At 53.3% G+C, this 141,554-nt stretch overlaps 2 protein-coding genes across 2 annotated transcripts; both read left to right on the forward strand.

Annotated features, from left to right (window-relative positions):
• Positions 1-12,976: 12,976 nt before the first annotated feature.
• On the forward strand, positions 12,977-70,412 carry LOC309585654 (olfactory receptor 14J1-like; the record flags this gene model as incomplete). The annotated part of the gene is made up of 2 exons (XM_082303574.1): positions 12,977-13,879; positions 70,266-70,412. The coding sequence occupies 2 exons, from the start codon at positions 12,977-12,979 to the stop codon at positions 70,410-70,412; spliced, it is 1,050 nt and encodes a 349-aa protein (XP_082159700.1).
• Positions 70,413-74,269: 3,857 nt separating this feature from the next.
• Positions 74,270-78,930, forward strand: LOC309585655 (maestro heat-like repeat-containing protein family member 7; the record flags this gene model as incomplete). The annotated part of the gene is made up of 14 exons (XM_082303575.1): positions 74,270-74,381; positions 74,630-74,694; positions 74,802-75,167; positions 75,351-75,499; positions 75,756-75,903; positions 76,135-76,322; positions 76,405-76,542; positions 76,805-76,919; positions 77,092-77,229; positions 77,470-77,646; positions 77,773-77,928; positions 78,087-78,188; positions 78,568-78,670; positions 78,812-78,930. 14 exons carry the CDS (start codon positions 74,270-74,272, stop codon positions 78,928-78,930), a joined length of 2,076 nt encoding a protein of 691 aa, XP_082159701.1.
• Between the last annotated feature and the right edge of the window lie 62,624 nt (positions 78,931-141,554).

Consider the following 141,554-nt stretch of genomic DNA (forward strand, 5'->3'; position numbering starts at 1 on the left):
TCTCCAGTCCCTGGCTGGGACAGCTTCCCCCAGCTGATGGGTGGCTCTGGGTGATGGTAAAGTCTGAGGGGAACTGGGGCTGGATCTTGGTTAATCACTGCAGGCAATCTTTGGCACTGATGATTGGGGGCATTGCTGAGCTGCTCCTGCTGTGATTCTTTGCTGCTTTGAGCTGTAGCAAATGACACAGTTCCTTCAGTTGGTGTCTGTGTCTTTGGTGCTGGCCCTGCCCACCAGCAAAACAGGGCCCCGTCCTGCCTGAGTGTTACCTGGGAAGACAAAAACCCTCACTCGGAATGTCCCCCCTTCCTCCTTGTTCCCCCCACTTTATACCCTGGCCATGATGTCCTGTGGTCTGGGATATGCCTGGGGTCAGTTGGGGTCACCTGTCCTGGCTGTGACCCCTGCCAAGCTCCCCCGCACCCCCAGCCCCTCGCCAGCGTGGCCGGACGAGGGGCAGGAAAGGCCTTGGCTCTGTGCAAGCTCAGCAAGAAAAAAACCATCTCAGTGTGAGCAACGCTGTGCTCAGCACAGAGCCAAACACAGCCCCAGAGAAAGGCCTGGCAAGGAAATTCCCTCTGCCCCAGCCCACAGCAGCACCCCGTGGCCACCCACCATCACCACGGCTCCACAGGTTCCTTTCCATGCCCCAGCCCTGGCTACAGGACCTTGGGCTGGTGGCCACAGCAGCCGACTGTGGCCCAGGGCTCTGTGCCCGTGTCCATGGCAGCAGTGCCCGGCCACGGGCCCTGAGTGCAGGTGACCGTGCCAATGCCCATGGCAGCGGGGCCAAGTGTTGGTGTCCGTGGCACCAAAGTGAGGAACGGGTCCCTGTGGCCGCTGCTGTGGCACCTGAGGGCATCAGCGAGTGTCACTGCAATTGTAGCTGGCACCAGCCCGGCACCGCTCTGTCCTGAGGGCTGCCATGGCAGCCGAGGGCAGCCACAGCTCTGCGGGCAAGTGGCCACGGAGCCTGACTGCAGCAATGGGGCCTGGGGGGGTTTCCAAGGGAACTGGAACTGCTGAGGGTTGCCATGGCATCCAACCCCCAGGCATGTCACACAGCCACCCTGGGATGTCACACAGCCATGCTGTGATGTCACAACCACTCAGTGATGTCATAGTCTGCTCTATGATGTCAGACCTCTGCCCTGTGATATCACAGCCTTATCTGCAATGTCACAGCTCACTCTGTGATGTCATAGCCACTCTGTGATGTCACACAGCCCCTTTCTGACATCACAGCTGCTCTGTGGGTCTGTGACACAGGCACAGAGGTGTTACCAAAACTTCAGTGAAACAAAACCTCAGCACCAGCGCAGCAACGAAGCAGCAGCATTCTTTATTGGGCTGGATGCACGAGGGGAGAGCCCCTCCCAAAGTCGTGTGTGCCGAGTTCAGGAATGTTCCTGTTTGCAGACTGTGTTTCACAGACACATTCCCAGATTGTCCCACAAGAAACACACACACACGATCATCATTGCCCCAAAATCATTGCAGATTTCCCCCACCCCTTTGCACATCCGTTCTTCTGCCCTGGGGGTCTCTTTGGGGGTCGCTGACCCCAAAGCCAGCCCTGACTGCCCGGTGAACTGGTGAAAGTTGGCACACCTGGGCTGGTTGCTGCCTACAGAATCAGCCCTGTGCGGTTCCATGGCCAGTGGCTTTTGGAGAAGAAGCATTGCATGAACCCAGCAGGTGCAAACGGTTTTTCATCTGGCAAATCTCCCCCCCTTGGAGGGCTGTGAAGCTTCTCTTCCCTTCAAGCCTTCGTAAGCCTCACTCTGCTCCTTTACTCACATCCCACGAGTTCCTCAGCTGCTTTCACAACCATGTTCTTTACACAGCTCAAAGCAAGTGTCATAAGCACAAGTATTGCTCTGATCCCAGTTAGACTTTGCAAAAGTGAGGCCAACCATCAGTCAGGGAAAATCCAAGTCCTCTAAATATTTTATCCAACCAGTTACTGTCTAACCCTCCCCTTAATTCCCTGCTGGATGCAGCAACCGATTTTATCCTCTCTCCCTGATCATCCAATCCAGCATCCCATTTGAAATGTGCACACAACAAGTGTTGCTGTTTCAGTTCAAGAATCCACATACTCCCTGTCCATGTAGCAGCAATAGGGCTAAAGCTTTAATCAGTCCCTTGAGAGCCTTGGTCATTAACGACAGTTCATTAATGCTTCAAGGTACTTCTGTTTTTTCTAAGGTACTTTCCTTTTTCCACACTTGAGTCTCTGAGAGGTTTGTGCAGTCATGGTCTCCAATCCTCTGCTTTAATCAGTCCCTTGAGAGCTTTGTACTGACACATATGTATTGGCAGCCACTGCAGAATTCCCTGCAGCCGCCCCAGCAAAGGGGGAACCTTTGGTGCCCAGCCAGGCCGTGCCATGCCCAGCTCTGGCAGCATCCCCCTGGCTCTGGACTCACCTGCACACTGGCCGTGCAGCGTGTCTTTGGAGAAGGTGCCACAATCAAAGTCCATCATCTTCAGCTGCCGCTGGCCAGCTCCAGGAAGAGATTGTGGTCCTTGAGCTCGTCCTTGGTGGCTCCAGCAGCAGCAGCCCCACCTGGTACAGCTTCTCCAGGGGCTCCTTCTCCTTCCCTGGGGCCACACCAGGCTCTCAGGGTTCTGCCCAGGGCCCCAGCCATCAGTGAACCAGACAAGCAAAACCTGGGGGGATGGTGGCCACCAGTGCTTGCCAGAGCAGGCCTCCAGCTCAGCTGCAGCCCAAGAGCTGCGTGTTCCCTTCTGATGCTCCCTGCTCACAGCTACAGGCAGGACAAAATAGTCTGCTTTGCTTTGCCACTGATTGCCAAGAGATGGGTGGGGCTGTTACCTGCCAGGCCCCTGGATCACACTGTGCCCGTGGGGCTCTGCCATCCTCTAGGGCACATGAACACCCTGCAGCCAAGGCTCACTGAAGAGCTCTTCCAAGGACGGCCTGGCCAAGGGCTGCATGGACAAGCACCTCTGAAGAACATCCTGGCACTCTGGGCACAGAAAGCAGAAACCACCAGGCAGCTGCAGAAGGATCCCGCCCGCTTTGCCCCCCATTCCCGTGCCCAGGCCATGCTGGCTGTGCCCAGAGCTGTGCCTAAACTTGCCCATGGATTCTGTGCTTTGGAGGGCAGCAGGAGAGCAGGACATGTGCCACCTGCTCAGAGCTGCCAGAGCGGGATGCTCCTGAGCCCGCTGCTGCCTCCCAGCACTGCTATTCCCCCCGTGCCGCAGAGATGAGGGATCCACACAAAAGGAACCAGACCAGGAGTCGACACTTTCATTGCCTGCCAGAAATGGGTCTCATTTTGCTCTGCATTCCTTTCCTAGCAGGGGTTATCTATTAAAAACAAGAGAGAAAAGGAAAGAACCAGAAGAAGCATGAGAAAGAAAAACAAAACCCAAATGTGGAGTGAAAAGTCTTCTGCAACTTTGGATTCAGAGGGAATTGATATTTTTTAAAAGAGAACTCAGTTATTTACCTTTGGTTTTGTTTCATTCAGTACTTACATTGTTTTCACTCCTTCCTTCCTTCCTTCCGAATTCCTTCCTTCCTTCCTTCCTTCCTTCCTTCCTTCCTTCCTTCCTTCCTTCCTTCCTTCCTTCCTTCCTTCCGAATTCCTTCCGAATTCCTTCCGCATTCCTTCCTTCCTTCCGAATTCCTTCCGAATTCCTTCCTTCCTTCCGAATTCCTTCCTTCCTTCCGAATTCCTTCCGAATTCCTTCCTTCCTCCCTCCCTCCCAAGCTGCTTCTCACCCCATTGAAGTGGTGCAAAGCAGCAGGATCCCCTCCCAGCTGCGGTCCTCTCACCCTCTCAAAAATATGGGGGACTTCACCACAGCCCCCCAACTTGCAGGGAGTTTATGGCACCTTCCCCAAATTCACTGCAACCTCCCAGAAGCCCCCTAGAGACCCCTAAATTGTCAAAAAGCAGCAGGAGCCTCCCCAAACGCAGCTCCTGCTTTCCCTCCCTGGAGTGCGCCACTCCAAGTGCCCAAACCACCCCATCAATCCCAAACTTCATCCCACCCCAACAATGCCACCCCCATGCCATGCCATGCCATGCCATGCCATGCCATGCCATGCCATGCCACCCCTCCTGGACACCAATTCCCCTTCTGTGGTTCCTGACTCCCCACAGCCGGGCCTTGAGGCTGACAGATCGAGCCATTTGGGGCTGCCATCGACACATTGGGGCTGGCATTGAGTTGATTGGAGGCACCCGCTCAATCCCTCCATCCCAAATGGGAGCTTGGAACCTCTCCTCAGGCCTTGCTGTGCCCATGGGCTCACCTCAAGTCCCAAAATGAGAGCCAGGGCCCCACAGGCCATTCAGAACCTCTCAACATTGCCAGAAACAGCAGCATCCTTCCCAAAATGGGCTCCCCGGCTCCCTGACAATAGGTCCCCCTTCCAAGTACCAGAGGCCTCCTCTCATAAATCCTCCCTAAGCATTGGGGGGACCCCAAAACTGCCTCAGGAACAGGACATACCCTGAAATCCCTTCAGGAATGGGGGATACCCCAGAACCCACTGAGGAACGGGGTCCCCCCGGCCTCATCATGCGCAGCCTTCAGCTGTCTCAGGCAGAGCCCATCCCGCCCTCAGCAGCCCCAGCCCAGCCCAGCCCTCCTGGGCAGGAAGCCCCAATGGCCGAGCCAGCCTGGGACACTTGCAGGGATGCGGGGGCAGCCGCAGCTTCTGGGGCCAGCCTGTGCCAGGCCCTGAGCGCCCTGCCAGGGAACCATTGCTGCCCCACATCCCATCTCAGCCTGCCCTCGGGCAGCGGGAAGCCGTTCCCTGGGGCCCGGCCCCGCAGGCCCTTGGCAAGAGTCTCTCTCAGCCAGCAATTGCTGCTCCTCCCTGCTGCGGGGCCCAAGCTGCAAGTTGATTTTCTGCCGCTGGCCCCGGCCCAGCCCCGAGCCAGGGCCAGGACCTTGCCCTGGAGCTCTGCGGGCGCTGCCTTTGTGCGGCCGCAGCGCAGCGGCCGCAGCTCGGAGCTGCCCTTTGTGTCCCCGCCGGCAGCTGCCAGAGCTGGCGGGGCCGGGCCAGGGCCGGGCCAGCCCCGGCCTTCCCGGCTCTGGGACACAGCGGCGGCAGCCCCAGCCTTCCAGCCCTGCACACGCTCCCACACAAGCCTCCAGAGCCGCGGCCACGCAACGCAACTGACCGGCCGCTGACCCCCCAGCCTGGCCTGATGGCCATTCCTCTGCCCACACCTCGGCCAAGCTCCCCTTGGCCACCTCCTGAGCCACAGTGCCACAGACAAGTGGCACATACAGCTACAGAGCTCTGCCCAGAGCTGGCAGGGAACGTTCATTCAACAGAAAAACCACCAAGAAAAAGAGAACTGCCCCCAGCAGAGCTGTTCCCTCCTGCAGTACTTACACCTGCACACCCACAGCCCCTGAGACTGCAAGCAATGAGCATTCCCTGGGCACATGTGCAGCCCAAGCAGCTCGAGGACAGCCTTGCAGCAGGACTGCTCTCAGCTGAGCCAAAAAGGCCCCTCTGGCAGCTCTATGATTCGCCCCACACCGGGCCAAGAGACACTTCCCAGACAAAGCCCAAGAAGCGGGTGTTTGCTTTATTCAGCACGCTGGCTGTGCGGGCATCGCTCCTCCTAACACCCACCCCAGGCACACGGCAGATTACAAGATGTGGTTCCATTTCAGGCATGTTCATTGTTTTCCCTAGAAAAGGTGTGGTTGTGCAAACCATTTCTCAGCACTCGTTATTATCAGGAGCACACGCGGAGCGCAGGCCCAGGGCTCCCTGGTGGTCGCGCTCAGGAAGCCTCGGTGGGCATTTGATGAAGGCTGAACGTCTTCCTCGCTCTGCACTCTTCACCTTTCTCCTCTCGGCATGCGCAGTCTCTTGGCAGCTGTTTCAGCACTTTCTTCCCTGCTTTCGGCAGCTTTGTTCCTCATTCCTGCCAGCTTTGTTCCCTATCTCTTGCCAAGGTGTTCAGCTGGCTTCTACATTGGTTACTGTGCATTTTATTCTTGCCCAAGGACGCCCAAGTACAATGATTTTCACCCTTTCACTGGGGCTTGGCACACACTGGAGGAGGGTGTCTGTTTTCAGTGAGGAAACTCAGGAGTTTCAGATTGCTTCAAAAAAACCCCAACAACCTCCCCCTTTGGCTGAGTGCAGCCAGTTCTCTGAGCAAAGCAGGTCCCAGGTGAGTGAGGAGAGACAGGATGGGGCTTGGGAATGTGGAGCAGGGTTCTCCATGCTGGGTCAGACCTCAAGGCACAGCTTCTGTGACCAGGCCACACCTCCTTAGGAGAGACCCTCCATCAGTGTCAGTCACAGAATGCTGCAATCACCTCTTCTCTAAAGAGAACAGCAATAAAATACACCCCTTAAAATAGGAATGCATATTTCTTAGAAGCTCTTTGAAATATTTCTCCATAACTGGAGAAGGAAACCTTCCTAATGAACTGCACCAGGCCAGAGGGAAATCAAGGCAGAGCCAGGGTTTGTCAGCACTTGCTTGATCCTAATGAGCCCCGTGGTGCATTTGGGGCTGAGCCCTTGAAGCTCAGGGCCTGAGAGGAGATTGCACAAACCTTTCCAGGAGTCAAAGGCAGAGGAAACACCCAAAGTGTCTCGAGGCATTCATGGGTCCCACTGAGGTCCATCCCCAACACAGGCTCCTCATGGACTCCTTGGAAGAGAGACTTGGAAGCCAGGATTGCCCAGAAACCTCTCAGAGCCTCAGTGTGGGAAGGAAAATCCCAAGTACCTTAAAACCCTTGAGTATCTCAGAGCATTAATGAGCCCCACTGAGTGTCACTGCAAAGCTCTCAAGGGACTCGTTAAAGTAATTGGAGATAATTGGAGGCCATGACTGCACAAACCTCTCAGAGAGTCAGTGTCAAAAAGAAGTACTTAAATTACCCCTGAGTACCCTGAAGCATTAATGAGCCCCACTGAGTGTTGTTACTGACAAAGAATCTCCAGGGGCTCATTAGAGCAGATAATTGGGGGCCAGGATTGCACAAAGCTCTCAGAGGCTCCCAGGCAAAAGCCAAAGCCAAAGTCCTTTGAAAACCCTGCAGTCCCTGGGAGCATTCAGGAGCCCCCAGGGCCATTCCTGACCAAGGCTCCCCAGGGACTCCTTCCAGCAGATCCCTGAGGCCACTGGGATGTGGGGGGATGCTGAGGGCAGGACAAGGGGCTGACAGTGCCCAGCCTTGCTGGGGCTGTGCCCAGGAGGCCCCAGGGCCTCAGGACAAGGTGTCTCCTCCCAGCCCTTGGTGGCACAGACGCTGCTGTGCCCCAGGGCACCAAGGCTTGGCTTCTCTTTGTCCCCCCCTGTCATCCCTGCCTCCAGTTCTCTGCTCTGACCGGAGCCTGGGGACACTTTCTCAGTCGTGTCCCTCACTGGGACCCATGAAAACTTCCAGAAACTTTGTAGTTCAGTTCTGACTTGACTCCTTGAGAGGTTTCTGCCAGTCCCTGTCAGGGACTGATGTTCAGGGCCTCAGCACCAAGCCCCAAGAGGGTCATTCCAGTCCTTGTGCTGTGTCTGTGCTGCTGAGCTGGGCCGGGCTCCTGGCACAGAGGCAGCTCCTGGCAAGCGGCAGCGCTGCAGAGAGACAGCTCTGGCCAGGAGCAGCTCCTGGGCACAGCCCAGCAGGGCTGGGGCACTGCCTGCAGCCAGCCTGGGCACAGCACAGAGGCACACAGGGCTTAAACTCAGCCGGGGCTGGGAAGGGGCTGAGAAGTGACTGGGGGGGCTCCAAACGCAGCCCAGGGTGCTCTGAGGAGGAAAGACCCACCCTGTGCTGGGAAGGCAGCTGCAGATCCAGCCAGGGCTCAGAGCTGGGGCTTCCTGAGCAGCTTCATGGCACAGAGAAGCCCAACAAGTGCTTGGAATGTGAGAAGAGCTTCAGCTGGAGCTCCAGCCTGCTCTGCCACAAGAGGATCCACACTGGGGAGAGGCCCTGCGAGTGTCCTGAGGGTGGGAAGAGCTCCAGTCTCCTCGGGCACCAGCGCAAGCACACAGAGGAGTGCTCCTTCTGCTGCCCTGACTACACAAAAGGCTTCAAGTACAACTCCACCCTCGTCACCCACCGGCGCATCCACACCGGGGAGAGGCCCTGCAAGTGTCCCCAGTGTGGATAGAGCTTCTCCAGGAGCTCACAGTTGGCCCCACACCAACAGAGCCACCAGTAAGGGAAGCCCTGCGAGTGCCCTGACTGTGGCAAGAGCTTTGAACTCTGCTCCAACTCCATCCCCCAGAAGAGCCCTGGTGACCCACATTCCCTGTGATCCACGTTGGGAAGACACCTGGCTGATGGTCCTTTTGTTTTGGCCCTAATTTTCTTTTGATCCATCTTTGTCCCTTAAAAACACCCCAAACTGGGGTAAAAATAAAGAAATTGATCGGAGACATCTAAAATCTCACTATTTTACTGGTATGTGGGGGGAAATTTGGGTTCAGGGTGATATTTGGCAGAGGAGGATGGAGACTGTCTCTGTCCCTCTCACCCCACTTGGTGCCCAGTGAGGGTCTCTGTCCTTCTCCCCTTGGGATTCTTGGGAGATGCTTGTGGGGGTTTGGGGGTGTCTCTGTCCCTCTCACCCCGGTGATGCTTGGGCGGGGTCACACTAGGGGTGAGAGGGACAGAGACCCCCCCGGCCTCCCCAGGTGTGAGAAGGTCGGAGAGCCCCCCACCCCCTGAGCACACTCAGCGGTGAGAGGGACACAGAGCCCCTGGTCCCCCACCCTGCACAAGCATTCCCTGGGGTGAGAGGGATGGAGACCCCTGAGCATTCCCTGGGCTGAGAGGGACAGGGACATCCCCTGAGCATCCCCTGGGTTGAGAGGGACAGGGACACCCCCTCAGGAATGCCCTGGGCTGAGAGGGACAGGGACAACCCCACCAAGCCCTTCCCCAGCACCCCCTGGGCACCAGACCAAATAAACTTGGCAGAAATCAAACTTAACTCTACATAAAATGCTTTGAGCAATGTTTGCTCTTCCCACAGGTCACTTGTGGTGAAAACACAAACAAACCCCAACCATGAGTGAACTGACAGCACAAGCAGTTATGGTGGCAATTCAAAGTTCCAGCGGTTCCCGCACAGCTCCAGCTAAGCTGCTGCAGGTTCCTGTAAAAGAAAAGTGACAATTCGGCCCAATACAGATGATTGAAAGGAAGGAAAACTCTGTGTAGCTGTCACAAAGGTGGCACGGAGAAAGAGAAAAATGATTCTCCCATTTGGCAAAGCCCCCCAGCCTGTGAGAGAGAAAAGGGGGAGAGCAAGGGAGTGACAGGGACAGAGACCTCCCCTGGGGAGGGGCGAGTGTGACTCTGTCCCCTGTGTGTGTGGCCTTCCCGGGGTGGGGGTTTCACACCTGAGCCAGTCAGGGTAAGGGGGGTGGTGTTCACTCCCCCTGAGCAGGGGTTACCCCACACCCCCAAAACTCCTCCTGCCCCCTTGGGTGGGGGGTGGGGGTGCAAACCTGGCCTCAGCAAATGGGTCTGGGGGCTGGGGCCTCCCCCAGCCCGACCCCAGCCAGGGCTGATTTTCAGGACAGCTCTGGGCTTGGCTTTCTGGTGGATTCATTCTCCTCCCTCAGCCTTGTTTACTTCTTAGAGTAAAGAACTGTTACTCCCTTTCCTGCATTTTTGCTTGGCAGCCCTGTAATTGTGGGATTGGATCCGAGGGCATCATCGGGGCACTGCTGGGCCCCCTGGACCAAGGGGCCGGTGTGATTCTGAGGGGCCCCGTGGATCCAAGGAGACCATGGTGCTCCTGCAGGTCCTCATGGAATCACGGAGTCCATTGGGACACTGCTGGGCCCACGGAACCAAGGGAACATGGAACAGCTCTGGCTGCCTTGGGCTCCTGGGGCCGCCTGGCAGCTCCGGCTGACCTTGGCATGGCCAGAGCTGCTTCTCACCTGCCCTGGAGCGCTGGGGCTCCGTGCTTTCCTTCCTGTGGAACAGAACTGTCCTTCTCCTCCAGGGGCCCATGGCCAAAACTGGGATTCTACATCCAAATTTGATTATGTAAGGATTGTTCCCATATGAAACTTGCCAGGACAGACAGCTCTGGCTGGCCTTGGCCTTTTGGGGGCCACCTCTCATCTGCCTTTGAAACACTGCAGGGCTGTGCTGTTCTTCCCATGGAATAAAACATCTTTCAAATCCAGGTGTCCATGGCCAAAATTGGGAATCCTGCTCCAAAATTCCATATATCCAAGTACAGCTCCCAGGCAAAATCTGCCAGGACTGACAAGTCCAGCTTCCCTTGGCTTCCTGAGGGCCAGCTCTCAGCTGCCTTTGAAATGCTGGGGCTGTGCTTCTCTTCCTGTGGAACAGAACCATCCTTCTCCCCCAGCTGCCCATGGCCAAAATGGCAATTTGGCCTCCAAAATTCCATCTATCCCAGGATTGCTGCCAGACAAAAGCTGCCAAGGCCAACAGGTCTGGCTGGCCTTGGCCTCTGGTGGCCGCCTTTCATCTTTCAATACTGGGCTTCTGTGGTTTCCTTCCTGGGGAAAAGAACCGTCCCTCTTGTCCGGGCGCTCTTGGCCTCAAGCACCTGACCACTGTATAGGGACAAAGGAGCTCTGTGCTCCGTGGAGTGGAGACTGAGGAGAGCAGAGGAGAGCCCTGGGAGGGACTGAAGGGAGGTTTCAGAGATGGTAGATCCTTCTGGCACTGTAGAGAACAGGCAGAGAAAGAGAAAATGAATGCGAAGGGCAGCTGGGGAGGCCCAGAGTGGACACCAGGAGAAAGGAATTTCCCTCCCAGGCAGGGCTGGGGTGCAACACGTCCCCCAGAAGGAGTCTGGAGCAGCCCAAGGCTTTGTGTGCCCAGGCAGAGGCAGGCAGGACACAGAGCTGCCAGCAAAGGAAGGGGCCAGCCAGGTGGGGCAGCCGGGGGGATGAGGACAGCCTGCAGGGACAGAGGCGCAGGGCAGGGACACCGTGGGACAGCCTGGGCTGCAGAGGGCAGAGGGATGGGCAGCAGCTGCAAGGCCCTGACAGAGCCAACTTGTGCAGCCCTTTGGCCATGGCTGCTGGCCCTGGCCCTGAGGCCAGGAGGGGACAAGTGACCCCTGCAGCCCTGGGGCCTCAGTGCCTCCTTGTCCCTGCCCAGCAGCCTGGCAGGGGCCACCCCATGGTGCTGCCCTGGGCACTGCCCATCCCCACATCCCAGTGCCCCGGCAAGAGCCCTGAGCACTGAGGGAGGGACAGGATCTGCCTTGCGAGGGGCTGGGGCTCAGGCCTTGGCCCTTTGCACTCATGGAACACAGCCAGGTTCGCTTGGCACCAGAGACACCTTTCCCTTGCTTGTCCCCACCTGCCATCGCTGCCTTCAGAGTTCTGCTCTGACTGGAACCTGGGGACACTTTCACGTGAGCCGTGTCCCTCACTGGGACCCATTAAAAGTTAAAGAAACTTTGGACTTTGAATCTTTGAGTTCTTGAGAAGTTTTTTGAAGATGCTCTGAGGGACTGAGTCTGATGTGAACAACACCAAAGCCCCGAGAGGGTCATTAAAGTCCTTGTGCTGCTGCTGTGCTGCTGAGCTGGGCCGGGCTCCTGGCACAGAGGGAACTCTCAAGCTTCTGGCAACCAAGGAGAGCTTCAAAGAGGCAGCTCTGCTGAGGAGCAGCTCCTCTGCCAGCCCAGCAGGGCTGAGGGCACTGCCTGCAGGTACCTGGGAGGAGTGAGCAGAGAGCTGGCTAAAGCAGCTGGAAGGACAGCTCTGAACTCATTCCTGGAGAAACCTTCCCAGCGTGGGACACAGTGAGTCTCTGGCTGCAGGGATCCTCTAGAGCTGGCCCATGGCACGGCTGCCATGGCTGTGAGGATGGCTCTGCTGCCGTTCCTGCCTTGGGGGAGGATGTGCTGCAGAGCGGGGCTGCCCTGGGCACCGTCAGAGGGACAGGGCAGGACGGCTCCTGCTGCCAGGGCCGGCTGCAGGCTGTGAAGGTGGGCAGCAGCCAGGGGTGCCCAGGGCTGTCCTGCAGAGCAGCTCCTGCAGCCCTGAGGGCTCTTTGCCAGGCCAGGGCATCTGCCACCTGCCAGGGGTAGCTCTCAGCCTGCCTGGCAGCTCCCCATGGGCTCTGGGGAGGAGTTGGAGGTGGAAGGAGCGACCCCCCTCAGGGCAGACTCCTCCTGCTGGGGAGGTGGTGCTGCATGGCCAGGGCTGCTCTCAGCTTTCTCTTCAAGGGAAGGGAAAGGGGCTCTCAGGTTTGTCTGTGTCACTGAGACTCCTGCACTGCCACCCTGGGCATCAGCAGCTCTGCCTCAGATCTCCCTCAGGAAATGCCTCCTCACACTCCTCTGCCTGCAGACAGCACCAGCAGCACCTTGGCTTGCAGCATCTCCCTTTGTCTGAGCTGCCCTTCAGGCCCTGCTGCCAGGGAGATGCCCCTGGGCAGTGCCCTGTGCTGGGAGGGCTCTGCAGGGCAGGGCTGAGCCCCCAGGGCTGGGCTGGGCTCTGGCAGCACTGGCAGGGACAAGCCTTGGACTCAGAGAAACAGCTGCCAGGAGGCACAACTCCAGGCAGCAGAGAGCCAGAGCAACCACAGCTGCTCAGGGAAAGGGAGAAGGGTTTAGAGAAATGGTTTTGAAATTGGAGCCTTCAAAAAGTCACTTTATTTTTCAAGCCCATTTTAAGTACAATCACCCTGAAATAGAGGGAGGTGCAATGAGCAAAGGGCACCTGTGTGGGGACCAGCAGGTCTGACTGCACTGGGGCACAGGGAGCCCTGTTTTCCCTCTGGGCCCCCAGTGTTCAGGCTGAGAGCAATGCTGAGGATGAGGCAGCAGCACAAACCTCAGCTCAGAAATCAAAAAGCTTAGCCAAGTTGTGACACAGGAGGAGAAGTGGTTTTGCGGGAATTCCTAAGAAAATAGCATAGGATTGACTCAGGGGAATCTGTCCCAGCTTGTCAATGCCTTATTTCAACAGTCCACAATGCCCAGAGTGAAGGAATGTCCAACAGCAGCCCCATCAGCCCCTTCCTCTTGCTGCCATTGGCAGACACGCGGCAGCTGCAGCTCCTGCACTTCTGCCTCTTCCTGGGCATCTCCCTGGCTGCCCTCCTGGGCAGCGGCCTCATCATCAGCGCCGGAGCCTGCGGCCAGCACCTGCACAGCCCCATGTTCTTCTTCCTGCTCAGCCTGGCCCTCACTGACCTGGGCTCCATCTGCACCACTGTCCCCAAAGCCATGCACAATTCTCTCTGGGGCACCAGGCACATCTCCTACACAGCATGTGCTGCTCAGGTGTTTCTGATTGTCTTCTTTATGGGAGTAGAGGTTTCCCTCCTCACAATCATGTGCTACGAGCGCTACGTGTCCATCTGCAAAGCCCTGCACTACGGGACCCTCCTGGGCAGCAGAGCTTGTGCCCACATGGCAGCAGCTGCCTGGGCCAGTGCCTTTCTCACTGCTCTGCTGCACACGGCCAATACATTTTCCCTGCCCCTGTGCCAGGGCAATGCCCTGGGCCAGTTCTTCTGTGAAATCCCACACATCCTCAAGCTCTCCTGCTCCAAATCCTACCTCAGGGAACTTGGGCTCATCGCTGTCAGTGTCTGTTTGGTGTTTGGCTGTTTTGTGTTCATGCTTTTCTCCTATGTGCAGATCTTCAGGGCCGTGCTGAGGATCCCCTCTGAGCAGGGCCGGCACAAAGCCTTTTCCACGTGCCTCCCTCACCTGGCCGTGCTCTCTCTGTTTATCAGCACTGCCATGTTTGCCCACCTGAAGCCCCCCTCCACCTCGTCCCCATCCCTGGATGTGGCAGTGTCAGTTCTGTTCTTGGTGGTGCCTCCAGCCCTGAACCTCCTCATCTGCAGCCTGAGGAACCAGGAGCTCCGGGATGCCCTGAGGAAAGTGATGACTAGGATGCTTCTCAGAAGCAATAAACTCTCTCTTTTCTGCTCCAGAACCTTCAGAATGTAACACCTTAAAATCTCGGCCTTTTTTTCCCTCTTTGTCCATATTTCCACTGGTGCTTTTTCTTACTCTTTTTCTGGTGTTATTCTGCTTTTTATAAAGTACTGTAGTACTACTCCTAGCATTTCTACATGAACATCTACCTTTCTTTTGAAACACAAAGACTTTCAGGAGGCTTCTTCCCTGTGCATTTGAATAAAAACAAGGGGCTGCCCTGACCTTTGTGTGCAAGGTTTGTTCCTCAGCCCTTCTCTGGCTCTGCAGGGGCAGTGCCTGTGGGCAGAGCTGGAGGGAAGAGACTCCCAGCACAGCAGCACGGCCAGGGACAATGGCCCAGCCTCTTCCCACCTCTGCTCTTCCCAGCTCCACACTCCTTTCCCAGCCTTTCTGAGGGTGCAAGGCCGGAGTGCTCGGGCAGCTCGGTCACTGTCCTGCTGCGTGTCCGTGCTGTGACCACAGGCAGGGACAGGCCACGGGCACTGCTGGGACACAGCCGGGCTCCAGCACAGCAGCTCCATCAGCAAAGGGCATCTCCTGGGGGCAGGGCAGGAAGGCTTCACTCTCCTCCAGAGCTGCTGTCAGGAATGTGCCCCAGGAATGCCCTGGCAAAGCAAACCCCAGTGCCCAGGGGCAGGGGGGAGTGTGCAGGGGGGGCACGCAGCAGTGTCCTGGCACTGCCAGAGCTCCTGGGATGGACCTGAGGGAGCAGCAGAGCAGGGCCTGGGCTGTGCCTTTGTTCCGGGCACAGCCTGGGAAGGTGCCCAGGGCAAGTGTCCCACACCAGCCCCTGCCACCAGCAATCCCAGCACTGGCCTCTGCCCTCCCCTGCAGGAGGTTGTTTGTCCCTGCACGGAGGGACACCAAGTGACCAGGCCAGCAGTCCGTGTTTGCTGTGTCCTGAGGAGCCTTCAGCAGTGCATCGAGTGGGTGTGGGGAGATGAACCCGAGTGAGCACAAACACCATCAGCAGCACTCGGGGCTGGCACAATTCCAGGGGCACAAACAGTGCCCTGAGGCCACTTCACTCCCAGAGTAATGTCCTCTGGGAAAGCACCTGAATTCTTTGCTGGGCTGTGCTGAGAACTGCATGGAGACAAACGTCCAGGGCAGGGAGGCTCCAGGGAAAGTGCTCAGGACAGCCAAGGGCTGCACAGAGAGACACTGGAGTGGTGGGTCTGTGGGGAGAAATCACAGCTGCCTCCCTTGGGAATTGCCCCAGGACCTGGACAGGCCTGTGCTGTGTTCTGGGCACTGACCTGGAACTGAGGGATGTGGAAAAGGCCTCTGGTGTCAGGGATGTTGGGAAGGCTGGGCAGGCACTGGCATTTGTCCCTCAGGGATTCCATGAGGGTCCTGCCAAGATGAGCTCTGCTCCTCCTTGGAGCCCTTCATGGGCACAGAGGGCTGAGAGACCTTTCCAGGACAGGCTCAGGCCAAGGAGCCCTTGAGTCTCTCAGCCCCCCGTCGGTGCCTGCTGGAATTCAATCCCCCTCCCCATCCCGCAGCAGCCCCGCATTTCCCTCCTCCAGCCTTGCTCTCCAGCACAGCCACGGGGGCTCTTCGGGCTCTCGGCTTTTCCTGCAGCCACCGAGGCCAGCTGAGCTCTGCCTTCCCCACACTCAGCCCTGCCCAGCGCAGGCAATGCCCAGAAATTCCCTGTGTGTCCCTGGCCTTGCTGTCAGCCCCGGCAGCGGCTCCGTGGCCCCTCTGTGCCCCGCTGCCCCAGCCATGGTGCCCCAGCCCCTGTGCAGGCCCAGCCCAGGACAGGAGCGCTGCGGGTGGGAACGGCCCCTGGGCCCTGCTGCCCACAGCAGCCTTGGGGCTCTGCGCTGTTGAGCTTTTGATGGGGTACCCTTCCTTCCCGGACCAGGGTGAGAGAGCAGAGGAGGCTGCTGTTCTGCTGAGTTCTTTATTTCATAGTCTCACAGCTTTCTTGAAGGCAGAGTTCGAAGGGGGTTACATGATAAAGGCAAGCAGCAACAGCAAACAGCAGGCAAAACCAGCTTCTTCTTCTTCTATATGCTCTATATGCTCTATATATTCTGTATGCTCTATACTCTTTATGCTCTAGACTCTAGACTCTATATTTTTTCTTGCAGAAGTGTGGATTGTATTTGTTAATTGACCAATAAGATTAACACACGATTTTAGTTTTCCTTTTCTTAACCTATCCTGGTCTAATTCTAACAGTTGTAAGCCTTACACCAGTGTTAGACAGGTATTACACAGATTTGCATGTACAGTTTCTATCAGTTCTTATTGTTTATGTGAACACTCTATCTAAAAAAACTGAACAGTACAGTTCTATCTAGATTTTGTCTAAAGTAAAGAATTCTGTGAAAAGGTAACACTGCTGCAGCAAGAACTGTGTTTAAGGTCTCTGCTGCAGCTTTTCAATGTTTAAGGCACTTAGCATATATTTCTACTAAAAGTTAAAAATCTATATTTCTATTTCACTTTGGTGTGACTTCATGTATCTCAGCTTGTCCAAAGGTTTTAATTCAACCCCTGTGCTTTGGCTTCCCTCTGGGCCTGAGTCCAGAGGAGCTTTCACTCCAACAAAACAGAACACTACAAGAAACGTAAATGGTGCGGGAACTCATGAGAGATTGAATTTTCCCTGATTCAACTCAAGGATTAATGCCATAGACTTCTGAGTGGAAGAATAATTGATTCATTCTCCTTAAGACAATAAATCAAGAGAATAAATTAGACTTTTGTATCAGGTCTGAGTGAATAGATTGCATCGAACACAAGTTTTTCCTGTAGGATTTTTATTTTACTTTGTATTTTCTCAGGAGGTTGTATCAAGGCAGAAGAATTAAATTCAAGATATTTGTAGCAAAGAGATCTCTGCTGAACTGATTTTTCCAAATAAACATATCCCTTACCCCATATTTCCATGACTGTAAGTTTTTTAATTTTGGACTCTAGTATATTGTACTGTATGTGTATTCAGAATACTTTGCAACAGTTAAATTTGCTTAAATTTCATTTCAGACATTTACTTAATTTTAAGAATTCACCTAATTTCAGCCATCTTTTAAAAAGTATTTTCACACTTTTATTTTTTTTTGTCTGTTACCTTTTCTGTGAGGAGGATCATCATTTGGGTTTTCTCTTGGTACCTCACTAATGCACTCTGAGAGCCATGTTCTGTGTGATTAATGTAGTAGTGATCTGGGGTTCATGGATGGCTACTGCAGTAAACTTGATGGCCAGTAGTGAAAACAGCAAAAATAATGATGAGAGGAGCCACAGACGTTCTGCTGTCTGAGAACTGTGAACTGCCAAAATCAAAAGGTCAGTGTTCTTCTGGTTCAGAATGCCCTTCAGTTGGAGCTGGAACATACTTTGGGCTAAGAGCCTGAGCACAAGAGGCTGTAGCACCTATTTTGTTGAGCAGTTCCCTATTTCCCTACTCCATACTCCACTGCATTCCAGCATGTGATTTGCTGAGCTGTAGAATGTCCCTGAGTGGTGTGATTGCCTGGAATGCTTGAAAATTTGGCTTCACATTCCTCAGTTTCTTTTCAGCATTTTCTCTGTTCCCCTTGTTGCCTCACACCAGCCCCTGTTTTACTTCTAGATGGAGAACAAGGTTACAAAATGCAACTTCTCTTCCTGTGTACTTAGAGGGGTTCTCACCTGTAATAATAAATGAAATAGGTTTCATTCCTTTTGATTCCTCCTGGTATGATGCAAAGAGAGGAAAGGTAGCTGGAACTATGGCTTTTTGGGGTGGCTGTTATACCAGAGCCCTGGATCTGTATTAGGGATATTCGTGTTGGCCAGACTGTCTCAGCAGAAAGAGGGAGGAGTGGAATATTAATGTCAGGAGCTCATCCCTGTCCGTGATTTATTAAAAGAAGCCTAGCTTCATGTCTCAGGCCCTGAATTAAATACCTGCAGTTTGGCTGCATGAGTTTGTATCAATGGATCCCACTTCTGTCCAAGGTCTGAAGGCCAGGGAACTGCCTTTGTCACCTCTCCTACTGGCACTGCTACAGGAGAAGGAAAGAAATCCAACTAATTTTTAATCATCTAATGTGTCCCTTTTGGATACAGAATTCACTGAGAGCCATAAATACAGTGCATGGCTTTAATAAAGCACAAACGTGAATTTTAAACCACACCTGGAGTTGATGTTGCTTGGACTGAATGTGTGCACAGCCCAATGTTCCTCCTCATCGTCCCTATTATGAATTTCTGCCATTTTTCCTCTTCATTCCTGTCTGAACAAAAGCAGACTTTGTGTCACTGAGTTGAGAACATCCTTCTCAGGCATCAGGAAACTGCCCCATCTCTTTGTTCACCATCTCGAGTGCTTTTCTCACTCAGAGAGGATGGTAACACCACAGGGATTCCTGTACTGACTGTGAGCAGCAAGCTTTGGCCCTAGTGAAGCTGAAGGACCATAAGGCAAGGCAGGAATTTGTTAAGAAGTTCTCACTAATCCCTGGATTTGAAGGAATGATGGAATAAACTGCAAACCTTTTGCTTCAGGCACTGGAGCAGATGATTTTTCTAACAAATAATATTGTTTTGAGTGTTACCGAGCTCATTCATGTTGTGAGGGATTTTTTCTTTAGAAAAACATTGATTTCTTTGTACCTTAATAGCACAGCTTTTGAACAGCTGGGTGCTTTTGTGTTCCTTCTCCCGTTTATGATGTCAGTGTGCCTTTTACTGCATATCCAAGGACAGCTTTTAATTTTTCTCATTTTTAGCTTCACTTCCTAGTTTTTACAGTTAAGTGCATTTTTTTATGTTGTAGGTCACCTGTCACATTTCCCTCAGGCAGTATCTGTACACTGCAAGTAATTCAGCCTCTCTCTTTCTGTTTCATCTCATGCTAATGGCTGGGAGATGTTATCTGGGTTAGCCAGGCTAAGGAACATCCTGTTCTTGCCTGATTTTCTTTAGCTGAGAATCCTCTGGCTATCTCACTGCTCCTTGGAGTATTATGTTGCTCTGGGTTCTGCAGATAGTTATCTGAGGTGTGAACTGGCCAGATGAATTGCTGCCCTTTGTAAATGGCTCTGTTTAAATTTCTGTGCTATCTTGGACACCGCTTAAGGTGTTGGGTCCTCCTAGCTTCAGGTGCTGTAAATGGGAAGATGAGAAATTCCTTCCCATCACTGATGAAAGTCCTGGCCAACCTCAGTATCAGGGGAGATCTGTAATGTGATGAATTTCCTTTGCTGCAGCATCTGTGCCACGATTTTCTCCCTTGTGTTTGATCCTTTATAACATACACAGCTACATGTTTTACTTATGGAAAATTTGGGAGCATGGTGTGTTCAGTAACATATTTTCAGTATATATAACACGTGAATGGAAAAAGGGAAATGCAGCACAATGAATGTGTTTTGGGTATCTCCTGTGATGCCTTTTCCTGGTCTTAAAATCAAGAGGCATACACGGTTAGAAGGGGAAAAGGGATTTTACCTTGGTATTTATTTTTAAGGATCCTTAGGTGTACACGTCCAGGTCATGTGCATTGAGATGCACCCTGCCGAGTCTGTCTCTGTCTCTGTGTCTCCGTGTCTCCCCCCAACATTGGGTATAACATTATAGGTTTTACTAATTAGCATATCTATTAAAGATTCCCCAATGAGAGGCTCAAGTGAGCCCCCCTCCCCAAGGAACCTTCCCTTGGATGGTTCTATCTTGGTTTACAGAATGTGTTCTGGAGAGGACCTTGGGGTCTGGGGCACACTGATCCCTAACTACGAAGCTTCTAAAATGTTTAGTCTCTTAGCTTAACAAACAAGTCTAAGAATGTAGGCAAAAAGCACTAGGAATACAGAAGTTGTAAAAGGTAAAACAGGGGTATAAAAGAAAAGGTAAAAATCTTCATGGCATCACCTGCAGATGTTGAATCTGTCCACAAGAAGAGATTTCTAAGAAAGTTTTATTAATGAACATTGCATCATTGCTTTTTTTATGCTTGCAGCTGCTCAGAGGGAAGGAAAGCCCCACGTCTCTCTTACACTTGTTGAAACACAGCATGATTTGTTGCTGTATATAAATTTAAGCTAGCTATTTCTCATTTGACTTCATTTTGCTTTGTGCCAAGGTCCTCTGGAGTAACTGAAACAAAAGTAAAATGCCTGTTCTGATGTAATGACTGAATAAAATGTAAAAGGATAGCAACAGTCAAATTAGATCCCCTTGCTGCTCATTGCCAGGAAGAGCTGGTTCATTAAACCAAAGCAGGATGGAAGTGATGAGCAATGTGCTTGCTTAAAGGATTCCTCTCTTGAGAGGGTGATGGTGTCACCTGGATCCTTGAGATCATCATCTGCTGCTTGCTGACTGCCACTGAGGAACAAGCCTCAATGTCACCTTACCTGTCTGTGACCCATCGGCCTCGGGAAACAGCTGCTTTCTCTCATGCTGCACTGGTTTGGAAAGGAAGGAAGAGGCAGGAAAATTGTGACTTTCACCTGTGTGAGTGCTTTGGTGGCAACAAGATTGTGTCTTTTTAAGTGAGAAAGCGTGTCTCCCTCTTAAAAAGCCTGGTGCTTGTTATCTTTGCTAAGCAATTGCAAAGAACCAATGAAATAGAGAGACAGTGTTGTGGTGGATATTAACTTTTAATGAGCTTACAGAATAGAGCCTCTCATAATTGGAATTCCTTAGCTCTACATAGATATTGAAAATAAGAATGTAGTGAAGTTGCTATATCTGCTAGCAGATGATTTCCAAACACTTAAACCCAAAGGATTTAAGATTTATTCTGCTAAGAAATTGCTTGGGACATACAACTCTTGGACAGTAACTCCATTTCATGCTAAGTAGACATCATCTGGTTATGTTGAAATGTAAAGACTCAACTGGGGTCTTGCTGAAAGCAGTGGTAGAAGTACTGTTGGCTTTGCTAAACGCAGACCTGGGGCAGTGGGAACTATCCTGGTGCTGGGAGACAACAAGGTCTACACGGAGGCGGGGGTGGGGGAAATCACGGTCAGGGGTTGGCCACAGTATTTTAAGAACTATAAAGGACTTGGAATGGCCTGGGAAATTCTGTTCTGGGTAGAGATGATGATAGGATGGGTCAGCATTTAGGAAATGCTTATTAAATGAAGGGCACGCAGGGAGGTGAAGACATTGAGTTAAGGTGAGGAACAAGACCGGGGCACCGCGCTGGGGCCCCACGCACTTTTCCAGCCCGGCCGCCCCCACGGGCCGGGCCCCGCGGCTCCCGCTGCCGCCCCCCAGCACGGGGCTGTGTCCCAGACCCCACGGTCCAGCCCGAGGGTTGGGGGCGGCAGCGGAGCTGCTGGACGGAGCTTCCAGCCCCGCCAGCCGCAGCTCCGATCCCTTGGGCCGTGACGCCGGGGACGGGTGTCCGTCGGCGCTCGGGGTCTGTCAGCTTTTGCAATGCAGAGGGAGAAACTGAGTCCCAAGGGGTGTCGGTTTCCATCAATCGCTATTTCTCCTCTCTTTTCCATGACGGATTTCACAGCGCTTCCTTTCACCCCAGAGATTTGGAAAACAAAGTTCCCGGCTGCCCCGGCATCCCTGCAGCTCTCCACAGCTCCAGCCTCGTCCCTCCTCTCCGTTTCCTTCTCTCCAGTCTCTCCCGCCTGGCCCTGCCGGCTCGGAGGAAGGAGATTCCCCCGGCACCCCCTGCCTCCTCCTCCTGTCCCGTGGGGCGCAGTTGGTGCTTCTGGAGCCGCCTGCCCGCGCAGCCGGACCCGCCCTGCGGCCGCTCAGCGCTGCAGCCGAGGGAATGAATTGCAGGCACCGCTGCGCTGGGCTGGCCCTGGCCGGGTGCCCGGGGCCACCAAAGCCGCTCTGGCACTCTGCTCACAGCTGCAGCACACAGAACACAGAAGGAAAGGCTCGAGGGCTGGGATCGGGGCAGGGAGAGCTCACTCACTGCTCACTGTCAGGGCCACAACAGACCCAAGCTGAGGAAATTAATGGAATTTATTTCCAAACCAATCACACCAGGACAAGGAGAACCAAAACAAACCCTAAAAAACACCTTCCCCACCCCTCCCTCCTTCCCGGGCTCCCAGTCTCCGCTCGCGGTCCCTCCTCTGCCCTCCCTGCACGGCAATCTTGTCCCCAGCCGTGACCTTGGCTTTTGCCTCATCCCGGGATCTCTTCCCGGACAGGAAGAACTTTCCCCAGCACAGATTCAGGCCGTGGCGGCCTTTGAGGCTCAGGGTGTTTCTCCTGCAGCTCCTTGCAGGTCTCCTCTCCCCGTGCCGGCTCTCCTGCGCCACAGAACTCTGCCGGCTGCAGCTTTGCAAACGTCAGGTCCAGGTCTGGATGTTCCTGCACGATTTGCTCGAGGTCCTTGGGGGCTGCAGCCGATCCATTGTTGTTGTGTTCCCCCTCGGCACGGAGCCCATGGATCTGATGGCCCCTGGCCAGGGCCCGGCACAGGAGGTGGAACCTGGGTGCTGCTGCAGCGGCGCCGGGGGAGCCCCAGGACTCGCTGTGGCCGCTGTGGCAGCCGCAGCACAGCCCGTTCCCAGCGAGGAGCCCAGGGCTCCGTGGGGCTCTGCAGGACCCCGGCCCTGGGGCTCGTCTGCATCAGCCCGGGCAGCTGGGCTGGACTTGGCTTCGTTTGTGTCTCTGGCTGCCCTGGCACAGCAGCTGCCCAGCGCCCAGGGGACAGCAATGGGAGCGGGGCAGGTCGGGGTGAGCTTCAGTGTCTGTGCCCGGCAGAAATGCCAAAGCCTTCCCTAAGGAGCAGCGAGTGCTGCCAGAGCACAGGATGCTGCTGCTGCTGCTGCTGCTGCTGCTGCTGCTGCTGCTGCTGCTGCTGCTGCTGCTGCTGAGCACGGGACGGCCCCAGGGCTGATGTCAGACAAAGCCGAGATGGGAGCCACAAACAACGGGAGGAGGAGGAGGAGCGAGGGGGGAGGACGGCTGGAGGAGCAGGAGCAGGAGGAAGAGGCGGGATAAAGGGGGAGGAGCGGGAGGAAGAGGCGGGACAGAGGAGGCAGGAAGAGGAGCCTCCGTGTGCATCCATCGCTCTCTGTGTCCGCAGCTCTCGGCTCTGGGAGCATCTCTCCCCCCATCCCGCAGGTGACCGGGGAGGGGCAGCTCGCCCCAAATATCTTGGGCGGTGCCTGGGGTTGTTTCGGGAGAGGGGATTTTTGGAGCTTGGAGGACTCCAGCACCGAGCCCCAAATATCTTTGTTGGTTCCTGGGGGAAGGGGGGTTTGGTGGGGCGGGGGTGGAGGGGCGGATGTTTGGATCTCGCAGGGCTCCAAATGTGAGGCACAAATGCCCCTTGGGGGATATTGGGGAGCCCCCGGCACGCGGGGTTTTGGGGGTCCCGGTGGCGGCTGCCGGGAGAAATGGGATGGGGCGGGATGGGGCCCAGGAAGGGTGGGATGTGGATTGGGGTGTGGGATGAAGTGTGGCGGAGGGGGATGGGCGGGATGGGGCCTGGGATGAGGCAGCCGCAGGTTGGGGATGACGAGGCCGGGGGGACGCCACTACTCAGGGGCCTGCGGGGTATCCGGCAGCTCGGAGGGAGTTTTGGGGCACCCCTAATCCTGAGGGGGTGGTGCTGGCAGCGGGGGACACGTGGCTCCGGCAGCTCTGGCCCCAGCTGAGCCCCCCCCGCCGCCAGCGCCCCCCGGAGCGGAATTTGGGGAGGGGGAGGTGGGGGCGGCCAGGCCGGGCCCCCCCGCGCTGTCCCGGCGGGGGCCGAGTGCGGGCGGGAGCCCCGCGGGGCCCGGCCCTGCCCGGGCACGGCTGATGCCGCCCGCCCGCGCTCCGCACTGGTCCGGACTGGTGCTCCCAGTGCCGTGCGGGGCGGGGCCGCTCTGGGGACCCCCCAGGGCACAGCGCGGCTGCTTTGGGGCTGTGGGCAGCGCCCGGCGCTGGGCATGGGGCGTGTGGGGGCAGCTGGGGCCGCACTGGTGGCACTGGTGGTGCTGGGAGCCCCCCCGGCCGCGGGGTGAGCGGTGAGAAGGGGGGCGGGTCTGGGACCCCAAATTGAGCGAAATGGGGAATGGAACCCCCAAAGGGAGCAGGAGGGGCCTGGAACCCCCAAAAGCAAGGCCGGGGGAGGGGAGGTGGGGACTGGGGATGGGGAAGGTTCAGAAGGGGGGGGGAAGAGGGGGCTGGGACCCCCAAACAAAGCGGGATGGGGATGGGACACCCAAATTGAGCTGGAATGGGGCTGTGGATTGGGGGAACGCTGAGAAAGAGGAGGAGACAGGAGGGAAAGGTGGGATTGGGACAGCAGAAGAGCGGTTCCATGGGGGTCCAGCCCTGTCCCCCAGCACCTGAGCCCTGGAGCAATTCCCTGGGGCTCTGGGGAAGGGAGGGATCTGCACTCGGGGGGTCCCCAGCCCCCCTGTCCATCCCTGGGGCTGATCGGGGCTCCCCCCACACAGCAGCCGGTGCTGCGGCAGCCGTGGGGCAGAGGGGGTGGGAAAGGGGGGGCAGGGTGGGAGTGGAGGAGGAGCCGGGAGGAAGAGGAGGGAGAGTGGAGGAGGAGGAGCTGGAGAACCACGAGGTTCCACCGCCCGCCCACTGTGTCCGCAGCTCCCCCAGCCCCGGTAGCATCTTCCCCCCCATCCTGCAGGTGAGCGAGGAGGGGGAGATCACCCCAAATCTATCGGGGGGTCAGCAGGAGGGGTTTTTTTGGAGGGGTGTTTGGAGCTTGCAGATTCTGGAATTGAGCCCCAGATGTCCTTGCATGTCCCTGGGAGGGATTTTTTGGGCCAGAGGGGATATGTGAATCTTGCAGGACTCCAAAGCTGAGCCATAATTGCCCCTTGGGGGTCTTGGGGGGTCCATGTGAGGATTGCCCGGTACTTGCAGGGTGGGACATTGGCTTTGGGGATCCCCAGGAGAGCTGGGGGCTGGAACACGGGACCCCTGGAGTGGGGAGAGCAGAGAGGGACGATACCAGAGCTGGGGGACCCCCAAGAGCCTGGAGGGGTGGGGGGCCTGGAGAAGAGGTGGGGCTGAGACCTCTCGGCCCTAAAAGGGGCGATGAGGAGAGAGGGGAGCCCCAAGTGCCTGGAGTGGACGGAGGCTGAAGAGGGGACCCTGGGACCTCTGGGAGCCGAAGCAGAATCAGGAAAAAAGGGGCCTGTGGGACCCCCAAAACCCCTCAGCATCCCTAAGCAGGACCCCAGAGAGGGGGATCCCCAGGACCCACTGGACCCCCAGAACTCAAAGTGAGGAAACAGGAAAGGGGGAACTCCTGGAGGCTTTTTTTGGACTCACTGTCAATATTTTGTTAGTTTCTATGGACACCGTTGACTTCTAGAGATGGACTTGGGCAGGAGGAAGCCCCAACCCAAACCACTCATCCCTTGTTTCTCCCCAAACCAGGATTTCCCATTCCCAACCCTTGGCCAGATGGAGGAGGAGGCTGTGAGGAAGAGGAAGATGCCCCAGGACACCCAGGCAGGTGAGGAGGAAGTCCCTGCCCCTTTCCCCTCTCTCCTGCTCCATCTCCCAGCCCAGCATCGCCCCCGGCTGCAGGACAACCCCGCTGCCGACGCCGTCCTGCCGGGGACGGACTGGGGGGATCTCCTTCCCCTTCCCTGTGGCACACAGGCAAATCCCATCCTCTCCTTGCCCTTCCTCCCCCAGACAAGGAGCTGAGGACAGAGCCCAGGGAGGACAAATCCCCACGGCAGAACCTGGTGGAAGAGGCCATTTTGAGCGGCTCCACAGCGCAGGAATCCAACAGGGAGGAAAAGCCCCGGAGATCCCGCAGGAGGAGGGGCTGCAAACGCAGCCCAGGGAGCTGTGAGGAGGAAAGACCCACCCTGTGCAGGGAAGGCATCCGGAGATCCAGCCAGAGGTCAGAGCTGGTGGTTCATGAGCAGCTTCACAATGGGGAGAAGCCCCACAAGTGTGGGGAATGTGGGAAGAGCTTCAGGTACAGCTCTGAAGTGATCCGCCACCAGATGATCCACACAGGAGAGAGGCCCTACGAGTGTCCTGAGTGTGGGAAGAGGTTTCAGACCAGCTCCAATCTCCTCCGGCACCAGCGGATTCACACGGATGAGAGGCCCTTCCACTGCCCCAACTGCAGGAAGAGCTTCAACCAAAACTCCACTCTCGTCAGGCACCGGCGCATCCACACCGGGGAGAGGCCCTACGAGTGTCCCGAGTGTGGGAAGAGGTTTCAGACCAGCTCCAATCTCCTCCTGCACGAGCGGATTCACACGGAGGAGAGGCCCTTCCGCTGCCCCGACTGCAAGAAGGGCTTCAAGCAAAATGCCCACCTCGTCACCCACCGGCGCATCCACACGAGGGAGAGGCCCTATGAGTGTCCTGAGTGTGGGAAGAGCTTCTCAGAGAGTTCCTCCTTGATCAACCACCAGCGCATCCACACTGGGGAGAGGCCCTACGAGTGTTCCAAGTGTGGGAAGAGGTTTCACACCAGCTCCAGTCTCCTCCTGCACCAGCGGATTCACACGAAGGGAAGGCCCTTCTGCTGCCCCGACTGCAGGAAGGGATTCAAGCAAAACTCCCACCTCGTCAGCCACCGGCGCATCCACACCGGGGAGAGGCCCTACGAGTGTCCCCAGTGTGGGAAGGGTTTCTCCACGAGCTCTCACTTGACCAAACACCAACGGAGGCACCGCTAAGGGAAGCCCTGCAAGTGCCCCGACTGTGGCAAGAGCTTTGTCCTCTGCTCCAACTCCATCTCCCGTCAGAGGACCCACATTGGGAAGAGCCCTGGTGACTCACATTCCCTGTGATCCGTGTTGGGAAGACCCCTGGCTGGTGCTCTCCATGTTCTCCTGGATCCCTGGAGGCACCTGGGTGAACGCAGGGGCAGGAACATCCATCGGGACTCAGATCAACATTGGAAATTCATTGGCAAGAGCTGATTTTTTACCTTTACACCCTAAAATTTTCATCTGCTCTGTCCAATTGTTTTCTCTGGTGGTATCAAGCAACCCTGGATGATCTTGGAGATCTTCTGCAGCCTAAGTAACTTCTGTGTTAATCCTACTGAAACAACCAAAATTGGAGTAAAAATAAAGAAATTAAGCAAAGAGATCTAAAGCGGCACCATTTTACCGGAAGTTGGGGGTGAATTTGGGGTTCAGGGGAATATTTGGGAGGATCTGAGTGTTGTGGAGCCATGAAGCCAGGCAGATTGGGGCCACAATCTCATAGTTGTGCTGGCAGAACGTGTCCACCTGAGCCCGTCCGTTCTCCAGGAATTCTGGTTGTCTGTCCCAGTCGCTGGCCTGGGTCTCGCCCTTTGGGGTGTGACCTCCAAAGTGCCCAAATCGCTGCTGAAGTGCCTGAGCTGCTCCTGGCTGTGGATGTTCCTGTCCCCGAGCCTGTCCTGGGGGCGTGGAGAGGGTCTGGGGGCTCCTTGGGGGACTGGGACGGGCTTTTGTGGCTCTTGAGGGCATTTGTGGTGCTTGGAGGGGCCTTTTGGGGTGGTCTCTGAGAGAGTTTTGGTGATCTTGGCTGGGTTGTGTGGCTCGGAGAGAATTTTGTGGTTCTTGGGGTCATTTATGATGCAGAGAGTGGTTGGGGGGGTTGCTAGCCAGGAGCTGTGGGGTGGTTTGAGGGGTCTGGGAGTGACTGTGGGCATGGGAGGCGGTTTTAGGGCCTCTCCCCCAGACCCCAAAGCAGCCAATAGACCCCACCCCCCAAGATGCTGCTGTGGGTCAGGGGCTCTGTGTTGGGGTTCATCCCCCTGGCGCTGCGGGAGAAGGTGAGGGGGGGTCCCCAGAGGCTGTGCATGTCCTCCCAGAGCGTGTGTGCCCCCCCCCCCCATCCCGGTGTCACCCCTTTTCCCTGCCCACAGGGCTCCTGAGCCAGCCCCTGCTGCCCCGGGAGGGAATTTGGGGAGGGGGCAGAGGGGGTGCGCAGCCCCCACCGGGGGATGACCCCGGCCCAGCGCCCTTCGGTCAGCACCGAGCTGGGCTTGGGGCCGCAGGAGGAAGAAGCCGATGGGAAGCAGATCCTGCAGGGGGGACAGGGCTTGGGCTCAGGGCAAGGTCCTGCCCTGCACACCTGGCTCAGGTGTGAGCCTGCCCCGGGAAGGGAGCGGGACATTGCCATCCCCATGGATCAGAGCTGGGAGCAGCGCTGGGACCATGGACATGGGAATACTGGGAGTGACTGGGAGCGCACTGGGGGGTGAATTATCCCCCCCAGCACCTTTCCATGCTCGCTGGGCCTCGGCCTTGGCCAAGAGCCCCCGGGCTCAGCTGCTCTGAGCTCAGGCGCTGCCGGCTCCCGCAGCCCGCCCAGGGCCGCCCTGCCCATGCCAGGGCTGTGCTGGAATTCTCTGCTGCTGCTGGGCCACTCAGGGGGTCTGGCCGAGCAGGAAAGGTGACCCTGAGCCAGGAGCTTTCCTTGGCCGCAGCAAAGCCTCGGCACGGAAAGACCTTCCCAGCGCTGTGCCCTGGGCCGGGAGGGATTGTGCCACCAGAGCTGTCCCTCCATTTCTTCTGCCAGGCAGCTTTAGCACATGAAAAGTGGAGAAGCCAGAGCTGCCTCTCAGCTTTCCGCAGTCCTGCAGAGGAATCCTGTGTGGGAAGCACCCTGGGAACAGGGTTGAGGTGCCAGGGCAGGGGAATTCAGAGCCCTTTCCTCCACCGTGGGCCCAGGCTCTGGCCCTTGCCCTTTGCAATGGCCCTGCAGCTGCCAGAGGGGCCTTTTTGGCTCAGCTGAGAGCAGTCCTGCTGCAAGGCTGTCCTCGAGCTGCTTGGGCTGCACATGTGCCCAGGGAATGCTCATTGCTTGCAGTCTCAGGGGCTGTGGGTGTGCAGGTGTAAGTACTGCAGGAGGGAACAGCTCTGCTGGGGGCAGTTCTCTTTTTCTTGGTGGTTTTTCTGTTGAATGAACGTTCCCTGCCAGCTCTGGGCAGAGCTCTGTAGCTGTATGTGCCACTTGTCTGTGGCACTGTGGCTCAGGAGGTGGCCAAGGGGAGCTTGGCCAAGGTGTGGGCAGAGGAATGGCCATCAGGCCAGGCTGGGGGGTCAGCGGCCGGTCAGTTGCGTTGCGTGGCCGCGGCTCTGGAGGCTTGTGTGGGAGCGTGTGCAGGGCTGGAAGGCTGGGGCTGCCGCCGCTGTGTCCCAGAGCCGGGAAGGCCGGGGCTGGCCCGGCCCTGGCCCGGCCCCGCCAGCTCTGGCAGCTGCCGGCGGGGACACAAAGGGCAGCTCCGAGCTGCGGCCGCTGCGCTGCGGCCGCACAAAGGCAGCGCCCGCAGAGCTCCAGGGCAAGGTCCTGGCCCTGGCTCGGGGCTGGGCCGGGGCCAGCGGCAGAAAATCAACTTGCAGCTTGGGCCCCGCAGCAGGGAGGAGCAGCAATTGCTGGCTGAGAGAGACTCTTGCCAAGGGCCTGCGGGGCCGGGCCCTAGGGAACGGCTTCCCGCTGCCCGAGGGCAGGCTGAGATGGGATGTGGGGCAGCAATGGTTCCCTGGCAGGGCGCTCAGGGCCTGGCACAGGCTGGCCCCAGAAGCTGCGGCTGCCCCCGCATCCCTGCAAGTGTCCCAGGCCGGCTCGGCCATTGGGGCTTCCTGCCCAGGAGGGCTGGGCTGGGCTGGGCTGGGGCTGCTGAGGGCGGGATGGGCTCTGCCTGAGACAGCTGAAGGCTGCGCATGATGAGGCCGGGGGGACCCCGTTCCTCAGTGGGTTCTGGGGTATCCCCCATTCCTGAAGGGATGTCAGGGTATGTCCTGTTCCTGAGGCAGTTTTGGGGTCCCCCCAATGCTTAGGGAGGAGTTCTGAGAGGGGGCCTCTGGTACTTGGAAGGGGGACCTATTGTCAGGGAGCTGGGGAGCCCATTTTGGGAAGGATGCTGCTGTTTCTGGCAATGTTGAGAGGTTCTGAATGGCCTGTGGGGCCCTGGCTCTCATTTTGGGACTTGAGGTGAGCCCATGGGCACAGCAAGGCCTGAGGAGAGGTTCCAAGCTCCCATTTGGGAAGGAGGGATTGAGCGGGTGCCTCCAATCAACTCAATGCCAGCCCCAATGTGTCGATGGCAGCCCCAAATGGCTCGATCCGTCAGCCCCAAGGCCCGGCTGTGGGGAGTCAGGAACCACAGAAGGGGAATTGGTGTCCAGGAGGGGTGGCATGGCATGGCATGGCATGGCATGGCATGGGGGTGGCATTGTTGGGGTGGGATGAAGTTTGGGATTGATGGGGTGGTTTGGGCACTTGGAGTGGGGCACTCCAGGGAGGGAAAGCAGGAGCTGCGTTTGGGGAGGCTCCTGCTGCTTTTGGACAATTTAGGGGCCTCTAGGGGGCTTCTGGGAGGTTGCAGTGAATTTGGGGAAGGTGCCATCAACTCCCCGCAAGGTGGGGGGCTGTGGTGAAGTCCCCCATATTTTTGGGAGGGTGAGAGAACCGCAACTGGGAGGGGATCCTGCCGCTTTGCACCACTTCAATGGGGTGAGAAGCAGCTTGTGAGGGAGGGAGGGAGGGAGGGAAGGAAGGAAGGAATTCGGAAGGAAGGAAGGAAGGAATTCGGAAGGAAGGAAGGAAGGAAGGAATTCGGAAGGAAGGAAGGAATTCGGAAGGAATTCGGAAGCAAGGAATTCGGAAGCAAGGAATTCGGAAGGAAGGAAGGAAAAAGGAAGGAAGGAAGGAAGGAAGGAAGGAAGGAAGGAAGGAAGGAAGGAAGGAAGGAAGGAAGGAAGGAATTCGGAAGGAAGGAATTCGGAAGGAAGGAAGGAAGGAAGGAAGGAAGGAAGGAAGGAAGGAAGGAAGGAAGGAAGGAAGGAAGGAAGGAAGGAAGGAAGGAAGGAAGGAAGGAAGGAAGGAAGGAAGGAAGGAAGGAAGGAAGGAAGGAAGGAAGGAAGGAAGGAGTGAAAACAATGTAAGTACTGAATGAAACAAAAACAAAGGTAAATAACTGAGTTCTCTTTTGAAAAATATCAATTCCCTCTGAATCCAAAGCTGCAGAAGACTTTTCACTCCACATTTGGGTTTTGTTTTTCTCTCTCATGCTTCTTCTGGTTCTTTCCTTTTCTCTCTTGTTTTTAATAGATAACACCTGCTAGGAAAGGAATGCAGAGCAAAATGAGACCCATTTCTGGCAGGCAATGAAAGTGTGGGCTCCTGGTCTGGTTCCTTTTGTGTGGATCCCTCATCTCTGCGGCACGGGGGGAATAGCAGTGCTGGGAGGCAGCAGCGGGCTCAGGAGCATCCCGCTCTGGCAGCTCTGAGCAGGTGGCACATGTCCTGCTCTCCTGCTGCCCTCCAAAGCACAGAATCCATGGGCAAGTTTAGGCACAGCTCTGGGCACAGCCAGCATGGCCTGGGCACGGGAACGGGGGGCAAAGCGGGCGGGATCCTTCTGCAGCTGCCTGGTGGTTTCTGCTTTCTGTGCCCAGAGTGCCAGGATGTTCTTCAGAGGTGCTTGTCCATGCAGCCCTTGGCCAGGCCGTCCTTGGAAGAGCTCTTCAGTGAGCCTTGGCTGCAGGGTGTTCATGTGCCCTAGAGGATGGCAGAGCCCCACGGGCACAGTGTGATCCAGGGGCCTGGCAGGTAACAGCCCCACCCATCTCTTGGCAATCAGTGGCAAAGCAAAGCAGACTATTTTGTCCTGCCTGTAGCTGTGAGCAGGGAGCCTCAGAAGGGAACACGCAGCTCTTGGGCTGCAGCTGAGCTGGAGGCCTGCTCTGGCAAGCACTGGTGGCCACCATCCCCCCTGGTTTTGCTTGTCTGCTTCATTGATGGCTGGGGCCCTGGGCAGAACCCTGAGAGCCTGGTGTGGCCCCCAGGGAAGGAGAAGGAGCCCCTGGAGAAGCTGTAGCAGGTGGGGCTGCTGCTGCTGGAGCCACCAAGGCCGAGCTCAAGGACAACAACCCCTTCCTGGAGCTGGCCAGCGGCAGCTGAAGATGATGGACTTTGATTCTGGCACCTTCTCCAAAGACACGCTGCACGGCCAGTGTGCAGGTGAGTCCAGAGCCAGGGGGATGCTGCCAGACCTGGGCATGGCACGGCCTGGCTGGGCACCAAATGTTCCCCCTTTGCTGGGGCGGCTGCAGGGAATTCTGCAGTGGCTGCCAATACATATGTGTCAGTACAAAGCTCTCAAGGGACTGATTAAAGCAGAGGATTGGAGACCATGACTGCACAAACCTCTCAGAGACTCAAGTGTGGAAAAAGGAAAGTACCTTAGAAAAAACAGAAGTACCTTGAAGCATTAATGAACTGTCATTAATGACCAAGGCTCTCAAGGGACTGATTAAAGCTTTAGCCCTATTGCTGCTACATGGACAGGGAGTATGTGGATTCTTGAACTGAAACAGCAACACTTGTTGTGTGCACATTTCAAATGGGATGCTGGATTGGATGATCAGGGAGAGAGGATAAAATCGGTTGCTGCATCCAGCAGGGAATTAAGGGGAGGGTTAGACAGTAACTGGTTGGATAAAATATTTAGAGGACTTGGATTTTCCCTGACTGATGGTTGGCCTCACTTTTGCAAAGTCTGACTGGGATCACAGCAATACTTGTGCTTATGACACTTGCTTTGAGCTGTGTAAAGAACATGGTTGTGAAAGCAGCTGAGGAACTCGTGGGATGTGAGTAAAGGAGCAGAGTGAGGCTTACGAAGGCTTGAAGGGAAGAGAAGCTTCACAACCCTCCAAGGGGGGGAGATTTGCCAGATGAAAAACCGTTTGCACCTGCTGGGTTCATGCAATGCTTCTTCTCCAAAAGCCACTGGCCATGGAACCGCACAGGGCTGATTCTGTAGGCAGCAACCAGCCCAGGTGTGCCAACTTTCACCAGTTCACCGGGCAGTCAGGGCTGGCTTTGGGGTTAGCGACCCCCAGGGACCCCCAAAGAGACCCCCAGGGCAGAAGAACGGATGTGCAGAGGGGTGGGGGAAATCTGCAATGATTTTGGGGCAATGATGATCGTGTGTGTGTTTCTTGTTGGACAATCTGGGAATGTGTCTGTGAAACACAGTCTGCAAACAGGAACATTCCTGAACTCGGCACACACGACTTTGGGAGGGGCTCTCCCCTCGTGCATCCGGCCCAATAAAGAATGCTGCTGCTTCGTGCTGCGCTGGTGCTGAGGAGGTTTTGTTTCACTGAAGTTTTGGTAACACCTCTGTGCCTGTGTCACAGACCCACAGAGCAGCTGTGATGTCAGAAAGGGGCTGTGTGACATCACAGAGTGGCTATGACATCACAGAGTGAGCTGTGACATTGCAGATAAGGCTGTGATATCACAGGGCAGAGGTCTGACATCATAGAGTGGATTATGACATCACTGAGTGGTTGTGACATCACAGCATGGCTGTGTGACATCCCAGGGTGGCTGTGTGACATCCCTGGGGGTTGGATGCCATGGCAACCCTCAGCAGTTCCAGTTCCCTTGGAAACCCCCCCAGGCCCCATTGCTGCAGTCAGGCTCCGTGGCCACTTGCCCGCAGAGCTGTGGCTGCCCTCGGCTGCCATGGCAGCCCTCAGGACAGAGCGGTGCCGGGGCTGGTGCCAGCTACAATTGCAGTGACACTCGCTGATGCCCTCAGGTGCCACGGCAGCGGCCACAGGGACCCGTTCCTCACTTTGGTGCCACGGACACCAACGCTTGGCCCCGCTGCCATGGGCATTGGCACGGTCACCTGCACTCAGGGCCCGTGGCCGGGCACTGCTGCCATGGACACGGGCACGGACCCCTGGGCCACAGTCGGCTGCTGTGGCCACCAGCCCAAGGTCCCGTGGCCAGGGCAGGGGGCATGGAAAGGAGCCCATGGAGCCGTGGTGATGGTGGGTGGCCATGGGGTGCTGCTGTGGGCTGGGCCAGAGGGAATTTCCTTGCCAGGCCTTTCTCTGGGGCTGTGTTTGGCTCTGTGCTGAGCACAGCGTTGCTCACACTGAGATGGTTTTGTTCTTGCTGAGCTTGCACAGAGCCAAGGCCTTTCCTGCCCCTCGTCCGGCCTCGCTGGCGAGGGGCTGGGGGTGCGGGGGAGCTTGGCAGGGGTCACAGCCAGGACAGGTGACCCCAACTGACCCCAGGCATATCCCAGACCACAGGACATCATGGCCAGGGTATAAAGTGGGGGGAACAAGGAGGAAGGGGGGACATTCCGAGTGAGGGTTTTTGTCTTCCCAGGTAACAGGCAGGCAGGACGGGGCCCTGTTTTGCTGGTGGGCAGGGTCAGCACCAAAGACACAGACACCAACTGAAGGAATTGTGCAATTTATAGAATGCAAATCTGCAAAAAGTCACAAAAGCATAAGCTCAGCAAAGCACATCATCATTAGCAAAGAATCACAGCAGGAGCAGCTCAGCAATGCCCCCAATCATCAGTGCCAAAGATTGCCTGCAGTGATTAACCAAGATCCAGCCCCAGTTCCCCTCAGACTTTACCATCACCCAGAGCCACCCATCAGCTGGGGGCAGCTGTCCCAGCCAGGGACTGGAGAGCCACTCCCGGACACTGGGAATTCCTGCAGCTGCCTCCAGCCACAGCTGAGGCTCCAACCCCGCTGGGAGAGGGCCCAGCTTTGACAGTGCTGGAGAAACAAACTGACAGCACTTCCAGTGCGGGAACATCTGCTTTCATCCTCTTGGCTTCCTCCTAAGCCTGGCCAGGGCTCAAGGAGAAGCCAAGGGAGCTGATTTTGACCATACAGCCCCAAACAAGGCCAGATGTCGGATTTCATGGCCTTGTCCGGCTTCTAAACACAGAAAGGTCAATACATGTTTCACTAATGAGTGGATACATCTATCACAGTGCTAATGATCATGCAAATTTCGGTAATGAGCAGATACAAAGATAACCTTTGGTTGGAAGGTTCATCCAGAGGTCACCTTTGGCTCAGGGCCTGTTGTTCAGGCCTCAGTCAGGCCTCTTGTCCAGGCCTTGGCACTTCAGGGATGTGGTTTAGTGCTGGGCTTGACAGTGATGGGTTAATGGTTGGACTCGATGAGCTCCGAAGTCTTTTCCAACAGGAAGGATTCTGTAATTCCAGGATTCAGCCAGGTCCATGGCACCAGCATGACTTTGCCCCAAAGTCTCCTCTTGCTCAGCTCTTGTGGCCCAAGGCTTCAGCTCCTTCAGCTCCTGGTGCTGAGCTGCTCATGCTGAACGAGATGACTCAGAGAGAAGAATACAGCTCATCCAATTCCTTCTGGCACACGGAGAGGGGAGGCTGTGAAAAGAGGAGCATTGTTTGCTGTGGCCTCCTCTGTGCCCTTCACGCCTTTCAGCGCTTTGAAACAGCCAAGAGCTTTCTCCAAGAGTGCAATGAAGCAGCTGTTCCTGCTCCCAGTCTGTGCCCTTGACTGCTTTTGTCCCTCTTGCTGTGCCCTCTGTGCCCCCGGGGCTCAGTGGCTGCTGCCCAGGGCTGTGGCACTGGCACAGCTCCAGTGCTCGAGACCCTCCTTTCTCTGCCCTTGGAGCTGCCTGCTCACAGCAGCCTTTTCCATCTGCAAGCTCCACATGGACAGGGAGTGCCCACCTCTGCTCCTTGCACACCCTCCAGGAGCCCAGGGCTGCCATCTGCAGTCCCTGCTGGCACTGAGGGCTCCCAGGTGCCCCAGGCTGCTGTGACACCGCTGCCAACGGGAGGGAACAGCGGCAGGGGCTGTGCTGAAAGTCAGCTCCATTTGCTGCTGCTGCTGCTGCTGCTGCTGCTGCTGCTGTGGGGGTCATTTGTCCAGCCCTGCCCCAGAGTCAGGGATCAGATCCAGGCCCTGCTGCTGCTCCCTCGGGATCAGCCACAGTTTGGGTGTTGCTGTCAGTGCCAGCAGGAGCGGGCGCTGGAGCAGCGGGTGCTGACAGTGCCCCAAGCCCCGGGGCCCGAGGGGTGCCTGGGCTGCGGGGCTGGCAGGGAGCTGCCCCTTGTTCTCCCTGTGCCTCACGCAGAGCTGGGCCGCTCACAAGTGGGGCAGCACAGCAAACAGGGAGCCTGCGAGTCTCTGCCAGCCCTGTCTGCTCAGAGATTGGGCCTTGGAGCTGCAGGGGGACAAAGGCAGCTGCTTCTGCTCCCTCTGCGTGGCCCCGTATTCAGCAGTGCTGCTCCATCATTTAGGATGTGTTTTCTGTTTAAATTAATAGAAAAACAAAAAAGAAAAAACCCAGAAGATATTATGAAATATAAAACCAAAACCCAAATGTGGAGTGAAAAATCTTTTGTAAGTCTGGATTAAGAGGTAACTGATCTTTTCAAAAAGACAACTCAGGTATTTGTAAATATGCTGATGGCATTGATCCATCTTACTGACCTTAGCAGTCCTTTTTTAAAGATTCTGGGCTTTCTTTCCAACATTGTTATTTTAAACTGTGGTTGAAACAATAGGAAATTGATTGTGCCCTGCCAGCTCCGAGCAGGACTGGCAATCTAAACTCTGTCCCACCCCAACTCATGGAGAAGATGCCCTTCCTTCTCACCCTGTGAGTGAGCTGAAAATTCCCTCTGAAATTGTCAGGGGGTTCTTAAAGACGCAAAGTCCCACTCAGGGCTTTTTGCTCTGGTTTGGCACTGGAGAAGGACAATTCTTCATCCATCAGCTCCAGACTGCACTGCCTCAGGAACACGGCCCACTCGCCAGGTTGGGCCCACTCATGGCACTTCCAGAGGAGGAAAAAAGTGCAATGGCACAATTCCAGCCCAAACGGAAGGAAGAGTGGGACAGACAGAACACCCTGTGCAGATCCAGGCGTTCAGCTGGGACTGTGCAGAGTTTGGCTTCTTGCCAGTGGGATGTGTGTCCCTGCCTGCAATCTCCTGGCCTGCACGAGAGTCTCACTCACCTGCAAAAGCAGAAAGCTCCGTCGCTGTGCTCGCAAGGGGCTCGTCTGATCCAAAGCTGTCAGAGCCCTGTGAGGGGAGAGCGGGCCCAGCCGTGCCCGGGGCTGAGCCCCAGCACAGCCCTGGCAGAGCCTGGAGCAGCCTCAGCATCCGCAGAGCCCGGCTGCAAGGAGAGAAAGCAGAACCCGCCCGTCAGCTGAAGCCTCCTGTCCCCTTGTCCCAGGCGCCAGCGGTGCTCAGGCCATGCTGGCCGTGCTCAGAGCTGGGCCCAAAGCTGCCCAGCATTGCTGCCTTTGGGAGCAGAGCAGGAGGGCAGGACACGTGCCCAGCCTGCAGCCAGCCATGGCACATCCACCTCCTCAGCAGCTGCCCAGAGCCCAAAAGCAGCTTGGCAGCCACTGAAGAATTGGCTGCAGCCGCCCCAGCAAAGGGGGAACCTTTGGTGCCCAGCCAGGCCGTGCCATGCCCAGGTCTGGCAGCATCCCCCTGGCTCTGGACTCACCTGCACACTGGCCGTGCAGCGTGTCTTTGGAGAAGGTGCCACAATGAAAGTCCATCATCTTCAGCTGCCACTGGCCAGCTCCAGGAAGAGGATGTGGTCCTTGAGCTCGTCCTTGGTGGCTCCAGCAGCAGCAGCCCCACCTGCTACAGCTTCTCCAGGGGCTCCTTCTCCTTCCCTGGGGCCACACCAGGCTCTCAGGGTTCTGCCCAGGGCCCCAGCCATCAATGAAGCAGACAAGCAAAACCTGGGGGGATGGTGGCCACCAGTGCTTGCCAGAGCAGGCCTCCAGCTCAGCTGCAGCCCAAGAGCTGCGTGTTCCCTTCTGAGGCTCCCTGCTCACAGCTACAGGCAGGACAAAAGAGTCTGCTTTGCTTTGCCACTGATTGCCAAGAGATGGGTGGGGCTGTCACTTGCCAGGCCCCTGGATCACACTGTGCCCGTGGGGCTCTGCCATCCTCTAGGGCACATGAACACCCTGCAGCCAAGGCTCACTGAAGAGCTCTTCCAAGGACGGCCTGGCCAAGGGCTGCATGGACATGCACCTCTTAAGAACATCCTGGCACTCTGGGCAGAGAAAGCAGAAACCACCAGGCAGCTGCAGAAGGATCCCGCTTGCTTTGCCCCCCGTTCCCGTGCCCAGGCCATGCTGGCTGTGCCCAGAGCTGTGCCTAAACTTGCCCATGGATTCTGTGCTTTGGAGGGCAGCAGGAGAGCAGGACATGTGCCACCTGCTCAGAGCTGCCAGAGCGGGATGCTCCTGAGCCCGCTGCTGCCTCCCAGCACTGCTATTCCCCCCGTGCCACAGAGATGAGGATCCACCTGGAGACAGCCGTCCTGGGAACAGGATCCGCCCCCAGATGATCTCCTGGCCCCTCCTGAACGGGTGCTTCCCCACCACCAGGTGGTACAGCAGGAGGCCCAGGGACCAGATCGTCGCTGCTTCGCCGTGGTAGCGTTGCTGGTGGATCCACTCGGGTGGGCTGTACAACAGGGTTCCTGTGGAACACAGACTGAGTCCATCAGGGGATGCTGCTGCTCCCAGAGCCTCGCCCCAGCATCCCTGGGCACGCAGGGGCTGCACCAGTGGCACACGGGGTGACCCGCTGCCCTCTTGCCTGCACCTGTGACTTGTGTACAAACTGGTGTTGGAAAAGAGGCCACTGGTGTTGGAAAAGGGCAGCAGAAGGCCTGGGGAGGCCCAACCATGACATGCAAATGAAAAACCCACCCAGTGGTGGGGAAAACCCACTCTCCTCCCTGCCTGCAGTGCCCCAAAAAACATCAATAAGCCAAGGCAAACAAGGGCAGCGGAGCAGTCCAGGCCCTTCCTCGCCTGCACACCAAACCGGCCGGTGCACGGGGTCTGAGCCCCCTCTCTGCTACCCCCATGGGGGATTTTGTTGGGCTGGCTGCCCCCGCTCCAGCCCCAGCCCCAGCCCAGGGCAGAGTGGGTGCTGAAGGCTGACGGCAGGGTTGGGAACTGGCCCCCTCCCAGCCCCGCCCAAAAGCAACTTGGCTCAAGAATTAATCCCATTCTGGGAACAATGAGGGGAAGCCCCGGTGCCACACCCAGGCTGGGCCATGAGATGCCCAGGAGCATCCCCTGGGAGGGCTCACCTGCAAATTGGGTGTAGGCTGTGTCCTGGAGGAAGGTGCCGCAGCCAAAGTCGATCAGTTTCAGCTGCCCGGTGGCCAGGTCGAGCAGGATGTTCTCGGGCTTGATGTCCCGGTGCAGGACCCCGCAGCTGGTGCAGTGCCGCACGGCCTCCAGCACCTGGCCGAACAGCCCCCGCGCCTCCTCCTCGGGCAGGAACCTCCGCTGCGCCAGCAAACCCGACAGGTCCTGACACCGCTCCGGACGCTCCAGCACCAGCAAGAAGCTGCTGGGCAGCTCAACCCACTCCAGGAGCCGGATGACACCACGGAACCCAGTGGACACCTTGTCCAGCAGCACGATCTCCAGGGGCGCACGGGCGCCGTCGCGCTGCGGGAGGAGCACGGTGCCGTCAGCGGGGCTGAGGCCGTGCCAGGGCTCTGGGACCCCTCACCCAGCCCGGGACGCTCTGCGCCCCCCGCTCAGCCCCCGCCCGCTCTCCCTCCGGGGCTCCCGGCGGCTCCCAACCCGCCGGGCCCCGGCTCCTCGCCGCCCGGCACGCCCCGGCTCTGCCGCTGGCCCCGCTCACTCACCAGCTCGCCCCAGTGCCGGACGCATTTGATGGCCACCTGCGAGCAAGGGGCAGCAGCGGGCTGAGCTCACCGCCCGCCCCGCTGCGCCCCGGCCTTCTCCTCCTCCATCCTCCTCCTCCTCCTGCACCCTCCTGTTCCTCCTCCTCCGCCGGCCCAGCCACTCACCGGGGCGCCGTCCGCGAGCCGCGTGCCCGAGAAGACGCTGCCGAAGCCGCCGCTGCCCAGCAGCGAACCCAGCCGGTACCGCTCCTGCAGGGCCTCCTGCGCCTTCCCTGCGGGCGACACGCGGCCGTCAGCGCTCGGCCCGGGGCCAGACACGGCCCCCGACCGCCCCCCGACCGCCCCGGCCCGGGCATCCCCATCCGAACGGGACACCGGCGGCTCGGGGCCGGCAGCCGCGCTCAAGAGCGGCGGAGCTCGGGCCGGGGAAGCCGCAGCGGAGGCGGCGGGAGCGGCCGCGCCCCGTGTGTCCTCCGCGGGCCCCGGGAGGAGCCGAGGCCGGAGCCGAGGCCGGAGCCGGGGCCGGAGCCGGGGCCGGAGCCGGATCCCGCGTCGGGGCCGGGGCCGGGCTCGGGACAGGCGGAGCCAAAGGGTGGAGATGCCGCCCCAGCCCCGGGCACTGATGCCCGCCCGGCAGCGCCACAGCCAGGACGGCGAGAGCCGGGCGGAGGCGAGACCGCGGCGGGACGCCCGGGGCCGGGGGCGGGCCTGGGGCATGGCCCGGCCCGGCAGGGGGAGGGGGAGAGACCGGGAGAGGACGGGGACACCGGGAAAGGAGGGAGACACCGGGAAAGGGACACCGAGAGAGGAGGGGGACACCGGGAAGGGGAGGCGGGGAGAAGGTGCGGAACAGAGGGAGAGGAGGAGCAAGAGCAAGAAACGGAGAGTGTAGAGTCGCTTGCGATTTCGCTGCTGCCGCTGCTGCCGCTGCAACTGAAGCGGCGGGGCCGTTTGTCCGCGTGTCCGCGTGTCCGCGTGTCCGAGTGTCCGAGTGTCCGTTCCCCGCTCGCCCCGGGGGCAGCCCCTGAGTCTGTGCTAACACGGGAACTTTGCCGTGTCCAGCCCGGATCCAGAGTCCTGGCTCCTGCACGGTGGCAGAGGAATCCCCTCGGCTGCTGCTGTGCCTTGTCCCTGCTGAGGGTCAGACACTGCCGGGCCACATTCCCTGCCTGTAGAATTCGTGCCCGACCCAAGCTCTGCACTTTTGTCTCCAGCACTGCTTTCCAATAAAAACAGGGGAAGGCAAACTGTGTGCAGCTCATGGTATTTCAGGGTGTCTAAAACTCGCTAAGGCACAGATCTTAGAGGTGAGATCCATTTGGAATTCATGGGACGGAGAAGCAGTGCAACATGAAAAAGGGGAGCACAGAAACAGAGAGAAAAACACCTCGGATTGTTTCTTTCCATTTTCATTTCACTTCTGGAAAGCTGTTTCAGTTTTCTGGGAATCTTCTCCACAGTCCTGTCTGCTCTTTTCAAGAACCTCTCCTGGGGAACAAGGTGCAGCTCCTGTCACAAGATGTGCCACCAACTGCAGCTTCTCTTGGCTTCCCACACTGTGAGTGCAGCACGACTGCTGCAGCAAAGCAGGACAAACGTGTGGAGACCTTTACAAGTTGTCCTTTCTTTTCCTTGTGGGCTGGGCAGTTGTGCCACCGGTGAGGTTTTCATTGTGGCTGTTCTAACCTAAGAAACCAGGAGGTGGAACCAGGAATTGTTAGGGACTGCAACCCTGGCTGAACTCAAAGAAAGAATCCCCAGAGCCTGCAGCCAGAAATGGAGAGGTGTGTGATAATCATTCCCACATCTCCATGGGCATCTGGAAAGTGATCTAGAACATGAAAATGGGCTGACAGAGGTACTTTGTTTCTGTGTTCAGTTTAGATCAGTCTACCTCCCTTGCACTGGTATAAATCAAGAGCACAATCCGTTCATGCCAGCTGGACCTCTCAGACACGGAAATAATCTGAAAAGGAGAAATGCAGGGAATGATTTGGTGAGCTTTGTCTGGAAGAAGGGTGATTTTTTTCTAATAATTTCTAATCCATTTCCTCTGCTTTTATCCTTCCTAACAAGGCCATTTGCATCCCAGATTCCTCATCAAATGAGAACCCTGAGCTTGTGGAACTGCCTGAAAGATGCCCTGTTCTTCTGCAGGGACACTCAGGCTGAAACAGGAGCTGGAGCCCTCTCTTGGGAAGCCTCCTCCCAGCTGGAATTTGTGCCGTGCTGGGAGAGCAGGAGGGGGAGAGCGATGGGCGCTGTGTGGGAGGAGCAGGAGGTTTGGGCCGCAGGACGTTCCCTCTGCGCCGCTGCCCCGCAATCGGCGGCCGTGCCCAGGGCTCCGGGCTTCTGAGCATTGCAGTCTCTGCTAATCGTGATGCCTGTGACAAAAATACTGTTCACTGTCATGAAAGCACTGTGAGTAGCGCGGATCAAGAGAGGCAATTGCAGTTTTCCTGATAAAATTCAGGTGTGTTATAAACATATATTATAGTATTGGCTTCTCGCAAAGTATTAAAGTAGATAATGTTAGAAATGCTTTTTGCTGTGTGGATGTAGTTTTCTCTCGTTTTAGCAAGAATGTTAGCAAGTGTGAGCAAGTAAGAGAACCTCCAAGGGAGCAGAGGATGAGGCCCAAGGAGCTGCTAATCAACACTTTGTCCAGAAAACAAAAAGGCCCAAAGGCTACTCCACCCGGAGAACGGGCAGCCCGGAGGGTCCGAGAGCCACTATCACCGCTCTGCCCGGGGGGCAAAGAGGCCCAAAGCTGCAATCAGCCCTGACTGTCTGGAGAATTAAGAGATCCACCCTACCATCGACTCTTACCTAGCGGGCCCAGCCCCAAGAATCAAAAGAAATAAAACCACAAGGCAGAAGACTACGCATGCTCTAAAAAGGCAGACCCAAGGAGTGGCCATGCAGATCAATTCCTGGAAAAGTTTTAATATGAATAGAGAACAGACAGTAAAAATGGTATAAAAAGGACTCACCTCGGGCATCAGGGGTGCTCTTGGCAGAGCGCCAAGGCACCCGGCCGTTATCCCTTTGCTTTATTTTATGTGTCTCTTATTTTCTTTATATTAAACTCTTTAAATTCTAACAGGAGAGTGAACCTCGTTTTTCACAATTGGGGCCTCGCCCGGGATCTACACCTCGCCTCTGAAAAGCGTGGGAGGATTTAAGAAGTGAGGGTAAGGCGCCCCCTGCCCAAATTGGCAGGACCCTTGCTTGGCATCCTCTGGCGCGGTTTGGTGGCAGCAGGGCAACACCCGGAGGACAAGAAAGACACAAAAATAAAGCAAATGAAAGAGAGCGCTCTCGACAAACATCCCACAGACACTGGAAAAGCAACAGGACTGGTAAGTATTGTCCAAACAAAAAGGGGGTGGTTACGGGAGAGGAGTGTGTGTGAATGAGACGCGGACTGGTTGCCCCAGATCTGCGAAGCGAGTGTGGCAGTCTCTGAGTGCTGCGGTTCCGTCTTGTTCGCGAGAACAGCGGCCAGCAAGGAGACGAAGCGAGAGATAAGAGGAGTGAAAGAATCTCCCGGGGTGACTGGGACGGGGTCCCAGGGAAGGGGTTGCAAAGTGGGAGCTACACCCCCCCATATGCTGGGTTGAGGAAAACTCCAAGAGCACCCAGGGTCTAAAAGTACCCCAAGAGGAGTTGGGGTTGGATGCTAGCAGTGCTGGGTTGAGGGAAATCCAAGAGCACCCAGAATCCTAAGGATTATTTCATACCCATGGGTGGATACTAAACAAGTGACTTGAAAGAGGTACCTTATTATTCTGTTGTGAGTAAGAATGAGTGAGTGAATAAATATTAAAAAGGAGTGAATGTGTGAATGAAAGACTGTGTAATTAGAAGTTAACTTTGTTTTTGGGGAGGTGGGCTGTAATAAATTTTTTTTTGTTTTTTTGTACTGTGAAAAGGTGGGTAGTACTTTACAGCAGTGAAGATTGGTGTTTTAAAGGAATGAATTAGTATTTCAAAGGGGGGGGATAAATTGGTATTTTGAGTAAGTTGGAATAGAGAATTCCTGGAAAAATGGGACAGCTACCTAGTAAAATAAGTTCAAGGGTGCCAGAGGAGATACCCCAAGACAGTCCCCTTGTAATGAATTCGAGACTCAATGTGCTAATTACAATTTTATTTATTAACAGCAAGCAGGCAAGGCAAAAGCAAATACAGCGCTGGGCGGCAGGGGAGTCTCCGCTCCACCAACTGCCGCGCTTTTCGCCAGTTCCAGTTCCTTCTTATACAGTCTCTTTTCCTGTTAACGTGTCTTTTTCATGGTATTCTGCGCATGTGTGACTTGTTGCTAGGGGGTCTTTTTTTCCTCCTGGTGGTCGCAGAATGAAGGTTAGTAGTCATCCTCCGGTGTCTTTTGGTTGCCCCTTCCTTGTATGGTCATTATGCTCAAGGTCCTGGAACTAAAAGCTGATTAAGCAAGTACAGATAGGGATTAGGCAAGCACATATTTGTCTCTGACTCTTATCTGGGTATAGGCAGCTGGTTTCCTGCTACTTGATATTTAGTGGACAAAACATCCTGCATCCTTCACAATCCCCCATTTCTCTTCTTTATTCATTTTTGTTCACTAAATCTTTGTAATTCTTGTTTAGCCAGTTCTAATGTTTCTAAGTTTTCTTCTTCAAGTATTCGTTTATACTTAGCTCTAACAAGCATAATGTGTGCCGCTTCTAAGCGGCTTCTTATTATAGAAATTAGTTTATTAAATATACATGGTCCAAAGGTGAGTCCAAGCACTAACAAAATTAATGGTCCTGCAATGGTTGAAAGCAATGTCGTCAGCCAGGGGGAATGATTAAACCAGTTTTCATACCAGCTTTGGTGTGTTTCCCTGTCTCGTTTCCTTTGTTCTAGCTGTTTTCTTAATTCGTTCATGGTGTTTATTACCACCCCGGTGTGATCGGCATAGGAGCAGCACTCTTCTTTGAGTGCTACACAAAGACCCCCTTGTTGTAGGAACAGTAAGTCTAGTCCCCTGCGATTCTGTAGGACCACTTCTGACAGTGACCTGACTGACTTGACTAATCCGTCAATTGCTTGCTCTATTTTACTTAAATCTTCATCTACAGAGATCCTTAGTGCTTTAAACTCTTTTTGCTGGTTAATTAGTGAGGTTATTCCTGTTCCAGCTCCCACTCCTCCTACTGTTAAGAGGGTTGCTATGGTTAGGGCAGTGAAAGGTTCTCTCTTCATCAAGTGGTGTTCAGGGGTGATATGTTGCTTGAAAACATAGTCTTTAGGGTGGTAAGTGATTCTAGGTATGATGGTTACCTGAATACAATAGTCATGAGTATGATTAAAAACTTCAAGGGACAAACAAGGAGTTATTCCTATGCTTTGGCAGACCCATCTGGTATTGGCGGCTGGGATTAACCATGCTGCTGGCTGTCTCTGCTTTGGATTTTTCACTGTGATGTTGCATAAATGTTTTTTCTTTTCGGGAACAGTACCTACACATCGTCCTTGTCCTGATACCTGGGAGAGTGTTATCCCCTGCTCACTCACTTTGTTCTTTTTCCAAGAGCACTGTTTTGGGTTGCTCTCGTTGAGTCTTTGTGGTTTACCCATTATTCCGACAGCCTCATAAAAGGGAGGCCTGATATTATAGCATAACCAACATCCTTCTGTCAGTTCAGGGCTGGTCTTATTTAAAATGCCAAAGCTGGCTTGCATTACTTTCCATAAAGTGCTGTATTCCCTCAATTCTTTTTGGTCTGATTCAGTTTGATTATAAATAGTCGGTGTTTGAGCAGTGTGGTCTTCCTCTGCCGCTTGATTACCCTGGGACTGAATTTTTATAGGGGGGTTAATAACTACGTTGGGGCCTATGGCTTCAGCACTCGGTGGTATCTCTTCCCTTTTTATTAGAAAGTGCCCACCTCGATCTGTACCGGATTCCCATAATCTGGCTCCCCAGGTTTTTCCTATTGCCCATCCGGAATCCATTTTATTAGTCACATTTATCTGAATTCCGTGACAATTTCCACCCTGCTTTATTCCTGTGTCTGGCCCTACCTCTGGGGGCTGACACCCGCTGGGCCTCCACCCGACCTTGATATATTTGTCTTGTCCTCCTCCAGGGGAAAACCCAAAGGCAACTGTTTCACAGCCCCAGTATGCACAGTAGTAGTGTCCAGGCCAGTTACAATAGGTTTTCCCTGGGTTAGATGCTGGGCAGAAATAAAATCCTTTTTTGTTCAGGCATGGTTTTACTTGTATAATATCACAGAGTTGACAACTAAAGCTTGGGTTACTTGGCGTAGTTACTGTTTGTATAACCTTCTGATCTTCCCACCGTATTAATGACCATTTAAATGGTTGGTGTGATAGGGATTCTGTTGCGCTAGCTTCATTTAAATACAATGTAAGCACAAGAAGGGTAATATGCCGGGTCAAGCAACGAGCATCACTAAAGGCGTGGGGAGTACAAAAGTATGTTTGAGGATTCCTCCAATTTACACACTGCGACCTGCCCTCCCTCCAGGGATCCTTGTTCTTAATCTTACTTTTGAGGCATTTCCATGAGCGTAGTTTTATTATTCCATTCTGGGGGTTCTTTCCTCCACAGCCTTCTACTCTTCTGCCTCGCTCGTCGACTCAGTTGCTTCGAGCCACGAGGGGTACCATCTTCTCGGCAGCAAGAGTATTCTTCAGGAGACCCCTGGGGGCAGCTCTGTCGCTCTTGTTGCCTCTTAACATAGGAGTCCCAGTTACAGTTCTTAACCTGAGGTGTATCACACCGGATTCCCTTCAGGTGGGTACGACAGGTGCAATGAATAATTTCAACTATAAAGGGGATTGGCTCATTAGGATGATAGCAATAATATTTTGGCTCAATCCCGTATGCAAGGATCTTCCACTATTTTTCAGATTCCTTTTTTATTAATCCTTCATGCATCACTTTATACTTTAGGATCTAATCAATTAAGTCCCGCTGGAGCATTCAGCAAGGAATACAAACCCCTCTAGGGGGAACCTTTCGCCTACAGTGACTCCACTACTTGTCCCCGCATACTTTACAGATGCAGCATACAAACGGATAATAGTGACACTTGGGGTTCCCACACCTTATTTTAATATCCGCGCTAGAATCAGTCCTTCCTCAATATAATATGGTTCTGGTGCATATTCTACCCGATGTTTGCTCATGAATGATTTTTCTTCTGAATCTTTAATGTCAGGTCTCCGGGGCGGCTGGTCACCTGCCACTCGGGGGTTGGCCCCGTCACTGGTCCTTTGATTCTGCTAGCATGCGTCCATCCTTTTTCTGCTGTTCTAACTGCAGTCTCTGTGGTAAGTAGTACAAGATAAGGACCTTCCCACAGTGGGAGTAGGGTTGCTTCCTTCCAGGATTTTATCATCACCCAATCTCCTGGTTGTACCCGGTGTAGTTTAAGGTCTAATGGGGGTCTCTGGGCTAGCATTCCCTTTTTCCACAGATTCTCTCTATACTTCATTAAACTTGTGATATACATATTTATATTCTGATCTCTTAGTCTTGGGTGGTCTTGAGGCTCTTCCATATTATAGGGCATTCCGTACAACATTTCAAAAGGAGATATTCCCATGTCTGACCTAGGTTGGGTTCGAATGTTCAATAATGCTAGAGGTAGACACTTTACCCATGACAATTTGGTTTCCATCATAAGTTTTGTCAGTTGCTTCTTGATTTCCCCATTCATTCTTTCCACTCTCCCCGAGCTTTGGGGGTGCCAGGGAGTGTGGTAGTCCCATTTTATCCCCATTACTGTCATGATTTCTTTGATCACTCTTGACACAAAATGTGGTCCTCTGTCTGAATCAATGGTTTCTATTATCCCGTATCTTGGGATAATATGTTCTAACAAGGTTTTAATTACAACTTGCGCCGTTGCTCTTGCAGTCGGGAATGCCTCTACATAATGGGTTAAATGGTCCACTATTACCAGTAGGTACTTATATCTTCCGGTTTTTGGCAACTCAGTGAAGTCTAACTGAATGTTGGCGAATGGCCTATATGCTGTAGGCCGTCCCCCCATTAGGGATTTCCTTAGGTTCGTCTTATTTACCTTTAGGCAAATAACACATCCCCTCACTATTTGTTTTGCTAGGTCATTTGCCCCGATACACATATACTTAATGGCAAACTGGTCTACCAATGCCTGTGCTCCCCAATGTGTTTTGCTATGCATTCTCTTCATAATTTCCATGGCTAATGATTTTGGTAGCACGATCCTGTCATCTTCTGGGAGTCTCCATTCCCCTTTCGAATTTTCCCTCAATCCCATTTTCTGCATCTTTTCTTTCTCTTGGGCTGTAAAACTATAAATCTGCCAAATTTTACCATGGAAAAGACAATGCTTAGCCCCTGGTGTCTCACAGGCGCATTCTATAGCATCCATACCCCAATTGTCCCAACAAGCATAGCAAGGAGGGTCCTGTAGATTTCCCCCACAAGTATGGCACTTCCTTCTCTCAGCTGCTGGATCCTCTTTGGGAGTAGGTCGTAATGCTAATAGTGCGGCCCTTTTTGCTTCCTGATCTGCTGCATTATTTCCCCTGCTTCTGAAGTCCAGCCCTCTCTGGTGTCCTTTTAGATGTACAACAGCGATTCTTCTTGGCCCCCTCAAAGCCTGTAACACTTGTTTTATTAGATCTTGATGGACTAAGTCCTTTCCTTGGGAATTTATTAGTCCCCGTTCTTCCCATATTTTCCCAAAAGTGTGCACAACCCCATAGGCATACTTAGAATCAGTGTATATTGTTCCTAACTTATTTTTTAATAATTGCAGTGCTCGTAACACGGCATAAAGCTCACAGGCTTGTGCGGACCAGGATCTATTCAATGGTCCTGATTCTATCACCTTAAACTCTTCCCCTCCTATTATTGCATAACCGGATACTCTTTTTCCATTAATTACTCGAGATGATCCATCTACAAACAATCTATCCCCTTCTTCTAATTCTTCCTCTTCAAGATCTGGTCTTATTTTAGTTTGCTCTTCTATGGTTAACAGGCAATCGTGGGCCAATTTAGCTTCATCGGGCTCTCCATACAAAAACTGAGCAGGATTTTGTAGCGTTGTTACCTCCAGGGTTAATTTCGGGGAGTCTAATAGGATCCCTTCATACTTTAAGAGTCTGGCATCGGTTATCCATTTGTCTGCTTTTTGTTGTAGAATTCCCCTAATATTATGAGGGGATAATACCCTTAGTTCTCCATTGAGGGTAATCTTGTTAGCCTCTTCTACCAGGAGAGCACAAGCTACTATTGCCTGCAGGCATGTGGGCCATCCTTTACTGACAGGATCTAACAATTTTGATAAGTACCCCACAGGTTTCTTTTTTCCAGCCCATTCTTGGGTTAGTACTCCATGGGCCGTTCCATTGTCAGCATTTATAAATAGATAGAAAGGTCTTTTTAAATCTGGTAGGCTCAGGACAGGGGCATTGACTAGATCATGCTGCAGTACTCTTAGATGTTGGTCATCCTCCTCGCTCCACTTTATTAAACCCTCTTGGCTTAACTTATCATATAAGAACTTAACCTTGTTACTATAGTTCTCAATCCACTGTCTACAATACCCCACTAGACCCAGTAACTGCCTCACTTGTCTTTTGTTCTTAGGGGATGGTATGGACAGGATTCCTTTTACTCTCTCAGGGTCTATTTTCTTCTCTCCTTTACTCAGATAATGGCCTAAATATCTCACTTCCTCTTCCACAAATTGTAATTTTGCCTTAGATACTTTTAGTCCTTTAACACTGAGAAAATTCAATAGTCTGATGCTTTCTGCTCGTACTTTGTCCTCTGCTCCTCCTGCAATTAAAAGGTCATCTACATACTGAATGAGGACCACTCCTTCTCTAGTCTGATATTCTTGCAGGATTTGCTCTAAGGCTTGTCCAAATAAGTTCGGAGACTCTGTAAATCCCTGGGGGAGCACTGTCCATCTTAATTGCTGTCTTCTATGTGTTACTGGGTCTTCCCACTCAAAGGCAAAATAGTCCCTACTTTTCTCGTCTAGGGGGCATGCCCAAAATGCATCTTTAAGATCAATTACACTATAATACTGATTTTCGGGACCTAATCTGCTCAATAAGGTATAAGGGTTGGCCACTACTGGGAAGCGTGCTACTGTTCTTTTATTTATTTCCCTTAGATCGTGAACTAGTCTGTATGACCCATCTGCCTTTCTTACTGGCAAGATAGGGGTGTTAAAAGGGGACATACAAGGTTCTAAAAGACCTTTACTCAGTAGCCTGTCAACTTCAGGTTTTAATCCCCTTTTTCCCTCTGGAGAAATGGGGTATTGTTTGACCCTTATCGGCACCTCAGGATCTTTAATGGTTACCGAGAAGGGAGGTATTTCGAGTCTTCCCACACTCTCTGGGGTGTACCATACTTCTGGATTAATCTTCTCTTCATCCTCCACTCTCAAGGGACAAAGTCTAACTTTTAATTCTTTATTCACTACTTCTACATTAATGCCTATCTCTATAATTAAGTCCCTTCCTAACAAATTATAATCAGCTTCTGGAACTAATAAGAGGCTCCCTATTCCCATTTTAGACCCTGTTTCTACTAATACATTCTTTATAATGGGGACCTCAAAGGGTTCCCCTTTTGCCCCAACCACTTGGGCAGTATCCCGAGAAATTTTGCACCCGGCGGGCAATACTTGTATTGTGGACCGTTCCGCTCCAGTGTCCACCAAAAACTCAAATTCCTGCTGCTGAGGACCTATCTTAATTTTTATCAAGGGCTCCTGATGTTTCCGTGCCCCCAGCAAATAGAGCCCCTGACCCCTCTAATCTTCTTTAAACATCCTCTCGTCCTTCAGCCTTTTTCTGCAGTTTTTCTTAAAGTGCCCTCTATTTCCACAATAAAAACACACATTTACATCCCTTTTCTCTACTCGTGTGTCCCCTCCCCCATTTCTCTGGGGCATTTGACGGGGTCTGCGAGGAGGGGGAGGATCGTTTCCTCTTGTCTCCCTAACTGCCGCCACCATCATTTTTATTTGCTTCCTGTGATTCTCTTCATCCCTTCTAACATACACTTTTTGTGCTTCTCTCAACAATTCATCTAAACCTCTATCTTGCCAATTTTCTAGCTTTTCCAGCTTTTTCCTAATGTCTTCCCATGATTTAGCCACAAACTGTGTCTTTAACAATGCCTGTCCTAGTTGTGTTTCGGGGTCTAAACCTGAGTACATCTGCAGATTTTTTCTCAGGCGCTCTAACCACTCTGTGGGTGTCTCTTCCTTTTTTTGTCTTTCATTGAATGCTTTGTTAATATTCTGCCCCCTAGGCACTGCTTCTCTAATTCCTTGTATTATGATTATTCTCAGATCCTGCATGTGACTTCGGTCTGCCTGCTGCTGGTGATTCCAATTGGGATCCTGCAGAGGCCACTTAGTATCTGCTAATGGTCCTTGCGCATGTTGTGCGTCCCATATTCGCATTCCTGCCCTCCTAATCATATTCTTTTCTTCAGCCGTAAAAAGAATATTTAATATGGCCTGTAATTCACCCCAAGTGTATATACTGGGCCCCAAAAACTGGTCTAACCTTTCTGCCACCCCCAGTGGATCTTCCAGGAGGTTCCCCATCTCCTTCTTGAATTCCCGTACATCACTAGAACTAAGGGGTACTGAGATGAATCCTATTGCGGGTTGAGGACCTGGGCCTCCCATGGGCATTTCCCTTAATGGGTATAAGTTATGTTGTCTGGCCCGGCCCCTAGTCATAGGTCCCTGTTCTTCCTCTGGGGGCTCGGGGTTATCTCCCACCCCCTGGGGCTCCCTTAGAGGTGCATTTGGGGGTTGGGGATCCTGAGGGAGTACATAGGGGGGAGGGATCAAAGGGATGTATTCTTCCTTACTCTTATCTTTCTTTCGCTTTCCTTCCCTAAGAGGGAACAGGAGCACTTCATCTTCAGGTGTTGCTGCCCAAATGCCAGCATAATCACTCTCTTCCTGACTAAAAGGAGTTTTTGTATTCACCCAGGTGTTAAGTTTCTGTTTTACCCATCCTTCAGATGATCCAAATATAGGCCAGAAAACACCCTGGGAAATTTCCTTCCCGCCCCATATTTCTATACAATAATGAATCATTTTAGCTTTATCCTTACCCCCTGTGCTAGGGTAATGTCTCCAATTATCTAACATAAACCCCAGTGGACTATCTCTAGGCACCGGGGGAAGTTTTATGGGTACGGAGGGCTTGCTTTTCCCCTGTCCCATCTTCTGGAGTGCCCTCAAGCGCGTCTGTGATGCAGATTCACTCGCTTCCCCGGTTCGTGGCTCACGCCCTCGCGGGCAATGAGAACCGCACTACTGAGGGTCCACACTCGCTTGGAGAATCCGAGCTGCCGGTTCCCCTCTCATGCACACACTCGCAGCACTCCAGGATACCCGACCCAGACCGAACGGATCCTTCCGCACAGATACTCACGCGTCTTGCGTCTTCGTCCGGACCTTTGTGCACAAAATTTACAGGGTCTGCCGGCTTCCTTTGCCTAATGCCTTGAATTTAGGTTCGTCGGTGCAACCGAGGTAGGGATCGGGACCACCAGGGCCGCCGACAGATGGGCGGGGCGCCTCCCCGGTAGAGCCGTTACCCCGCCGTACAGGTTGCATCCGAGTCACGGCACCAATTTGTAATGAATTCGAGACTCAATGTGCTAATTACAATTTTATTTATTAACAGCAAGCAGGCAAGGCAAAAGCAAATACAGCGCTGGGCGGCAGGGGAGTCTCCGCTCCACCAACTGCCGCGCTTTTCGCCAGTTCCAGTTCCTTCTTATACAGTCTCTTTTCCTGTTAACGTGTCTTTTTCATGGTATTCTGCGCATGTGTGACTTGTTGCTAGGGGGTCTTTTTTTCCTCCTGGTGGTCGCAGAATGAAGGTTAGTAGTCATCCTCCGGTGTCTTTTGGTTGCCCCTTCCTTGTATGGTCATTATGCTCAAGGTCCTGGAACTAAAAGCTGATTAAGCAAGTACAGATAGGGATTAGGCAAGCACATATTTGTCTCTGACTCTTATCTGGGTATAGGCAGCTGGTTTCCTGCTACTTGATATTTAGTGGACAAAACATCCTGCATCCTTCACACCCTTGGGGTCAAACTCGTGAACTGGGAAACTGATCCTTCCACAAAAGGAAAAGATAAAGTAAAAAAGATTCAATTCTGCATGAAAGAGTGGGTAAAAAAGGAAATCAGATCTGATCATGTGTACTGGCCAAATATGGGTCTGATGAGGCATGGATTTGCCAGGCTCTAAATGTATTTGTAAATTCAAAAGAGCCATCTCACCCTGAGGAGGGAGAATATGCTTCTTGCTGGACAGGAATTACAAAACCTCTGGGAACCAAAGTCTTTAAAATATCAGAAACCCCAGAGGAAAAGCAAACAGGAGAGAAAAAAGGGTGGGACCCTTTAGAAGTATTGCCCCCGCCGCCAGCACCAGAAGCTGCACCCCCCCTCCCAGCTCCGGGGCTTCCCCCGCTGCCAGGATCAGGAGCTGCCCTCCTCCCCCCGGCTCCGGGGGCCTCTCCCCCGGTAGCCCCCCCCCTCCACCGGATCCGGGGGCCTCTCCCCTGGCAGCTCCCCCTCCGCCGGCTCCAGGGGCCTCTCCCCCGGCAGCTCTCCCGCCCCAATGGAGCGGGGGGGGGGAGCCCTGCCCCCACCCATGCCGGGGATCCCACCCTTCCCGGGAATCTCGGGAATCCCAGCAGCCTCAATTGAATCAAGAGGAACGTCACACGTCCCGGCCTCAGCCCCCACCTCTCCTGCCTTGAGAAACCCGGCTTTAGTGCCGGTCCCCGCCTCCTGTGCTCCGGAGTATTTGGCTTCACTGCCACACCCCACCCCCACTCTCTGCACCGCAGAATTTTCGGCTTCAGCGCCGGACTCTGAATCTGCTCCTCTTCCCCAGGGGAGTTTGGTGCTTTCTTCCCAAATAAACCCTCTTCTTAACGAAGGAGCACCATACCAGAATACAAGAGGTGCCATTAAGGCTCAGAGGCAGCCCAACAATCCCTCCATTGCTAAACAAACAGAGGGAAGCCGAGAAATTCATTTATTTCCATTAAGAGAAGTACCTATGGGAGGAGGGGGAACCAGCTTTGTGAATGCTCCTCTAACCTCTACAGAGGTTAGGATTTCAAAAAGGAAATTAAAGGATTATTAGAAGACCCCATAGGTACAGCTGAACAGTTGGACCAGTTCCTAGGTCCCAACATTTTCACTTGGGAAGAAATGCAATCAATAATGAAAATAATATTCTCCCAAGAAGAAAGAGAAATGATTAGAATTGCTGGCATAAAAATTTGGGAAAGATAAAACCAACAAGGTCCACCCGGGGATCAGAAAATGCCCATTACACCTCCTAACTGGAACCAAAATGAGGAAGCTGGGAGGGGACATATGAATGATTATCGTAACTTGATAATCAAGGGGATAAAAGAAGGGGCACCTCGAGGACAAAATGTCAGAAAGGCCTTTGAGGGGCAGCAAGGGAAGGAAGAAACCCCGACTGAGTGGCTGGAGAGGCTCCGCAAGAATATGAAACAATACTCTGGGATAGACCCAGAGTCCCTAGCAGGGCAAGCCCTGCTAAGAGTTAACTTTGTCACACATGCCTGGCCAGATATTAGGAAAAAATTGGAAAAATAGAAGACTGGTATGAGAAGCCATTACAAGATCTAGTAAGGGAAGCTCAAAAAATATATGTCCGGAGGGATGAAGAAAAAGCCAAAGTGGAAGCAAAGATCATGATAGCCACTGTGCGAGAGAGTACCTTCCAAAAAAACCTAAATCAAAAGCCCTCAGGTAACACTCCTAAACGTTCAAGATTCAGAAATGGTGGAAGGGAGAAAAATAAAACCTCAGCACAATCAAGTTTCCAAGAACAACCCAGGGATGCCTGTTTTTATTGCAAGGAAGAAGGGCATTATAAAAGGGAATGCCCCCACCTGAGGAGGGATCTGAAAATATTTCAAGAGACACACACAGAAGAGAAATAGGGAAGTCATGGGCTCTATTTTTGGGGGGATAAATACCATCTGGAGCCTGTGATAACTTTAAAAGTAGGCCCCCAAGAGGAAGTATTAGAATTTATAGTTGACACTGGGGCAGAAAGGACTTGTGTGATGAATATTCCAAAAGGGTGTGATGTAAGTAGTGATATGGTAAAAGTAACGGGAGCAAAGGGGGAAGGATTTAAGGTCCCTGTCATTAAAGATGTGGTTATTGAAGGGGAAACAAAAATAGGGATAGGGGATGTTTTGTTAGTTCCTGGGGCTGGCAGCAATTTATTAGGAAGGGATTTACAAATCCAGCTGGGGATTGGGGTCATACCAGAAGAAGGGAGAATGACGGCCAAAGTGTTAAAACTTAGCTAAGAAGATGAAAGAAAAATTAACAGAGAAGTTTGGGCTGGGGAAGGGAATAGGGGTGGACTAGATATTGACCCCATAAGGGTCACAATTGACAAAGAAGAATGTCCCATTCGTGTACGTCAGTACCCTGTATCTTTAGAAGGGAGAAAAGGCTTAAAACCAGTAATAGAAGAATTAATAAAGGATGGGACACTAGAACCTTGTAAATCCCCTCATAATACCCCTATTCTCCCAGTGAAGAAATCTGATGGAAATTATAGATTAGTGCAAGATTTGAGAGAAGTAAACAAAAGAACACGGGCCTGCTACCCTATGGTTCCTAATCCCTACACTCTTTTAAGTAAAATTCCACCTCAACATCAGTGGTTTAGTGTGGTGGATCTTAAAGATGCCTTTTGGGCCTGCCCACCGGCAGAGGAAAGCCGAAATATTTTTGCCTTTGAATGGGAAGATCCAAACACAGGGAAAAAGAACCAATTGAGGTGGACTAAACTGCCACAGGGGTATTGTGAGGCCCCAAATTTATTTGGGCAAGCCTTGGGAGAAATATTACAAACCTTCCCCACTCCCCCAGGAATACAAATTATCCAATATGTAGATGATCTTCTGATATCAGGGGAAGATGAAATTAAAGTTAAAGAAGCTACTATAAAGCTTCTAAATTTTCTTGGGGAAAAGGGACTAAGGGCATCAAAAAGGAAATTACCGTTTGTGGAATCAGAAGTAAAATATCTTGGCCACCTGATAAGCAAAGGTAGCCGAAAACTAAGCCCTGAAAGAATTACAGGGATTTTATCCCTCCCTCCTCCCTCTTCAAAAAAGGAGGTTAGGAGACTGCTGGGGCTACTGGGATATTGCAGACTATGGATTGAGGGATATACACAAGCAGTAAAATTTTTATATGAAAAATTAACAGGGGGAGACAATATACAATGGACCAAAGATGATGATAATAAATTAGAAAAATTGAAGTTGAAACTAGCCTCGGTACCAGCCCTAAGCTTACCCTCACTAGAAAAACCCTTTCATTTATATGTGAATGCAGAAAATGGAGTAGCTCATGGTGTATTAGTCCAGGAATGGGGAGGGGTGAGAAGATAGCTTATTTATCTAAACTATTATTTATCTAAATAATAGCTTATTTATCTAAACTATTGGACCCAGTAAGCTGTGGCTGGCCAGTATGCATTCAAGCCATAGCAGCTACTGCTGTTTTGGTGGAGGAGAGCCGTAAGCTCACCTTTGGAAGTAAACTGATTGTATCCACACCCCATGCGGTACGAAATGTGCTAAATCAAAAAGCTGAAAAATGGTTAACAGACTCCAGGATACTAAAATATGAAGCAATTCTGATTGACAGTAATGATCTAACTATAGAAACAAGCAAAAGCCTCAATCCGGCCCAATTCCTCTATGGAGAACCAAAAGATGACCTGGCACATGATTGCTTGGAAATTATTCAATACCAAACAAAAGTTCGGGAAAATCTAGAAGAACAAGCCCTCTTAGAAGGGGAAAGAATATATGTGGATGGTTCATCCAGATGCTTGCAAGGAAAAAGAATGTCAGGATATGCCTTAGTCGATGGGATAAATATGCAGACCATCGAAAAAGGAAAACTACCTTCAAATTGGTCAGCGCAATCTTGTGAATTATACGCTCTAAAAAGAGCACTGGAGCATTTAGCACACAAAAAGGGGACCATCTATACTGATTCAAAGTATGCCTTTGGGGTAATACATACCTTTGGAAAAATCTGGGAAGAAAGGGGTTTACTAAATTCAAAGGGGAAGGAACTGATACATGAAGGCCTGATTTCAGAAGTGTTGGAGGCATTAAAATTGCCTGAAGAAATAGCTGTAGTGCATATCAAAGGACACCAAAAAGGGATGACCCCAGAAATAAGAGGGAATAATCTAGCAGACCAAGAAGCCAAAGATGCAGCAGAAAATGAGACTAAACGAACTATGTTAATCCTGACCCCAGAAAGGGGAGAATTAGAATTCCCCAAATTTAGTAAAGAAGAAGAAAAAGAATTATTTAAGTGTCTCGGTTTGAAAGACAGGTGTCTGCTAAGGAAGGCAGAAGCCCCCCCTTGAAGTGGCAGATATAACCCTTTTTCCCTCCAAGTTATTATATTTTGAAATCAAGGGCCTTTAGGCAAAGATGTGGGAAATAGGAATAACAGTTCTTTACTATATATATATATATATATATATATATATATGTATATGTATATAACCAGTCAAACAAAACAACAACAACTATGGCAGTAACAGCACACACAAACCCAGTCCCAGCCTTCTCGGCTGTCAGGCCCTTTCCCCTCGGGTGCAGTTCCGCTCGCAGCCGGCAGGGGCGCTGGCGGCTCCCGGTGAGCAGGGCAGGTGCGATGGTTCCCCCGCGGCTGCAGGGGGCGCTCCGGAGCGAGCTCAGGAAACACGCGGCACCCGTGCCCTGGAATCCCGGGAAGGGAAGGAACAAAGGCTTCACAAACCCCTGGGCAGCCGATCCCGGACTCTCGGGAACGGCAGGCTGGAAACGGCAGGCGGGAGCAGCAGGCTAAAGCGGCAGGCTAGAGCGGCAGGGACGAACGCAAATCCCGGGTGGCAGGCGAGATGTATCCAGATGGGAGAACCCCACGGATGCCCAGGCAGGCAGGGCGAGCAGGGCTACAGCGTAGCGAAAACTCGAAGCAGCAGCAGTGGGGCAGGGCAGCCACAGCTCGGCCTCCAGCAGGGCAAGAAAAGCGGCTTTTGGGGTCCCGGCGTTGTTTCCAGCAGGAAGAGAAGAACGGCCAAAAAGAAAGAAGCAGCAGCTCCTTTCTCTGCAGCTTCTCTCTCCGGACGCTCAGAGCGAACTGACCCCACACCCAGGTGTAGACAAAAAAGTAGCCAGGCCCGCCCCACTCCCTTTTTTGTCTTTCTTAAGTACAGCTATTTGTCCCCTAGCAACATGCATATGGGAGAAAATTCCTTTAACAGAAAAAAAACCTAAGACTAAACTAAAACCCCAACATTAAGATAGGGGGAAAACAGGATCAATCTGGAAAATGGAAACTCCCTGATGGGAGACAGTTACTTAATAAGCCACTCACTAAGAGAATATTAGAAGATATGCATCAAAAAACTCATTGGGGCACTCAAGCTTTGTGCGATCATTTTCTGAGAAATTATGGGTGTATTGGAATCTTTGGGGTAGCAAAACAAATAACTGGGAACTGTATAACTTGCCAAAGAGTGAATAGGAAAATAATGAGAAAAACAACATTAGGAGGCCGCGAGTTAGCTCTGCGACCATTCCAAAGTATCCAAGTAGATTTCACTGAACTTCCTCAAGTACAAAGATGGAAGTTCCTATTAGTAATAGTAGACCATCTAACTCATTGGGTGGAAGCAGTTCCTGCTACCAGAGCTACAGCTAACATAGTATGCAAAACCCTTCTGGAACAAATTATTCCCAGATATGGAATGGTTAATAAAATAGACTCAGATAGAGGAACACATTTTTCATCCAAAATCTTACAACAAATAACTCAAGCCTTGGGAATAAAATGGGAATTACATACCCCCTGGCACCCACAAAGTTCAGGCCGAGTAGAAAGAATGAACCAGACTTTGAAGAAAACTTTAACAAAATTAATGATTGAAACTCAAATGTCATGGGTAAAGTGTTTACCTTTGGCTCTGTTGAGAATCCGAACACAGCCCAGGTCAGATCTGGGAGTATCTCCTTATGAGATGATGTTCGGATTACCCTTCCTTACCACTCAACATGAAACAGCCACTTATGAAGTGGGAGAAGCAAGAGTCAAAAAATATGTCACCACAATTGCCAGAACACTTGAAAATTTGAGGCTGAAAGGAATGATCCCTCAAACCACAACTTTGGAGTTCAGAATTCATAATATCCACCCAGGGGAATGGGTATTGGTAAAAACATGGAAGGAACAATCTTTGACTCCACAATGGGAGGGTCCTTTTCAGGTACTGCTGACGACTGAGGCCGCAGTCCGGACCAAGGAACGAGGGTGGATCCATGCCAGCAGAATCAAAGGACCTGTAAAAGAACCTGAAGAGTGGACTGTAATATCCAAACCAGGTGACACCAAATTGATTCTTAAACGGAGGCCAGGTGTCAAAGAACTAGAGCAATCTGAATAATCCAAGGGATATGCAAAGAATCACACCTAACTGAGAAGTAAAAGCCAAATTTATATCAGTGACCCCTGGACAAATTCTGGGACATCTTGGAGAAGAATATTCTCACTTCAAACAGGAAGGGTTGGGACTGTATCAAACAGGGAACTCTCATATTCTGATTCTAGCCTGTGATTTGTATTGAGAAGGGGGAGAATCACAACTTCCATCAGTGCCACATCATATACCCTGTTTGAATCATTCTAATACGGGGCATGCCAGCCAGGTCAAATATAAGTAATCAATCTGGAGGGAAACTGGCATTTCACATCATCGACACCCTAGTTGTAAAAGGTGTCAAGCACAAATCAACCCCCGTATCCAGACAAAATCATAAGCAACAAAAGCAATAACTTTGCTCTGCAGATGGGAAATACCAGTGCCTGTTGAATGGGAAATACGTAAGACACAAACAGTTAAAAAAGGTGCCTAAAAGCTACAAAGGAAGTGACAAGGAAATAGAGGGCAAGACCGGGTTGGCCACTGTACTCGCCACCGAGAAGATCCAATACACCTGCTATGGGTTGCAACCTCATAGGCAAGGGAGGTGGGAGTATAAGCCATGCCGGACCTCTGCTATTCCTTCTTTTGTCACTTATCCTGGTCCCTTTCGGGACACCAGCAAGACCATGTTACAAATGCTACCGAAAGCTCTACATGGAAAGACACCGGGGCTTCTTTCTTATTACTCATACCCATATCAACAGTCACTGCTGTGACTCGTCCAAATTAGGTATTTGTATGCATAAAGGGGAAAAATATTGGATTACAGAAAATTTGGGAACAAGTGTGTAGTGGTTTGGTCCAAAATACTCATTACTGTTTATTTGCTGTGAGATAAGAATTAGGAGAAATGCAAAGCAGGCACCAAACTTGAAAGAATATAAAGAAGTTTATTAACAGACCTAAAAGAGGAAAAAAAAAAAAATTATACCACCTTCAGAACTCTCCTCCTCCCCCCACCTTCCTCCCTTCTCCCACTGACAATGTGAAAAAACAACCCTTAAGATGTTCAGTCTGTTTACCACTTCCATAATAACCTTGTTCAGTCCATTTAGAAAGAGAAGTCTCTTCTTGCTCATGCTATGAAAACATTATCACAACAAGACAGCCGCCCACTTCCAAATATTGTTCAGTCCATTTAGGAAGAGGAGTCTCTCTGCCTGCGTGTGAGTCCTTTCCCCTGACTTGCAGCTTTTCCCGCAACTGCTTTCGAGGGTCCACTCTTGAAGTTTTTTGGGGTACAGTTTTAAGGTTGAGCCATTCAGAAACAAAAACAGAGGCCCTTCTCCTTCCCTGGGAGCAAAGGGTCTTCATCATCTTCATCTTTAGAACTATCTCTGGGAGCATCTCTAGGGACTGAGGTTTTCTCCTTTCCCGTTTGGAGCAAAAGTCCTCATCTGGTTCATCTCTCCCTGTCCAAACTTCTCATGAAATTACAGCGGCGTCAGCATCTGCCTATCTCAGTGCAGGTGCTTTTGCTTACGAGTTGAACACTCCACCCCCATATCTTCATGAAATTACAACAGGATACTCTGATATATCATAGCTTCACAACAGAATTTCAGCTTTAAGCATCTCCTCTCTCTCTTCCCTCAGGTTTTCAGCTCTTCACAGCAATAAAAAGGGTTAATCTCACCTTGGCCTTGCAGCTTTGCAGCTGGAATGTTGAATTTTTCTTATCGCAGGGGAGAAGGGGGAGAGCCGAGCCGCTCTGGCTGCCCACGGCAAGGCAGTGGGGGGGGTTCCACGGCTGGAACAGGTCCATGGCTCCAGGATGGCCGTGGCCCAGCCCGGCCTGGCCCAAGCAGGGCCTGGCCGGGCCCGCTGGCCCCCACACGGGCCCCGCAGCCACCTGTCCCAGCGCTGGAAATGAGAGAGAGAGCTTGGAGGGGGAGTTTGCCTATTCTTAAATGTGGATCACAGAGGTGGTCACAACTTTAAGTGGCTTAAAGAATTGTCCATATTCAAACTGGCCACTGATAGGTTCTATCAGTTCCCAGAGGAAACTGTAAGCACCCCTTAGCAAGGACATCCCTTCCGGGACTATGCTTGCTAACCTATGACGAAGTGGAAACAGACTAGGAAGTAATTGTCCAAAAGGAGAAAAGTGGATTTGTTTCACAGCTGCCACCAGGGGAACAGCCCAAGATTTGGTAAAAGAACAAGTGGTAAGTAAAAATACAAAGCCAGCACAGCAACCTCGCCCTATATTCACCTCACGCCAGGACCTGTATGCAAAGCTTAAACAACAGTTAAAAGAGGAAAACACCCCAAGGTTAGGAAAAAACCTGTTTGTGGAATTGGGGGAGAGGATAGGTAAGGAACTTAACATAACCAACTGTTGGGTCTGTGGAGGAGCTTTGATGACAGAAGAATGGCCATGGAAAGGTAGCAGCATAGGCCCGGCAGAACTCCTTAAATGGAACCGGACAAATATAAGAGGGGGGAACCGACCTGAGGGGTGGATTTTAAGTTCAACAGTGATAGGGGAAGAATGCCTCTGGCGAACTGGGAAGAACTTTCTTAATGAAGTAGGAAACACTCCCTGTAAAAGGTATAAAGTGAGCAACAAAACCTCAACGTGGTAGGTCCCAGAAAAACCAACTTGGTATTGGGCTCAGAAAAAAGGAAAAGGCTGTATATGTGATAATGAAATTGGACTCTTTCAGTGTAATGACACAAGGAAAAATCCTTATTTTGGAATCCCAGAAATATCCAAATTTTGGGAGAATATAAATCAACAAGAAGGTGATTATTGGAAAGCACCAGATGGCTTATTTTGGATATGTGGGAAAAGGGCATACCCAAGACTCCCTTCATATTGGAAAGGGAGTTGTACATTAGGAATCATTCAACCAGGGTTTTTCCTTTTACCAGAACCAGAGGGAGATCAATTAGGAATACCTATCTATGAAGACTTCAAAAGAAAGAAAAGAGATTTAATTGGAGGATTCCAAAAATGGAAAAATGAGGAATGGCCCCCTGAACGAATATTAGAAACATATGGGCCAGCTACCTGGGCACAAGATAGAAGTTGGGGATATCGAACCCCAATTTACATGCTGAATCGTATCATCAGACTCCAAGCCCTTGTAGAAATCATAACCAATGAAACAGCTGAGGCTATGAAATTAATAGTCAGCCAGCAACGCCAAACCAGAGCTGCAATATAGCAAAATAGGCTGGGTCTAGACTATTTACTGGCTGAAGAAGGGGGTGTGTGCGGGAAGTTCAATACATCGGAATGTTGTTTAAAAATTGATGACAATGGGAATGCTGTTCTAGATATCGCCAACAATATCAGAAAAATAGCCCATGTACCGGTCCAAAAATGGGAATCAATGATGACTGCTAACTGGTGGGATGGCATATTGGGGAAAGAATGGTGGAAGAAGCTAGGCTTCTTCCTCTTATGTGCTACAGCTGGTCTAATATTTCTCCCTTGCTTGATCCCCTGCTTTATTCGGCTAATCACCAGCGTAGTTCAAGGCATGCAAGTTGTGGCAATGCCTACTGACCCAAAGTTGGCTATGTCTGGAACAGCACAAAAAATTATGGTATTAAAAAAACAAAGTGATATAAAAGACCCTCTCGAAGAAGCCAAATTGATCTGTGAAAAGAATGAACAGACATTAGAAGCCAAGAAAAAAGAAATATTGCTCAAGCCAAATGATTCATCAAATAGAAAAAGGGGGGATTGTTATAAACATATAGTATTGGCTTCTCGCAAAGTATTAAAGTAGATAATGTTAGAAATGCTTTTTGCTGTGTGGATGTAGTTTTCTCTCGTTTTAGCAAGAATGTTAGCAAGTGTGAGCAAGTAAGAGAACCTCCAAGGGAGCAGAGGATGAGGCCCAAGGAGCTGCTAATCAACACTTTGTCCAGAGAACAAAAGGGCCCAAAGGCTACTCCACCCGGAGAACGGGCGGCCAGGAGGGTCCGAGAGCCGCTATCACCGCTCTGCCCGGGGGGCAAAGAGGCCCAAAGCTGCAATCAGCCCTGACTGTCTGGAGAATTAAGAGATCCACCCTACCATCGACTCTTACCTAGCGGGCCCAACCCCAAGAATCAAAAGAAATAAAACCACAAGGCAGAAGACTACGCATACTCTAAAAAGGCAGACCCAAGGAGTGGCCATGCAGATCAATTCCTGGAAAAGTTTTAATATGTATAGAGAACAGACAGTAAAAATGGTATAAAAAGGACTCACCTCGGGCATCAGGGGTGCTCTTGGCAGAGCGCCAAGGCACCCAGCCGTTATCCCTTTGCTTTATTTTATGTTTCTCTTATTTTCTTTATATTAAACTCTTTAAATTCTAACAGGAGAGTGAACCTCGTTTTTCACAAGGTAGCAACCAGAAGAGGGGCAAGAGCAGCCGCGATCTCCAGTTCCCAAGGCAAAGGCAACAACAGCCCCATGCTGTCAGCTCAGGGGGAGTAAAACCGTGCTGAGAGCAGCGCTGGAACCCGATCCTTCCTTTTTTCTCTGAAGGCTGGCTCAGGGCAGCACAGCCGGGCCTTGAGGAATCGGGGCTGTTTGGTGGTGATGGTTGCTCTGCTCCAGAATTCACCTGGAAAAAGCCCTTGGGAAGCCGAGGCGGGAGCGGGCGGGAAGGGCCGGCGCTGCTGCTGCTCGTGGCCGGCAGCCCTGGCCGGGCCGGGCCGGCGCCCGCTGCGCTGCGGCTCCTGCTGCTGCCAGAGCCGGGCGGGACTCGGGGACAGGGAACGGGCCCGGGGGACAGCAAAGGCTCGGGGGCTGCAGGGATGTTCGCGCTCGGGCCAGCGCCGGCACAGAGCTTCGGCCTCGGCATTAACCCCGAGGGAACCACTGCGGAAAGGCTCCGGTTCAGCCTTTCTGTGCTCGTTGCTGTGAAGTGCCCGAAATAAAAGGAGAACAAGCGGGGCCTGACCCCTTCTCCTTGGGAGGAGCCCTGTGCCTGGGGCTGAGAGGGGCCGTGAGGGGCTGAGAGGGGCCGTGAGGGGCCGTGAGGGGCCGAGAGGGGCTGAGAGGGGCTGAGAGGGGCCGTGAGGGGCCGAGAGGGGCTGAGAGGGGCCGTGAGGGGCTGAGAGGGGCCGAGAGGGGCTGTGAGGGGCCGAGAGGGGCCGTGAGGGGCTGAGAGGGGCCGTGAGGGGCCGTGAAGGGCTGAGAGGGGCCGTGAGGGGCTGAGAGGGGCCGTGAGGGGCCGTGAAGGGCTGAGAAGGGCTGAGAGGGGCCATGAGGGGCTGGGAGGGGCCGTGAGGGGCTGAGAAGGGCTGAGAGGGGTTGTGAGGGGCTGAGAGGGGCCGTGAGGGGCTGAGAGGGGCTGAGAGGGGCTGTGAGGGGCCGTGAGGGGCTGAGAGGGGCCGTGAGGGGCTGAGAGGGGCTGAGAGGGGCCGTGAGGGGCCGTGAGGAGCGTCAGCCCTGGCAGGAGGATGTCCTGACATGTCCCTCCCTCCCTCCTTTTCTCTTGTTGCCTTTTTTTTCTTTTTTATTTCTCTCTCTTTCTCTTGTTGGAGAGGATGAAAATTTGGTAAGAAAGTTTCACGGATATGTAGGCTTGGCAGAAAGATCTCTGTAGAAACTGAGGATGAGGTAGAAATGAAACCAAGTTTTGATATAGAGTAAAAGATGTTTTGCTGAACCAGTGATCACTGAATAGCTGAGAAGGCAAAGGTTGGAGATGAGTTGGAAGGAGATTTTTATGATTAGGACAAAGGTATGTGACTACAAACAAAGACATGTTTTTCACCAAGTAAATGAGCCCCAAGAAGAGCATAAGTAAATAGAAAACATGTTTTTACCAAACAGAGAGCTATCGCAGGCAAACAAGAAATGTTGATGTAGCAAGAAGAAGAGAGGTCTGAGAATTTTCCACTGAAAGCTTAAATTGTAACTTACTCTTGTGATTGGATAATAATGACTATAATATGGTGATGGTAGTAGCTATGATAGGCTATAGGCCAATGTAAAGGTATTGTGTCTGCTGCTTATTGGTTGTTATGTATTAAGCTACTCAGCAAAGAAAAGTATCTAATGCTTTGTAACTTGAACAGCGGGTGGCTTCAGGTATGCCTACAGCTGGAGCTGGCAGCTGTAGGGCTGGCTCGGGATACCCACTCCCTGAACTGCTGTAACTTCACCTATGCAATAAACAGCTTTCAAGAGAGCCGCCTGAAGTCCAGACATCCTTTGTGAACCTTTCTCCTATACTTTTGCAAAAAAGACAATAAACATGGCACAATGAGCAGGATGCAAAAAATAACCAGTAGGGCCGGGCATCTAATTTTAAGCAGATTTTTGATCTATCTTGCAATTTGCCAATTGCCAAACAAACTGTTGAGCCAATCAGATTCTGATTCTTCATGCAATTTTGACACGCTTGTTTGTAATTCTATAATGTGGGCATGAATCGATTTTGAATGATCAGACAAATTCATAAAACATGTTCTATCAAAATCCTCACATCTACATCCATGTGCTAGCAACAAAAAATCAATGGCAGCTCTATTTTGCAGTGTAGTGTGCCTTACTGAACCAACACCTGTTCATAATCCAGCTAAAGCAAGGGAAGTAGCGTTAGCCTGCCAAGCTAGCCAACATCCTAACTTGTTTAACAGTCCCAGTGCTTTAGCAGATGCTATTTGTGGAGAAAGGAAGGAAACAGCCCATCGAGCACTTGGTTGCCAAACTTTGGTGTTGTCATCACAATCAGGGGCAAACGCACGGGTGCTGCGTTTTCCCCTCCGTAGTTTATGCTGTAAAATCATAGCTATGTGTTAGGTGTTAACAGTGAGAGTCATCCTAAGCTGCAAGGACCTCCCTTGATGTGTGATGGAATCGCAGCCCATGCTCGGTCTCCGCAAATAAAAAACACCCCTGGAGGCAAAGTCAGAGGAACAGTAGTAGAGTGTGAAATATGTGGTGAACTGGAATTGCACCAGGCACTTTCCTCTGTAAATATGGGTTGGTTAGGGGAAACATCCCATACTTTGGACTGATCAGATCCAGAGTAAAGGTCCATTGTCACAGATCCTAAAAGCTCTATTTCTTGCAGCTCAAGAGTTGCCCGGGGAAGGTATGAAACCCACTGATCTCAAGCATCAGCGTGATTGTGTGATTGTAAAAGTTTGTTAACTGCCTTAGCCTTTGGCCAGTCATCTATTGGCAAGCCAACAAGGCCGGTAGAAAGAGGATTGTTAGGAGTAGCAGTGGCTAAGCACAGAGTATCTTTGCCCTGTCGCATTGGCCAGGGTAACTCACATGTTGGTTCTCGGCTGACTGACAGGCCAAGCAGAAACAGCAGGCAGTAAGCTCAGCAAAACTGACAAGGACCATATTGGCACCTGCATTTTTTTGTTATTCGTTGCTATTTGGGCTCCAGTGCATCTCAGTGCAAGCCAATACCCTTGGTCGCAGGGATATTAGTGCAATACAGTCCTCCTTGCTCTCGGAGAGATTGTCAGTCCAACTGTCAATCTCCTCAGCGTGTCTCACGATAAAATTGATGGGATCCCAGCTCCTGATTTATGGAAGACACAGAAACAGAGAGGATTGCACAAACCTAGCAAGAAAGTGCAGAATGCTAAAGCAAAAAATAGGGGAACAGCTCGGTCTACGGCACCCCCGGAGCCTCAACGGGACTTCACATCTGCTTGCGGAGGGCCCACCGCGAGCGGGTCGGCTGTTCCGGGGGAGAGGGAGGGCTGGGGGCCCTATTCTGACCTGTATCCCTGCAAAGACACTAGGGAAATAGTTCAGCATGTTAAACAAGAATGAGATAAGGGCCCAGCTCCCGTGCAATCAGCACAAAAGGACTGGCGGCCTCCTGTGGAGCTTCAGATACTTTGGAAAAACTGGTCCTCACAAACTGTAAAAGCCTGGACTGACAGCAGAGCGGAGGCCTCTTTACATTTATGGGAATCCCAAGAAATTTAAAGGACAACCAGTGATTCTTACAGGTTTGGTGGGGGGAAACAAATTGAAGCTGTGCAAACACAAATCAAAATGAAACTAGGGAACCTCCCCAGATGATTGCATTCAGTTATGATTGTCCTGGTCCCTGAATATATAGTTGGGATTGGTATCTTAAAGGGACTGGCTTTAAATTTATCCAACGGTTTGTATCAGTTTGGGACAAAGCCTTATATCAGTGCCCGACCAGTTTTAGTCAGGCAGGTGAAAATGCCCCCCGTGCAGATTCCTGCCACAACTAAATTGGTAACCGTGAAGCAATACCAAATCCCGGGGGGCATGAAGACATTTCACCGGCAATTAAAGACTTAGTGGATGTTTTAAAACCCACTAGAATGGCTTGGAATGACCCCGTCTGGCCTGCCAAGAAAAGTGACAGGTCATGGAGAACGACCGTGGACTTTAGAGAATCAAATAAACACAGCCACCTCTTGCAGCAGCTGTACCAGATATTGTTCCTTTAATAGAAAAAATCCAGGAACACTCTGGAAGAACCTGGTATGCAGGAATTGATTTGGCTGATGCTTTCTTTGCAATACCCATTGCTGAGGAGCAGGGGCGTCACTTTGCCTTCACGTGGCAGGACGACACTGCGCACTCAGCACATTGCCCCAGGCATGTGTGCACGGCCCAACAATTTGTTATCAAACAGCAGCCGAGCACTTGGATGAAATCAAACTGACTCCTCATACGCAACTCATTCATTATATAGATGACATCTTGGTCCAGGGCAGCAATGAGGAGGAAATGCAACAAGTCCTTGAATTAGTTGTGGATCATAGGAAACAGAAAGACTGGGAAATTAACCCTACCAAAATTCAAGTGAAATTTTTGGGAATTCAGTGGCAATGTGGGCATCGGGAAATCTTCCCCAAAGCCCGACAGAAAATTTTAGAGTTTGCAGTGCCACAAAATAAAAAGGAGGCACCAAGAATTATTGGATTATTCGTCTTTTGGAGACAACATATTCTGCATCTGAGACAAATCTCAACCCCTTTGCATAAAGTAACCAGGGGAAATAGGCAATTGGAATGGGGAAGTGAGCAGCAGGCTGCCTTTGAATTAGCCAAAGAGGCTATTAGCCAAAAAGGCCTTTAGATCTATGGCCTATGCAAAAGGGAGAACTTGAGTTAAATGTACCTGTAAATGGGTCACATGCTGATGGGAGCCTCTGGCAGAAACAGGGAAAGAAAAAGGTTCCCCCGGGGTTTTGTGGGAGGAAGTTGCCAGAAGCAGGAAACAACTACACACCTTTTGAGAAACAGTTATTGGCATGTTATTGGGCACTGAGTTTTGGAAACAGAACAACTTAACCATAGGATATGAAGTGGCTCTTCATCCGGAAATTCCTATTGTGCAGTGGGTCAGAAGGTCCCCGAAAGCCCATTGGATTGGGCACACTCCGGAGTGTGGTATTGTAAAGTGGAAGTGGTATATTCGGGATAGGGCCAAGCTGGGAACGGGGCAGATAGCCACTCTTCATGAGCCAATAGCAGCTGGCCCCGGGAGGGACCAAGAGGTGAGTGCCAACTTCACAACTGAGAGGGAATCTCCAGGGAAGTGGGAAAAGCCTTCAGATCAACTAATGCCACAGGAAAAAGAACATGCTTGGTTTACGGATGGGTCAGCTAAATATATAGGAGGGAAAAGGTTTTGGAAAGCAGTAGCTGACCATCCTCATTCCGAAAAGTTTCTAGAAATGACCAGAGAGGGGAAAAGCAGTCAATATGCTGAATTCTGTGCAATTGATATGGCTTTAAAACAAGAAGATCTAGGAGAATGCCTTTCCTATACTGCTTCTTGGTCGGTAGCTAAATGGGTTCGCTCCGTGGCTACGGACATGGGTAGGCAGAGCCTGGAAAATCTACTCCAAAGAGGTCTGGGGAAAGAAACTGTGGAGTGACCTTTGGCAAATGGTACAAAGAACTGATGTGACTGTGATTCATGTTGATGCCCATAGTAACGCAGACACTTTAGAGCTACTTTATGACTCTGTTGCAGGCAACCGGGCAAAGATTTCCCAAGCCAGACCAGAGTTCCCTCCGAAGGAGGATCACGAAGGCTCGGCAAAATGTGCACACCAAAAATGTGTGCACCTTGGACAAAAAGCCCCTTACAGGTGGGCTCAAGAGCGTGGCATTGCCATGTCACTCGATATGAGTAGAACTAGAATTGCTCAATGCCCTGTGTGCCAACATATATACAAACGCCCGGTGCCAAACATTGTAAAAGGACCGCTGGGGAGAGGAAAATTGCCCGGACCAACTTGGCAAATGGATTACATTGGACCTTTACCCCAGGACCGAGGGTGTAGATATATCTGCCGTAGACACATATCCTGGGTATTTGGTTGCCCATCCTTGTGAGAAGGCCACTCAGCATAGCACCATCTGTACTATAGACACAATAATTCTGTATTACAGAATGCCATTACCGAGTCAAACAGATAATGGGTCTCATTTCCAGAACAAATTCATTCAGCAGTACGCTGAGCAGAAAAACATTCCGTGGGGTTTTCACATACCATATTATCCCCAAGCTGTGGGATTACCTGAGCGAATGGATGGGCTATTGAAAGAGCAGTGGAGAAACCTGGGAGATGGACACCTGTCCTGGTGGAGAACCCATCTCACTGATGCACTGCACATCCTTAACAATAGGCTCATCAGGGACATGGACACAAAGGCAGGGGATGGGGCTCAGAGTCAAAGTGTGTCATGATTTGGTCAGAGAAACATGGTCTCTTGACACCTCGCTAAGTAAGGGAAGCTCCCAAAGATGGGGACATGACGAACGGCCACCTGAGAGAGTCATACAACATTATGAACCGGCTCCATGGAGCCCTAGCCAATTGGTGTCAGGGGCCAGAGAACCTGCCTATAATCTGAATTGGATAATAAGACTGCAAGCTGTCTCGGAGATAATTGTTGGAAAAGTTCGGGGACTTTGGCGGGGGAAGACATAGCAGAACAACCAATATGGTTGATAAAAGCAAGCTCCGTTTATTAGCAATCCAGAGGCACTTACATAGTATATCAGCTTGTTAACACTTTATTGGCTTAAACCTATCAGAGCGCATTTCTGCTTCTACATAATTAGACTACATTGGCAAGCTTCTACTAGTTATGTTATGATTAAAGAATTCAGAGTTCACCCTCCCTTCTCCTGGCCAGTACATCTTATCTGCACAGCTGCACATCCTCAAAACTCCCTGTTTTTTCTCAGGCTTGTTTCTCACACAGGCATTTGCTTGCAGGCTTTTTCCTTGCAGGCCTTTGCTTCGTACAGTTCTTTTACTGATCCCACAATTCTATCAATGACCCATGCCCCTGATCCTCTAACCATTCTTCAACAGATAATAACTAACCAGATGGCTGCCGCCCCTGACCTTATGGCCGACCGATCCACGCAAACGCGGAATGCGATTTTCCAGCATCGCGTGGTTTTAGACTACCGGCAGAAAAAGGAGGAGTTTGCAGGAAATGAATCTGCAAGAAAATGAATCCAGCTGCCGCTTACAAATTGATGACAATGGAGAAGTAGGAAAACAGACGACTAGGGAGATGAGAAAATTAGCCCATGTACCAACCCAGACATGGGAATGTTGGGAACCAGATATATTCTTGTGGCTGCCAGGGAGTCTGTGGCTCAAAGGGGCCCTTTCTCCTTTCCCTTTGTGCAGCTGCTACCTTCTTGTTTATTCCTTGTTTCGCTCCTTGTATTGTACGACTCATCCAGCACACAGTACAGGGAAGGCAGCTCGCAGCTACGCCTCAAGATCAACCCACCCTATATGCAACAACTGCAGAGGCAGTCTGACAACCATGATTCATCCTGTAAGTCAGAGGAGCAACTGATGTGCTGAGGCCTGAGCAGCAGGCCTCAGCCGGAGCTGACCTACGAGATGAACCCTGGCCAACCTGTGACTAACACCATCAGTATTATTCAGCTAAAAACAGATGACAAAGATGCTTATGCTAGCTGTTTAACGCCAAACGGGCTGCTTTAGAAACTTTCCCATCACCGTGTACAGTTATCTGCAAGCAATGGATAATTTAAGAAGCTTTCCCCAGCTGACATGAATAAAGGTCTGTTTGCAGGGTGTTTGAGGGGAAACTCTCCCAGGCAAGGCCTGGGCACTGGCCAAGCTGTGGCCCCTGCTGGTTGCAAAGTGTGCCATCAGATCCAGGTGTTTCCGGGCTAAAAAAACAATCAAGTCACTTGGACTTCCTGATTTGGGCCTATAAAAGCTGGACCCACGTTTGGGGCAAATTTGGAGACCTCACATACGGATAGATGCCCCCACAGGATTTTCCCAATTGACGGGAAGGGTTCTCCAGCTCCTTGCTGCGAAACGGGGCTCCCCAACGACTGCAGATCTGGATGATGGTAAGGTATTTAGGCAATTGGTGATGCATCTTTCTAAATCAATCTCCTTTCTCTTGGATAGTAATATTTAGGTGCATTCATTACCTTGCTTATTTTTGCTTGTTGCTAAAGCCAAGTGCCTAGTTTTAGCGAATGTATCGTTTTACGTTTGCGGTTCCTTAATTTCACAGTAAAATAAGAGCATTCTTTCCAGTGCTGTCTGTGTCCTTTAAATCGCCTCTGCCCCTTGGCAGAACAACAGGAGGCCCCTGAGGGGCTGGGGTGGTGGGAAGGCCCGAGGAAGTGGCTGTCAGAGGCCATAAGCAGCCTCCAGGCAGCCGCCTCATTCCTGCCTCCCGGCTGCTCTGGCGCTTCCCATGAGCATCTCCCAGGCCTGCGGCAGAAGCCCTCAAGGCCGGGCCTCAGCACGAGGGTGGGGACCACGCCGAGGTGCTGAGGCTGGGCTGGCTGGGGACAAGGAGGGCAGGGGGGCCCTGCTGGGGCACGGCCCCTGGCTGCTGCCAAGAAGGGGCAGTGGGCAGAGGCAGGGCTGGCGGCCAGCCCAGGCCCCCGCGGCTGCCCAGGCCACGGTGCTGTGACCCAGGCCCCCTCGACACAGAGCTCTGGGCCCGCACAGCTGCTGCCACCATGGGGAGGGCGGCGATGTCTCCTCGAGCAGGGCTGCCGAGTCGCTGCTGCCGAAACAGCTCTGGACGCCACAGAAACAGCAGCAGAGTGTGCACAGGAACAGCAGGAGCCCCAGTGTCAGCACCAGCTCAACAAGGCATCCGCACCAGCCGGGACGCCAAACGGGGCCATACTGTGGGCACAGCTGCACGTGGCTGGGCAAAAGGCTCCAGCAGAATCGGCCACAATGGCTTCCTCTTGTCTTGCCAGCCTCACAGCGACGCTTGGCAGCTTCAGCTGCAGCCTGTGCCCCTGACTGACTTCAGTGGCCGTGCTTGAGGGCAGACTCGCCTTCCACAGTCAGGCGTCCCAAGGCAGCAGCATTGCTGCCATCGTGACAGAGAGACTCTGATGGGACACAAGCCCTGCACTGCAGCTGCCATCCCTCTCCTCCATGCAGGCCCCTTAAAGACACGTACGTGAGCTTCCAAACTAAATCCTGGACTTGCTTGGAACAAAGGAAGATGCAGCCGGCACTAAAGAAAAGCAGGGAGTGCTGGCAGACGTTCAGGGGCGGAGGGAAGCACTTTGCTGTGTGCAGAGGAGATGGCCCGGTTCACAAGCTCAGGCTTTGCTGCCAGAGGATCCTGCTTTGCTCTTGCTGGAGGCCATTCCCTACCAATGCCTGGCCCTCCATTGTTCCTGTATCACGGCTGCTGGACCTGTGGCAACAAGTGTGTCCCGAGTCCATGTGACAGCAGAAAAGGGTGGGACCTGTGTGCTTCCAGTGCCTGTCTTGGCTGCTCCTTCAGGGTGCTGGCACCATCATCAGAGACACAGAACAGCTTCTCCTCCCACAGCTATCCCTATCCTCTGCGCTTCCCCAGGTGGCTCCCTTGATAATCCCTGGGGAACCTCCCTGTTTGTGGCCGTCCATTGCCCTGCTCAGTAGGGACGCAGTTGTGTTTGGACGTGAGCTGCCACAGCCAGACACGCAGCAATGGGAAGGTTGAATATCAGAGGCTGGGCCGATTCTTTCATTTCCAGAATGCAGGAAAGACAGAAAAGCACAAGGAAACGTCACAGTGTCTCTGTAGAATCTCTTTGTCCTGTGCAACTCAGCAGCTGATGCTGTTCTGGTGCTACTGCTAATCCCTTCCATGAAAAAATTCACTCCAGGAAGGAACAACATCTCCTGTTGGATACCAAGTGCTCCCCCCAGTCACTCCAGCTGCTCCTGCCAACAGCCCCCTGCAGGAAGGAGCACAGACCCCAATGCACCTTGGCTTTGGCTGCCCTCTGGCAGAGAAGCCCCTGGGGGCACAGGTCTCTGGGGCAGGAGACGGGCACCAGCACTGCCAGGGCTCGGGGGTGGCAGGTCTGCTTCGGAGGGGACTCTGCCACACCTGCTGATTTCAGTGCTCCCAGGCCCCAGGGCTCAGAGCAGCATTTGCGCCCTGGCCCACACGTTCCTTGTCTGTGTCACAGCCCCGGCTTTAGGATGGCCACTAGCCGGGACGTGTCCCAAGGAGGCCGTGCCAGCTTCTGTGGAAGACCCCGAGCCCTTCCCGCGGCGGCTGCGGTGGCAGCCGTGGGGGCTCCTGGTGCTGCCCCGAGCCCGCAGAGCAGGGGAGCGCTTGCTTATGGCTGGAGCCGATGCTAAAGTTCCTGTCGGGCTGCCTTAGACACTTGGGGCAAGGCATTCCTTCCAACCTGGGCCACTTGGGCTGGGCTGGGGGCGGCCCCGGGGCATGTGGCAGCGTGTGCAAGGGCCCTTTGTGACACGGTGCAGCACGGTCACCGTGGGATGGAACGGGACAGGGTGTCCCAGGGCCCTTTGTGACACGTGCTGACATAGGGGCTGGCAGCGACGCAGCCACGCCACAGTGCTCGGAGCACGCGACGGGACAGGACGGGACAGAGCGGTGCCGTGAGGAGCCCCCGCACAGCGCACTCGTTCCTTGCCGACCCGGAGCTTTTCCGAAGCGTTATTCCTGCAGGTGACCTCGAGGCCAGACCACAGGACTTGGTGACCTGTGGCCTTCTCGAGGCTTCTCTTTTGCAGGTGCCCTCGAGGGCAGACCGTGGGACTTGGTGCCCCGGAGCTTTTCCGAGGTATCTCCCATCCCTGTGGCCGGTGCCCTCAAGGCCAGACCGTTGGCTTTGCTGACCACAATCCTTGACGAGGAGTCTCCTGTCCTTGTGGCAGGAGCCCTCTGAGACCAGGGTGCAGGACTTGCTGTCCTGTAGCCTTCCGGAGGCTTCTCTGCTGCTGGTGCCTTCAAGGCACAAGTGCAGGACTTGTTCACTCAGAGCTTTCCCAAGGAATCTCTCTTGAAGGCGCCCTCGAGGCCACACTGTGGCATGGCGGGCAGATTCCGTCGCCTGTTCAAAGTGTTCAGGAGGAAAAAAGGCCCTGGAGCTGCCCCAGCACAACAGCCCAAAGAGCTGGAGCAGTTCCAGCCACGGCAGGACGGTGAGTGACAGAGCTGGGCCACAGGGCTGATGGCAGCAGCCAGCTTGGCACCATCCCATCCCATCCCATCCCCAGGGAACAGGCCCATGGATAGGCTGGAAGAGGAGCCAGGCCAGACCCCCCGCAGCAGCCGTGCTCCATCCCCTGGGCATCCCGGGGCTGTCCCTGCCTGGGGAGCGCAGGGCTGGGCTGCGTTCGCCGGCCTCTCCCGCAGCCCCTCAGCTCTGGCTGCGCTCGCTCTTTGCCAGATGCAGCCCTGGACCGGACACAAGAGCAGGACCGTGCCCACGGCCGCTTCCGGAGAACAGTGCAGGTACCTGCAGCCATCCCCACCTGGGCTGGGCCTGCTGTCGCTGCTCAGCCGAGCACCGCGCCTGGAGCACCCCTTGGAACATCCCTCTCTTCTTTGTTCTCCTGCAGATGTTCCGGAAGTTCATGTGCATTCGGCGTGGAAAGACCAGCACCACAGCAACTGAGGGCACAGCTGAGCCTGACTCTGGGCTGACCGAGCTCCAGGCAGAGCCTGATGTCAGCACAGATATCACTGCACCCTCAGAAGACTCTGACAGTCCAATGAATGATCACACGGCGAAGACTGACGGGGCAGTGACTGAGGACATGGCAGTGACTGAGGACATGGCAGTGACTGAGGACATGGCCATCACAAACACTGACACCGGAGAGACTCAGGGCATCCCAAATACTGACACTATGCCCATTCCCACTGGGATTCATGCTCCCAAACTGGATTTTTTTGAAGAGAGTGCTGCTTCTCCTCAGCAGCAGGTAAGCAGCCTGGGGCCAGGGCTGGAGACTCCAAGGATCGTGTGCCCCCTCAAGCCACAGCTGCTGGGCCCCCTCAGCCTTTGAGGCCAGCACAGTGCGGTGGGAAGGGAAGCACTTCTTGGGGGCAGCTGGGGAAGTTGCTCCCTTGGACAGTGCTCCAAGTCTTCCCCATGCCTCCTCCAGGTGCCAGCCATGGTGAGGAACATTCACCAGAGACTCGGGTCCCATGTCACTGTGGATGCCTGGCTGCAAATTGACATTCTGAGGCTGGCTGAAGAGCACCCCGCTGATGTGGTGCTGACCCTCCTGCGCTGTGCCCCATCGTGCGACAGGTACGGGGCCCAGCTGCCTTGAGAGCTCAGGGCTCACCAGCCCTTAGGGCCCATTGCCCTGTGCCGCTGGTCCAATGGGGTCTGCCAGACAGGTGGAGAGCTCCAGGACCCTCAGGCCCCTCTGTTTCCTGAGCCTGCTGCCATGCTCCCTCCCTGCCCCTCAGGGCACCGGGGCTCTGTCACCTGGGCCCCCACAGCTGCACAGGGCGTGGTACTGTGACTGAGACGCCCCTGACTCAGAGCTCCGATCCCACAGAGCTGCTACAATGATGTGGAGAATCATAGGATCATTGGGACCAGCAGTGGAGAAGGTGTTGCCAACGCTGCTCTGTGTGATGCAGGAATGGCCACTGCATAGCACGTCCACCTCTGATGGGGATGATACAGATGTCTTTGCCCTGGCTGTGAGTTTCTGGAACTGGCCTTTACTCACCCTGAGGTCACATCCTCACCAGCTCTCCATCCTTCCCCCACTGCATCTCCTTGCCTCAGGCTCTGGGCTGAAACCTGGCCTAGGGCAGGCTCAGGGGGCACCAGGCCCGGTGCTCCCCCTGCGTCTCCCCTCGGGCCCTGCCACATGGACAGCTCGGCACTGAGGGATGTTCCTGAGCTGTCTCGAGCTGCTTCTTTTGCAGGCAACTCTGGCGCTGTGGGTGATTGTCCAGGTGCCCGAGTGCCACGAGGCAATGATCCTTTATTCAGCCCGCCTGTTTGTGACTCTGCTCTTCCAAGTTGTCATCACCACACAGCAGGTGTCAGAGGAAGTTGATCACTTCTGGAGAGCATGCCGGGAGGAACACCGCCTTCCCACCAACCCCAACAGGTCCCAGTCCTCCTGTCCTTCCCATGCCCTTGTGGCCAGCGCCAGTGCTCCCAGTGTGACCTGGGCTTTGCTCTGTGCACAGGTTTGCAGTGCAGGCCATGAAGGCTCTGCTCTGTCGACTGCGCTGTGACAATGAGGTGGTGGCTATGGAGCGCAAGCGCGGCTGGGACACGCTGCTGTGTGCTGACACCCAGCACTATGCAGTGGGTCTGCTGGCTAGGTGAGACCCCCTTCTCCCCACTGCCCCCGGCACTTGTGCCCTGGGCCCGAGGTGCCCCACACAGTCCTTGTGGGGCCTCATCACCGAGGGACGGCCAAGCGGACTGGAAAAGGCTGGAAGGGGAGGGTGCCCAGAAGAAGCTGCCTCCCAGAGCACCCAGATCCCCTTGCAACGTGGTGGGGAAGACCAGACCTGTGTGAGTCAGTCCTGGGAGAGGTTTGCCCCCTGGCTCAGGGTCTTGGTGCCTTTTTCCCCCTACCAGAGAGATGCGCCAGGTCTTGATCCCCTTCTGCCCCCGCATTGCATTCCACCTGCTCAAACCACTCAGCAGGGAGGAGCCATGCTGGGATCTGCCCTTCCTGGCTTTCCTTGTGGAGGTGAGCCTGACGGCCAGCGCTGCCTCGCTGAGCTGCCTCCCGCCTCTCTGCCCTCTCGTAGCCACAGCTGCCTGGGACGGTGCCCGTGCCCTGCGCTGCTGCCCGGGCCCAGCCCTGGGCAGTTCCGGGCTCCTGCCGGCCGGCTCCCCTGTCACTGCCCTGTGCCTTTCAGGTCCTCGAGTGCCTGGACTTAAGTAAATATGGTGACAACATCCTGGAGATCATGCCCAGGTACCTGCTGAGCGAGTGCAGGCAGAGATGTCGCCTGGCACTCAGAGGCCTCGTGGTGCTCAGCAAGGATCCCGCCATGGTGAGAAGGCGGCAGCGGCTGAAGCTGCGCTGGGGAAAGCAGTCACATGGGCTTGGCTGGGCTTCAGGAGCTGAGGCAGCTGCTCCCAGCTCTCCTGCCTCCCGGCTCAGCTGCCCCAGTGCTTCGGGACAGGCCTTTGGCCTCTGGGCCCTGCGGCAGCAGGGTGGGCTTGCAGGGCCAGGGTGGTGTAGGCAGTGCAGCCGTTCGTGGCTTCACAGCACAGCCTTGTGTTCCACACAGGCCAGAAGAATGGGCAGCCTGTCTCAACGGCTTGTGGAGCTGCTGGGCGATGCAGACGGAGAGGTGGTCAGGATGTCCCTCTCTGTGTTCATGAATGTGCTGGAGAACAAAGACATCCTGGTATCCAGCACCACTGCCCCGAAACTGGCTGAGGCGCTCTTGCCACTCTTTGAAAATGTAAGGCTCTGTGCCCCCAGCCACTGACACTGGCTGCTGCCCAGACACTTTGTGCCCTGTGGATTTTTAGGCCGTTGCCCACATGGGCTGGAGAAGTTGCTGCTGAGCTTTTTTCCTTTACTCCAGGACAACAGCAATGTGCAGATACTCTCCATTCACCTCTTCTGCAAGGTGATGGAGTTGGTAGTGGACGAGGGAAAAAAGCCCCTTAAGACAATTGTGTGCCAGAGCCTACTCCCACTTTTATTCCACTGCCATGATGAGAACCGGAACGTGGCAGAGGTGAGGACTTGTGGGCTGATGTGTCCTCCTGGGAGGGGGCTCAGCTGCCTCCTGCCCTGGGGCCTCGCAGGCTGCAGCCTTCTCCTGGCCTTGGCACAGGGACGCGGGTCCTGTGCCCTGGGCTGTGGTGCCATCTCCGTGTCTCTGCTGCTCTCCAGGCTTCTCGGGAAACGCTGATTTGTGCGGCCAAGTTCCTGAAGAGGAGAAATCTTGGGCAGCTGGTGAAGAAGGAGCAGCTGTCGAAGTTTGCCGAGTGCCTGGTAAGGACCGCCTGGAAGCCTAAGCTGAGCCTGGAGAAGTCCCCTGCCCCTGGCGCCCAGTGCGTGGGGCTGGCAGCTGTGCTGCACCAGGGGCGCCAGCCTGCGCCCCACACGCTGCTCCCTTCCCCGGGCTCTGCTCCAGGCTCCTGTGGCCCCGAGCCGGGAGCCGATGGAGCCCCGGCCCCGCTGGGCTGTGGCGCGGGGCGGCACCGCGGCTCCCCGGGCAGCAGCCGGCCCTCGGCCCCCTCCAGAGCCCGGCGCCAGCGGCTGCTGGCCGGGCCTCGGGGCCGTGCGGGCAGGGGAGGCCAGGGCTGGGCGCAGAGAGCCCGGCCAAGGGGCTGAGCCCGCGCCAACCCTTCCCTCCTGGCGCTCTCTGCAGCTGGCAGAGGACAGGAGCCGAGCGGCCGAGCGCCTGCACCAGGCGCTGCCGTTCGTGGAGAGCCCACAGGAGTCCCTGCGAGAGGCGGCCGCCAGGTTCATCGGTGAGCCACGAGCCCGGGGCCCCTCCCCACCCCGCCCCGCCGCAGCTCGGCCCCAGCCCCGGCTGCTGCCTCGGCAGCGGGATCCGGGCCCGGGGCCGTGGAGCCCCGCCTGCCCTCGGGGCCGCTGCCGCCCTCTCGCAGCCGTGCCCTCGGGCGTCAGGATGCGGCAAGGGCCCGGGCTGAGCCCTGCCGGGGCAGGAGAGCGTGTGGCCACGGGGCTGGCAGCGCCGCTGCGAGCGAGCTGTGCCGCGGGGCCGTGACCGCCTCTGTGCTCCCAGGGACTGCCAGGGTGTTCTTGAGGGGGCACAAGCAAGAGCTCCAGGTCCTCAGCGAGGGTGAGTGAGGGCAGCGGGCTGGCAGCGGGGGCTGGCGGGGGCGAGCTGCAATGCCTGGCTCGGGAGCCGCAATCCCTGCCCTGGCTGTGGGGGCTTTGCTCCGTGTGTGGACTCGGGGTGACGTGGGCAGAGCACAGAGAGGTTTCAGGGACACGGTGGGGAGGTTCATGGCCAGCACCTTCTGGCTGATCTCCTTGGCCCCTGCTGTCTTCTGGCCATGGCAGGAGCTGGGTGAGATGGCCCTGGCAGGAAGGTCTGCTTGGATTCCTGCAGATCCACGCTCTGTTCCTGTCTCTTCCAGCCCTTCAAGCCCTGAGGAGAGACGACAGCCCTTCCCAGACAAACATCATAGTTCAGGAAATATTCAACGAAAGAGCTGCAGAACTACGTTCATCTGCTGGCTCAGAACCAGTGTCCCTTTAAGACCTCCAGATATCCTGGAAGATGAGACCATCTGGAGACTAGAGTAGAGCAGCTGGAGCTCCAGGCACAGCTGATGCTGGTCACAGCTGAGCCTGTGGAAAGCTCCCATAGCTCCTGCCCTCTCCCTCCCTTTTGACAGCTCCAGCCCTCCAGCCCTGAGACCCTGCCCATCCCCTTTTTTCCTCCCAGCTCATCCCTTCGCTTCGCTTCCTATTAATAAACAGTTTGGCTTCTTCACTTGAGCTGCATCTCTGTGGTGCTGAAGCGGCCCAAAACCTGAGCCCTGGGACACACAGGCCCCTCCTGCCGCTCTCTTCCATGCTTTTACTGCAACCCTGGGGTATATCACCGTGTCCCGCAGCCGTAGGGAGCAGGAGAGAAGCTCCAGCAGGCAGGAATTGTGGAGCAAGATTGATTTATTTAAATATTTTACAAACTCTTTCATAGACTTTTTTCTTCATAGTCTAATTGGACAAAGGATCAGCCACCCCTTGGGGTGATCGGCTAAAATCCTAAAACATCCATTGTCCAAATATTTTCTACTGTACTATAAAAAAGACTTTTCAAGAATGCAGGTGTTTGGTTGTGTACATAACTCTGCTGCCTCTTCTGTGAGAGAGAAAAGTCTCTCATGGGCTTAGAAAATAGCAAGAAAATCCTTGCTAGCAGCATTTTTGTATCCACACTGTGCCATGTTTTGTGCAGAGACACAGAGAAACGAGGGCAGCTCAGGCTGGAAAGGTCCCTGTCCTGAAGGTTCAGTTCCACAACACTGTGGAGTCAGAGGTCTTGCTGAGCACCCTGAAGGCCCTGGATTTTAGAACAGCCAACAGGAGTATGCTCCGGAGGCAGCTGTGAGGGATTCCATGGCAAGCCTCCACGGAGGGCCAAGGAGCTTGGAATGCTGGAAGTTTTCAAGAGCAGCTTCCTGAAAGCCCAGCAGCGCTGCATCCCTGCACGGGATCAGGAAGAGGGCAGAACCAGAGACCACCCGGGCTTAACAGTGGCCTCTGGGTGCGCCTACGAGCAAACGAAGCAGCAGCACAGTGGCCGAGACTGGGACGCGCGGCCATCCCGGTGTCCGGAGCGCTGTCAGGCAGTGTTGGGATCCTGGGGGCGGTTCTGGTCTCCACAAGTGTGGAATTGCAGCCCCTGCTGATGCCTAGAGAGGCCACCTAAAAACAGAGGCTAGAGCAGAATAAGGGAATAAAGGTAGGTATTTATTTGAAAGGCCTTCAAAGGTACACCCAGGGTAGCCAGAGGCTACTGCCAAGATGGACCCCAAGATGGACAACAGGTCACGAGTTCTTCACACTTTTGTAAGTTTGGTTCATTTGCATATGTGCCGGTTTGGCCAAATTTAGAAAGATATCCTCTGAGAGAAGGCACAACCACCCCTCCCCGAACCTGGTTCGGGAAAAAATAAGTTTTCCTCAAATGAAAGTGAAGGAGATAAAAACTATTGATTTAACAAACACATGGGAAAAGGAAAATAATGCTAAATAATAAAATCTCTCGCTGTGGAGAAAAAACCTGGGAAAGTGTTAGAGTCCTCCCTTTGGTCTCCTCGGAGCTGGGGCTTGGCCCAGGGCCAGGCCCTCTGTGCTCGGTGGCAAGTCCTCCTGATGTGTTCTGATATTGAAGCAGTCCAGCAGAAAAGGGAGAAAATCCAAAATTCCAGGGAATGAAAAAAAAATTCAGCTCTCAGTCTCCCTTTGGAGAAAAAGAAACTGAAGAACTGGCCAAAAGCTGACCAGGGAAGCAGCAAGCTGGCTGCCTCCTCCCTCCCCTGCTGCAGCTGGGAAAAAGAAAGTCCCTATCTCTGTGTGACCTTGAACAAGCTGCAAAGTGCTTTGAAAAAGTTTTGCTCAGTTTTTCCTTCCCCCTCTCAGGCTCAGTTTAGAGGCATAGAAAGGCACAAAGTTAATTTCTAGGCATAGGGCAGGGATACGGGATACACATCACAAAGTCACCCCAAGACATTCCACCCCTTATCCCATAGCATTGGCTCAATGCCCAAACGAATATATTCTAACTCTACACACACACATCAATACATATACATATATATATATATATATATATATATATACAGCTATGTACGAACCGTGACAGTGACCCTCAGCAAGCAGGGGTACACAGGCATTTCACACTACAGGTGGTTTTCACCCAACAATCAGATCTCCCTGCGGTACACAATGCGTTGTTCCATCTTTCTGCATTACCCACCATGTGCAACCAGGTCCCTGAGCAAAGACAACCCCACGGATGGGTTTGTCTGTACTCGAGGCAGAATTTATCCACACAGGCTTTCCTAAGAGACCTCTGACATGCACTGCTGGGGCCTTATCTCCATCTGTTGTATGCAGGGATTCAGATTGGGCTGGACCCGCTCTACTGGTGGAACCTCGGGTGTTAACTAACCAGGTGGCCTTTGCCAGATGCTGCTCCCAATTTTTGAAAGTTCTCCCACCCAGTGCCTTCAAGGTGGTTTTCAACAATCCATGGCACCGTTCCACTTTGCCTGCAGCTGGTGCATGGTAAGGGATGTGGTACACCCACTCAGTGCCATGTTCTCTAGCCCAGGTGTTGATAAGGCTGTTCTTAAAATGAGTCCTGTTGTTGGTCTCAATTCTCTCAGGGGTGCCATGCCTCCAAAGGACTTGCTTTTCCAGGCCCAGGATGGTGTTCTGGGCAGTAGTGTGAGGCACAGGGTAGGTCTCCAGCCATCCAGTGGTGGCTTCTACCATTGTGAGCACACAGCGCTTGCCTTGGTGGGTTTGAGGCAGTGTGATGTAATCAATCTGCCAGGCCTCCCCATACTTGTATTTGGACCATCGCCCACCGTACCACAGGGGCTTCACCCGCTTGGCCTGCTTGATCGCAGCGCATGTCTCACAGTCATGGATCACCTGGGAGATACTGTCCATGGTCAGATCCACCCCTCGATCTCGTGCCCACTTATAGGTGGCATCTCTGCCCTGATGACCTGAGGCATCATGGGCCCATCGAGCTAGGAACAACTCTCCTTTATGTTGCCAATCCAAGTCTATCTGGGACACCTCTATCTTTGCAGCCTGATCTACCTGCTTGTGGTTTTGGTGTTCCTCATTAGCCCTACTCGTGGGGACACGATGCCTCAGGTCATCAAGGCAGAGATGCCACCTATAGGTGGGCACGAGATCGAGGGGTGGATCTAACCATGCATAGTATCTGTGATAAAACAAACTGTCTCCCTGTGATCCATGAAAGGCGGCCACCAGAGGCCAAGGCCAGCCAGACCTGTTGGCCTTGGCAGCTTTTGTCTGGCAGCAATCCTGAGATAGATGGAATTTTGGAGGCCAAATTGCAATTTTGGCCATGGGCCCCTGGAGGAGAAGGACAGTTCTGTTCCACAGGAAGGAAAGCACGGAGCCCCAGCGCTCCAGGGCAGGTGAGAAGCAGCTCTGGCCATGCCAAGGTCAGCCGGAGCTGCCAGGCGGCCCCAGGAGCCCAAGGCAGCCAGAGCTGTTCCATGTTCCCTTGGATCCGTGGGCCCAGCAGTGTCCCAATGGACTCCGTGATTCCATGAGGACCTGCAGGAGCACCATGGTCTCCTTGGATCCACGGGGCCCCTCAGAATCACACCGGCCCCTTGGTCCAGGGGGCCCAGCAGTGCCCCGATGATGCCCTCGGATCCAATCCCACAATTACAGGGCTGCCAAGCAAAAATGCAGGAAAGGGAGTAACAGTTCTTTACTCTAAGAAGTAAACAAGGCTGAGGGAGGAGAATGAATCCACCAGAAAGCCAAGCCCAGAGCTGTCCTGAAAATCAGCCCTGGCTGGGGTCGGGCTGGGGGAGGCCCCAGCCCCCAGACCCATTTGCTGAGGCCAGGTTTGCACCCCCACCCCCCACCCAAGGGGGCAGGAGGAGTTTTGGGGGTGGGGGGTAAGCCCTGTTCAGGGGGAGTGAACACCACCCCCCTTACCCTGACTGGCTCAGGTGTGAAACCCCCACCCCGGGAAGGCCACACACACAGGGGACAGAGTCACACTCGCCCCTCCCCAGGGGAGGTCTCTGTCCCTGTCACTCCCTTGCTCTCCCCCCTTTTCTCTCTCACAGGCTGGGGGGCTTTGCCAAATGGGAGAATCATTTTTCTCTTTCTCCGTGCCACCTTTGTGACAGCTACACAGAGTTTTCCTTCCTTTCAATCATCTGTATTGGGCCGAATTGTCACTTTTCTTTTACAGGAACCTGCAGCAGCTGAGCTGGAGCTGTGCGGGAACCGCTGGAACTTTGAATTGCCACCATAACTGCTTGTGCTGTCAGTTCATTCATGGTTGGGGTTTGTTTGTGTTTTCACTACAAGTGACTTGTGGGAAGAGCAAGCATTGCTCAAAGCATTTTGTGTAGAGTTAAGTTTGATTTCTGCCAAGTTTATTTGGTCTGGTGTCAAGGAGATGCTGAGGAGGGGCTTGGTGGGGTTGTCCCTGTCCCTCTCAGCCCAGGGCATTCCTGAGGGGGTGTCCCTGTCCCTCTCAGCCCAGGGGATGCTCAGGGGATGTCCCTGTCCCTCTCAGCCCAGGGGATGCTCGGGGGTCCCTGTCCCCCTCGCCCTGGGGGATGCTCAGGTGTTGGGGTCCCTCCCCTGCCATGGAGCCCTGCGAGATGGGCCCTGGGGGGGAGACACGGCGTTTCCCTGCCCCTGGTCACCTTTGTTCCCCATTGGTTGGTTTGTGTTCCCTGGTGTGGCCAAGGACCCTCGGGTCCCGTGACTGGGGGAGTTCCTGAGCTGAGCCCCGGCCATGCGGCTGGAGAAATAAAGATCTCTGAAACATCTACCACGAATCTGTCCATATATACTTCTTTTCCACAGGACTCCTGGTTTGAAATATGCTTGTTGCAGTAACCCCTGCTGCAACAAACTGGTGGAGGAATGTGAGCAAGATACCAATCCCTGAGGAAGATTCGTGAGTAAAATCACCACTCTAGACCTCTCTCTTCTCATCTTGGTTTGGATATTCTCTCTGGACTATGGAAGAATCATGGGAAATGGGGCTCTCTGAGCCACAGAAAGAAATGTACCTAGAAGTTAAAGGAATCCTTGAACAACAAAACAAAAAAGTTATGGAACCTGGAGATCTAGAACTTTTTTTTAACTGGCTTTTCAAAAATTTTTCCTATATTTCTCGAGACTTACTTTTTGATATTGAACCTCCTGGATCTTGTCAGGGGTGTTTTTGGGACGAGATCTTGTGGGAGACGAAAGATCAAACAGAACATGTAATAGTGATCGAACCCTTGCGTGGATCCCTCGTGGTCAGTGAAGCTATTCAGGAGCATTTATATGGTCCCATTACCCCTAAAGCAAAGGATGGCCATAGTCCCGTGGCCGAGGCTGCGCGGCCGCCATCCCTGTGGCACACACCGGTGGAGGTGCCTGCACTGGATGCACCTGGCCCCCTCGGGAGCGCGCGCCTTATCGCGGACCCCATCCCTGTCTCGGGGTCCCCGGCCACGCGGCCGCGAGTGAGGGAGCGATGCCGCAGGCGCTGTGGGTGCCGTGGGCCATGAGCAGCCAGGAACCGGGCATTGGTGTGGCAGGCCGCTCTGAGCACACGGCTCGGAGAGCCCTGCGGAGGGAGAAGCGGCAGTTTCCACAGCGACACGAGAAGCCGCGCAGCACAGCACTGAGCCGGAACGGGGCCGCTCTCAAAGCAGCGTGGAGCTGGCGGAATGAAACCGCTCACAGGGCATGGAGCCAGCGGCGGTGGCAACGCGGGGCTGCGCAGAGCCCAGACACGCGCCGGAGCAGCGCCGCTCAGAGAGCGCGGAGCAGCTGCAACGCGGGGGCCCGGCCGAGATGTCAGAGTCGGCGAGGCAGTGGCCACGCGGGACCGGCAGCCACAATGAACACACAAGCACGTGATAGGAGTTGTAGCCATGAAAGTCACAGGAACTGTGAAATGGTACAATGTATAAAACAACTATGGATTTATAACACGAGATGATACAGGGGGAGATCTATTCATCCATAGAACTGCCATTAAAAGGAATAACCCTAAAAATTACCTGCAAAGTGTAGGAGATGGGGAGGTTGTACAGTTTGATATAGTGCAAGGAAAGAAGGGTTTACAAGCAGCGAATGTTACTGGGCCTGGGGGTATTCCAGTCAAAGGCAGCCGTTATGCACAAAATTATAAACAATATCCATCCCTGCAATTTCCCTACCCACAGCCTACTTCCCCCTTTTACCCTGTACCCAATATGAACCCCTTCCTAAGTTTACCCTATTCCCAGTTTATTCCTAATCCCTTTTTCACCCCATGGCTTCCCTATACAATTCCATTTCCCTACAATTCCTCTCCGATGCCGAGGGGGGGATGAAAAGGGGGAGGGAAGAAATTAAACCCTCTCCTGCCTCAGTTTCCCCACAGAGCATGCCCGGAGAGTTCTGTCTCCCTTCTGTCAGCCCTAAGATGTTCCACAGAATCTGATTGGACATTTAAAAACTCAGGAGGGTGGCTTGTTTTGCCTTGAAACTGTTCTTGTTATGTTTATCCAGTTGTTTCCATTCTCCTTTTATTAAAATAAAACGGGTGAGATGTTGGGGTCCCTCCCCTGCCATGTAGCCCTGGGAGATGGGCCCTGGGGAGGAGACACGGTGTTTCCCTGTCCCTGGTCACCTTTGTTTCCCATTGGTTGGTTTGTGTTCCCTGGTGTGGCCAAGGACCCTCGGGTCCCGTGACTGCGGAGTTCCTGAGCTGAGCCCCGGCCATGCGGCTGGAGAAATAAACATCTCTGAAACATCTACCACGACTCTGTCCATATATACTTCGCTTTCCACGGGACTCCTGGTTTGAAATATGCTTGTTGCAGTAATCCCCGCTGCAACACTCAGGGGTCTCCATCCCTCTCGCCCCAGGGAATGCTTGTGCAGGGTGGGGGACCAGGGGCTCTGTGTCCCTCTCACCGCTGAGTGTGCTCGGGGGGTGGGGGGCTCTCCGACCTTCTCACACCTGGGGAGGCCAGGGGGGGGGTCTCTGTCCCTCTCACCCCTGGTGTGACCCCACCCAAGCATCATCGGGGTGAGAGGGACAGAGACACCCCCAAACCTCCACAAGCACCTCCCAAGAATCCCAAGGGGACAAGGACAGAGACCCTCACTGGGCACCGAGTGGGGTGAGAGGGACAGAGACAGTCTCCATCCTCCTCTGCCAAATATCACCCTGAACCCAAATTTCCCCCCACATACCAGTAAAATAGTGAGATTTTAGATGTCTCTGATCAATTTCTTTATTTTTACCCCAGTTTGGGGTGTATTTAAGGGACAAAGATGGATCAAAAGAAAATTAGGGCCAAAACAAAAGGACCATCAGCCAGGTGTCTTCCCAACGTGGATCACAGGGAATGTGGGTCACCAGGGCTCGTCTGGGGGATGGAGTTGGAGCACAGGACAAAGCTCTTGCCACAGTCAGGGCACTTGCGGGGCTTCCCTTACTGGTGGCTCTGTTGGTGTGGGGCTGTGGAAGGTATCTTTTCAGCTTTATACCGGCTAGCGCTTGTATTTCAATGCCTTAGAAAGCCCCGAGCAGCCTTGAGAGGTAGCAAGGGCGATCTAGCACTTTGGTAGCTCTAAAATCGGTACCTGAATCAGCTGCAGAGCAAATACCATCAGCAGAAGCAAAGAGGGAGAAATATAGCTCCCTGCAGTTAGAAGCTTTCAAACGAGACAGACAACCAGAGATGTTCGCAGGAAAGTTGCTGAGCTGAGTGAGCGGGCGTTTGCCTCCCCTCGACCATCTTTTATTAGGAGAAGGGGAAAGGGGAGGACTGGGGGCGGACCCGGGGTGAGCGGCCAATCAGACACTGCTGAAGAGTCTGAGTTACATTTGGCTTTGCCCGCGCTTGGAACAAAGGACCTCTGAGCACATGTCTTTGGGGGGGGGGGGGGAAGCTCGGAACAGGCAGCAACAATTCCCTATTTTTTTTTCTTTAAAGCTGGGTTGTAACTCTTAGTAACTTAAAAGTGCATAGAACAGTAACAAAACAACAGTGCAAAATATAATTGTAATCTATCGTCCTTACAACTCAACAGTACCTAGGATGCCTTTAAACTAGTTCCCCAGTCAAAACTCAGGGGTTTAGTTAGGACATCTATGGTATGGAGTATCAGGATGAAGATTTACAAAATACAGTGCAAAAACCTGAGTGCAAAACAGTGCAACTTAACTTAAGGGATTAACATAAAGATCTGCAGTAGGGGGTTTACATGAAGGTGCAAAATCAGGATTCTTTTTTACGGCGTCTCTTCCAGGAGGCAGTTTTAACCTCCTTAACTTTCGAGGAAGTGACATAAGGTTTTACCCACTTCCCTGGGATCCATCTCAGTCCTTGAGGGGTAGATACACTGGCATACCCACGTCCCCAATTTACAAGTTTGTATGGTCCTTGGATTTTTTGAGTCTCTGGGTCCCGGATCAGGACTTCTGGATTTCCTTCAGTTTCTGTCTCCCGGTGTTCTGGAAATGACGATAGATGGGAGGGTTTGGATCCTCAAAGGTGCCATTCAGGAAGTTTATGGTAAACAGTGCTTTGCTGAGTCTGAGGACAGGTGAGTTGAGTTTGGTGGTCCCTGATTGTTGTAGCAGCATTCGCTTGAGGGTTTGATGGGCACGTTCAACAATGCCTTGTCCAGTTGGGGAGTGAGGAATACCTGTAACATGTCGAAATCCCCACTGCTGACGAAAGTTTTTAAACTCCTGGGAGGTGTAGGCAGGTCCATTATCAGTTTTTATCTCCTCAGGTATACCGAGCACAGCAAAAGCTTGGACAAGATGTTTTTCAACATCCTTAGCCTTTTCACCTGCATGTGCAGAGGCATACATAGCACCAGAGAAGGTATCAATAGAAACATGAACGTATTTTAATCTCCCAAATTCAGGGAAATGTATGACGTCCATTTGCCACACTTCACCACTATTAATGCCTCTGGGATTGACCCCCATGCCCAGTGATGGAAGCTGTAGCTTCTGGCAGTTGGGACATGTTGCCACTATTGCTTTTGCCTGTGTCCGCGACAGATGGAACATGCGGATAAGAGCAGGAATATTTTGATGGTACATGGCATGGCTCAATTTTGCTTGTTCAAAAACTTGGGGGAGCTTTGGTAAGTCAGCTGATAGAACTATGTCGGCTGGCATAGCCAGAGCATCAGCTCTATGATTACCTTCCGCAATAAATCCTGGCAGGTTTGCATGTGATCTCACGTGCATGACAAAATAGGGATGCTCTCTGTGAGAAATCAGATAAATTAATTTTGAGAGCAAATCATAAATTTTCTTGTTTGAGATTTCTTTTAGGAGAGCATGCTCAGCTCTAACAGTTACTCCAGCTACATATGCTGAGTCTGTGACCAAATTAAAGGGTTCTTTGAACCTCTCAAATGCTCTAACAACAGCTGCTAATTCAGCTACTTGTGGTGATCCCTGGATTACCTCGATGTCAGATTCCCACTTTTGCGTCTTTGGATTTTTCCATGTGACCACAGACTTTTTACTTTTTCCTGAGGCATCAGTAAAAACGGTAATCACATTGAGGGGTTTTCTACTTTGAATCTCTCGAGGGATGAAAGAGAATGGCAGATTAAACATGTCATGTTTTGGGTAATGACTGGAGATTTGGCCTGAGTAACTATCTAATGCAAATTGTAAATTTATATTATTTTGGAGTACGTGATCTAATGTGTCAGTTGTTACAAGTAAGTATATGCATGCAAAGTCACATCCTGCCAGGGTGCGGAGCCTTGCTCTACCCTTCATGATAATTTTTGCCATTAGTTCTTGTGGCTGTGTGATGGTTTTAGGAGGTTGGAGTGGAAGGAATACCCATTCAGTTATGATGAGGAGTTCCTTCTGCTCTTTGTCCCACTGAAATATGAGGCCATGAAAGCGTGGTACCTTTCCTAGAATGACAAGCTTAAAGGGTAGGAAGGGCTGATACCTGTGTGCTTGTCTGGTGGAAATGAGCTCTTGTATCTTTTTGAGAGACTGCCTTGCCTCTTCTGTCAGGGATCTAGGGGATGCTGGACCACCTTCCCCTTTTACTAGGTTTGCAATAGGAGCTACATCCTCTGTGGTGAGTCCTAACCAGGACCTTAAATACTTCAGTGTCCCACAGATCTGTTGCACTTCTAGTGTTTTTGGGTTATTATTAATGGTGACAGGTGTTGGGGTGATAGAGGTTTCTGTGATTTTGAGTCCGAGGTACTTCCAAGGGCTTGTTCTCTGCATTTTTTCAGGTTGCAATTCAAAGCCCTTGGCCTCTAGGGCCTCAATCACCATGTTAAGTGTCTGCTCGAGATACTGATTATTGGGAGCACACACCAGCACATCATCCATGTAATGCAGGATGATGGCTTTCTCTGCTTTGGCACGCATGGGAGATAGAATTTTAGCAATATACTCTTGGCAGAGAGTTGGGGAATTTTTCATACCTTGGGGAAGCACAAGCCAATGATAACGTTCCATGGGAGTTTCACGATTAAGAGATGGTACAGAAAATGCAAATCGGGGGGCATCTGCAGGGTGGAGTGGAATATGAAAGAAGCAATCTTTAATGTCAAGAACAGCTAAATGCCAATGTTGTGGGAGCATTGAAGGTGATGGCATACCTGGTTGAAGGGGTCCCATGTCTCCAATAACCTTATTAACTTCCCTAAGATCTTGGAGTAGCCTATATTTGCTCTTTCCCGGTTTTTGTATTACAAACACGGGTGTGTTCCATGGGCTGTTAGTTGGAACTATATTTCCTTTAGCCAATTGTTCAGCTACTAATGTTTTGAGTGCCTCTAAGTTTTCTTTTTTTAGCGACCACTGGTTAATCCACATGGGTTCATCTGTTTTCCAAGTTAATTTATGTGGATGGCACTCTGCTTCAGTGGCCTGCAAGGGAAAATTTTGATGTCTAGGGGTGATATCAATTTTTGTTCCCCACTGAGACATGGCATCCCTTCCCCACAGGGTGAATTTGGTGTCTAGGACATACGGACGAAGCGTCGCTATTTGTCCTTCAGGACCTTCAATTTGGATGGTGTGTTTGGACTGCTTTGCAATTTGGGTACCTCCAATCCCTTGTATGATGCCCTGAGATTGCAATTCCCATTGCGTAGGCCACTTATCAAATGGAATGACAGACACATCAGCACCTGTGTCTATCATTCCCATTATACTGATTTTATGTGTTTTGTAACGGAGCTTACATTCTATTACAGGTTTGCCGTTTCCCAAAACCTCAGTCCAACAGATGGCTGGGATATGACCATCTGTGGGCAGGTATTTGGGCAGTGGAAAGGCCTGTGCAATGACTTGACCCTTTGGCATAAAGTACGGTGGATATATACATTGTACAATTAGGTTAGAACACCCGTTCTGATCCATTTTCATGAGTGTGGGTGTAACCTCTATCCCAGCAGGTGTTTCCCGAGTGTCCCCAATAACAAAAAGGCATGTAAATTCTGGCATGTGGTCCACATTCTGGAATGAAATGGGTATTACAGTCTGTTTGTTGTTGTTGAAATGGTGTGCTTTATCACAGGTTACCTTAAACCTGAGTCCAGAAGTCCAAGTTGCTTTGTCTGCAGCCCTATTTCTGTCTGAACGCGGAGCTGTTAGGACGCGTTGAGTCGCTAGTTTCCCTGCTGTTGACCTGGGGAAACAGTCTTTGGAGAGTTTTTATCAGCAGTTATAATCGCTCTGCAATTGCGAGCTACATGTCCCTTTTTCTGACAACGATAGCATACAAAGTTACCGCGCGATTGAGTTTCTCCTGTACCTGTAACATTCTCTACAACTTCCCCAACCATCCCCACTTTTTTCAAAAAGGGAGCAGCTGTGTTCAGCTGCACCTTCTTCGTACAGACTTCGAGCATGGATTCAACAGTAGGAGGAGGATACAGCGGGAGAGTGAGAATGACTTGTTTGCAAGCATCATTTGTATTAACTTGGAGAAGTTCGAGTAGGAGCGCTTGCTGGAGGTCAGGATTAGGGACCTGGGAAGAGACAGCTTCGCACAAACGGTTATAAAAGTGAATAATATTTTCATTTGGCAATTGCTTGATGATGGTATAATGAGAATTAGGAGTTTGAGATGGTAATAATGTTAAGGCCTTTTCAGCAGCACGTGTGATTTCAGTAAGAACTGGACGAGGGATAAGCATTGCTTGTTTTTGAGGATTTGCCATATTATTGTCACCAGATAAAAGGTCTAATGTGATGTAATTGTTTTCAAAATCCAGGTAATTATCTGGAGTTTGCCACAAAATTTTTAATAAATCAGATAAAATTATTTTCCATTGCTTTTTCCACATCATAAAATCACCAGGTGTGAGAAGAGTTTGCATTAATGTAAGTAAATCATGAGGTACAAGTAAGTGAGTTGCAAAAGTAGCACTTAAAAGGCTCTTAAAATAATTACTATGCATTCCAAACTCCTTAATTGCCTTGCACAAATCCTTAATATCAGAATAAGAAAGGGGTTTCCAGTCGGGGTTCGCTCCATTGCTAGTACAAGAGAGTGTAGTAGAAGCATTTGGAGTTACTTCCCGGTAGGCATGGGTTCCCGGATTCAGAGGGGCAGTCACGGGATTGCGGGAACCTGGGGCGGGACAGTGGGAAGCAGGGGCGGGGAGTGGAGGGGCAGGGGCGGGGAGTGGAGGCGGGGACACGGCCGGAGGAGGGGAGGGGCAGGGGCGGGGCTGTGGGAGGCAGGGGCGGTACTTGAGCCATGGGCGGGCACAGAGGGAGGGGTGAAAAACGACGCTGTGGGGGCGGGGTTGAGGGCGGGGTCAGGTTGTTACGCAGTAGTGGGAGGGGATGGGGACAAGAAGGGATTTGTGGGATGGGGGAGAAAGGGATTGTGGGAGGTGTAGTTTGGAGAGGAAGGAACATTGCGTCCGCCATTACTGGAGACAAACAAACTCGGAGAAACGGGGTTGGGGGGAGGGGTTTTTTCTCGGGCTGCGAGCACGTGGCAATGGCTGTCCCTGGGAACAAAGAGATCAGGGGAGAAGGGGTTTTTATGCGCGCTTGAAACATGAGGGCTAGAAACTGGGGAAAAGGGAGTGGAGAAAAGGGGTTGAGAAGGTCCTGGGATGGGCTCCGGATTCCCATCCAAGGCAGGGTGCTGAGGAAACACGGGTGAGCCAGGAGGACGATAGCTCTCCTGTGCTGAGAAGCAGTCTGCTCTACCTTTGTTTTCCAGCGTAGGGGAAGAGGGGTCCGGGACACAGGGGTTGGAAGAGGGTATAAGGGAATTAACAGGGGGGTTTTTCAGTGGCTTTTCACGTACTGCCTTTTTCTCCAGCAAAGTATAACTTAGTAACAGGAGAGGAAAGAATTTTGAAACCGTTTCATATCCTGCACGCCTCAGAGAGGAGAGTTTTCTCCCCACCTTATCCCAAAATTCAGCAGATCTTATGTCCTCGAAGGTCAGAATAGGAAAGTACTGAAAAAGCCATTGTACAAAAGATTGAACTAGATTTTTAGGGTATTTGTGCCCAGTTAAAGAAAGGTAACTTTGACCTTGGTGGTATATTTCTCTATGGTGTGCAGAAACTTCAGATCCCATTATAAATGCACACCAAACCTCAACCTCTTACTCGCCAAAAGGAGGAAAAAAAAAAGAGAAAGTTTACACCGGCAGCAGCTTAAGACAGGAGCCCCTAAACCAGCAGGGAAATACTCACCAGAACTCTGGATTTACCACAGGAAAGCAGGTCCGGAGAAAAAAAAACACCCGAGAAGGGTCTTGTGCTTTCCAGCCGTTCCCTCGCCACGTGGTGTGGGGGAGGGCACAGGCTGAGGCTCTGGGCTCGATGTTACACAAAAAGTAACACCTCGCTACACAGAGCTGGCACGGCAGGACGTGCAGAGCTAACTCCAGCAGACACACAGCTGCCGGGACACCCTGAAAGTCTCTCAGAACCGGAGTTCAGAGATAGCACGTTAGGCGCCAGATGTGGAAGGTATCTTTTCAGCTTTATACCGGCTAGCGCTTGTATTTCAATGCCTTAGAAAGCCCCGAGCAGCCTTGAGAGGTAGCAAGGGCGATCTAGCACTTTGGTAGCTCTAAAATCGGTACCTGAATCAGCTGCAGAGCAAATACCATCAGCAGAAGCAAAGAGGGAGAAATATAGCTCCCTGCCCGCTTAATTCCCTGCAGTTAGAAGCTTTCAAACGAGACAGACAACCAGAGATGTTCGCAGGAAAGTCGCTGAGCTGAGTGAGAGGGCGTGGCCTCCCCTCGACCATCTTTTATTAGGAGAAGGGGAAAGGGGAGGACTGGGGGCGGACCCGGGGTGAGCGGCCAATCAGACACTGCTGAAGAGTCTGAGTTACATTTGGCTTTGCCCGCGCTTGGAACAAAGGAGCTCGGATCACATGTCTTTGGGGGGGGGGGGGGGGGTGGGAAGCTCGGAACAGGCAGCAACATGGGGCCAACTGTGAGCTCCTGGAGAAGCTCTTCCCACACTGGGGACACTCGCAGGGCCTCTCCCCGGTGTGGATGCGCCGGTGGGTGACGAGGGTGGAGTTGTACTTGAAGCCTTTTGTGTAGTCAGGGCAGCAGAAGGAGCACTCTTCTGTGTGCTTGCGCTGGTGCCCGAGGAGACTGGAGCTCTTCCCACCCTCAGGACACTCGCAGGGCCTCTCCCCAGTGTGGATCCTCTTGTGGCAGAGCAGGCTGGAGCTCCAGCTGAAGCTCTTCTCACATTCCAAGCACTTGTTGGGCTTCTCTGTGCCATGAAGCTGCTCAGGAAGCCCCAGCTCTGAGCCCTGGCTGGATCTGCAGCTGCCTCCCCAGCACAGGGTGGGTCTTTCCTCCTCAGAGCACCCTGGGCTGCGTTTGGAGCCCCCCCCAGTCACTTCTCAGCCCCTTCCCAGCCCCGGCTGAGTTTAAGCCCTGTGTGCCTCTGTGCTGTGCCCAGGCTGGCTGCAGGCAGTGCCCCAGCCCTGCTGGGCTGTGCCCAGGAGCTGCTCCTGGCCAGAGCTGTCTCTCTGCAGCGCTGCCGCTTGCCAGGAGCTGCCTCTGTGCCAGGAGCCCGGCCCAGCTCAGCAGCACAGACACAGCACAAGGACTGGAATGACCCTCTTGGGGCTTGGTGCTGAGGCCCTGAACATCAGTCCCTGACGGGGACTGGCAGAAACCTCTCAAGGAGTCAAGTCAGAACTGAACTACAAAGTTTCTGGAAGTTTTCATGGGTCCCAGTGAGGGACACGACTGAGAAAGTGTCCCCAGGCTCCGGTCAGAGCAGAGAACTGGAGGCAGGGATGACAGGGGGGGACAAAGAGAAGCCAAGCCTTGGTGCCCTGGGGCACAGCAGCATCTGTGCCACCAAGGGCTGGGAGGAGACACCTTGTCCTGAGGCCCTGGGGCCTCCTGGGCACAGCCCCAGCAAGGCTGGGCACTGTCAGCCCCTTGTCCTGCCCTCAGCATCCCCCCACATCCCAGTGGCCTCAGGGATCTGCTGGAAGGAGTCCCTGGGGAGCCTTGGTCAGGAATGGCCCTGGGGGGCTCCTGAATGCTCCCAGGGACTGCAGGGTTTTCAAAGGACTTTGGCTTTGGCTTTTGCCTGGGAGCCTCTGAGAGCTTTGTGCAATCCTGGCCCCCAATTATCTGCTCTAATGAGCCCCTGGAGATTCTTTGTCAGTAACAACACTCAGTGGGGCTCATTAATGCTTCAGGGTACTCAGGGGTAATTTAAGTACTTCTTTTTGACACTGACTCTCTGAGAGGTTTGTGCAATCCTGGCCTCCAATTATCTCCAATTACTTTAACAAGTCCCTTGAGAGCTTTGCAGTGACACTCAGTGGGGCTCATTAATGCTCTGAGATACTCAAGGGTTTTAAGGTACTTGGGATTTTCCTTCCCACACTGAGGCTCTGAGAGGTTTTTGGGCAATCCTGGCTTCCAAGTCTCTCTTCCAAGGAGTCCATGAGGAGCCTGTGTTGGGGATGGACCTCAGTGGGACCCATGAATGCCTCGAGACACTTTGGGTGTTTCCTCTGCCTTTGACTCCTGGAAAGGTTTGTGCAATCTCCTCTCAGGCCCTGAGCTTCAAGGGCTCAGCCCCAAATGCACCACGGGGCTCATTAGGATCAAGCAAGTGCTGACAAACCCTGGCTCTGCCTTGATTTCCCTCTGGCCTGGTGCAGTTCATTAGGAAGGTTTCCTTCTCCAGTTATGGAGAAATATTTCAAAGAGCTTCTAAGAAATATGCATTCCTATTTTAAGGGGTGTATTTTATTGCTGTTCTCTTTAGAGAAGAGGTGATTGCAGCATTCTGTGACTGATACTGATCACAGGTCTCTCCTAAGGAGGTGTGGCCTGGTCACAGAAGCTGTGCCTTGAGGTCTGACCCAGCATGGAGAACCCTGCTCCACATTCCCAGCCCCATCCTGTCTCTCCTCACTCACCTGGGACCTGCTTTGCTCAGAGAACTGGCTGCACTCAGCCAAAGGGGCGGTTGTTGGGGTTTTTTTGAAGCAATCTGAAACTCCTGAGTTTCCTCATTGAAAAGAGAGACTCTCCTCCAGTGTGTGCCAAGCCCCAGTGAAAGGGTGAAAATCATTGTACTTGGGCGTCCTTGGGCAAGAATAAAATGCACAGTAACCAATGTAGAAGCCAGCTGAACACCTTGGCAAGAGATAGGGAACAAAGCTGGCAGGAATGAGGAACAAAGCTGCCGAAAGCAGGGAAGAAAGTGCTGAAACAGCTGCCAAGAGACTGCGCATGCTGAGAGGAGAAAGGTGAAGAGTGCAGAGCGAGGAAGACGTTCAGCCTTCATCAAATGCCCACCGAGCCTTCCTGAGCACGACCACCAGGGAGCCCTGGGCCTGCGCTCCGCGTGTGCTCCTGATAATAACGAGTGCTGAGAAATGGTTTGCACAACCACACCTTTTCTAGGGAAAACAATGAACATGCCTGAAATGGAACCACATCTTGTAATCTGCCGTGTGCCTGGGGTGGGTGTTAGGAGGAGCGATGCCCGCACAGCCAGCGTGCTGAATAAAGCAAACACCCGCTTCTTGGGCTTTGTCTGGGAAGTGTCTCTTGGCCCGGTGTGGGGCGAATCATAGAGCTGCCAGAGGGGCCTTTTTGGCTCAGCTGAGAGCAGTCCTGCTGCAAGGCTGTCCTCGAGCTGCTTGGGCTGCACATGTGCCCAGGGAATGCTCATTGCTTGCAGTCTCAGGGGCTGTGGGTGTGCAGGTGTAAGTACTGCAGGAGGGAACAGCTCTGCTGGGGGCAGTTCTCTTTTTCTTGGTGGTTTTTCTGTTGAATGAACGTTCCCTGCCAGCTCTGGGCAGAGCTCTGTAGCTGTATGTGCCACTTGTCTGTGGCACTGTGGCTCAGGAGGTGGCCAAGGGGAGCTTGGCCGAGGTGTGGGCAGAGGAATGGCCATCAGGCCAGGCTGGGGGGTCAGCGGCCGGTCAGTTGCGTTGCGTGGCCGCGGCTCTGGAGGCTTGTGTGGGAGCGTGTGCAGGGCTGGAAGGCTGGGGCTGCCGCCGCTGTGTCCCAGAGCCGGGAAGGCCGGGGCTGGCCCGGCCCTGGCCCGGCCCCGCCAGCTCTGGCAGCTGCCGGCGGGGACACAAAGGGCAGCTCCGAGCTGCGGCCGCTGCGCTGCGGCCGCACAAAGGCAGCGCCCGCAGAGCTCCAGGGCAAGGTCCTGGCCCTGGCTCGGGGCTGGGCCGGGGCCAGCGGCAGAAAATCAACTTGCAGCTTGGGCCCCGCAGCAGGGAGGAGCAGCAATTGCTGGCTGAGAGAGACTCTTGCCAAGGGCCTGCGGGGCCGGGCCCCAGGGAACGGCTTCCCGCTGCCCGAGGGCAGGCTGAGATGGGATGTGGGGCAGCAATGGTTCCCTGGCAGGGCGCTCAGGGCCTGGCACAGGCTGGCCCCAGAAGCTGCGGCTGCCCCCGCATCCCTGCAAGTGTCCCAGGCCGGCTCGGCCATTGGGGCTTCCTGCCCAGGAGGGCTGGGCTGGGCTGGGGCTGCTGAGGGCGGGATGGGCTCTGCCTGAGACAGCTGAAGGCTGCGCATGATGAGGCCGGGGGGACCCCGTTCCTCAGTGGGTTCTGGGGTATCCCCCATTCCTGAAGGGATGTCAGGGTATGTCCTGTTCCTGAGGCAGTTTTGGGGTCCCCCCAATGCTTAGGGAGGAGTTCTGAGAGGGGGCCTCTGGTACTTGGAAGGGGGACCTATTGTCAGGGAGCCGGGGAGCCCATTTTGGGAAGGATGCTGCTGTTTCTGGCAATGTTGAGAGGTTCTGAATGGCCTGTGGGGCCGTGGCTCTCATTTTGGGACTTGAGGTGAGCCCATGGGCACAGCAAGGGCTGAGGAGAGGTTCCAAGCTCCCATTTGGGATGGAGGGATTGAGCGGGTGCCTCCAATCAACTCAATGCCAGCCCCAATGTGTCGATGGCAGCCCCAAATGGCTCGATCCGTCAGCCCCAAGGCCCGGCTGTGGGGAGTCAGGAACCACAGAAGGGGAATTGGTGTCCAGGAGGGGTGGCATGGCATGGCATGGCATGGCATGGCATGGCATGGCATGGCATGGCATGGGGGTGGCATTGTTGGGGTGGGATGAAGTTTGGGATTGATGGGGTGGTTTGGGCACTTGGAGTGGGGCACTCCAGGGAGGGAAAGCAGGAGCTGCGTTTGGGGAGGCTCCTGCTGCTTTTGGACAATTTAGGGGCCTCTAGGGGGCTTCTGGGAGGTTGCAGTGAATTTGGGGAAGGTGCCATAAACTCCCCGCAAGGTGGGGGGCTGTGGTGAAGTCCCCCATATTTTTGGGAGGGTGAGAGAACCGCAACTGGGAGGGGATCCTGCTGCTTTGCACCACTTCAATGGGGTGAGAAGCAGCTTGTGAGGGAGGGAGGGAAGGAAGGAATTCGGAAGGAAGGAAGGAAGGAATTCGGAAGGAAGGAAGGAAGGAAGGAATTCGGAAGGAAGGAAGGAATTCGGAAGGAAGGAAGGAAGGAATTCAGAAGGAATTCGGAAGGAATTCGGAAGGAAGGAATTCGGAAGGAATTCGGAAGGAAGGAATTCGGAAGGAATTCGGAAGGAATTCGGAAGGAAGGAAGGAATTTGGAAGGAAGGAATTAGGAAGGAAGGAATTAGGAAGGAAGGAAGGAAGGAAGGAAGGAAGGAAGGAAGGAAGGAAGGAAGGAAGGAAGGAAGGAAGGAAGGGAAGGAGTGAAAACAATGTAAGTACTGAATGAAACAAAACCAAAGGTAAATAACTGAGTTCTCTTTAAAAAAATATCAATTCCCTCTGAATCCAAAGTTGCAGAAGACTTTTCACTCCACATTTGGGTTTTGTTTTTCTCTCTCATGCTTCTTCTGGTTCTTTCCTTTTCTCTCTTGTTTTTAATAGATAACACCTGCTAGGAAAGGAATGCAGAGCAAAATGAGACCCATTTCTGGCAGGCAATGAAAGTGTGGGCTCCTGGTCTGGTTCCTTTTGTGTGGATCCCTCATCTCTGCGGCACGGGGGGAATAGCAGTGCTGGGAGGCAGCAGCGGGCTCAGGAGCATCCCGCTCTGGCAGCTCTGAGCAGGTGGCACATGTCCTGCTCTCCTGCTGCCCTCCAAAGCACAGAATCCATGGGCAAGTTTAGGCACAGCTCTGGGCACAGCCAGCATGGCCTGGGCACGGGAACGGGGGGCAAAGCGGGCAGGATCCTTCTGCAGCTGCCTGGTGGTTTCTGCTTTCTGTGCCCAGAGTGCCAGGATGTTCTTCAGAGGTGCTTGTCCATGCAGCCCTTGGCCAGGCCGTCCTTGGAAGAGCTCTTCAGTGACCCTTGGCTGCAGGGTGTTCATGTGCCTTGAAGCATTAATGACCACGGCTCTCAAGGGACTGATTAAAGCTTTAGCCCTATTGCTGCTACATGGACAGGGAGTATGTGGATTCTTGAACTGAAACAGCAACACTTGTTGTGTGCACATTTGTCTGGGTTTTGAAAGACAGGTGTCTGCTAAGGAAGGCAGAAGCCCCCCTTGAAGTGGCAGATATAACCCCTTTTTTCCTCCAAGTTATTATATTTTGAAATCAAGGGCCTTTAGGCAAAGATGTGGGAAATAGGAATAACAGTTCTTTACTATATATATATATATATATATGTATATGTATATAACCAGTCAAACAAAACAACAACAACTATGACAGTAACAGCACACACAAACCCAGTCCCAGCCTTCTCGGCTGTCAGGCCCTTTCCCCTCGGGTGCAGTTCCGCTCGCAGCCGGCAGGGGCGCTGGCGGCTCCCGGTGAGCAGGGCAGGTGCGATGGTTCCCCCGCGGCTGCAGGGGGCGCTCCGGAGCGAGCTCAGGAAACACGCGGCACCCGTGCCCTGGAATCCCGGGAAGGGATGGAACAAAGGCTTCCCAAACCGCTGGGCAGCCGATCCCGGACTCTCAGGAACAGCAGGCTGGAAACGGCAGGCGGGAACAGCGGGCTAGAGCGGCAGGCTAGAGCGGTAGGGACGAACGCAAATCCCGGGTGGCAGGCGAGATGTATCCAGATGGGAGAACCCCACGGATGCCCAGGCAGGCAGGGCGAGCAGGGCTACAGTGTAGCGAAAACTCGAAGCAGCAGCAGCGGGGCAGGGCAGCCACAGCTCGGCCTCCAGCAGGGCAGGGAAAGCGGCTTTTGGGGTCCCGGCGTTGTTTCCAGCAGGAAGAGAAGAACGGCCAAAAAGAAAGAAACAGCAGCTCCTTTCTCTGCAGCTTCTCTCTCCGGACGCTCAGAGCGAACTGACCCCACACCCAGGTGTAGACAAAAAAAGTAGCCAGGCCCGCCCCACTCCCTTTTTTTTTTGTCTTTCTTAAGTACAGCTATTTGTCCCCTAGCAACATGCATATGGGAGAAAATTCCTTTAACAGAAAAAAAAACCTAAGACTAAACTAAAACCCCAACAACATTCCAAATGGGATGCTGGACTGGATGATCAGGGAGAGAGGATAAAATCGGTTGCTGCATCCAGCAGGGAATTAAGGGGAGGGTTAGACAGTAACTGGTTGGATAAAATATTTAGAGGACTTGGATTTTCCCTGACTGATGGTTGGCCTCACTTTTGCAAAGTCTGACTGGGATCACAGCAATACTTGTGCTTATGACACTTGCTTTGAGCTGTGTAAAGAACATGGTTGTGAAAGCAGCTGAGGAACTCGTGGGATGTGAGTAAAGGAGCAGAGTGAGGCTTACGAAGGCTTGAAGGGAAGAGAAGCTTCACAACCCTCCAAGGGGGGGAGATTTGCCAGATGAAAAACCGTTTGCACCTGCTGGGTTCATGCAATGCTTCTTCTCCAAAAGCCACTGGCCATGGAACCGCACAGGGCTGATTCTGTAGGCAGCAACCAGCCCAGGTGTGCCAACTTTCACCAGTTCACCGGGCAGTCAGGGCTGGCTTTGGGGTCAGCGACCCCCAGGGACCCCCAAAGAGACCCCCAGGGCAGAAGAACGGATGTGCAAAGGGGTGGGGGAAATCTGCAATGATTTTGGGGCAATGATGATCGTGTGTGTGTTTCTTGTTGGACAATCTGGGAATGTGTCTGTGAAACACAGTCTGCAAACAGGAACATTCCTGAACTCGGCACACACGACTTTGGGAGGGGCTCTCCCCTCGTGCATCCGGCCCAATAAAGAATGCTGCTGCTTCGTGCTGCGCTGGTGCTGAGGAGGTTTTGTTTCACTGAAGTTTTGGTAACACCTCTGTGCCTGTGTCACAGATCCACAGAGCAGCTGTGATGTCAGAAAGGGGCTGTGTGACATCACAGAGTGGGCTGTGACATCACAGGGTGGCTGTATGACATTATAGAGTCAGCTGTGACATCACAGAGCAGCTGTGTGGTGTCACAGAGAAAACTGTGACAACACAGATGGGTGCTGTGACATCACAGAGTGGCTATGACATCACAGAGTGAGCTGTGACATTGCAGATAAGGCTGTGATATCACAGGGCAGAGGTCTGACATCATAGAGTGGATTATGACATCACTGAGTGGTTGTGACATCACAGCATGGCTGTGTGACATCCCAGGGTGGCTGTGTGACATCCCAGGGGGTTGGATGCCATGGCAACCCTCAGCAGTTCCAGTTCCCTTGGAAACCCCCCCAGGACCCATTGCTGCAGTCAGGCTCTGTGGCCACTTGCCCGCAGAGCTGTGGCTGCCCTCGGCTGCCATGGCAGCCCTCAGGACAGAGCGGTGCCGGGGCTGGTGCCAGCTACAATTGCAGTGACACTCCCTGATGCCCTCAGGTGCCACGGCAGCGGCCACAGGGCCCCGTTCCTCACTTTGGTGCCACGGACACCAACGCTTGGCCCCGCTGCCATGGGCATTGGCACGGTCACCTGCACTCAGGGCCCGTGGCCGGGCACTGCTGCCATGGACACGGGCACGGAGCCCTGGGCCACAGTCGGCTGCCGTGGCCACCAGCCCAAGGTCCCGTGGCCAGGGCCGGGGGCATGGAAAGGAACCTGTGGAGCCGTGGTGATGGTGGGTGGCCATGGGGTGCTGCTGTGGGCTGGGCCAGAGGGAATTTCCTTGCCAGGCCTTTCTCTGGGGCTGTGTTTGGCTCTGTGCTGAGCACAGCGTTGCTCACACTGAGATGGTTTTGTTCTTGCTGAGCTTGCACAGAGCCAAGGCCTTTCCTGCCCCTTGTCCGGCCACGCTGGCGAGGGGCTGGGGGTGCGGGGGAGCTTGGCAGGGGTCACAGCCAGGACAGGTGACCCCAACTGACCCCAGGCATATCCCAGACCACAGGACATCATGGCCAGTGTATAAAGTGGGGGGAACAAGGAGGAAGGGGGGACATTCCGAGTGAGGGTTTTTGTCTTCCCAGGTAACACTCAGGCAGGACGGGGCCCTGTTTTGCTGGTGGGCAGGGTCAGCACCAAAGACACAGACACCAACTGAAGGAATTGTGCAATTTATAGAATGCAAATCTGCAAAAAGTCACAAAAGCATAAGCTCAGCAAAGCACATCATCATTAGCAAAGAATCACAGCAGGAGCAGCTCAGCAATGCCCCCAATCATCAGTGCCAAAGATTGCCTGCAGTGATTAACCAAGATCCAGCCCCAGTTCCCCTCAGACTTTACCATCACCCAGAGCCACCCATCAGCTGGGGGCAGCTGTCCCAGCCAGGGACTGGAGAGCCACTCCCGGACACTGGGAATTCCTGCAGCTGCCTCCAGCCACAGCTGAGGCTCCAACCCCGCTGGGAGAGGGCCCAGCTTTGACAGTGCTGGAGAAACAAACTGACAGCACTTCCAGTGCGGGAACATCTGCTTTCATCCTCCTCTGGGCTTCCTCCTAAGCCTGGCCAGGGCTCGAGGAGGAGCCAAGGGAGCTGACTTTGACCATACAGCCCCAAACAAGGCCAGATGTCGGATTTCATGGCCTTGTCCGGCTTCTAAACACAGAAAGGTCAATACATGTTTCACTAATGAGTGGATACATCTATCACAGCGCTAATGATCATGCAAATTTCGGTAATGAGCAGATACAAAGATAACCTTTGGGTGGAAGGTTCACCCAGAGGTCACCTTTGGCTCAGGGCCTGTTGTTCAGGCCTCAGTCAGGCCTCTTGTCCAGGCCTTGGCACTTCAGGGATGTGGTTTAGTGCTGGGCTTGACAGTGATGGGTTAATGGTTGGACTCGATGAGCTCCGAGGTCTTTTCCAACAGGAAGGATTCTGTAATTCCAGGATTCAGCCAGGTCCATGGTACCAGCATGACTTTGCCCCAAAGTCTCCTCTTGCTCAGCTCTTGTGGCCCAAGGCTTCAGCTCCTTCAGCTCCTGGTGCTGAGCTGCTCATGCTGAACGAGACGACTCAGAGAGAAGAATACAGCTCATCCAATTCCTTCTGGCACACGGAGAGGGGAGGCTGTGAAAAGAGGAGCATTGTTTGCTGTGGCCTCCTCTGTGCCCTTCACGCCTTTCAGCGCTTTGAAACAGCCAAGAGCTTTCTCCAAGAGTGCAATGAAGCAGCTGTTCCTGCTCCCAGTCTGTGCCCTTGACTGCTTTTGTCCCTCTTGCTGTGCCCTCTGTGCCCCCGGGGCTCGGTGGCTGTTGCCCAGGGCTGTGCCAGTGGCACAGCTCCAGTGCTCGAGACCCTCCTCAGCCAGTAGGAAGGGAGCTGCTCCAAACGGGAACCAGAAGTAAAGGATACTCCTTTTTTAGGACATGTTTTCTGTTGAAAATAATGGGGAAAAAATAAATACACAATTAAAAAAAAAAAAAAAAGATAAAATCAAACCCCAAATGTGTAGTGGAAAATCTTCTGTAACTCTGGATTAAGAGATCTTTTTACAAAGAGAGCTGAGGTATTTATTTTGCAAATGTACTGATGGTGTGGATCCATCTAACTGAGCTCTTCAGCCTTTTTTAAAGATTATGAGGTTTGTTTCCAATACTGTTAATTTAAATTGTGGCTGAAGCAACTGGAAATTGAAATATGGATTGAGCATGACTTGTGTCTTGAGTATAAAACTATTGAAATTTGTAACATGGACCTAAAATCTTGCAAATAGAGATTATCAATCCCAGTGCGATGTGTGACAGCAGCTTTTCCTGGAGGATGTGCAGCATCCCAGAGACTTCAGCAGTGTGGCTGTGGGTGCTTGGAGCTTTGTCCGGTGCCCCTCCAGGATGTCCTGAAACAGGACCTCACTGGCCACCAGCCCAGGTCACCCTCTGCCACCGCACCTCCTTGGACCTTGTGTCCCCACAAGCAGACACAAAGTGTTTCTGCTGCTCCCCCTTTGCATAAATCCACACAGAGCTGGGATTTCTCCAAGTCTCGTGTCTCCCTTGTGCCATATTGTTGAGAGTCTTTCTGAAGAATGGCTAAAAAGCAAAGGTCATGATAACACAGCAGGTTTAGTAAAGATGCAGACACTGAGTCCTTGAGCAAGAAGTTGCATAGATAACAGAATGTGCATTCAGATAAGTAAGAAGACAGAAACCATATGGAAGAGGAAGATAAGACCACCGTGTTTGCAGATCCCACGGAATAGCTCCCACCAATGAGGAGCTCAGCTTTTGCAATATGTATGAGCTAATTAAAGGTACTATAAGTAAGTGTAGTTTTGAAAAATAAATCGAGACTTGCTGAACATCATGCCTTGAGTGCTTGTCTCCCGCGACTCCACCCGACATCTGGCGCCCGAACAGGAGAAGTTGCCCTTGCCTTATGCGATGGGGGAGTTGCGTTGGGGTCGGGTCCCGCAGCTAGACGGACGGCGAAAGAGGTCTCGTATACTGCAACGATTTCCTCCGCGCCCGAGCGACCGCACAGGCGGGCTCGCCGATACGTGCTGCCGAAGCCTGGAGGGGCTAGCAACGGTACCCACGTAAGTATGGAAAGGCAAGCAGCACAGGAACTTTTTAAGGCTTTTTTGCTTAAGCGTAATTTTAAAGGGATTGATCTTGATAAAGACCTCCCCGCTCTTTTAACGCATGCGCGCTCTTACGGTTTTTTCGCTGACCCCCACTCCATTCATGAATTAAGTCAGTGGCGCGCGTATAGTGACAAACTCTGGGATCTTGTCTTAGATGACGATAAGCCAGCTAAAAAGATAGCTAAACTATGGAGAGATGTTTACAATGAACTTTTAATGGTACAGGCAGAAAAGAAAGCCGCAGAAAAGATTAAAGTTGCACAGGACCGTCATCGTCTTTACGGGGAACATGGTCCCTCTCCCTTCTCTGGTCCGCCTAATCCCCCCACCTTTCCTACGGTTCACGTACCCCCTGAGGCTCTTGCCTCTGAGTTGCCTTCCGCGCCTCCCCCCCCCACCTCCTGCTCCTCCCACGCCTTCCTTGCCGCAGCCTGCTCCTCCGCCCTTGCCTCACCCGTCTCCGCCGGACTGTTCTCGCTCGCGAAACCCCTTTGTTAGCCCTGAACCTGTCCCTGGGGCAGAGTCTGACCTCGCGGAGGCCATGGCTAGGGGCCATCGAGAACTTTGGGCTGCGGTTGCTCGTGAGGGCTTACAAAAGGGTGATTCTGACATGCTAGCGGCTGCTCAGGACAGCATAGCGTTCCCTGTCTTATTTGTCCCTAATCCGCAAGGGGGCGGCAATATCGCGCAGGTGACTAATCTGGATTGGAAGCTGTTAGCTCAGCTACGAGCAACGGTGGGGTTCACCAGTGAACCAGTTAAACAGATGCTTGATTATATTTTTAACGCTTTTACCCTTCTTCCTGCTGACATTAAAGGCATCACTAAATTAATGTACACCCCGCACCAGCGATTACTCTTTGACGCTCGCTGGAGAGAAGAAGCAGCTGTGAGCGCAGATCTTAACAGACCCCAGGGGGACCCCTTGGCTGACATTACGGTTGATGAGTTACTAGGACAGGGTCAACATATGAGGGTTGAGGCTCAGGCTGCACTAGGCCCTGCTAAATTGCGGGAGGCCATGGCAGTTGCTAAGAGAGCCATGGACAAAGTTCGAGCCCCGGGTGGAATTCCTATGTACATGAGCATTAAGCAAGGTCGGGAAGAGTCTCTAGGCTCTTTTGTTGATAAAGTCATGGAGGCAATTTCAAAAGCCGGGGTGCAAGAGCACATGCACGACCCATTATTAAAACAATGTCTCCTACAAAATGGTAACCAAGCCACTCGTGCCCTTATTACTTCCACCCCAGGGGATTGGACTGTCCAGCAACTTTTAGAGAAAGCTGCGACCATGCCCACTGGCTCGCAACTATTCTTAGCACAAGCCTTAGCAAAATTAGATGAAGGGCTTAAAGAACAGGCTATTAGCTCTCAAAATCAGGTTATGGCAGCCCTTGCTCCTCTCCAAGCGGCAGCAGCACGTCCCCGCCCAGCTCCAGGTGGCCGCATGAAGTGTTATCGCTGTGGGACACCCAGTCATATTCGTCACGAATGTATAGCCGCAAGAATTTAGTGACCCAGCGCGAACAGCGGCCGCACGACGACACAAGTAACCGCTCCAGCACCTCTACCTGTCCCCGCCCAGCGACAAGCGGAAGTCTCGGCCTGGACCTGGCAGCCTCAGTAGATACCGAGTTGCTAACATCAGAAATCCATCGCATTCCCACTGGTGTCATCGGACCTGTGTACATTAATGGCCAAGCTATGGGAGGACTTATTGTAGGTCGTTCATCTGCAATTACAATGGGACTCCTAGTAGAGACTGGTCTTGTTGATGCTGACTCCGCTAAAGAAATTTTTATTTTAGCACATACCGATTATCCTCCCGTTAAGATCCCGGCAGGACAAAAGTTAGCACAACTAGTACCATTACCACATCTGGCTTCAAGCATTCTGCCTGTTTGTGATGCACTTAGGTGTCAGCCAAGTCCTGGCTCTACTGGATCTCTGACCTTACTCACTATTGATCTCACCTCCCGCCCACGGAAGCGTTGTCTCCTGCTGCATCAGGCAGAGTCCATCACCTTGGAACCTATCCTCAACCCCCGACGCCCATGCCTTGGGTGCGCTACAAAGACCCCAAGACGGGACTTTAGCAGGACCCTGTAAAAACCTTGTACTGGGGAAGATGTTACTTATGTGTGTCCACTCCGACAGGTCCCCTATGGGTTCCGGCCAAATGGACTAAGCCTGTTGTCACTGATGAGCAACCCACAACAGAAGAAGAAAAGAAGGGTACAGAGGAAGATCTCACAGATCCTGCAGGAAGTTGAGCAGCGGTTTTGCATTACCTTCCTTGTGGACTCTGAACAGGAGATAGAGGGTTATCTCCTCCCACATTTGCAGAGACACTTTTTGCGCTTTTGCCAGTCTAGTTGCTTTGCATGTAATTGTAATAATCATAAGGCGTGGGTAAGATTGCTTTGCGGAGGCTGTAATTTACAGTGGTGGGTCCACCAGCAACATCTATCAGAAGGGTTTTGGTGTCAGTCTTGCAGTTTTCACTGGCACCGTGAGACGGCTCAAGGAGCATTAGTACAACTCACAGGCAAAAATATCATTGACAGTTTGCAATTAGTTGAAAATCTTGAAGATCTGCGGCTAAGAGAATTAGCGTGGTCAGTACAGCATTTAGCAAAAAAGATCTTAGCCGATAGCTACTCTGTAGTTTTGCAATCCTCATGCCAACCAAATATCGGGGTCCCCATTCAGTGGCAAGTTGACCCAAGAAAGTGGGATCATGTTTGCCGGCGGTTTAAGCATCGTGCTGCTAATCGCAGGGTCATTAATGGGTCACCCCCTTTCCTACCCTCCTAAGGTGTTTGACCCTAGAGATAATATCTGGGTCTCCTTGGCACGTGAATTGAACACCACAACATTCTGTGCCTCCCTAGCCACACCCAGTACCCCATTTTTGACATGCTTAGTTGGAGTACCACTAACAGATAATACATGGCGTAACTTCGTAATCGAGACCCAGAACCAGTTCAAAATTATTAGACCATTAAATCCACAATGAATATTACCGCTGGCCTACTGAAGTATGATAGCTGGGATGATAAACTCCCGGTGGGCCCTGAGCCACAAGAGATAGAACTAGTTGATTCCCTTAACGCTACAGCCTGTATTTATATTAATAGTTCACGTAATTTATGCCAAGAGGGCAGCCTTAATGGCTGTCGACTGAATGAATCCAACCCCACCTTGATTTATCCTATTGGCAATGCTTCACAGTGAGATTTAGAATGGTGCAACATTACCGTGAGAAATCGATCTCTTGCAGCCCCTGGAACGTTTTTCCCTCAAAAGTTACCCAGAGGGTTTTTCCTAATTTGTGGGAATCGTGCCTGGTCAGGTATTCCATCCAGGCCTGTAGGTGGGCCCTGTACCTTTGGCCAACTAAGTCTTGCACTTCCACAGCACCATCCTAATGCTACACACCGAACACGATGGCGGAGGTCTTTAACAGAAACTATAACACCTGAATGTCAGGATGACCTCACGCTATGGAGCAAATCAGAAGTGCTTTTTACCTCCCTTTTTGTTCCTGGTGCAGCTGCGGCACGAGCCCATTGTCACTTAGAAAAACTGGCATGTTGGGTAGTTAAACAGGCAAACGGTACCAGCCGAGTGTTGTCTGAACTTGCAGAAGATCTGAGTTCAGTCCAACACGCCCTGCTTCAGAATAGAGCAGCTATAGATTTTCTACTCTTAGCCCACGGCCATGGCTGTGAAGACTTTGAAGGAATGTGCTGTATGGATCTTGAGGATCATTCTAAGTCCATCCACGCCGAAATTAAGAATTTGATTGAACACTCCCAAAAAATAAAAAAAAGACTCCGGATTTTTCGGATTAGAAGGACTTACAGAGTGGATGGGCTTAGAAGGATGGATGAAAAGTGTGATTAAATCTTTAATGCTGTTGCTAATAATTGTTTTGCTTGGTTTACTTATGCTTAGCTGTATAATGTCATGTGTAAAAAATTTAATTTTGAAGTCAGTCAATATGACTATGATCATGCAAAAAGAAAACAGGGGAAGTGTTGAGAGTCTTTCTGAAGAATGGCTAAAAAGCAAAGGTCATGATAACACAGCAGGTTTAGTAAAGATGCAGACACTGAGTCCTTGAGCAAGAAGTTGCATAGATAACAGAATGTGCATTCAGATAAGTAAGAAGACAGAAACCATATGGAAGAGGAAGATAAGACCACCGTGTTTGCAGATCCCACGGAATAGCTCCCACCAATGAGGAGCTCAACTTTTGCAATATGTATGAGCTAATTAAAGGTACTATAAGTAAGTGTAGTTTTGAAAAATAAATCGAGACTTGCTGAACATCATGCCTTGAGTGCTTGTCTCCCGCGACTCCACCCAACACCATATTCCTAAAGAACCAGCAGCCCCTCCCGATGAACACGGCGAGTTCCATGGATGCTTGTCAGCTCCGCTTCCTGCCTAGAAATCTGGAAACTGCTTCTAAATGCTGCTCCCTTCAGCTCTTGGACACCGACTGACACAGAGCTGGGAAACAAATCCCCTGGCTGCCAGCTTACAAGGTGAGTTATGCCAAAGTTAGAGCTCTGTGGGAAATCTCTATCCACGCCTATCCTTTGAATCCATCTGTGCACATAGGGGCTGCACACAGATGTGTCTGGTATCTGAAGGAAGGAGTGCACAAGCACCGGGACTGACACTTTCCCTCTCCGTGTGCGTTGCAGAGCCACGGGTACACAGACGTGATGGAAACCCTCGCACAGCCAGAGCCTTCTGACCCTGCAGAACGGAGCGTGGCGGGTGGGGGCGGTTGGTGGGCAGCGAGTCCCGGACAGCGGGCGAGATCCGGCTCCACAGCTGCCAGGTCCCGCTAAGGCTTAATGCCACCTCCTCGGTAACAGGAAAGGCCTTCAGCCTCGTCCCTGCCCAGAGGGGCAGCGCTGGCCTGGCTGCACAGCTCGTTTTCCCCACAGGTCACAGGAGATGAGATCACAATGCTTGCAAACACCGACTGCGAGCCACAGCTCTGGGTGCTCACTATGAACCTCAGCTCTGCGAGTGCTGTCTGCCCCAGGCTCCAGGGGATGCAGTTGGAGCCCGGCTGGGCTCTGCCCTGGGACCATCCTCCAGGGACAGCTGCACACAGGGAGCATTTGGTTGCCACAAAGAGCCAGGCCATGGCTGCAGGGAGCTGCTCCAGGTGTGGCCTGCACTGCTGTGTGCTGTGCTCTGGGGTTGCTGCTCCCCGCAGAGGGGACTGCACTGGGGTGCCAGAGGAGACAAAGGAGCTTCAGCTTAAGCCTGACTGGGCTGGGTGGCTGGGCTGGGAAGAGTGACGAGAGTCAAGGGCATTCACAGAGCTCATCCTGCTCTGTGAAGAACGAGGAAAAGGGAGTGGGAAGCCAGCAGTGAGCAGAGCTGAGGCCTGGAGAGCAGCTCTGAATGACACTCAAATCTCACCAGACCTCTGAGACATTGCTGTTCTTCAGCCAGTGACAACATGAGTCCCTAAACCTGGGGCTCGCTCTTCCTCGAGCCCAGGGCCATCAAGGAAGGCTACAGTGCAATGGGGACTGCGGTGAGCTGGGAACTCACTGGGGGAAAAGAGGGAGCACTTGTGGAGCAAAAGGCAGGTGGGGGAGAGAACTGTTCAGAAAAGGGCTGAGCTGCAGCTTGAGCAAGCTGAAAACTGTCATTTGGGGTCATCCCAGACTGATTTCATTTCACAAGTTATTGAACAAGTTTATTCTTTGGGGGGTGGCATGTGTTCCCCTGGGGGTGCACGCTCTGCAAACTTGAGCTGCACTGCCGAGCTGCTCAAGCACGTCTCTGCTGCAGGTCACGGCGTTTCTTCTTTGGCTTCTCGTGGCCCCGGGGCTGAGCCGCAGCAGAGCCCTGGCGGAGCCCAGAGCAGCCTCAGCATCCACAGAGCCCGGCTGCAAGGAGACAAAGCAGAAAGCGCCCGTCAGCTGAAGGCTCCCGTCCGTCCCCCTTGTCCCAGCCGCCCGCGGTGCCCAGGCCATGCTGGCCGTGCTCAGAGCGCTGCCCAAAGCTGCCCAGCATTGCTGCCTCTGGCAGGAGAGCAGGAGGGCAGGACACGTGCCCAGCCTGCAGCCGGCCGTGGCACAGCCACCTCCTCAGCAGCTGCCCAGAGCGGGATGCTGCTGCGCTCGCTGCCGTCTCCCAAAAGCCCTTATCCCAGCCGTGCCAAGAGGACGGGCACCCACCTCACGCCTCCCGCCGCCAGAAGAAAAGCTGCTCCCAAACGCTGTCCTCAGCCTTCTCCAAGGGCACATCCCACCCATGCCACAGCTGCTCCCAAGCACTTCGCCATCCGGACCAGACAGCACCTAGAACGCTTCCTTTGGAAAAACAAACCATAAATCAATGAAAAGAGATTACAGACAAAAAGGGGAAACAAGGAAAAAGGTAAAAAATCTTCTCTCTGCTGGGGCCTTGAGGAAGGCCCAAGCCCGCCATGTGAGGGAAAAACCCACCCATGGACCAGGGCAGCCCACGCTTTCTCCCTTCCCCCTGCACTGCCCCCAAAAGTCATGCTGAGCCCAAAGCCAACAAGGGCAGTGGAGCAGCCCAAGCCCTTCCTTGCCTGCAGAGCAAAGCAGCCCATGCACAGCTTCTGGTGTCCAACCTCTGCTCCCACCATGGGGCTTGCTTTGTGTCGGGCTGGCTGCCCCAGCCCCAGCCCCAGCACGGGGCACGGTGGGTGCTGGGGGCTGTTGGCAGGGCCAGGAGCAGACTCCCAGTTCAAAACCAGCCCAGCCTATCCCCCCAGCCCTGCCAAAAAGCAGCTTGGCAGCCGACTGAAGAATTGGTTGCATCCGCCCCAGCAAAGGGGGGAACCTTTGCTTCCCAGCCAGGCTGTGCAATGCACAAATCTGGGAGCATCCCCCTGCGTGTGGACTCATCTGCAAATTCGCTGTGGAGCCTGGCTTTGGAGAAGGTGCCACAATTGAAGTCCATCATCTTCAGCTTGCCATGTGGAGGAAGAGCTTGTCATCCTTGATGTCACCCTCCATGTCTCCAGCAGCAGCAGCCACACCTGGCACATCTTCTCCAGGGGCTCCTTCTTCCCTGGGGCTGGAGCAGGCTGTCAGTGCTCTGCCCAGGGCCCCGGCTGTCGCTGAAGCAGGACAAGCAAAAGCAGCTGGCATGGGGGCCACCAGTGCTGGGAAGAGCAGCTCAGCTCCAGCAGCAGGGCTGCGCGTGCCCAGCTGAGGAGCCCTGCGCAGCGATTCAGGCAGGACAAAAACTCTGCCTTTCTTTGCTGCTTCTTGCCAAGGCGCGTGTGCAGCTGGAACTCACCGGCTCCCTGGCTCAAAGCGTGCGTGTGGCTCTCTCCCTTCTCCTATGGCACGCGAATATCCTGCATCCAAGGAGCACAGGACAGGTCTTCTAATGAGGGCCTTTCCGAGGAGAGCACGGATAAACACCGTCGGATGAGATCCTGGCACTCTGCGCAGAGAAAGCAGAAAGCACCAGTCAGTTGCAGAAGGCTCCTGTCCGCTTTGCCCCACTCTTGCCATGGCCAGGCCGTGCTGCGTGTGCTCAGGGCTGTGCCTAAACTTTGCCATCAATTCTTTCTTTTGGAGGAGAGCAGGACATTGCCACCTCCTCAGCAGCTGCCAGTGTGGGATGCTCCTGAGCCCGCTGCTGCCTCCCAGCACTGCTATTCCCCCCGTGCTGCAGAGACGAGGATCCACCTGGAGAGAGCCGTCGTGGGAGCGAGAGCCGGCCCCAGGTGCTGTTCCAGCCCCTCCTGAAAGGATGCTCCCCGCAGACCATCTGGTGCAGCACGATGCCCAGGGACCAGACGGTCGCTGCCTCGCCGTGGTACCAGCCCAGGTGCGTCCATTCCGGGGGGCTGTAGGACGGTGTTCCTATGGAATAGAGATGGAGTTCTTCAGGGGGACGCTGCCTGCTCCCAGAGCCTCGCCCCAGCATCCCTGGGCATGCGGGGGCTGCACCAGCGGCACGCGGCGTGACCCGCTGCCCTCTCGCCAGCACCTGGGGCTTGTGGACAAACTGGGGGTTGGAAAAGAAGCGGCTGGTGTCGCAAGAGGGCAGCGGAAGCCCTGGCAAGGCCCGAGCATTCCATGCAAAGGAAAAACCCACTTGGTGCTGGGGAAAAGCCACGCTTTCATCCTCCCTGCCTGCACTGCCCCAGAAACCATTCTTAAGCCAAGGCAAGCACGGGCAGCAGAGCAGTCCGAGCCCTGTCTCACCTGCACACCAAACGGGCTGGAGCACAGGTTCTGGCCCCCCCTCTCTGCTACCCCCACCTACGGGTGTTTCTGTGGCGCTGGCTGCCCCAGCCCCAGCGCCAGTCCTGGGCAGAGGGGCTGGCAAAGGCTGCCAGCAGGGCTGGAAGATGGCCCCTCAGCCAGCGCCGCTCAAAAGCAGCAAGGCTGAAGACTCCGGCTGCCATGACTGGCAGCAAAAGGGAGAATCCCCCCTGCCACAGCCGGCTTGGGCTGTGAGATGTTGGGCCGTGAGATGTTGGGCTCTGAGATGCCGCTACCAGGAGCCTCCCCCTGTGTGGGCTCACCTGCAAAGCTGGTGTAGGCTGTGGCTTGCAGGTAGGTGCCACAGCCAAAGTCAATGAGTTTGGCCTGCCCGGTGGCCAGGTCAACCAGGATGTTCTCTGGTTTGATGTCCCGGTGCAGGACCCCGCAGCTGGTGCAGTGCCACACGGCCTCCAGCACCTGGAGGAACAGGTGCCGCGCCACCTCCTCGCACAGGAAGCCCCGTGCCCGAATGAAGTGAAGGAGGTCCTGAGACCGCTCCGGGCGCTCCAGCACCATCACCACGTTGCTGGGGAGCTCCAGCCACTCGTGGAGCTGGACAATGCCAGGGAAGCCAGCGGACACCTTGTGCAGCAGCACGATCTCCAGTGGTGCTCGGGTGCCGTCGGGCTGTGGGAGGAGCACGATGCCGTCAGCGGGGCCCATGCCGTGCCGGGGCTCGGCAAGCCCTCAGCCAGCCGGGGACGCTCTGCGCGCTCCGCTGGCCCCACGGCCGCTCTCCCTCGAGGCGTTCTGGCGGCTTCCACCCTGCCGGGCCTCGGCTCATCCCCGCCCGTCGCGCCCCGGCTTCTCCCGCTGCCCCTCGCTCACTCACCAGCTGGCCCCAATGGTGGATGCGGTTCCGTGGCACCCGTTTGATGGCCACCTGCAAGGCAAGCGGAGCAGCGGGCTGAGCTCGCCGCCCGCCGTGCCGAGCCCCATGCTCCTTCTCCTCCTCCTTTGCCCCCCGCCTCCCGCGCCCGCCGCCGGCCCCGCCACTCACCGGGGCGCCGTCCGAGAGCCGCGTCGCCGCCAAGACGCTGCCGAAGCCGCCGCGCCCCAGCAGCGAACCCAGCCGGTAGCGCTCCTTCAGGCCCTGCTGCGCCTTCCGTGCCGGCGAGACGCGGCCGTCAGTGCTCGGCCCGGGGCCAGGAACGGCCCCCGAGCGCCGCTCAACCGCCCCGGGCCGGCCATCCCCACATGTTGGCTCTTTTGAAGCGGACACCGGCGGCTCGGGGCCGGCGGCCGCGCTCAAGAGCGGCGGAGCTCGGAGCGGGGAAGACGCTGCGGAGGCGGCGAGAGCGGCCGCGCCGCCTGTGTCCCCGGCGGGCCCCGGGAGGAGCCGAGGCCGAGGCCGGGGCCGGGGTCGGGGTCGGGGTGGGGGTAGGGCCAGCCGGAGCCAGGGGCTGGCGATGGTGCCCAGGAGCCAGGCACTGATGCCCGCCCAGCAGCGCCACAGCCAGGACGGCGAGAGCCGGGCGGAGGCGGGACCGCGGCGGGACGCCCGGGGGCGGGGGCGGGCCGGGGGCATGGCCCGGCCGGGCACGGGGAGAGGGAGGCCGCGGGAGGGGGGGTTGGGGAATGCAAGGGAGAGCGGGAGAGGGTGCGAGACACTGGGAGAGGGAGAGGAGGAGCAGGAGAAGGGACGCAGAGGGTTCGTGGACTCGCTGCTCTTCTGCTGCCGCTGCTGCCGCTGCTGCCGCTGCCGCCGCTGCCGCTGAAGCGCTGGGAGCGTTTGTCCGCGTGTCCGTGTGTCCGGTGCCCGTGTGTCCGGTGCCCCCCGCGCGCCCCACGGCCGAGCCCCGCGCGCCCCGGGGCAGCACGGGCCGCTCCGCTCCGGGGCCGAGGCGGAGTCCCGGAGCATCTCTTCCTCCCGCAGCCACACCAAACCCGCTCGGCCATTGGGAGCATTTTTGCACGCGTTTCCCTTTGAAGGGCTCCTCTCTACCCCCATTTCCAAGGAGTCTCCCTGGGGTTTTGGCACCCGCAGCGACAGGGCAGCGATTGGGCTTCAAACTGCAAGAAAGATATGGAGGGGCTGGAGCGTGTCCAGAGATGGGAATGGAGGCTGGGAATGGTCTGGAGAACTTCTGAGGGGCAGCTGAGGGATCTGAGGGGGCTGAGCCTGGAGGAAAGGAGGCTCAGGGGGGACCTGGCTCTCTCCAAGTCCCTGACAGGAGGGGGCAGCCAGGAGGGCGGGGGCTCTGCTGCCAAGGGAAAGGACGAGAGGAAATGGCCTCGGGGGAACCTTTGGGGTGGATGGTGGGGAAATTCTCATCCTCCGTGTCTCGACAAAGGGGGAGGGGGGGAGGGGTGGGGCACGACCTGGGGACACGGGGGTGGTGACGCTGGGCTGGGGACACGGGAAAGGGCACGGGAAGCCAAAGCCCCACTGAGCGCTGGCGCTGGGCTGGCACGGGGTGAGCCGGCAGCAGGGCCCCACAGCCCTGAGGGATTCGCCCCGACGCCCGGGGAGTATTGATCCTGGTCTCTAAAAAATGAGACTCAATAAAATATCATTAAAAGATGCCTCCTTCTCCTCCTCCCCCATCCCTTATCCTGCTCCCCCCGGGCCCAGCGCCCACCCTTGGCCCCCCGTTTGCCCAGCGCGGTCGCATCCCGCGGGAGGAGCAGGGATGGAGCCCGGACAGGTCGGGCTGGGGCAGGGCTGGGCTCTGGGCCCGGCCTGGGAGCCCCCCACGCGCCCCCTCCTCAAATTCCCCTGGCGGGGGGCGCTGGGGGCGAGGGGGGGCGCAGGTGGGGTCCGGGTGGGGAGCGCTGGGCGCTGCGGGTCTGCCTGGCAACTGGTGAGTCACCAGCGCCGCGCGCTCTGATTGGCTGAAGGTTGTTCAGCGCCTTCTCTGATTATCTGATACTCGCGGGGAATTTTGGTTGGTCATTGGGGGCTGTGGGGCGGCTTAGGGGGGGGTCTCTGCGCCTTTGGGGTTCGCTGGGTGCCGATTTGGGGTTGAGGTGCCTCCCAAGGACCCCCCGGGGGGGGCGACACAGGGGTGACACACGGGGGTCCCCATTCCCGATCCATCCTGGGGCCGGTTCTGCCCCCTCCACTCTCCGTCCCCCCGCGGGATCTCCCAAAGTCCCTTCCCACTGCCCTCCAATAAACGGGACCGGGGCCAACTGGGAAGCCCTCCTGGGAACACAGGGAGCAGCCGGGCAGGGGCAGAGTGACAGCGGAGCTTGGGGGAACACACGACCCCCCAAAATCAGCGCGGGGACGGAGCGGGGGGTCCCGGCCGGGCCCGAGGCCACGGGGAGGGGCTGCGGCCGCCGGCGGCTCAGGAGCTCTGTGGGCAGAGCAAAGGGGGTGACACCGGGCTGGGGGGCCCTGGGGGAGCACAGAGCTCCGGGGGAGGGGGGACACGACCCCCGGGCCCCTCCCGTCACCTGCTTGCGCAGGTAGAAGCCGAGCCCCAGCGCCAGGAAGATGAAGCCCAACACGAAGCCCCCGATCCCCGTCAGCATCTTGGGGGATGGGAGGGCAGCTTTGGGGGCGGGCGGCAGAAGGATCTGGGAAATAGCGGTGGCTGCCGGGAAGGGACCGGAATGGACTGGGACAGAATGGGATGGACTAGGACAGAATGGGACAGGAGGATACACTGGGACCAGGACCGGGACTGGGCAGGGCCGGATTTGGAGCACCAGGAATTATACTGGGATATATTGGGACCACACTGAGGGCTACTGGGAATGTGCTGAGGACCAATGGGTGCTGCTGGGATATAATGGGAGTGATTTGCATCATACTGGGAATGACTGGGATTGTACTGGGAGTGACTGGAACCACAGTGGTGGTGAAAGGGCGCAATTGGAAAGATGCAGGGGGCAACTGGGATCATCCTGGGTGTTGAGAGTCTTTCTGAAGAATGGCTAAAAAGCAAAGGTCATGATAACACAGCAGGTTTAGTAAAGATGCAGACACTGAGTCCTTGAGCAAGAGGTTGCATAGATAACAGAATGTGCATTCAGATAAGTAAGCAGACAGAAACCATATGGAAGAGGAAAATAAGACCACCGTGTTTGCAGATCCCACGGAATAGCTCCAACCAATAAGGAGCTCAACTTTTGCAATATGTATGAGCTAATTAAAGGTACTATAAGTAAGTGTAGTTTTGAAAAATAAATCGAGACTTGCTGAACATCATGCCTTGAGTGCTTGTCTCCCGCGACTCCACCCAACACCTGGGAACTGCTGGCCCATGCTGGGGTCATACTGGGATCATACTGGGAGTGACAGGGTCATGTTGGAATGACTGGCATAGTTCTGGGAGGATCTGGGAGTGACTGGGATCATACTGGGGCTGACAGGAATCAAACCAGACTCCTACTGGGAAGTTACCTGGAATCATACTGGGGGTGACTGGACTCATACTGGGATCATGCTTAGAGCAACTGGGACCATAATGGGGCAAAAGGCATCAGAGGGACTGACTGGGAATGGCTGGGTTCATACTGGGAGTGACTTTACTCTACTGGGAGGGACTGAGAGTGAAAGGAACCATACAGGGCATGACTGGGAACAACTGGGACCATGTTGGGGGCAAGTGGGATCTTATTGGGAGTGACTGGGAACATAAAAGTTTGAGTGGAGTTTTTATCCCGTGGCATTCCCAGGCAGCAGCGGCAGCTCCGCACCCCCAGCCCGGGGGGTGGGAGCAGGGGAAGCGCTGGCAGCACCTTCGGGGCACAGCCGAGGGCTGGGGGGCTCCTCCCCCTCTTCATTTTCTCTGCCCAATTCAAATCATCCCCTCCCATTCAAATCCCCTCCGTTCACATTTTCTCCCCACCATTAAAGTTTCCTTGGCCCAATTCAACTTTTCTCCCCAATTAAGCCCTGAGGCCCCTCCCCGCCCCCGGCTCCTCCCGGCAGGACCCAGTCGGGACCTTCTGGAAACAGCAGCAGAAAGAGTTCAAAAATTCCTCATTACTTCCATCTATTTCCTTGGTTTCGGGGCATTTTCCTGCAGCTGCTCCGGGCCATGGCTGAGGGGTCCCCTCGGGCTCCAGTCCCTTTCCAGCCCCTTTTTCCAGCTCTTTTCCTCAGCTGACTCAAAGCTGCGGATTTTGGGGGGTGGGAAGAGTCGCTCTGCTCCGGGGTCCCCGCGGTGCCCCAGGGAGGCCCCGAGGCCGCAGCGCGGATCCCTCGGGCCCCTTGGAGTGTTTGGAATCTCCAACTCTCAGCAGTCGCTGTCCGTGGCATTCAATGCCCCTGCAGGGTTTTCCCCCAGACCGGCTTTCTTTCCAGAGGGTTTTGTGGTTTCGCTTCGAGCCGGGGCCTGAGGGCACCGGAGCGGCCGCGGGTGCCGGGGCAGGAAGGGCTGAGGGACAGCACCGCCCCACAAACCTCCGGGAGGGGGACAAGGGCTGGAGGGGGCAAAGAGAGAATAAACACGAGATTTTAGAAAAAGAAAGAAAAAAAAAAGCGTACCTCTAAGGAAATTCGGCTTGGCTTGCAGCATGCAGGACACGTCTCAGCGTGCAGATCACTTTGGGAAGCACCAAATATTACCGCAGGCCTGGGCCCTAGGGTATATCACCGTGTCCCACAGCCATAGGGAGGAGGAGGAGAGAAGATCCAGCAGGCAGGAATTGTGCAGCAAGATTGATTTATTTAATTATTTTACAAACTCTTTTATAGACTTTTTTTCTTCATAGTCTAATTGCACAAAGGATCAGCCTCCCCTTGGGGTGATTGGCTGAAATCCTAAGACATCCATTGTCAAAATATTTTTCTACTACACTCTTAACAAAACTTTTCAAGGTTGCAGGTGGCTTGGTTGTTTACATACCCTGCTACCTCTTCTGTGAGAGAGAAAAGTCTCTCACGGACTTAGAAAATAGCAAGAAAAATCCTTGCTGGCGGCATTTTTGCATCTACAATGAGTGAGTGGGTGTGGATCACATCACTGGCATCCCTCACTCGCCCACAGGCCAAGCCATCGTAGAGAGGAAACATCAAACACTAAAAATAATGCTAGAACAACAAAAAGGTGGCAATGAGATCGCTGCCCCCATCACAAGACTGTCCAAAGCGTTGTTCACTTTGAACTTTTTAAACTGTTCCTATGAGGAACCTGATCCTCCCATAATGAGACACTTCACCAACTGCCAGACATAAACTGACTGAGAGACCTGAGGTCCTAATAAAAGACCCTGATACTTTACAAATGCATGGCCTGTACCCCCTAGTCACCAGGGTAGAGGCTACGGGTGTGTTTCCATCTCAGAGGGTCCAAGATGGATCCCTGGGAAGTGGATCAAACCCTTTTTGAGACCACCTGCGGATGCCAAACAAAGGAAAGAAGCTGCCACAGCCTGGAAAAGAAGAAAAACCAAGCCACCTGGAAAAAAGACTCTTCGTCCAGGCCTGAAAAACAAACCCTCCACCTCCCAGTCTCCTTAAAATGTGTCTCCCTTCCCAAAATGACCCCTCATTTTGTTTTGAAAGAGGGGCAGTCCAAGGGAGCCATTGTTATTTAAGTTGATTGTATTTGTATTAATTTTGTGTTATACTGTTCCTAAAGTTACCTCCCTTGACAGCGTGATGACATCCTACCTGCTGCTGTCCCACCTGCTGCTGCAGCTCCTCCTCTGCACCGACAGCTCCAGCAGGCGGATTCCTTCCATTATCGAGGACATTGTATGGGGTTTCTTTATGGAGTTGTTAATTTTATTAGCCATTCCCATTGTTAAGTGTTTGGTTTTGAAATCCCTTAAGCCTTCCCCCTCATTTCAAAGTAATAAAGAAGGGGGAGATGTTGGTGTGACCCAGCCCACTGCAGGGCTGGGGCTGCGTAATGCCAATCAATCCCAGCCCCTCCCCTGGCTCGAGTTCCCCGAAGAGGCCGACTCAGAGGTCGATGGGCGGCTCAGAAGCCTAAGCCGCACCCCCTGGGCGGTGCCCGGGTCCAAGCCACCTCCCCAGTTCGGGAAAATTCTCGGTTACTCGGTCGTTCATTGGTTCTGTTATAACTCCCGCCTCTCGGTCCCCCCCGCGGTGGTTCTTGTTCCATTGTATCCTCCCCCTGGCTTGGAACTCATTGGTTGTTTTCCCCTTTCACCGGGGTTTTCAAATTCCCTATAAAACTGAGGGAAAAGACTCAGTAGCCGATCCCACCAATCCCATCACATACCAACACATCGGATTCCAGCCTTCCGAGCTCCTTCGGGTTGCAAAACTTCTAACAATAATCCTGTTAGAAGTCAAACCTGAACAGCCTCTCTCTTCCTATGTCTCCGAGCTAACGTGAGCCGATCCCGTCGGCTCCTGCCGTGTTCCCTCTGCCGAGAAGCCAGCTAGCTAGCCCAGCCAGCAGCTCTTTTCCTGATCCCAAAGTCGATTCTGCGACGCACAGAAGTGACGCAGCTGCACTGTCTCTGACCTGGGGCACACCAGAGCTCGTGCTTCGGGCACCAAACGCCACATTAAGCCTGACTGGGAAAGAGTGGCAAAAGCATCCGATTGTGACTGGCCCAGAGGCCCCCTGTATTCTGGGCACAGACTTCCTCCAGAACGGCTATTACAAAGACCCAAAAGGACTCAGGTGGGCATTTGGTATTGCTGCTGTGGAGGCAGAGGGCATTAGGCAATTGAACACCCTGCCTGGACTATCAGAAAATCCCTCTGCAGTTGGGCTCCTGAAAGTGGAAGAGCAACGAGTGCCAATTGCCACCTCGACAGTGCACCGCCGGCAGTATCGGACAAATTGAGATGCTGTGATCCCCATCCATAAGATGATCCGTGAGCTGGAGAGTCAAGGGGTGGTCAGCAAGACCCATTCACCCTTCAACAGCTCCATCTGGCCTGTGCACAAGTGTTGGGGTTTTAGTTTAGTCTTAGGGGGTTTTTTTTCTGTTAAAGGAATTTTCTCCCATATGCATGTTGCTAGGGGACAAATAGCTGTACTTAAGAAAGACAAAAAGGGAGTGGGGCGGGCCTGGCTACTTTTTTGTCTACACCTGGGTGTGGGGGCAGTTCGCTCTGAGCGTCCGGAGAGAGAAGCTGCAGAGAAAGGAGCTGCTGCTTCTTTCTTTTTGGCCGTTCTTCTCTTCCTGCTGGAAACAACGCCGGGACCCCAAAAGCCGCTTTCCCTGCCCTGCTGGAGGCCGAGCTGTGGCTGCCCTGCCCCACTGCTGCTGCTTCGAGTTTTCGCTACGCTGTAGCCCTGCTCGCCCTGCCTGCCTGGGCACCCGTGGGGTTCTCCCATCTGGATACATCTCGCCTGCCACCCGGGATTTGCGTTCGTCCCTGCTGCTTTAGCCTGCTGCTCCCGCCTGCCGTCTGTGACAGTAACAGCACACACAAACCCAGTCCCAGCCTTCTCGGCTGCCCAGGGGTTTGTGAAGCCTTTGTTCCTTCCCTTCCCGGGATTCCAGGGCACGGGTGCCGCGTGTTTCCTGAGCTCGCTCCGGAGCGCCCCCTGCAGCCGCGGGGAAACCATCGCACCTGCCCTGCTCACCGGGAGCCGCCAGCGCCCCTGCCGGCTGCGAGCGGAACTGCACCCCAGGGGAAAGGGCCTGACAGCCGAGAAGGCTGGGACTGGGTTTGTGTGTGCTGTTACTGTCATAGTTGTTGTTGTTTTGTTTGACTGGTTATATACATATACATATATATATATATAGTAAAGAACTGTTATTCCTATTTCCCACATCTTTGCCTAAAGGCCCTTGATTTCAAAATATAATAACTTGGAGGGGAAAAGGGTTATATCTGCCACTTGAAGGGGGGCTTCTGCCTTCCTTAGCAGACACCTGTCTTTCAAAACCGAGACAACAAGTCTGATGGGGAATGGAGACTGACTGTGGACTATCGTGCCCTGAATGAAGTGACTCCACCGCTGAGCGCTGCTGTGCCAGACATGTTGGAGCTCCAGTACGAGCTGGAGTCCAAAGCAGCGAAGTGGTACACCACTATTGACATTGCCAATGCCTTCTTCTCCATTCCTCTGGCAGCAGAATGCAGGCCTCAGTTTGCCTTCACTTGGAGGGTTGTGCAGTACACCTGGAACTGACTGCCCCAGGGGTGGAAGCACAGTCCCACCTTCTGTCATGGACTGATCCAGACTGCACTGGAAAAGGGTGAGGCTCCAGAACATCTGCAGTACATTGATGACATCATTGTGTGGGGGAACACAGCAACCGAAGTGTTTGAGAAAGGAGAGAGAATAATTCAAATTCTCCTGCAAGCTGGTTTTGCCATCAAGAAGAGCAAAGTCAAGGGACCTGCCCAAGAGATCCAATTCCTGGGAGTAAAGTGGCAAGATGGAGGGCGTCAGATTCCCACCGAGGTCATCAATAAGATCACAGCGATGTCTCCACCGACCAACAAGAAGGAAACACAAGCTTTCCTAGGCGCCATAGGTTTCTGGAGAATGCACATTCCCGAGTACAGCCAGATTGTGAGTCCTCTCTACCTGGTTACCCACAGGAAGAACGATTTCCACTGGGGCCCTGAACAGCAGCAAGCCTTCGCCCAGATCAAGCAGGAAATTGCTCACGCCGTAGCCTTTGGCTCAGTCAGGACAGGACCAGAGGTGAAGAACGTGCTCTACTCTGCAGCCGGGAACAATGGTCTGTCCTGGAGCCTGTGGCAGAAGGTGCCTGGTGAGACTCGGGGCCGACCACTGGGATTCTGGAGCCGAAGCTACAGAGGGTCTGAAGCCAACTACAATCCCACAGAGAAGGAAATCTTGGCAGCTTATGAAGGAGTCAAAGCTGCCTCAGAAGTAATCGGCACTGAGGCACAACTCCTCCTGGCACCCCGACTACCGGTGCTGGGTTGGATGTTCAAAGGAAAGGTTCCCTCCATGCATCACGCCACCGACGCTACTTGGAGCAAATGGATTGCCCTCATCACGCAGCCCGCCCAAATTGGAAACCCAAGTCGCCCTGGGATCTTGGAAATAATTACGAACTGGCCGGAAGGTGAGACTTTTGGGTTATCTTCTGAAGAAGAAGAGGAGCAGGTGACACGTGCTGAAGAAGCCCCACCATATAACGAGCTACCAGAGAGTGAAAGACAATACACCCTCTTCACTGATGGTTCCTGCCGAATTGTAGGCGCTGGCTGGAAATGGAAAGCCGCTGTATGGAGTCCCACACGACAAGTTACACAGGCTACTGAAGGAGAAGGCGGATCGAGCCAATTTGCTGAGCTCAAAGCTGTCCAATTAGCTCTGGACATAGCTGAAAGAGAGAAGTGGCCAAAGCTCTACCTCTACACTGATTCATGGATGGTAGCCAATGCTCTGTGGGGTTGGCTGGAAAGGTGGAAAAAGGCAAACTGGCAGCACAGTGGAAAACCAGTATGGGCTGCTGAGGAGTGGAAAGACATTGCCACTCGGGTAGAGAAGCTATCCGTGAGAGTCTGCCATGTAGATGCTCACATCCCCAAGAGCCGGGCTAACGAAGAACATCGTAACAACAAGCAGGTAGATCAGGCTGCAAAAATAGAGGTGTCCCAGATAGACTTGGATTGGCAACATAAAGAAGAGCTGTTCCTAGCTCGATGGGCCCATGATGCCTCAGGTCATCAGGGCAGAGATGCCACCTATAAGTGGGCACGAGACTGAGGGGTGGATCTAACCATGGACAGTATCTCCCAGGTGATCCATGATTGTGAGACATGCGCTGCGATCAAGCAGGCCAAGCGGGTGAAGCCCCTGTGGTACGGTGGGCGATGGTCCAAATACAAGTATGGGGTGGCCTGGCAGATTGATTACATCACACTGCCTCAAACCCGCCAAGGCAAGCGCTGTGTGCTCACAATGGTAGAAGCCACCACTGGATGGCTGGAGACCTACCCTGTGCCTCACGCTACTGCCCGGAACACCATCCTGGGCCTGGAAAAGCAAGTCCTTTGGAGGCATGGCACCCCTGAGAGAATCGAGTCTGACAACGGGACTCATTTCAAGAACAGCCTTATAAACACCTGGGCTAGAGAACATGGCATAGAGTGGGTGTACCACATCCCTTACCATGCACCAGCAGCTGGGAAGGTTGAGTGGTGTAATGGATTGCTTAAAACCACCTTGAAGGCACTGGGTGGGGGGACTTTCAAAAACTGGGAGGTGCATTTAGCAAGAGCCACCTGGTTAGTTAACACCCGAGGCTCCACCAGCCGAGCAGGCCCTGCCCAATCCGAACCCCTACAAACAACAGACGGGGATAAGGTTCCAGTGGTGCACATGAGAGGTATGCTTGGAAAAACTGTTTGGGTAAAGTCCGCCTCGAGCAAAGACAAACCCATCCGTGGGGTCGTTTTTGCTCAGGGACCAGGTTGCACCTGGTGGGTGATGCAAAAGGATGGAGAGACCCGATGCATACCTCAAGGGAACCTTGTTTTAGGGTGAACTACCCATGGCTCTGTACTTGTATCCGTATCAGCGTGTATATATGTATATAATTCGGGTGATGCATGGATTTATATGGTTAAAAAGGTTAAGTTTCATGTAACATGTTAGTATGGGAAAAAATTCGGGGTGGATAATGTTGGGGTTTTAGTTTAGTCTTAGCTTTTTTCCTGTTAAAGGAATTTTCTCCCATATGCATGTTGCTAGGGGACAAATAGCTGTACTTAAGAAAGACAAAAAGGGGGGTGGGGCGGGCCTGGCTACTCCTTTGTTTACACCTGGGTGTGGGGTCAGTTCCCTCTCAGCGTCAGCAGAGAGAAGCTGCAAAGAAAGGAGCTGCTGGTTTTTTTTTTTTCCGGCCGTTTTTGCTTTCTGCTGAAAATAACGCCAGGATCCCAAAAGCCGCTTTTCCTGCCCTGCTGGAGGCCAGGCTGTGGCCGCTCTGCCCCGCTGCTGCTTCGAGCTTTCGCTGCGCTGTAGCCGCGCTCTCCCTGCCTGCGTGAACCTCCGGGGGGTTTCCCCTTTTGGATACATCTCGTCTGCCACCCGGGATTTGTGTTTGTCCCTGCTGCTCCAGCCTACCGCTCTAGCCTGCCGCTCTAGCCTGCCGTTCCAGCCTGCTGTTCCTGAGAGTCCGGGATCAGCTGCTCAGGGGTTTGTGAAGCCTTTGTCCCATCCCTCCCGGGATTCCAGGCCGCCAGTGCCGCGTGCTCCCCGAGCTCGCTCCGGAGCGCCCCCTGCAGCCGCGGGGGAACCATCGCACCTGCCTTGCTCACCGGGAGCTGCCAGCGCCCCTGCCGGCTGCGAGCGGAACTGCACCCGAGGCTTCGGGGGGGGTGGGCGTAGCTTCGGCAAGGGTGGTTGGGGCCTCGGTGCGCAATGAGCTTGGCTTAAGGACGGGTGGGCGGGGCTCCGGCGGGCGTGGGCGGGGCTTAGGCCGGCGTGGGCGTGGCTTGTTGCACCGTGGGCGGGGCTTAGCGATGCGGGGCGTGGCTTAGGCACGGAGTGGGCGGGGCTTGGGGCAGGATGGTCGTTGGCTTAGGTGTGGGCAGGGCTAAGGGGTGATGTGGGCGTGGCTTGGGTAAGCGGGACGGGGCTAAATGGACGCGCGGGCGTGGCTTAGGCAGGGGTGGGCGGGGCTCGGGTGCGGGGTGGGCGGGGCTAACGGGACACGTGGGCGTGGTCTGTGGCCGGGTGGGCGGGGCTTGGGGCGCTGTGGGCGTGGCCCCGCCCCCGGGGGTGCTCCCCGAGGTCGAGGATTCTTTCAGCATCGGGGACAGCAGCTCGGGGCTGCGGCAGACAGGTGAGGTCCAGCCCCCCGCCGGGGATTTTGGGGTTTTGGGGGGGTTTTTTGGGGGGTTTTTAAGGGTATTTTTGGGGGTTCTTTTTGTCACCCGGCCCCTCCTCGGCCCCTCCGTCAGTGCCCGTCAGCCATTTTGGGTGGGTTTTGCCCATTTTGGGGTTTTTTTTGAGGTTTTTTGAGGGGTTTCTTGGGGGATTTTTCGGGGTTATTTTGGGGGTATTTTGGGGTTATTTTGGGGGTAGTTTTGGGGGGGTTTTGTGGGTTTTTTGCGGTGTTTTGGGTTTATTTTGGGGGGGTTGCGGGTATTTTTGGGGGTTTCTTTGAGGGTATTTTAAGTTTTTTGGGGGGTTATTTTTGGGGGGGTTTTGGGGGTATTTTTGTGGTTTTTTGGGGGTATCTTTTGGGGCTTTTTTGTTTTTTCTTTGGGGGGTTTGGGAGATGTTTTGGAGGATTTTTTGGGTTTTTCGGGGTTTTACTGGGGGGATTTTTCGGGTTTTTGGGGTTGTTTGGGGGGGGTGTTCGGGTATTTTGGGGTTATTTTGGGAGGTTTGGGGTGTTTTTAACCTCCCCGCCCCTCCCCCGGTGTTCATCAGCAGTTCTGGGCTGGTTTTGCCCATTTTGGGGCGTGGCTTAGGTGCAGAGTGGCTGGGGGGGGTGGGCGTGGCTTCAGCAGGGGTGGTCGGGGCCTCAGTGTGCAATGGGCGTGGCTTAAGGCGGGGTGGGCGGGCTAAAGGGGGCCTGTGGGGGGGCTTAGGCAGGGTGGGCGTGGCTTCAGGCTCTATGGGCGGGGTTTCATTGGGCCTGTGGGCGTGGGTTAGGTACAGAGTGGGCGTGGTTTTTAGGCGGGGTGGGCGGGGGCTTCAGCGGGCATGGGCGTGGCTTAGACCCGGCGAGGGCGTGGCTACAGGGTGGCAGGGGCGTGGCTTATGGCGCTGTGGGCGTGGCTTAGGCACGGAGTGGGCGTGGCTTGGGCAGGATGGTCGGTGGCTTAGACAGGTGTGGGCGGAGCTAAGGGGCGATGTGGGCGTGGCTTGTGCGGGCGTGGGCGGGGCTAAATGGACGCGTGGGCGTGGCTTAGGCAGGTGGGTGCATGGCTCGGGTGCGGGGTGGGCGGGGCTTAGACGGGTCAGGCAGGCGTGGCCTGTGTGCGGGTGGGCGGGGCTTGGGGCGCTGTGGGCATGTCCCAGCCCTGGCCCCGCCCCCGGGGGTGCTCCCCGAGGTCGAGGATTCTTTCGGCATCGGGGACAGCAGCTCGGGGCTGCAGCAGACAGTTGAGGTCCCAGCCCCCCGCCGGTGATTTTGGGGTTTTGGGGGGCTTTACGGCTTCTTTGGTTTTTTGGGGGTTTTTTTGGGGTGTTTTTAACCTCCCCGCCCCTCCCCCGGTGTTCATCAGCAGTTCTGGGCTGGTTTTGCCCATTTGGGGGCGTGGCTTAGGTGCAGAGTGGCTGGGGGGGGTGGGCGTGGCTTCGGCAGGGGTGGTCGGGGCCTCAGTGTGCAATGGGCGGGGCTTAAGACGATGTGGGCGGGGCTAAAGGGGCCTGTGGGCGGGGCTTAGGCGGGGAGTGGACGGGACTTAGCGACGCGGGGCGTGGGTTAGGCCCGGAGTGGGCGTGGCTTGGGCAGGATGGTCGTTGGCTTAGACATGTGTGGGCGGGGCTACGGGGCGGTGTGGGCGTGGCTTGGGCGGGGGCGGGGCTTTTAGAGCGATGTGGGCGTGGCTTGGGCGGGTGTGGGCGGGGCGAAATGGACATGTGTGCATGGTTTAGGCAGGGGTGGGCGTGGCTCGGGTGCGGGGTGGGCGGGGCTTAGACGGGGTGGGCGGGGCTAACGGGTCGGGTGGGTGTGGTCTGTGGCCGGGTGGGCGGGGCTTGGGGCGCTGTGGGCGGGGCCCAGCCCTGGCCCCGCCCCCGGGGGTGCTCCCCGAGGTCGAGGATTCTTTCGGCATCGGCGGCAGCAGCTCGGGGCTGCTGCAGACAGGTGAGGTCCTGGCCCCCCGCCGGGGATTTTGGGGTTTTGAGGGGGTTTAGGGCTTCTTTGGTTTTTTGGGCGGTTTTTGGGGGGTTTTTTAAGGGTATTTTTGGGGGTTCTTTTTGTCACCCGGCCCCTCCTCGGCCCCTCCGTCAGTGCCCGTCAGCCATTTTGGGTGGGTTTTGCCCATTTTTGGGGTTTTTTTGAGGTTTTTTGAGGGGTTTCTTGGGGGGGTTTTTGGGGTTATTTTGGGGGTATTTTGGGGTGGGTTTTTGTGTAATTTTGGGGGTATTTTTGAGAGGGTTTTGTGGGTTTTTTGCGGTGTTTTGGGTTTATTTTGGGGGGGTTGCGGGTATTTTTGGGGGTTTCTTTGGGGGTATTCTAAGTTTTTTGGGGGGTTATTTTTGGGGGGGTTTTGGGGGTATTTTTGTGGTTTTTTGGGGGTATCTTTTGGGGCTTTTTTGTTTTTTCTTTGGGGGGTTTGGGAGATGTTTTGGAGGTTTTTTGGGGTTTTTCGGGGTTTTGCTGGGGGGATTTTTCGGGTTTTTTTGGGGTTGTTTGGGGGGGGTGTTCGGGTATTTTGGGGTTATTTTGGGAGGTTTGGGGTGTTTTTAACCTCCCCGCCGCTCCCCCGGTGTTCATCAGCAGTTCTGGGCTGATTTTTGCCCATTTTGGGGCGTGGCTTAGGTGCAGAGTGGCTTGGGGGGGTGGGCGTGGCTTCGGCAGGGGTGGTCGGGGCCTCAGTGCGCAATGGGCGTGGTTTTAGGCGGGGTGGGGGGGCTAAAGGGGCCTGTGGGGGGGCTTAGGCAGGGTGGGCGTGGCTTCAGGCTCTATGGGCGGGGTTTCATGGGGGTGGGCGTGGCTTAGGTACAGAGCGGGCGTGGTTTTAGGCGGGGTGGGCGGGGGCTTCAGCGGGCATGGGCGTGGCTTAGACCCGGCGAGGGCGTGGCTTGTGGCGCCGTGGGCGTGGCTTAGGCTCGGAGTGGGCGGGGCTAGGGGCAGGATGTCGTTGGCTTAGCCAGGTGAGGGCGGGGCTAAGGGGCGATGTGGGCGTGGCTTGGGCGGGCGGGAGCGGGGCTTTGGCGGGTGTGGGCTGGGCTAAATGGCAGCGTGGACGTGGTTTAGGCAGGGATGGGCGTGGCCTGTGGCCGGGTGGGCGTGTTAGGGTGGGCGGGGCTTGGGGCGCTGTGGGCGGGGCCCAGCCCTGGCCCCGCCTCCGGGGGTGCTCCCCGAGGTCGAGGATTCTTTCGGCATCGGCGGCAGCAGCTCGGGGCAGCGGCAGACAGGTGAGGTCCCGGCCCCCCGCCGGGGATTTTGGGGTTTTGGGGGGGGGTTTAGGGCTTCTTTGGTTTTTTGGGGTTTTTTTCTAGGGTATTCTGGGGGGGGTTTTTTGTCACCCGGCCCCTCCTCGGCCCCTCCATCAGTGCCCGTCCGCCATTTTGGGTGGGTTTTGCCCATTTTGGGGTTTTTTTTTGAGGTTTTTTGAGGGGTTTCTTGGGGGGTTTTTCCGGGTTATTTTGGGGGTGGGTTATTTTGGGGGTTTTTGGGGGGAGTTTTTTGAGGATTTGGGGTTATTTTGGGGTGTTTTATGGGTATTTTTGGAGATTTTTTAAGGGTTTGGGGGGGTTCTTTGGGGGGCTTCTGGGGGTTTTTTTTTCACCGGCCCCTCCCCAAGTGTCCATCCGCCATTTTGGTCTGGTTTTACCCATTTTTGGGGTGTTTTTTTGGGGTATTTTTGGGGGTTTTGGGGATTTTATTTTTTGGGGGGGGTGTATTTGGGGTGGTTTTGGGGGGTTTTTGGATTATTTTGGGGGGGGTTATTTTGGGGGTATTTTGGGGTTATTTTGGGGTGGGTTTTTGGGTAATTTTGGGGGTATTTTGGGGGGGTTTTTTGTGGGTTTTTTTGGGGGGTTGCGGGTATTTTTCGGGGTTTCTTTGGGGGTATTTTAAGTTTTTTGGGGGGTTATTTTTGGGGTTGTTTTTTGGGGGGTTATTTTTGGGGTCATTTTTGTGGTTTTTTGAGGTATTTTGGGGGGTCTTTTTGGGGTTATTTTGGGGGGAGTTTTGAGGGTATCTTTTTTGGGGTTTTGGGGGGTATTTTGGGATTTTTTGGGGGGTTTGGGGGCTTTTTTGGTTTTTATTTGGGAGGTTTTGGGGGATTCTTCAGGGTTTTTTTGGGGGTTTCTCTGGGTTTTTCTGGGGGTATTTTTGGGGATTCTTGGGGGTTTTGGGGGGTTGTTTAGGGGGGTATTTAGGGTATTTTGGCGTTATTTTGGTTGGTTTGAGCGTTTTTTTAACTTCCCCGCCCCTCCCCCAGTGTTCATCAGCAGTTCTGGGCTGGTTTTGCCCATTTTTGGGCAAACGGCTGTCCCAAAATCACTGTCTTTTTCCCAACAGCTCCAAGCATAATTCTCTCACTGCAGGGACCAAATGATCCTAAGAATCCTGCACACTACCCTGGACAACCTGTTTCGGTAGATCTCCCTACCGTAGGAGAAGTACCACTAGTGCTAAAACGCCCTCTGAATAAATATGCATGAGTAGCCTCTGATGCCCTAGGGAGAGAGCATCGGATACATACACGCTGCATCATTCCATCATTCTAATTTTCTGCCTTTTGGTGGCAGACTCTGTTGTGTTCACTTTTCACAGAAGAACTCCGAGGGACATGAAGAAGAGCACATAAACCATGATAAGACTAGTGATACTTTTCTGCATCCTACCACAACACCAGGGCCAAAAACCAGCTGAGTGGCCATGGTCTGAAGCTACCATTAGGTACACTAGTGCTCTAGGATCCTATCCCAGAGATGGTTGCCCGAACCTAGCCACTGTAGCACTGCACGACTCTGAGGTATACCGTCCAAGTGAATGGGGATGGGACTTGAAGGATTGGACTAGAATCCTAAAAGGAACAAGAGGGGAAAAAATTAAGGTAGGATGCAGAAAAGTAGAAGGATCTCTTTACCAGAAAGCTTCCACCATTGCAATCGCTGGAAATGTTCTAAAACCAGATGGGAAAAGTGATTTGCACCCCAACATTACGGCCAAACTCTGCCCTACAACGGAATGGGTGTGTGACAAACAAACCCCCTTCATCCTGTGTGGTTGTCAGAAGAATGTCGGTAACTACACCTTAGGCCCCAGTACCAACAATGTGGAAATCACAAAGCTTCGCAGAAACAAACTAACTGACTGCTGGTATAACTTTCCTCTAACCAAACCGACCTATGCAACATGCAATTGGCAAAATAACCCGGCAGATCAGCCAAGTCTGACAGGTTTAACTTATAAATTCAAAATAAACGCTGCAGCAAAGCCCATACTGAGTGCAGTAATCACATACCACGGTATAAGTACCCCCCTTGTGTTAGATGACAAGAATAAAGTTTTTCCACCCTTTATGGTAACCCGAGGTGACGATGTTACAATACGATGTGGATTAATTGCTGAATGTTTTACCGAACCTGTACACAGTTATAGCATTGGACCTCATGGCCGTGTTTTGTTTGGTGAAATTCAAAATCAAGATTGTTGGCTAAACCTTAATTGCTGTACAATTTCCCCATAAAGTCACGTGTGGTAAAAACAATACAAAATACTGGGGGGAACTCAAAGTCGATGTTGCAATACCTACCACCCAACCACCGGTCATGCTAAGCCCGAGAATTTTTGAAATTGGACCACGTATAATCACAAAAACAGGCCAACAACAACTATTGCTCAATCCGGCATGGTCCCTTAAACAAGTCAAGTTGCTGATGCAAAACAATGTCTCAGAAATTCAGCCAGCTTGTTCACCTTTTCTGCAGACTTCCTTCAAGGGGCAGACAACCGGGTTGCAAAAGCAGAACCCTTCTAAGAAACGGACGCAAAGAGACATAACCGGCGTTGTGGGAACAGGACTGGGAATCTTAAATAGTATTGATTCAGAAGTGCTAATGAATAAATTGGCTGCCACAACTACAGATTTGACTAAAATACAACAACCCATCAGCGGTTGTTATCAAACATATTACCAAATTGAGAAAAGGTAAATGTGAATGACCACAAATTGATAATTGGCATGCTCCGTGCTACGCAAAACAACATTTCTTTGGCTCTCAGCTGCGTCCAGGCTCAATTGTGGATGCAGTCCGTTGCTGCCTCAATTGTAAGAGAAGGCAAAGAAGGCACTTTTCCTACTGAAATTCGGAAAATAATCTGGGACGGTGCCACTGATTTTGAAAGAGAATTCCAATCCTGGTGGAATTTAGTGAATTTTACCTACAATCCCATCACAAACACAGCCACAGCCTTTGTACTAACCATACGTAATGCTTCAGTGCATTTGATAGTCCCTATCATTGCATTAGGGCTGAACCATGATGCAGCTATTCTCTACCCTTTCCAGCACAGAGAATGGGCCCGTCAAACTGGTAAGAAGTGGCAAACTGTTAATTTGGAAACTTGTATTGTCCGAGAGCAACAAGGGTTTATCTGTGAAAGCAGTGCAATTAGACCTCAAGACATTTGTTTGGACACAGAACAAAATATCTGTCCTTTTGAAATTCATCCTAACAAGATTCCTGAAACACTGCTTGTGTATATAGGCAATGGATGTGCATGCTTAAGAACTGCATGTGATAAGGTATTTCTAGAAAATGTAGTTGTAGATACTAAAACTCATTCAAATTCTTGTGTTTGTAACTTGACTAAAAGCACAGGATGCGATTTCTCTTATTTAGCCCCACTTACTTCTTATTGTATTTTACAGTCCAATTACACAGTGATCCACCAATTATTGCCTACCCCCACTGGGATGAACCTTACTTAGGTAAAGCACTTGTTGCTTCACCAGGATTTCATTGGAATTTTGGAAAAGATCAAGAAAAACAGACAGAAAACCTTGGTAACTGTTCATCACAATGGGAAAGAAACACATTGTTTTCTAGACAGAGGAAAGAAAGATGCTGGACACAGCTGGTGGGATACTCCTTTTGGGTGCTCACCTACTGCTACAGGTGTCCTGAACAAATTGTGTCATCCCATCCTTGTTCTCTTGATTTTAGTTTTGATTGGGTTTGTTTTATCAGCAATCTTACACATCATGAATTGCAGAATGATGAAACGGTTGACATCTGTAATAGATGTGCACAATTTGGACACTATCCCATCCACTGTGGACACCCCTAAGGTTATTGACACAAGATGAACTACATGAGTATTAAAATAAGATAAGACATGATTAAAAATTACAGGTGTATTTTGATTAAAAATTACTTATTCCTTCTTTTTCCTTTTCTTTCTCTTTTCTTATTTTCTCTACCCTTTTCTGGGATATGCTACCAACATTAACGAGTCCTGAAGACTTCGCAACAACACTACGAAATCGTGCTGATGGAGCTCTCCTGATGACAATCGTGAGTCATGGGGTGGTGTAAGAGACGGTCTGAAGATCCCTCATCTGCCTCACGATCATCGCCGAGGACAGAGGCTAAACACAGGAGTTCCGACCTGCCTAAGGTGGGATGTCTGCCAACTGTTGCCTGCAGGTGTGCCCGCTGGGAACTGGTACGCATTCCTGAGGAAATTTGTGCAGGTCACAGTGGACTGCGCCGTTCTTGCTGCCCAGGCGGGAAGGACTGCGCTGAAGCGGAAAGGAATGACCTGTCCTCTACACCTGTCCTGTACCTGTTTCCCGAAGCAACGGGCCTCATAACAACGGCTGTAGATTTGCCCCACCTCTTGGGGAAAAGGGCGAGATGTGGGGATACAGCTAGAAAGCAGAAGCGAGAGCACTGCTAAACTCATGCCAGAAGTAGACGCGCTAACGCTGCTAGGCCGCAAACCATAGCAGGCAGTATAGTTAGCATAGGAGAAAGGCATGCTTGGTATGTACCTGGGATAGTTAGGGCTAGCTTTTAGTTCTGCAATGTTATTACGAAACACAGATATGGTCTTGGCCAGTTGGCCCTCGTTTCAAAAAAGGCCTATAAAGGGACTTTCTGAAATAACTGAGATGAGATCTCCCCACGGAAAGAAGACAAATCTATTGGCAGCAGAGCACGAGGACTTCGTCTCATCCGTTGGTAGCCATTGCCCCCCCTTTCTTCCTCTCTACTCTTTTACTTTGTTTTTCTTTCTCTCTCTCTCTCTTTCTCTCCTCTATCGCATTACCGTGTTGTGGGTACTTAACAAAGGTGCACTGTTTTGATTAAAACTGAAATCCCTTGTGTCCTTTTGCACTCTGAGATCTGTAAACAAACCATCACGACCCTTACTTGTATTAACGGATCGTGACACATGTCCAAAAGAAAAAATCACTGGAACAAAAAGAGCAAACTGATCCAAGGTGAACTGATCCACGGTGAAAAACAGAAGCCTACGAAAATCTGGGGGGAAAAAAAAAGGCAACTCACGTGCCCGATTCACAGATGCAACTCCTGCAAAACTTTTGAAGGCAGTCTCACTCCCTCTGCTGAACAATCAACTGGAGGAAATCCCACTCCAAATCTGTGAGAAACAACAAAAGTGGTGCAACAAGCACTTCATAGAATAAAAACTAAAACTCCACCTGAATAAATTAATGCAATTAACATTGCATTAATTTCACCTGGCTTTTTTTTTTTTTTTTTTTTTTGAGGAAATCTGTTTCTCTTCTCTTTTCTAAGAATGTCAAACATCCCTGCATTGACGATAAAGAAAGCAGTTTGAGGGCAGAGAAAGTGCAAGCAGCAGAATCACATCTAAATGTGATAACCATTTACTCACGTGGACGCTGTCCCTTTGTGTTAGCCCCAAGGAGTTGTACTTCTTTTTAATAATCGGTCTAGTGGGCCAAATTTTCACTTTTTAAGAACCTACCAACACATGGGATGGAGCTGCATGAAAACCAATGAAATGTAAAGTGTCACCATAATTGCTTGCATTGTCAGTTTGTTAACGTTTGTCATTTAAGAATTTATACATATTTGAAATCATACAAATATGTTCTAACCTTCCCAGTTCTGCCTCAGAAGACTTCAAAATTATTATCATTCAGCTAATTTTTTAAATTTACTATTTAGTGAATTAAAGAATCTTGACAAAACACAAGCAAATGCTAGAGAAGAAATGATTAAATCCCCCTTCCAGGGGACCCCAGGCGCTGACGGCTGCCACCAGCGTGCGCCAGGTCGGGACCGGCAGGCAGGGCTGCACCCCGCGTCTGCCACAACACCTGCAGCTTCTGCAGCCTGAAACACAGCTGGCTCAGGGGTTTCAATCAAGAGCCAAAAGATCTTGCTGGTCAATTTGGGGCAGAGAAAGGTCATCACTTCTAGCATGGCATAAGCCTGCCACTACATTTCTGTGAAGGACAATCACCTTGTTGCAGTGAAACTCCTGGGTAAAATACTGAAGCGCTTTCAGATTCATATTATGCGACATTTCGGTGACCTTCTTTTATACCTGCATTGCTTCATACTGCTGGTTGTGGGCACAAGTTCTTTGTACACTATCCTGGAAATTAAAAAGATCAGAAACAACACCCACCCCTCCCCCACCACCACCCCTTCCCCAGCCACAACCCTAACAAAACCAACCTCCAGAATGTTCAGGAGTTCAAATGAGAACAAGCATAGATGGGGCATAAAAAGATGGATCCTCCTTAGACATTTGTGCATGCAGTGCCCTGCAATCCACTAAGTTCTACTTCTCGTACACCAAATACCTGTCTTCGGAACTCCTTGTTCTCCATTCAAACCCTTCTGGGAGGGTAATCGAGGAGATACATATTTTGAGCACATCTTGCACTAGGCAATTAAATCCAGTGCGCAGCATTACCTGACGAACTGAGGCGGTGACAAGGTCAATTAAGACCTGTTCATATCTTCATTTGGAGCTCTTCCAACTGCTTGAAAAGTGAAGCCTTGGACATTGAAGGTTCAGACTAAGGAAAATCCAAAACGTGGACAGCATCTCCCTTCTGCTGGAAGCCTTCAAGTTCACCACTGCAGTCTGCAGCCTACACAGATCATCTGAGGATTGTAAAAGTTCTCCAAGGAAGAACAAGAACAAGGCTAATGCATGCACACAAACGCTGATCAAAAGCACTTGATGCTCTTGGACAAAAAGATGTAACCTTCACTTTTGGAAAGACAAGGTGACTATGGCTGTCTCCACAGTACTCGTAGGAAAAAATCCCTGAAGTTTTGTAAAACCTCTTTTCAGGGCTTTGTGAACTTCATTTTTGTTAAGAATTGGGGAACACAGAGAGACCTGTCACTTTTTTTGCAGAATGCCATAGAAACTGCTACACTCACCTCAACAACAGTCCACGTAACCTTCTCTGCAAATACTGACCATATGCAGTTCTGGTTGATACAAACCCCCATTACCTAAGAAAAGGAACAACTCGGCAAGCAGTTTGCAAAGATGAACAACTTAGCACGATTGCGGCTGATGACATGCCCTGACTTTTTTTACCTTCAGCTGTGGGTGCCGTACCTTCCTACCCTCGCACATGCCACTACTCCAAGCTGCTTGCGTGGAGCTCTCGCACCACCTATGCCAGCAACTGTGCCAAGCCGCCACCCTTCTTCAGCACCATCGCACCTACCACAAGGTAGCTGAATCAGAGGGAAAAGGAGGTCGCCAATGGAGGGAAGTTGTTCCCCCTGACAGCTAAGCTCCGACTCCGGGGTCCCTTATGTCCTTCCCAGCATAGGCAGGAAAACGCCTCGGCGGAGCGCAGCGCTGGGCGGGAGCGGCCGGCAGAGCACCGAGCGCGCTCCCCACTCCCTCCCGCCCGCGCCGCTGCGGAGACCCCGGCTTCGCCGGAATCGGCCACGTGCTGCACGGAGGGCAGCGCGGCAAAGGCGGTCGCCCCTCGTTACCCTAGGAAGGCCGGCCTCGGATCCCCGCTCTCTCCACCGGCACGGGCAGTGCCGGCAGACTGTCGCTGCGGCCGCCGCTGGCCGAAAGCCTCGCCGCGCACCGCCCGGCCGGCCCCGCCGCTCCGCGGGGTCACACGGCACCTGCCGTGGGCGGCAGCCGAGCGACAGCAAGCAGAAGCGCTCACCGCCGCGCCGCTCGCCGCCCCGCCCGGGCGCTCCTCTCCTCGCGCTACCACCATGGCGCCGGCCCGCCCCGCCTTCCCCGTCGCCTGCGGCGCAACGCGGGTGCTCCGAGCCACGCAGCACGCGTGCGGCCGGGCCCTGCCGAGCCGCAGGCGGAGCCGGGGCACGGCCCGGGCGGGAGAGCTTCCGGCGAGGCTGGGCGGGCGGCGAGCGCGGCCGAGCGTGAACGCGCCAGGCGGGGTCGGCCGGCGGCGCGATGGGGAGCTAGATGGAGGCGGCAGCACCGCGCGGCATAAAAGAGCTGATCGTCCCGCAGCCGCCCGCTCCGCAGCCCCTCGGCTGCTGTCGAGAAGGGCCCCGGCCCTGGCCGCGCCGGTGGCGAGGTGGCTCCGCAGACCTCAGGCAGCCCTGGCGGGGCAGGGGAGCACTGCGAGCAGCCCCGGCGCCGCGCAGCCGTCTGTAACGCGCGGTGGGAGCCGCCGGCAACTATTTGACACCTCCCGGGGGGCTGGGGAGGAGCACGGAGGCCACGCAGCAGGTCGCTGCCGTTAGGGAAAATTAATCCACCATGCCTGAGGTTGATGTCCGAAAAGGAGACAGAGGAGTCCTGCAACATTCTTCGACTACAGGGAGAGTCCATGGGGCTTTTCCCATGGGGTCTGTCAAACGGTTGCGGGATGCAGCCCCCTTTTGATGTCAAGTTCCCAGCCACAGCACCCTCTTCCTTTTCTCCACTGGCTGAGGTATTCGGGAGATACAGACTTCCGGAACTGCCTACTCTATGCCCTCCTCTAATATGCACCCCCCTTTTGGCATCGAAAAGGAAGAAAAAAAACCATTTCTAATTCTATTAAGTCTTTGTTGCCTTGCTCTAGGTTCAGGAATTTAACACGGCCTTGATTAATCAACAGTCTCTGATGATTAGTAACAGTTCTAGAGAACTAATACTTTCTTCTGTTACTTCACTCCGCATAAGTTCCTAGCCTTGTCTACAGGCCAATTCACACGGTCTGTTTGTAAAGACTCATCCATCTCATTCCTTTTAATCCCTCCTTTTTTTATTTAATCGGTATTTGTCTTTACAAACCTTAATTACCATTGATTTAATTTTTTCTTCTTGAGTCTTCTGGGCTTTTGCTATTATTTGCAGTGACATCCTCTTCTGTCCTTTTGTAGTCATTTCTGGATCAGGTAGGCATGGCTGCTAGCAGCATCCCCTTGACCACCTGCTGAAAGAGCTGCACCCAGCATGGTGTCACGCATGGTCAAAAGATTAGAGTTGCTATAGCATAGAAGAGGAGAAATGGTATTCATTTAGCCCATAGCTGGCCAGTTAACCATGAAAACATGTCCCATTACCATCTTTTCAACACTTGGACAGGTAGATGAGCTGAGGTTATTTCCTCTGTTATTTGACCACTTTTCCGCTGTCATCTGCTTGCAAACAGCAGCTCGAGTCATTTAATTTCCCACAAACTCCTCCTTCTTCTGCTAACAGATAATCTAATACCATCCAATGTTGAAAATGCCACTTTCCTCATTGAAGTGGGTTGCTCAGCAAGACGGTCAAGAGCGGTGGCTGGCTGGTTGGTAATTATTTCTGAGACAGCTTGTACCCTAATTATCTCATTCAAATGATAAATGGGTTGCCAGGCATCTGGGATTAATTCCTTAGGTTTCCAAGTGGCTGGTCCATCATGTTGCGTAACTTGTTCTGGTGGCCATTCATCTTTTCCCCGTTTTGGGGTGCTCCCTGCAGCCAAGGCTGCATCAGCTGACTGCTTTTCTCGAATTAAATCATCACAGATTTGGATTCCTAAGCGATTTCCCTGAATTTGTAGTAGCAAAAAGAACAACGGTCTAATATACCCCAGGGATATACCATATCCCTGACCAGTTTGGAGGTAACCTGAGCTAAGCATGTTGGCCACAAATCCAATCATGTCCTTTCAAAGCCCGTGTTCCATTAGCAAAGGGGCCTTCCTACCCTTGGTCATCAATTGGTGGGTCAAAATACAGCAGGATTCCCGGGCCTAACGGTCCTCCAACAATAGCTGCCCCACCATAAGGGTCACAGCATTTGCATTTCCAAGCTCCCACACAGGGTTCCCATCTACATTTACATCTGCAAGTTGCTTGCTTGGATTTGGAGCAGAACTCACTAAAAGGCTTTGAGTTCCAATCCGCTGTTGCCATTCCCACTGATAATCACAAATAACATGTCTTCTACTTGTGGGATTTTTGTGGGGACAGCTTAAAAATAGGTGGTCAAAAAAACCCCTTGTCCCTCCCCATTGCTTTACAGGCTTCCAAATGTTTTTGGTAAGAACACCTTACGCAGCTACCATTAGTGAGCTGAACAGCTCTTTGATTGCAATTGTCTTGATATTTGGAACAATTGTAAGGAGGGCAATTGTGGGTCCAAACCCAATTGTTTAAAGCCAGAGGGAAAGTCAATTGACAAACGCCTTTTCCTACATAGACCCGCCCTGTCCTGTTTAGGCAATAAGTGCCTGTTGGAGAAGAATGAAGTGGCCATGGACTTCCTTCTTTGGCCCCAAATCCCATCCTATTGTGGCCCTCACATTGACCCACCATTTAGGTTCAGCTGGGCTAGCCAACCATGGCCACTCTTCAGATCCTCCTGGCCCTCCACAGAGCCAGCAATTGCTAAGGTGAAAAACTTTTGCTACTTCTTCTGCTAAGGCTGCAAATTGATTCTCCCACTCCTGGCCTAAACTTAGCTGACCATATAAAAGTAGAGTTATTCAGGAAAATGTTTTAATAGTGTGATCTAATTAGCTAGTCTAATTTTCCCGTTGTCTTCTGCACCACCTGTGGCAATTGAAGACACAGAAACTACTTAACGTGAAACAATGGCTGCAAGTATTAGCTCCCCAGTGAGTGGAGGTTCTAGAGGAAGGATACCCATAGAGACTATTTCAGCAGGTGGTCTGTGGGTAGGCACGCAGGGCTTCCTCTGATGTCGAAGCACTGGCCCACTCCTGCAGAGTGTCACAGCCTCCCGGCCTTCTCCTCCAGCTGAGGCTTCAGAGACCTTGACCCGAGAGTGACGGGTCCACCTGTGTCCAGCTGTCTTCATGGCTGTTTCTGTCGTCAGTGACACTTGGAATGGGCCACGCCATTTCAGAACCACTGGCGCTTCTTTCTACTCCTTAACTAGGACTCAATCTCCTGGTTGGATGTTACAAGCAGCAAAGTCCAAAGGTGGGGCTTGTGCCAGCTGAGCTTCCTGTTGAAGGGGTTTCACAAGAAGCAGTATCCTGGCCACAGATGGTTTTAAATATACATCACTTACCTCTACTCCCCCACTAGGTTGAGACTTACCCGGGTAATTCATAACAACGACGGAAAGGGGGAGAACGGAATCCCTCTTCTGGGTCGGGCTCTCATTCTCGCCAAAGCCAATGTCCAAAGCCCTAGCCATGGCATCTTGGTTTCTATTAGCAGCTTCAAAAGGTGTTTATTTCTCTATTCATTGTTTTCTACCCGAGCCGAGCTCTGGGGGTGCCAGGGCCTATGGAGGTTCCATTGTGTTCCTAAAGAAGCCAAAACCCCTTGAAGGATCTTTCCTGTAAAATGAGTTCCCCTGTCTGAGTCTATTGCTTCTACAATGCTGTATCTTGGAAAGATTTGTTCCAAAAATGCCTTAATACCTGATGCTGTCGTTGCTGAAGCAGTTGGAAATGCTTCTGGCCACCTTGCTAGCTGACATACCATTACCAGAAGAGATGAAGCCTTCCCACTTGGGGCATCTCAGGAAAATCCACCTGGCATCTTTGGAAGGGACCTGCAGCCCAAGGCCTCCCTCCCCTGGCAAGTTCCTTTGTAACTTGGCTGTTTGCTTTAGCACAGATCAAGCAACCTTCAACAGCTCGTTTTGCCAGTCTAAAAAGACCCCCAGCACCATCCAGCATGAGGAAGGCTTCTGCCAATCCTCAGGAGGTGCAAGGACTCTCTTCACGGAGTGCTTTTAATATTGGTAGGGCCAAAGCTTCTGGTATCTCTTGTTTGCCATCCCTTGTAAACCAATTATTGCCCTTTTTCTCTGCCACACGGCTTTTAACTGTATCTCAAACTCCTCTGGGAGAAAAGACAGCTTCCCGGCCAGTGATGGAGTCACTGCGAGCAAAGGTGGCATCTTGGAGAGTTCTGGCAGAAGTGTTGCTTTCTGACTTTCTTCATCCACCAAAAAGGAGACAGAGGAGGCCTGTAACATTCTTCAACTACAGGGAGAGGCCATGGGGCTTTTGCCATGGAGTCTCTCAACCGATTGCGGGACGCAGCCCCCTTTTGATGCGAAGTTCCTGGCAACAGCACCCTCGGAGGTACTCGGGAATTACAGACTTCCGGAACTGCCTACTCTAGGCTCCCCTCTAATATGCACCCCCCTCTTGGTATGGAAAAGGAAGAAAACGAAACTATTCCTAATGCTATTAAGTCTTTGCTGCCTTGCTCTAGGTTCAGGAATTTAACACGGCCTTGGCTGAGCAACAGTCTCTGTCGATTAGTAACAGTTTCTAGAACTAAGACTTTCTTCTGTTACTCCCCTACCAGTAAATTCCTAGCCTTGTCTAAGGACAGATTCACACGGTCTCTTTGTAAAGACACATCTATGTTACTTCTTTCACTCCCACACCTTCGTGGCAGTGGGATGGCTCCCCCCGGCACAGCACCTGGCACAAAACC

This window comes from Coloeus monedula (genome assembly GCF_965178545.1).
Source record: "Coloeus monedula genome assembly, contig: HAP1_SCAFFOLD_89, whole genome shotgun sequence".
In the NCBI taxonomy this organism is placed as follows: domain Eukaryota; kingdom Metazoa; phylum Chordata; class Aves; order Passeriformes; family Corvidae; genus Coloeus; species Coloeus monedula.